The sequence below is a fragment of the Lichenostomus cassidix genome, chromosome 17 (genome assembly GCF_008360975.1).
Source record: "Lichenostomus cassidix isolate B80296 chromosome 17, HeHo_3.0, whole genome shotgun sequence".
Classification (NCBI taxonomy): Eukaryota; Metazoa; Chordata; class Aves; order Passeriformes; family Meliphagidae; genus Lichenostomus; species Lichenostomus cassidix.
The window spans coordinates 1,016,153-1,158,608 of record NC_139497.1 but is presented as its reverse complement, the minus strand read 5'-3'; the positions used below and the strand labels follow the sequence as shown (position 1 = coordinate 1,158,608).

The 142,456-nt window shown below is 46.1% G+C and overlaps 3 protein-coding genes across 3 annotated transcripts in view; 2 read left to right on the top strand and 1 right to left on the bottom strand.

The window, feature by feature from the left end:
• Positions 1-83,148: 83,148 nt before the first annotated feature.
• On the top strand, positions 83,149-109,307 carry NEK6 (NIMA related kinase 6). The gene is made up of 9 exons (XM_085076697.1): positions 83,149-83,264; positions 89,535-89,675; positions 90,548-90,610; positions 91,222-91,332; positions 94,551-94,659; positions 95,908-96,015; positions 101,671-101,765; positions 104,694-104,807; positions 107,294-109,307. The coding sequence occupies exons 1-9, from the start codon at positions 83,172-83,174 to the stop codon at positions 107,402-107,404; spliced, it is 945 nt and encodes a 314-aa protein (XP_084932823.1). The 5' UTR covers positions 83,149-83,171; the 3' UTR covers positions 107,405-109,307.
• Positions 109,308-110,202: 895 nt separating this feature from the next.
• On the bottom strand, positions 110,203-128,657 carry PSMB7 (proteasome 20S subunit beta 7). The gene is made up of 8 exons (XM_085076700.1): positions 128,531-128,657; positions 128,187-128,280; positions 127,938-128,035; positions 127,472-127,612; positions 126,806-126,921; positions 120,602-120,660; positions 110,638-110,789; positions 110,203-110,372 (listed from the first exon to the last, which is right to left on the bottom strand). The coding sequence occupies exons 1-8, from the start codon at positions 128,590-128,592 to the stop codon at positions 110,261-110,263; spliced, it is 834 nt and encodes a 277-aa protein (XP_084932826.1). The 5' UTR covers positions 128,593-128,657; the 3' UTR covers positions 110,203-110,260.
• A 9,440-nt stretch (positions 128,658-138,097) lies between these two features.
• ADGRD2 (adhesion G protein-coupled receptor D2) overlaps positions 138,098-142,456 on the top strand; it is a 19,405-nt gene continuing 15,046 nt past the window's right edge. Inside the window, exons 1-7 of the mRNA XM_085076685.1 lie at positions 138,098-138,631; positions 138,715-138,775; positions 139,407-139,637; positions 139,780-140,433; positions 141,086-141,184; positions 141,673-141,758; positions 142,125-142,406. Of these exons, the coding sequence (XP_084932811.1) occupies positions 138,584-138,631; positions 138,715-138,775; positions 139,407-139,637; positions 139,780-140,433; positions 141,086-141,184; positions 141,673-141,758; positions 142,125-142,406 (1,461 nt within the window). The 5' untranslated portion in view covers positions 138,098-138,583. The remainder of the gene's footprint in view (positions 138,632-138,714; positions 138,776-139,406; positions 139,638-139,779; positions 140,434-141,085; positions 141,185-141,672; positions 141,759-142,124; positions 142,407-142,456) is intronic.

Below are 142,456 nucleotides of genomic sequence, written 5' to 3'. Positions count from 1 at the left end.
TAGGGAGGAGCCATGAGGAAACTGCCGCGGTATCACTGAGTACCACACAGGCAGCCTGTGTTTGGTTCATTCTTCCCTGCAGGGTTTGGCCTAGTGAAGAGCACCCCTCCCCTTTCCCTGAGCATGCATGGGATGGGGTGAGGAGGGTGATCCAGGGCAGCCTGAGCTCAGCTGTGCTCTGCTTCTGCAGAGAAGGCAGCTGCTGGCAGCTGGGTGCAGTGCTCACCTGGCTGGGTGGCACCTTTGGACTCTCGGTGTCCTCTGTCAGAGCCCTCCAGGCACTTTGTGCTCATTTCCTGCCTGTGGGAGTGCTTCCCTTCTCAGCTGAAAGGTCTGATGAGCTGAGAGGACGCTCCTGCTCTCTCTACAAGTGTCCTGTTGTTGCACCTTTGTGGCAGTGTCCAGACCCTTGTGGAGCCTAGTGGCACCCTGGTTACCAGTGCATCCTCTGCTCTATTGTTCTGAGTCCATTGACTGTGTGTGTTTGTGAAGGATATGGACAGAGATACCTCTCTGTCATGCCTCAGGGTAGGGGGAAGGGTAAAAAAATTCCTTTTGATTCTTTTTTTTCTGTTGTTTTCACACCATTAGGAAATAATTAACCTCCTTAGTGAAAGCATGTCTCCTTTTCACCTGAGTAGGAAAACCTTAAAATATACATACAATATTTTTAACACTAAGCTTAAATTATGCAGTTGCTGCATTTTGATGATAAATATGCAGATGAGAAGATTTCTGCCTCTTTTATCTTGTGGTTCTAACTCTGTCTAAAAACAGATTGTCGCAGTCACCCTAATTCTGAGAAAAACAGCCTTTTGTGCATTGAAAAGCCAAAACAAGCAAGTCTGATGATCAGATCTTCTCTTCCTAGCTGGCATATGTCTGCCATGCTAGTGAAGGAATCACTTATTTCTCGTGGTGATGGCAGTTGGTGCCATCAATTCCTGTCAGCTGGGGAAAGGGATGGGAAGCCAAATTCATACACTGGTGATTAATTCTGGGAGCTCACATGAAGAAAGACTCTCTGAATACCACTGGAAAGGTCTGAGATTGCCCATTCTGCTGCAATGCAGATATATTCTGTACAGGTGCGATTAGATAATTCTTGTCTTTCTGCGTCTTGGGGAGAGCCCTGAGTGGCAATCCACTGTCAGGGGCTCTGGGCTGTAGGTGTCCTGGACAGGCCAATGCAAGATGGGATAGGTGGGTTCCAGGCATTGAGGAAGAACTCAATCAGCAGCAGATCTTGTTCTGCATCTGTGTTTACCTCTTTCTTTCAGTTTGGAAGGTGACACTTTCATGGAAGGTCACAACTATTTGAGCAGTTTGTGGAGGGGGTGGCCCACTCATCTGTCTGTGGGAAGCAGGGCTTTGGAAAAATCACCTGGTGCTTCCTCCAGTTCTTCTCCCCCTTGTCCCATTTTTTCTCTCTTACTCTCATATATATATGCACAGAGTAATTTTCTCTCCAAAACAGGCCTCTTGCCTGCTTTTTGGTCCTTCTGGACATAGTAACATCCTTTGTGGTGCTACTAATCATGAGCGAGTTGCTGTGTCTGTCATCATCCCTTTGCCTTCTGATGAGTGAACTCTGTCATCACTGGCTGTCCTTGGGCTGGCCACTCACACCATGAGCTGCAAGCTGGTGGCAGGGCTGACAGCCTCACCTTCCACATGACATTGAGCACAGGCCATAGCAGACAGTGCCTGCCAGAGCCAGCCATGGACATCCTCCTTTTCCCAACCCAGGAAATGCACTGTGGATCTCTGACAGATTGTAAATAGAGGGTAGGGACTTTGGCAGAGCACAATGAACAGTTCTAAGCAGATCTGGAGTTTATGGCCCTGAGGTCCTTTGACCACTGTGTAGCCTTTCTCTGGACACCTGTCAGATCAGTGCTGAAAACATCATTTCAGACCTTGCCTTTAATCAGTCAGCAGAGATGCTACAAAGTTGGGATGTACCTGAGCTTACATAGAAGATGGGCTCTGGTGGAGCCAATTGGCCTTGCGTTGCCTCTACAGAAAACCCCTGTAATGTCACAGTTTCCAAGTGAACAGCATAAAATCACAGAAGTGTAAAAACAAATAACAATCTGCAAGGATTGTGAAACTTTGTTCCCCCACAAAGTAACTTCTCATTTGACCTGTTCGTATCCCACAGTCAAATGGGAAGAGCTTTGGACTCTAATACCATCTGTGGGAATGTGATCCCTTGGCTAGTTTGCAGCTGTTCAGCACTCTCTCAAGATACACTGGGATTGCTAAGTTCAATTGAACTCAGCAGTGAAAACAAGTGTGAAGGGTTTTAATATCAATCTATGAAGATTATAGTGTTCATAGGCAAATAAACACTCCGGTGTTATGTTTTTTTGCATGTAACATGCTTTTATTTTAGGCTGAGGAAAACTGTAGTGAGAAAGAACAGAAGGCAAGTCCCCGTGACAGCACGGGTGTGTGTCTTTGCACACGTCTGTCAGTCTTTTGCAACTGGTTGCAGACACTCTGAAAACAAAAGTAGTTGTACACAGGAGAGTTCTTACAGCCATACAGATGGAAAATAATGGGCACTTGTGGCTTGGGCTGCATAATCCATATATACTCACAGTTTGAGATATCTGAAAATACACATTCTGATCTCCTCAGAAGACCACCCCCCATTTTAGGCCGTTGGGTAATGAGAGTGAGTAGCCACATTAGGACTCCTATTCATCCTATTACATTGTGCTTAAGCAGGCAGTAGCTACTGGAACTGTACAGGCCATCTCTGCACCAACAAATAGCACTGCGTATTTCTCCATCTCTTTAAAGCCTGTGCAAAAGTAAACCTGCTGGGGCTGTGCATTGGTTTTCTTTTCACACCATAAGCTTTTCCTCTCCCAAGGAGCCCAGCACCTTGCTACTAATCGGCTCATACATACACTATAGAGTAGAACTGTAGGAGATTCTGTAGAGAATCTCTATTAGTTTTTAATGGGTTTTTTTAGTATTTTCTTGATTAAAGAGTTCTGTCAGAAGAGCAGTGGTCCTGGGGGAATCTTTCCTCAAGGGACTGTGAACAGTAGTTCCTCTTCTTGGCACCCGGATCTGGTATCTCCTTTTCTGTATCACGAGTCCTGTATGTTTAGCACATTACAAGTTCTGTTTGAATTGAACTGGTATTTCTGCAGCTGCATCATGTGATCATCAACATTAAAATGGTTGTTCTTGGATTAATAGTTCTTTCTCTACCTTTTGGACTGTAGCTTCCTTTTCCAGGAGGGGCAGGAAATCACATCCTGTGCTTTACATTGGCAATCTTGGCTCCTTCCCAAAAAAGAGCAGAATTTAGTGCTGCTGATGCTTGCAGCTCAGTAAGATTGTTCAGAGAAATGGAGAATGTGCTGTCCCCCAGTGGGATGCAGGGGAAGCAGGAGAACTGACATTTTGACTGAGCTCTGCTGACTTCGGCAGCATCTCCTGGAGCAGGGACAGTGCTTCCTAAATTCCCCTGAGTGCAGAGTGCAGCCAGCAGGGTCATGGCTGGGGAATGGCTCTCACACAGCCCTGTCCAGACAGAAACACACATGCATGTGCTGCAGGCTGCAGGTGCAGGAGTGCAGTGCTGCCAATCAAACGCTGATCCTCCGCAGTGAGCAAACTCCCGTGGCTGCTGGGGCTGGACTGCTGGGTGGTGAGTCCCTTTGGAGTTTGGCAAACCTGGGGATAGTGGGGCTGCCAATCAGACTGGGTTATATATACATGTTAGCATCCTTCTGGCATGAAGCTGGACACATACTCCTGTCTCATGGGTCTCCAAAGTTGAAACCAAGAAGAACTGGAGCAGCTCCTCTTCATGTTCAGAGCTCAAGGGATTGTGAATGTTTCTTCACTCTCAGCATTGCTGCTATGTCATGTTAGTGAGGCCACTCCTGGAACCCACTGAGGACACAAACTCTCCCCTTGAGAGGGACAAATAATGTCTCTGTACAGCAGAGCCTCTGCCTTTCCCCGTGGCTGCTTCCAACCTATGGTTCTGTCTGCTTTTCTCAAAATTTGCTCTTCACACAAGCCTTTATCTCCACAGTTATAGATGAGTTAGATACTCCGTGTTTGTTTGGTAGCCAAATGGTGTGGTTTTCCTTATCTGAATCTCTTTGATTTCCTGATTTTGACCTGAGATAGCCCCACTGCAGCACTGTCTTTGCTACAGACTGCTTTGGATGTGGCACCTCCAGTGCTCACATCACTCCAGTGGAATGGGCTTCAAGACTCAGAGAAGGTTTTGAAAACCCTAAAAAACAGAAGTTTAGTGAGAGGCCTTGTAAGGATCTGCACTGAAAAGCTGTGTGCCCTTTGCAAAACAGAGCAGAGCACAGAGAACCACAAACAATCAGGCTTTGGGATTCTGGTGTGTGCCTTAGTGAAACCTGATGAAATGCAACAGGATAGAGAGGAAATGAAAGAGTTTGTACAAGCTATAGGGGCAACATATGGCAGACTGGGGATGGAGAGACCTTGGAGAGCAGTTTGTGGCCGCAGAGATACTCAGCTTGTTTTACAGCACAGCTGCTCAGAACAAAAGAGTCTGTCTGGATCGCTCGTGTGTTAGCTAATGCTGGTGACAGGAAGTTTGGAAAATGTCTAAAATATTGCTCATTAAATGGGCAAGTGCTAGGTTTGCAACATACTGATCAAATATGTTGGTCATAACGGACACGGTCATGAGATGGGTCAACAATTTATAGGAGTGGATGCAAATGAGGGAAACAGCAGAATCAGGATAGCAAAAGGGAGCAATGTGTTGTTGGTTAAGGTTGCACAGCACACTTTCAGGAGAAATTTATTCAGTGTAAATCCATCTAATTGAAAAAGGCAGAGCAGAGAGGGTATATATGGATGAGCTGTATGAATGGACCTCAGAGTACCTCAGTTTGGATTCTTGGAAAGTGGATCAATGAAAATATCTTTTTCTGGAGCTGAGGTTCACAGTCACAAGGTGCAGATGGTTATTGCGAGTGTCATGACTAAAGTACTCCTTGGCTTTGGTGATCCCCCGATCTGTTGGAGTTTCTGTAATTGAGCACTGATGGTGCAAAATGTATTGATAAGTTGCATGAAAGTGTCATCTTGGAAATGGATTCTTCTGGTGACAGGCTTTGCACACTCAAAACCACTTTCCTGACATTCTGAAAGTAATTATGGATGGAAAGAGTATTTGAGTCTGGGTACACAGCACTGCTGCTACTTTGAGTGCACAAACAGTCCTACTATTGGGGAGCATTAACTTGAACTGGTGTGAAACTGAAATTTGTTTTGCTCAGCTCTGTGTTACAGTCATACAAGGTAAGTGAACTGCCTCAGAGTTTGTTGTGCCCTGTACAGCAGCATGATAAAATCACAAGTGAGTTCTACATTTGGACACTAAATAAAAATATTTCTGTTTTCTATTATTCTTGAAGCAAGGGATGTTTCCCCTTGTAGCTAAAGGAGAGGTTCAGAGCTTTCTGTAAAATTACCATTGCATTGCTGCCGTTGTATTCCTGCAGATGCACAGCAATTTTGACCAGCCATTCTCTCTGGGGCAGGCAGCTTGGCTGAAATTTTGACCCAGGGTGACCCAGACATTTTGCAGAACCCCTGCACATAGCAGTGCCCATTGCTGTGACTCCAGCTCCTGCAAAGCACTTAGAGAAATTACCAGCATGTAATGAGTGAGGACTGCTTTTCCCAGCCTAGCTTTGATCTTTGCTCAAGAACTGATTCAGGATAATAACAGGCTGAGATAAAATACAAATGGCCACTTTGCTAGACAAAGACAATTGCTTGTGTAGAGCTTTGGCTACCATGCAATTAATTTCTTTTCAGAGCCATGCAGCTAATATGTAACAATCATTTGCAAGATATTGCTGATTTACATAGTGCCCCCACCTCTCCTGCAGCTAGCACTGAAAAAGCGAGATTGGCTGGAGGCTTACAGTGATGTTAGCAATGAATAATACATCATCTGCAATCTGGGTTTCTTTAGCCATGTTATTTGCAGGCTGCAGGGTTTTTTTCTGGCTTAAGCAATATGTTTTTAGTGGATGTGTTGGAATCTTGTTTTGTCCCTTCTGCCACAGTTGTGCCTGGGATGTTTGGACCTCCACGTTAACACCAATTAACGTGGTTTTCACAGTTGGCAGCTCAAAGTTTATGGCTTATCATTGTGCAGTTTAGTGGTGGGACAGAAACACACGGAGAGACTGAACCTGGTGAAGGAACCAGTCGTGGTTGGTGTGTGTCTCACCCGCATCCCTCCCCTCCCGCTGGCTTTTGGCACCCTTGATTCCAGAGCCCTGAAGGAGTCCGGCGGTCAGTGTGTGCAGTTTGGGCTGTGAGTTTGCCATCTAGTGGCTACTAGGTTTGATATTGGAGTCCGAACCAGCCCCCGGTTAAACCCGCCTGCGCTGGCGACAGCGCAGTGAAAGCCGACAGCCGCTCCCCGACTTCACCTGCTGCCGTGCTGCTGCTGCTCACAGCTCCACTCCCCTTGGCTTAGCAGCTGTCTGACATTTGAGCTTCGCTTAAAGGTGAAACATGCTGTCAGGCCAAAGAAGTCCCGGACTGGAGTCGGAATTTGGAAACATTTGTGTCAGGTTCAGCCCTCCAGGGCCAGGAGTCAGCTCCATACGCCGTCTTGCTGTGCCAGGCTGATGCACTGAGGTTCCTTCCTGGCCTCAGCAGCATCTCAGCCTGGCTGCACTTCCCTGAAGCAGAACCAAATTCTCCTCACTGTACAGATTTAGCAGGTTATGGTTAAAGCCATTTTCCTCCTGGCTATGTGAATGAGAGCAAAGCTGTTGTGTTATTGCTGCTACCTGTCTCCTGCCCCAAGGAAATGCTTTTCGGGCTGGTGCTCTGGTGTGTGCTCATGTGTATGCACAAGTGAAAAAGACATTTTCTCTAGTCCCTTCCTAACGGGAAGGTGAACATGGAATAGAATGAATAGATATTAATTTGGGTAGGAAAAAGAACTGCATTGGAGAAATATCCTCTGCCCCTTCCCCCACTGGCATTTACAGGAGCTGCACTTGTTTGCTGTCCCAGGTACCAGAAGAGATGAGGTGCTGCTCTCGTGCATGTCTGCTTTGTTCCTGATTTTCTCCTCCATGATCTCATGTCTGAATCAAAGCTTGCCTACAGGTGGTGATCAAGCCCAAAACGGCTCATCACTTACCAAACAACCGTCTGCAGTTATTTGTTTGTCCTCTGTAGCCAGCTTAGTTACTTATTGATATCAAATGTTTGTCTCACCACGTTGTAATGAAAAGGAAGAGATAAAAGCCCTGTTCTTGCTTGAAGTGCCAAATTAGCTAAGAATGGTGACATTCTGCTACTGCTCTCATGTGCTCAGATAGAAAGGCATAAACCATTGCTCTTTATACACTGGGGTAGCTTGTTGCCCTGGGACAAGGCTAGTTGGAATGCTTGTACTGTGAGCCAGAAGCATTTGAAGGATTTACTAGACAGTTAAAATATGGGGGATGCTGCCTCATGCATTGGGCATTGCTGCAGGAGCCAGGATGAAGGAAACATTTCCTCCAAGGTAGCTGCAGTGGAGTTTAAAGCCAGCAACAAGGTCAAGGTTTGCTTTCAGAAATCTAGTCCTAAGGCACTTGTAGAACCTCCTCAAAGAACAAATCCCCATCATCTGAGCGAGGCAGCACAGGTTTTGTGGTGAGAGTACAGTCAGTGCCTGCTCTTGCCAGGAGCCTGTGTGGAGTGGTGCAGCCACTGCATCTCAGCATCTTTTGGGGGTGCAGGCAGGGGCTCCAGGCAGTCTGGTTGCACAAATTTCTAGTTTGGGTCCTGCTGCAAGTCAGTGTTTAAAACCCCCAGGGATTCTGTGTGTGTGTAAGTGTGCCTTGTAAAATACTGTCCGCAGACATTCTAAGAAACCACAGCATTTTGATGGAAGCTAGGGTTTGAATCAAAACCACCTCATTTCCCTCCAAATCCTGTTTCCCCATCAGACTCTTCTGGATCCCATTTGAAATGTGTTAATAAGAGAAGAATGACATATGCCTCTACTCTGAGGTCTGTATAAATTTAGTGGGACATTGAGAGAGACCCAGTGCTCCATTTTTCATCAGGCCTCTGCTGTTGCTGTAAAGGCAGGGAGATTGGAGATTCTGTTTAAATAGGAGTACGTGTAATATTGGAAATATTTTCTTATGTGTGAGAGAACTGTCAGTCATTATAAGCCATGCTTTTGTTCTTCAGGGTCTTGAGTAGAGGCAGCAGTGATAGCAGAAGGTTTGCTCTCTGACTTTGCCTAACTCTTCTGAGACAGAACTGTTCTTGGGAACAAGGTGCTCAAATCAGGCTGTGGTTGCTAGAAGAGGGCTCATTCCTTCTTGTTGGTAGTGTGACTAAGTCCTGCAATATTTGATGGGAATTTTTTTTCTTCTGTGCAACTTGAGCTCTCACATTCCAAAAGATATTTCTAATCTTTCTGGTTTTGTGAGAACATTTTGAAACATGAAATGAATTCAGCCAATAGATGAGAAACCAGAAGGCAAAGAAAGAGAAAACAAAGTATATCTCTCCTCTCCATCACGTGGTTGGTTTGGGGAGGAAGAATGAGTCACTATTTTTTAGCACATAAAAGTGGCTGCGATTACCCCTGTTCCAAGCTTGCTGATACGCACAGAAAAAAGGAGCTGCACTCAGTGCTTGCCCAGTCTCTGTGGCACTGATCTGCCTTCCCCTGGGAGCTGAGGACACTGGCAATTTCTTGGCAAAAGATGGGAGAAGAGAACATGGCCAGGAACTGCTGGCTGTGGTGCTGTCCCTGGGCTGGAGTCTGACTGCCACTCCCCACGTGTGGAGCAACACTGATGCTCTGCCCCCTCTTGTGCCCAAACCCCACAGGCTGCTCTTGCTTCTGCATCAGGCCTCCTGCTCACCAGGTCTAACCTACTTAGAAATCAGTAAATTGGAAGAAATCCAAATGTTATGTAGTTTAAGACTCAGGTCTCTCATTTTAATTGCTTTGTGTTAGTCAAAATTATCTTGCCTTCTGAGGCAGATAAAATCAGGACAAAGGCAGATACATGGGAAGAGCAAGCTTTTAAAGTTAGAGCGCACGTCGTTTGTCCAGTGTGAGCTCCCCCTGGAACTGAGAGATGGAAGAATCCTGCTGGGCTGGAAAACAGTAGTTCATCAGGATAACTCCAGAACTGGGGAGAAGACAGAGCTGGAGACTTCATGCCTGCTCTGTTTACAGCCAGGGGTAGGGGCAGAATAGTTTTCCCTCTCCTTGGGTTTAGTGGCTGTAGAAGCTGCACATACCCCACTTTCCTGGTAAGGGGCTCTGTTTGTCAAGGCAGAAGGAATCTTTGAAGGCACTTTTTTTGGATGTAGGGAAAGATCCCAGCCAGCCCAGAGCTGAAGCAGCACTTTAGGTTGTAGTTTCCAGATTCATCAACTTCTGCTTTAATTTGTGATGTTCACAATTTTAATTTCTAAAATTCTGCCACTTCACGATCTCCACCTCTGAGATCCCTATTATCCCTGTTGTGCAATTATTGTGGATCAGAGTTGAATCTATTTTTACTCTCTTGTTTTTCCCTTCAGTTTGTAATGCCTCTGGGAGTGAGTTCTGGGAAGAATCTGCTTTGGTTTTAAGCTGTATGGTGCCGCCTCCTCTCCCATTATCACTCTCCGTTTTCAATGGCCCCATTGTGCAGTCTGTACTGGCACTTTGTTTGCTTTGAAGTGTGGGTAAGAAGTTGCTCCATCCCTCCAGTTTTATTCTGTCATTCACGGCACTGACCTTCCTGCCGTGAGCTCTTTGACGGACATTCCTCCTGCACACCTGAGAGCCCTCCAAGGCAGGTAAAACTGCCGAGGCTTTCCCGCAGCCCCGCCGACAGCCGCGCCCGCGCCCTGCACAGGTTTTGCCTCGCTCTGGTCCTTCTTCCTTGGCTGAGAGGAGTCGAGGATCCCGTGGATCCCATGCTTTTAGCACCGTGACACATGAGACATTTTCCTTGTGAAATTTTGGCTTCTGCCACTGATCGAGAGAGACAAGAAAAAAATTCTCGTGATGCAAAAAAATGCTGCAAAGTAGAATCGTTCTAATGTAATTTCTGACTACATTAAACTCTTTCCATTGTGCATTTCTCAGGCTTTATTGAATCCCAGCCAATTTCCTTCAGCTTTGTCTCATTTCCCTTCAAAGTTGGCTTTTCTCAGCTCCAAGATATTTGTGTTGCTGCCCTTTCTGCAGACCCTCATCTGCATTTCAAACCTGGTGAGAGATTACCATCCCTGTATCTTAGGTATCTCTGTAGTCATTTAGTACACCTGGCTCACATCCAGCCCTTGGATGCAGACTTGTCTGTGATCTGGCTGACAGTGTAAAGCAGCTGCTCTCCTGTACTATCCCCAGGAGCACAGGCCCTTCTGTAAGTGTCCTGTTGTTTCCCAAATGAAGTAAAATCCCCCCTGGACCACACTGCTTGCCCTGTTGACAGACCTCCCAAGTCTTTTTCCTTTCCTTTCCTTTTCTTACCCGGCCACGGTTGTGTTGTTTGGTGCTTTCCTCAGTGGCTGTAGCTCTGTGCCCATATGTTTGGCTGCAGCAGGGGCAGGTCCCAGGGCAGTGAGTGCTCTGCTTGGGCACGGGGACAGGCCAGGGATGTCTTTGTGTAGGCAGGCATTTGGATATGCTTCTGATGAATATTTAAGATCTCACCGTGAGCACTAGGCTAATGAATTGCAGTTTTAGCATTCACTGAAGAATTGTCACAAACATAATGGGGACAAAATTTGCTTAAAATTTGTTTTGAACATCTGTGGCACTTCTCTGTTTACTCAGCTCTGGTTTTTTTTGCATCTTATGTACTTTGGACTATGAGACTCCACTAGTTATTTTAACTTTTTTTTTTGTTTGTTTTGTATAAATTTTCTTTTACTATTCTGGAGACAGAATGATACCACAAACTGTTTGCCTTACTTCCAGGAGATGCTATGTCATTAATGATTTCTAAAACCTTTGCTTTTTATTGGTTTTATTTCTACTGAAGCTTGGACTTGAAGCCTACAGTCACTGTTCAGAAGTGGGCTATTAGCTGTGACCCACATGTACGGTGCAGAATTTAAGAGTGGGATTAGACAGGGAGAGTTTTCAGTATACTCTGAGTGCACAAATCCTGCAAAACTCTTACGGTGCTGATCTTTTCGTGGATGTCTCCCTGGCAGAATTTCTGCCTGTTCCTGAGCTGGTCAGCCCTGTGCCCTGTGCTCAGGCTGCTGGGCATGGCAGCATCCCATCCCCCTGAACTTGCCTTACAAAGGGTTCTCAATCGAACAGCGTTAGCCCACGTGATGGGTGAATCCAGGTCAGAGAGCATGGTCCCTTCACATCTGCTCCGTGCTTGCTGCTGACATTTTCATTCAGCCTGCCTGTACTGGGCAGCGATGGAGGTCTGTGAAGGGGGGACAGAAACATCTTTCTGCTGGGGGAGGACAATGGCAGGACCTCCCAGTAACTGCAGCTGTGTCGGGGCTCTGAATACAACGGGCCACTCTTGGCAGTGCTACTGAGGTCTGGCTCTTGGAAAGCAGCACTGTGATTCAGCTGTCACTCAGCTCCCAGCAAAGGGAGCTTTGAAAAGGCGCCTCTGCTGCTCTCCTGGAGTAGCAAATATTTCCTAGGCCTGTGCTGCTGAATGGGAGAGATTGCCATTGTCCTCCTTCCCCTCTCAGGCTTGCTGGGCTTGCTCTAAATGGGCCTTTTGCAAGGGAACAATAAGCCCAGCGAAGGGTCCAGGTTGCACATGTCTGAGCAGTGAGAACACTCGAGCACTTGTTCATTGGCTCCTGTGATGTGAAAAGCTGTGCTGCCAACAGGGCAGGGGGTTTTCCAGCCACAGCTGTGGTTTGTTTTCTCTCTCAGGTTGTGCTGCTCTGGGTGTACATCTGCATGTTTCAACTAATTTCCTAGAAAATATTTTCACCCCAAGATTTGCGTTGGCCTCAGAAATGTGTTTCCTTTTGCAGCTGGAGCTCTGTGATGTGTGTGCAGTGAAACCCATCAGGCAGGTGGGACCTGAGTTCACATGGCTCTGCTCTGATAAACTTTAGCTTAGATTTGGTAGAATATCCCCAAACTTGTATTGTCTTGTGGTTTTATGTCAAAACCACATGCACCTCTGTGATTCAAACCTGGCTGAAAAGCCATGGCTTGGGCTGACGTTCACAATGAACTTAGGTTAGAAGACGTTGCTTCTCAGGAATCTGTGTGGAGACAAAGGTACAATTTTCTGCCTGGACCATCGAACATTTTCTAGCTTTCCTCTGACCTTCTCATGAAACTTTCACAGAATTACATGCTGCTTTTTGAATATGACTGATGTTATTCCTGCCCTCTTTCCCTCCACTGAAGCTGAAATTATGATTTTTGTGTGTGCAGCATTGATTTTCAGGAATGTTTTAGTAGTCTGAACCTTTTATTTATTGGGAAGGAGGACTAGGTCCTGTCCAAGGAAGAAGTGGGTTTGGTCTCCCATTGGAAGAGTTATGCTGTACAGTAGAATACAATAAAAACTCATCAGGGAGACAAATATGAACATACCATATTACAATGCATGAACATACATGTTTTCTCATCTGAAAACCAGAAATATAGCCAGAACAATCTTTGGGTAATTTCAAAAAATGTCTTTTAGTTCTTCAACCATACCCAGATCCCAAATACAGTATAATATATTCACTTGCTCTACCTGCAATATTTCCTTTCTTAGGGGTCATATAGCAACGACCTGTCTAAAAATGCCTTAAGATCAGAAACAATGTTCAGTGACTTGCAGTGTCCTTACTCCTCTGAAGTGTGGCTGACACGATGGGCTTTGTTTCCCAACATTGCCTGTGTAGATGCCTGAGGGATTAGCAAATTTTTCAGTATATATAATCTCTGCTTACATACTCCTCCAAATCAATGTCAGCTTTTATTTAAAAACACTATCAGAAAAATTAATTCTTTGTTCTTTTAAGACATGCTGTGGTCTGATTTTTCTCCTGTGCTAATCTTGCTCTAGTGCAATTTGTGCTGGTGCTTTTCCTGATTTAGGCCTGTCTGAGTGAAAGGAGAATCAATGCTGCCTTTGCAAAGTGACTAGGACTGCAGCCTGGCTGCACCACCCTGTCATGGGGAAGTTTGCAAAATTGAGGTGACCTCACCCTGGCTGTGAGTCCAGGGGTTCTGCGCTATGGTGTGTCCTCCGAACGCCAGTGAGGAAAATCTCTTTGGAAGTTTCTGCCTTGCTCATCCCATTTACTGAAACTAAATTTCAAGAAGCTAATCGGGCAGAGAGTGCAAAGGATGAAATGTTAGAAATCAAATTAATGAAGCTGAATCACCAATTTGTGACCTAGAAGACTATTAGGAGTGATCAGAATTAATTAACTCTCCTTTGCGATGCTTCAGAGGAAGCCGGCGAGCATGGAGACAGAGGACATGGATGGGATGTGACTACCTGGGCCAGCTGAGGCAGTGCAGCCATGCTGGCCCCAGCCTGGGCTCCACAGGCCGTGCGTGGAGCACAATTAGCAGAAGCAGGCAGGAGAGTTGCCATGGTCCCTTGCTGTGTCCTGCTCTTTTGTGCTTGTTCAGGGACATGTGGATGAAGCTGTGAAGAAGCAGCAGTGCTGTTATTTGTGATGGAATTGTGATTGAATTTTATAGTGGAACAATACTGATAATTCCCAGGAAAGGTCTTATCGCAGCTCCCATTGTATGGATTCATTTCTTTGGCTCAAGCTCTGTTTGCATACTGAGGCTGGAGGTGTCTGATGGAAAGTGGTCACCTCACACTCCATCTCAGAAGCCTGGCAGCAACTACCATAGGCAGAGAAACCATGAGACAAAATCTTAGTGGTATTTTGCTGGTTTAATCAAAACCAGGATTGAGTCCTAAACACTTCTAGGGAAAGATGATACATGCATCAAGCTGTATCTTCTTTTTTTTCAGAGGTTGGTGTTTTAGACAGCTCTGGCTGATAGTTGCCAAAATAAATTGGTCATTTGGGATACTCAGTGATACAAAGTCAACTTCCAATTGAAGTGAATGTGAAAGGTAATGCCTACTTCAGTAATTTTTAGGAATTTTAAAGAAGGGAATATTTTCCTCACCATTCTTTTTGGGGCAAATATAGAGAAAGAAGATATGTAATCATGATTATTTTCACTAACCAGAACTGCAGTATTTCTTCTTGCATTAGTAAATTCTTTTTATACTCTAAACTGCCCATGGGAGGAAGAATTGGTGAAGAGATGGCTCCAGTTTCTTGAATAATGCATTGTTTAGTAAATGGACTGTCCGATCAGGAAACAGTCCTCTGCATATGATCAACATCGACATTGCTGGCTGGACAACTTACAAAGGAGCATTTTGAAATTAATTTGATGATTATGAAAATGTCTTGGATCCTTTGCTGAAGGCTAAATAAACACAATTAAAATATTCTTAGTTTTCAATGTGCTTTGTTCAGTTCATTAAGTGTAACTAGAGCTTCCAGTTATCTGCATTTAGTTTTTCAAAAAATTGGAGGGTATTTTTAGAGCAATGTAAAGCTTATTGCTAATTACACCTGGGGGGAAATCTCATTAGATATTCATTTGCTTTCAGAGCTTAAAACAATTCTAATGAGCTGCATTAGTTGTGATAACACTGACTGACTCTCTCTTGTCTGCTCCCCCCCGGCTTGTCTGAAACAAACAAAGCTTCTGTGGAGCCTGGAACTCAGCAAATGTGACCTTGGCTATCTTTGGGGCCGAGGGGAACAGGCGCAGTCCAGAGGATGAGAGTCTGCTGCAGTCAGGGCCTGGAGCTGAAGCAGCAGATGACCTCTCAGCCAGGACACCTGAGCAGGGGAGATGCCTTGTGCTGTCCCTGCTTCAGCCCTGGCTGTGCCTGCCAGGGCCTGTCCACCATTCCAGCCTCTCCTGCCACTTCTGCGGAGCTGATGGTTTAAGGTCTCATCAAGGCTGTAACAGGCAGCCTGGAAAGCACCCGTGAGAGGCCTGACCTACTTTCTTCCCTACAGAATGAACCATTGCCGAGGCCATGCCCGGCCAGGTGGGTGCAGCTGGGGCTGGGGAGCCCTTGGACTCTGAGCAATTCAGGAAAACCCAGAGGAGCTGCTGTTTTTCCTCTTGAGATAGCTGCTGCTCACAGTAGCCTGCAGTGAAAAGCTTTGTCAGCCGCTTTGTTTGCCTGGGACAATGCCATGAAGAGCAGTGCGCTTGGTTCTCAGTCCTCTGCTCCACCAGCTGCCAGAAGAATTTCTGCTTTACCTCTGTTTCTCCTGGAGATTGGAAGGGTTTCTGGCAAGGAACTGTCTCTGCCTTGGATGACCTAAATACAGGACAGTGAAAGAGAAGATGAAGGCAAGAGTTGCTCTGCCTTGCCTACCCCTGGTGGGGAGAACATGGAAGCCAGGCAGATAGAGCAGAACCGTTTTTACTTCTCCTTACACTGGTACATTTTGGATGAACTGCGCAGCCTGTGAGGAGTTCAGTCTTCGCTGGACATAAAAATTACTTAGGGCTGGTCTTTTTATCGCTCCACAATAAGCACCAACAATGACTCAAACTCGAAAACAGCTGCCCAAATTAAGTTTTGATGTTGCTCTTTTCCACTTAGGGATGTAGCACCCTTGTCCAGGGCAGTATGAACATCCAGAGGATACAATCTGCAGCCACTCCCCATGATGTACTGCAACAAGCCCATGAAGCTGTGGGAATGTGGTTAAATCAGCTCTTTCCAATAATGCAAAACAACATAGTGGCCTGGGAAAATACCTGTTTATGTGGCTCTGTAAGCAACATATTCATCTTGTGTGGCAAGCAAAGAAGGAAGCTGCTTGTGCACAGAGGTATCTCAATAAATGGCATGGCAGAAAGGTGACTGAGTCGAGACACTCCTTGGAGATCAGAGAGACTCAATGTGGGTGTAAAGTGGCACACTGAGACAGGTTTACTGCTGCTTCTGGGAGAGGCTATGAATTGAGAGGCAGGTAATGGTGCAGGAATGATCACACACAGAGCAGGATATATGGGATTCTTTGGTAATTGGGGACATTTTGGCATTGGAGCTGAGCAGGGTGAGAACAAGCTGCCAGAGTCTGCACGTCAGCAGGAAGAAAAGGGCTGGCTGCAAAGACAGAAAGTAATTTTGTTTTAATCTATTGGCTGTAGAGTAGAGAAAAGGCAAGTAGAAATATCAGGCTTGGCTACTGGCTGAGAGAATACACCTGAGTCAGAGAGGAGCTGCCTGGACCAAAGTTGTAAGTAGAAAGGTGGAAACCAGACTTTATTCCTCAAAGGAAAAGAGAGCACAGAAAACGAAGCTTTCAGGGAGCTGGAGGGTATGAAGTGGATGGTTGGTACCAAACCCCCTACTCCATGGCTCTCTTATTAAAGAGGTTAAAGGAACTGTGGGTCTAAATTGGAAAGGTTTTCACAGGCACTTCACAGAGCTGAAGTGTTTTGCAGGAGATTCCTCAAAGGTGGAAGGCGGACAGCCTCCCACCATTATTTAAGGAACGACCCAGATGTGCACCAGGGTCTTGCAGGGAAGTTCGTTTCCCTTCAGGTGAAGACAAGTCTTAGAAAATGTTTTAATAGATGAAAGGTGGCCTGTTGAGAAACGCACAGCTTGACCAAAGATAGCCAGTATGGTTTCCGGAAAGGACCTTTTCTGCCTCGCTAACTTTTGGAAATTTCTTTTTTTAGAACATACACTCCTGTCGGCATAGACAAGAGGCTAAGCAGGAGTCAGGAGAGGCTTGGATCTTCAGACGGTGTTTGACAGGGTCCCGCGTCGGAGGTTAATGTCTAAAGGTGGGGAGTTGGAAAGGGGAAGAATTGGCTCACTGATTGAAAATTGGCCAGAGGACAGGAGCAGAGTGGGGAAAGGAGGCATAAATAGAAGCCTTTCAAGATGAAAGACAAGTTAATAAAGGAGCGTGTACTGTAGGAGACTGCACTGGCGGATCCTGGTCTTTCTGATAGTTACAGTGTATGAAAGACTTGGCTGAGGACATAGAAAGCAAGATTTCCTAGTTTGCAGATCACATCAGATTTGGAAGGAGTGGTGAATAATGAAGAATTCCAGTACAAGCGAAGTGGAGACCACTTCTAGGCTTTGATATGATGACAAACACAGACCTAGACAGAGCAAGACATTTTACAGCAACATATTGGGTTACTGGTATCTAACTTCTTTTTAAAGACTCTGGGATGGTCATTGGTTTTAATACTTCCCAGTAGGCTTTATTTCTTGCCAAGCTGCTGGAAGAGGCTCACTGAGAGTCTGCTTGTGTACATCGTAAATTTTATTTTCTGCTTTGGCTGGTAGAACTCATGATAGAACAACTGCACTTATTTGAAAGGGCAAAAGCATTTTGAATTGAAAGGGGCAGAACGTGGGACTGAATGAACTGGTTAGAAGGAATATACAGAGGGTCCTTTGAGGTTCAGTCCAAAGGTCAGAACAGCTCAATGACCTTGAGAACAAACCAAATCCACCAAACCCACACATGTAGTAAAACCCATCTGCCTCAAAATTGAAGTGGCGTCTTTCCAGTATGTCTCGTTCCTGCAGTGGTGAACAGCACTAGCCAAGATGAAGCCTTTTAGGAGTAAGATGACTATTCCTCAGTCACACTGCACAGCTGGGAAGGTAATTCATGTGTCAATATGAAACCAGATTGAGCCTGGTTGATGGTGAGGGCGCAGATCCGTCAACTGGTCTATCTTGGCTCTCTTGAATTCAAAGGATCAGTGACATTTTCCACTGTCTCAAGGTAAATACTGTGGTCATGGAAGGAAGAGGTGTCTGTGCTAGTGCTTAAGTTTCTCTAAGTCAGCTTCAGGTGTTGAGAGAAGGGGAGTCTTGGAACCCAAGTGCTGCAGTGAAAGGCAGCCGCCTGCAGCCAGGCTGGATGTCACCTCGGTACCTCCGCCAAGGCAATGGACACCAGCATCCCCAGCCTGGCCTGGGGCCTGTCTGGAGATTGCTGACATCAGCTGCATAAAAGCACTGACCTCATGAAGTGAGGTGGATTTCAACTGTCTGACTATGGCACAGAGGCTCTCCTTGTGATGCTTCTGAGCCTCTCCCAAAATGTCTGTTTTGAAAGTTAAACCTCTGAGTGTTTTACATCAATAGTGCAAGTGTCCTCATTGGGGACTTTCCCCAGACCTGCTCCTCAGTGATTTATTTCTTGTCCTTCAACTAGGCTTGTGTAAATTCCTTAGGTTATTTTTTGGGTACTAATTAACTGTGCAGTAGAAATCATATTATACAACTGGTAATGAGCAAAATCTCAGACACATTCATATACCAACCAAACCTTGGAAAATTGTAATTAGCTCAGGACTTGATACTCCCTTATTCTGCATTTCATTTTTTTTTTCCTGAGGAAAAAAACCCTACATAATGAGCTCTTTGAACCTAAATCAAACAACATTTTCAGTGGGGACAGGTAATGAAATGTTAGTCAAACCCATTGCAATGGGCAGATCAATCACTGCCTTGTAAGATCTGAAAAGGAGCTCTGAGATAATGGTGGCAGAACAGCTCCCGCTGCAAATCTTCCATGCCCAGCCTTTGTGGGTCACACAGGTATGGAGTGGGGAGCTCTTTCTTTCAATCCCAGCACGCTCGAAAAAGCGAGTTGCCACTTTGCTGAAAGCAATGGGATTGAGACAAGAAAAGAGGCTTTCACTTTTGGATCAAGCCAGCAAATTCTCTGTGCCAAGAGGGAACCTGGAATGAGTATTAAGTCTTGCAGGAATGCTGAGGGAACTGAATATGTGTTCTTGGCCTCATGGCAACAACAAGGGAGCGTATAAAGCAAACAGTTGTGAGCTACTGAGCTCAGCTGTTCACCAGGGAGATGAACGGTTTGCTGGAGCTCCAGTTTCCACATTAGCATCATACAACAGCCTCATCTATTAGTGCAGTGTGCTCTCATGTCGGAGATGCTGTTGCAGCACTGAATCACTTCCCAAGACACTAACTTTTTAGTTTCTCCTCAGCAATAAGGGTTTTTGGAAAACAAAATATTGCTCCCCCAAGAAACTCTGGTATTTCACTTTTTTTTTTTTTGGTCCTAAATTGTGATAAAAATCAAAATGTTGAAATGTTATATTAGTCAAAATATTTGAAATATTTCAGTGGGAAAAAACCTGCAAAATAGCATTATCAACCCATTACAAATCTCTAATACTGAAGCATTTCTTTGCAATAATTTCCAAGTGTCAGAGACGATATATAACAATAAAGTATATAGGGATATAGACTTCAGAATGTAGGAACAAATTGTTCAGAAGTATTCCTATTTCAAGCTTTGTTGAGCTGCCCATGTTCCTAGGGAGCACTTCTGTTCTTGATGAAACAGCATTTCCTGATTTTTGACATTTGGTCTAAAGCATTTGGAGCATCTTTGCTCAGCCAGAGTGGCTGTGGCTAGGATGGGCACAGCTCTTGTCACCCAATTTATTTAATGTTTGTTTTTGCTTCAGCTGTAACCCTGCAAGTCTCTTACACTTGCTCTACCTCTAGCATTATCTCTCTCTGCATTATTACTGCATGATTTGGAAATTAAATCCAGCCTATGACCTTCTGTCATGCATGTTGGAGGATTTGCTTTTGGAGCAGACAGCAGCACTGATGGGATCGATGGCAGTTTCAGTCAGTGTACTGATTCTCTTACTGACAGACACTTCTCACTGGTCAAAGTGCTACTTCATCTCCTCCAAGTCTACCAGGACACTTTGTCTGTCTGTCTGTCTGTTTGTCTGTCCATCCATCCATCCATCCATGCATCATCCTCTAACAGGACTGCTGAGCATTGTGCCTGCTGAGCACACAGCTTGGGTAGCACCATTAAGCACCTGCCTGATGAGACTGTGCTTTGAATTACTTGAAATACATAAAAGTGCTGCCGGTAATTTGCTTTTTTGGAGCATTTCCAGGGGATTCAGATCATTGCAGCTGAAGGTGCCAGTTCCCTGGGTATGGACGGAGGAGTACCACCCCAAAGCACCCTCTGAGGAGGGGTTTTATCTCTGTTTTCCTCCTTCCTTGGTCAGAGATACTGGTGCAGGTTAATCCTTGAGCTGGGCACCTCCACCCTTTGTATTTTATTGTCTGGCACACATTTTGCAAGCCAAATTGATTAGTGTTCACCAAGGTGAGAGCCCAAGTTGCTTGGCCTCTGCAACAGGCCTTCCCTGACATTCAGACAGCCTCAGGGCCTTTACTATCTTTCTAAACACTTTCCTTCTCTCCTGTAGAGCTGCCTTATTACAGCAATAAAAATAACAAGGTCCCTGCAGACCTCTTTATAAAGAACAATTTAGAGCCAGGAGTAAGTGTGAGGATTGGGATGAAAATAGGCTATCACAGTGCTAATGTGATATACAGGTACGATCCGAGTATTATATTGGCACAGGGAAGTTGTGTGTCTTGGGAAGCAGGGACTCAATGTTGGACTGGTTTAGGTGACTGCAGACAGACAGAAGCAGTGGGTTTGATACCCACCCTACAGGAAGGGTCTGTGACAGCCTACAGTGACTGTGACAGGTTTGGAATGGTTCCGTTAAGTGTAGGGAATGCAAACACCAAAGATCATATAAATCTATCCAAGGACAATATTAATGTTTAGATATATTAGATTGGAACAACAAACACAAAACGACATCCTGGATCCTATGGTATTCCCTCATTTCTGTGGGCATTTCCAAGTCCTTCTCATGGCCTCCATCAGCAGCAGCTAGGTTGAAGAGAGACGTATGAAACAAAGGCAAAAAGGTAAAACCACTCCAGATCCCACCTCCTACCTCGAGTTTTTGTGCATGTCTGCCCCTCTGATCTGTCTTGCTTCAGATAGCTGAGGAGACTGAGGCTCAAAGCAGTGGCAAATCAGTTACTGAGCTTGCCCAGGGCAAAGCAGTGGGTTAAATGGCTTGAGGGGGTGGCAAGAAAAGGTAATTGAAGCTTTTGTTGGTGGTCTGGGGAAAGAGGAAAGGAGAATGGAGTGGTGTCCCTTATGGAAGAAGTATTTCTGAACTGAGAACCTGCTGGTGGTGGAACTGCTATTTTCTTCCAAAGGTCAAAAATCCCAACTGGAACATGGAGCAAAAGAATGGGCTCAGCTGCAGCAGGGGCAAGGCCAGCCACACCATGGAGACAAAAGGCAAGAACACTGCAGAAAATGAAAGGATTTTATTCCCATCTCCTGCTTCATTTCAAATGGAGGGTAAAGACGAAACAGGCTAGGATTCCTAAGGAGGATTTCAGGCACGTACATTGCATACACTTCTGTCAGGAGGGGAGCAGTTTGAAAGATGACTTGTGTTACTGCACTAGCACAATATTACTGTATTATCTTTATTTTGTTTTTTAAATACCCAGTATGCATTGCAAGCCATGTGAAAGCATAGCAGCTCCAGACATCCGTGAGGTGGAGTAGATAGAAATGTAAAGGTTTATTAATGAAAGGTTGATGTATGAATCATAGCCACATTATTTTCTCCTCCTGCTCTACACATAATTTGTTTTCTGATTTTACATTGTTTTTCAGAGGAAGTGAGATGTTCTTCTGCTTACCGAGAAATTTTGAGTACCTGGTGCAGGGCTGTTTTATTCTGTGACTTTTTCTTCCAGAGTGGTTGCCTTCCAATACCTCTCAGTTGGAAAGGCTCCTGCTCTGCCTGGCAGCTGGAGCAGAAAGTGCTCCAAGCACGGGAGCCCTGACAAGGGGGCTCTTCTACTGACTTCCACTGAGGTGTGCTAGATTCCAGTGTTTGCTCTGCAGCTCAGGAGAGCAGGCTCTGCTGGGCAGGAGGAGCTGCCCAGCACTGGGATTTCCTGTGCGACATCTGCCCTGCCAGCAGTTTGAAATAGAGCAAGATGAAGGTCCTGGAAAACCCAGAATAGCTTTACTTGGAAACCTCATTAAAGGGAAATGAAATTGCTTTTGCTCTAACCACACTCGGTGATAGCTGTAGCAGCTTGGCCTGTCACTTCCTGTCGCTGCACTACTCGTAGGGCTTGGCATAGCTCAAGAGCTTGCAATGCTGTGAGACTGCACCCAGAAAATTACACATTTACCTGTCCTGCATCTTCTATATCCAGGTGATTCAAAGCCAGTTCTAGTGTTGCAGCTGCATGAACATAGCACAAGATTGAAGCCTGTTGCTTGAATTTTTAAAGTGTAGTGAGAAATTACAATCCAAACTAAGGAATTCAAAACTCAAACTACACTTTTCAATGGGGTCTGTAACTCCTGGTGATCACAGGGCAACTCTTGTCCCAGCACAGCAACAGCCAGAGTCTCAAAAAGACCACAGAGGCATTGCACAACTTTATATTAAAAAACACTGATGTGAAAAAGGGTATTTGTCACTCACTATAGCTGAGAGAGAAAAATTGGATGACAGAGGAGGTGCAGTTTGCCATTGTCTGGTGGGATTCACAGAGCCACGTGCTTGGTGAACATCAGACCTGGAGGCTGTTGTGGGGATGGAGGAGGGAGCAGGATAGGGATATGTCTGAAGACTTTGAAATACGAGTGTACATAATGCTGAAGAAGCAGAATGAATGGTAACCTATTTTGTGGCTTTTTGATGTCTAACTTAGCTGCCAGTTCTGGTAACAGCTGTGTAGGTAGCTGTCTTACAACAGAAAGTGTGTTGTTCTCTCTGTTCTGCTCATGCTCTCGCTGGGAAGAGGGCTTGCTTGGACCATGCTGGCTGAAAAGCAGAGGCCCCTATCTCACCCAGTGACCCCCAGCAACAGCCTCAGAAGCCAGAGCTGAGTTAGAGCCCTTCTTTCAGCAGCAGACCTCGTGTCGCAGAGACCTCCTGCTTAGAAGTGCCCCGAAGGGCTCAACTTCAGCTGGATGGCCAGAGGAACGTTTTAGCTGAAGGGCTTGGCAGAGTTTGCCAGGGGAAGCACTCTGCAGGTGCTGAGCTCCACTGTGGCAACAGGCTCTGCCCCGCTGACCCAGAAAGTGGGATGGGCACTTGCACAGGCCCTGTCCTCCTGCTCCCATCATTGGCCACATACCTGGGCAACTGAGGCCAGGGGGAAGAGAGTCCTGATTTTGTTTGGCTCAGTACTACTCCATTCCATCCTCTTGTTTTTGTCCTGGCTCGTTCCTTGGCCCCTCTAAGATGTAACTTGGCAGGAGCACAATGCCCAGTGCACACACTTGGCAGCCCAGCTCTTGCTCCGTGGCTTGAGTGTTGCTAAATGAATGATGCAACTGACTTCTGAATCCAGGTCTCTCTTGCATATTAAGTTACTGCTGCCTCCTCAATATGTTTTTCTGTACTACAGGCAAGTCCCTCTGGTCTTTCTTTCTGCTTTAGTGAGGATTATCTGCCCCATATAAAAAGCCTGCCAGAGCTGTCCAACATTTGGGCTGGTCCCAAAGAAACTTAAGGACCTGCAGGGCAATGTTTAAAAAATATAAAGCAATGTCTTTCTGTGCTATCCTCCACAAAGCCTCCTGCTGACCAGCTGACTTGTACTCCAGGCAGTCGCCCTACAGCCCCCAGCTGTCCCACTCCTCTTCAGCAGGACCAGGCTGTGGCCAGCCACACCTCATTTGTCGATAGCTCGGGGCGAGTGTGCAGCTCTGCTCCGTGCCTGCCCTGGGAAGGGGAGGATGCCGGGAGCCCCCCTGGCAGAGTCTCCTCCTCGAGTCGTACGAGGCTTGCGAGCACGAGATTGCTGTAATATTGAGCAAGGTTTTCCAACACATGCTTTTCTCTGGCAAATCGCCACCCACAGCGCCGTGTGCCAACATAACACTTTGACTTAAAGAGGGAAAACTGCCAGATAAATGTTTTAGTTGCAGGCCTGTTTCATTGTTGAATTCTAAAATCTTGGCGAAAGCCTTTGCCAGTGGATGGGGAAGCAGCCTTGCTGTCGATGCTGGTGAATAGGGACTAAAGCAAATGTGTTCAGGGATGACATTTGGTGGACATCACTAGCCAGCTAATTACATTCTGTTCCCTGTTTCTGCACCAAAGGCGTGCAGAGCAGATCAAGGACAATGGAGTGAGGGACACTTTAATTGTCCAGTGGTTGGCAAGCAACAAGATTTCTTGTGATTTTGAGGAATGTAGCAGTGATTTGGGGGCACCTCTGGAGTGTGCAGATTGCTTGCTCAGTGGGATGCTGGTCTTTCATAGTTAGGGGGATATGTCCCTGGTATCAAGCAACACTTCAACAGGGCAGAACAGTAGTAGACTAAAGGAAAATTTTCATTGCATTCGAGTCTCTGAAACAAGGATGGATCGCAGCTCTGCTCCCTGCCATGCTGGAACCCATCTGCTGGGGTATTGCCATTGCTGGGCTCTGTTAGCCACGTGCTAACATGTGTGTGTGTGTGTGTGTGTGTGTGTGTGTACAATCCAGGCACAATGTCATCAGCAGATCCATCTGAAATAGCAGGGATTAATGCTCCTTTGCTTCCCTCGGCCTGGCTCTACAAGCACAGAGGTGTCAGAGCAATCTGTGCTCTTCTGCCCCAGACCCAGAGAAACAGAGGATTAGCAAAATGTCAGAATTAAGCAATAGGAAGGAAAAGGCTGAACTTCCCTGTGAAAACACAATTTGCAATAGAAAAAGCTACAGTAATTGTTGTATTCTAAAGAAACCCTTGTTTGCATGGCCTATATCTTCCAGGGTAGCCACCTACACAGCTTGTCTTCATCAGGGATCATTTATTTTGTTTTCAGATCATTGTCTGCACTAATTGTCTTAAACAAGAGTAACTTCCTTTCTCTTTATTCCCTAGTGGTCTTGATAGGTTTTAATTACCTTTAGGTGGTTCCCCGTATAATTGCATATCAAGTTCATTAATGATCACAATATGTTCACCTAATAGGTTTCCATTAAAATCCAATGGGTTCCCATCAAAATGAGTTATGGGAACTGACAGAAAACTCACTAAAATCCCAGTGTCTTTAGTTACAGTGAATTAAACATTGTGTCTATTAAGAAAGATAAAAAAAAAGACAAAAAAAAATCATCTCACAGATTGATAAATTTATATGTTCAGAGTTCTGCAGAAACTAGCAAAAGGCTCTTACTGCTTTAGGTCCAGTTAAGCAGTGAAGTTTTGCCACCTTGACCATATCATTAAAGTTCAGATAAATGAACAGAAAAGAAAAAGCTAACTTCATTCCAGTGCATCGTAGTTTTGGAGGAACGGAGGAGTCTGGATTTCTTGCTGATCTCACTTCAGTCCTTGTCACAGCTGCTCCATACAGATCCCCATGGCTGCTGGGGAACAATGGAGAGAGCACAGGGCTGGGTGTGCTGGTGGTGCTGGGGGTGAGGAGCGACTGCAGGCAAGTGGCAGCTGGGGTGAGAGAGAAAAAGGCAAGGCCAGAGTGCATGAATAGAGCCGTTCTGCGCCCTACTTCTATCCCTGCACCTTCCCCTGCAAGCAGGTCCTGCCTCTCTTCTTTGCTCCATCCCTTCTCACTTTCTCTCCCTCCCACCTGCAATAACCTTCTGAGGCCCTGCAGCAAACTGGAGGAGCTAGTTTTCCGTTCTGCTCTCTTGACCCTTGATCTCTTCAGTGACTGGCAGCCCAGGTGCTTTTCAGGGCTGGTTGGAAAGGAGAGGTCATTCCTGCATTTTAACTAGGAATGTCTGGAGGCTGTGAGGTGATGTCAGCCCTGGGGCTGTTTGTATCCTCTCATTCCATCTGGATCTTGTAGGCTAAGAGCATCTTTGAGCTGACAAAGTGCCCAGGACAAACCTTTTCATCTGTACCTGAGCTGCCCCTGCAGTGCTGAGCGCCATTGAGTGGTTCTGCTATGGATGGGCTTCTGCTACAGCAAGCAGGACTGCAGAGAAAAAATCAAACTCTCTAAATTCCAGTAAGCAAATCTGTGACTCTTCATGGCAACTCCATATTATTCCCAGGTTGTTTGCTATTTTCTCTGTTCTTCCTTCCCTGCTGCCTTCATTATCACGCTGAATATCACCAGGGCAGCATGACAAGAATCTAGAGAGACACATTATTAGGACAGCCGTGTTCATACCTCTGAACGCAGCGTTTGTTAACATTTCTGAGCTTGAAGAGGGGGAGGATAGCAAAATCTGCTTTCCCAAATTAGAAAGATGTATTTTAACCGTGTGTCTGAGTGAGATACATACTTCAGTGGCTAATAGTGACCATTCAGGGACTTCTCTATTGCTCTGGCGCACAGAAGGCCCCTTGCAGTGGCACAGACTTGGCAGGGCAGTGTCAGATGTGCCCCTCCAGGTGTCCCATGCAGGGCAACTGCAGTGTGACTCTTGGCTGCTCTTTGCACTGTAGAAAACGCACTCTTTGCACTGTGCTCAGGCAGCCCTGGCCCCACACAGCAGTGACAGAGCACTGTAGAGCTCTGTGTACGCAGAGGCAGGGTGGTGACTGGCAGACTGAACTCCAGCAGCAGTGACCAACAGGCTTCTTAAAACCAGGGGCAAACTTGGAGTGCAGCAGCCTCTGCTCTGAGCCTGCAGCTGGGCCACGTTGGCAGAGCAGGGGTGGGGGAGTAACTGGAGTGGCTGGAACTTCCAGCAGGGGTGTTCAAGGCTGGGGTGTGGACACTTTAATGAGACCTTATGTGACATGGCAAAGGACTTGATTTGTGATGAGTTCAGCTTTCATTTTGTTGCCACGGCGGTTGTCTGCCTTTTAATGTTAGCTTGCAAGAAGGCTGGCAGGAATGCAGAGGGCAGTACCTGCCCGTGTGAGTTGGCAGCTTCGGCCTGGGATCAGACTGCCTCACTCTGGTCCTGGAGGGACATTGGCTGCATCGCCTTGAGAAACAGAGCTTGGGAGAGGAAATCTGGGCATTGCTTTTCCTCTTTTAATTCCCTTGTGTGTCTAAGTTAGGAGTGCAGAGCTGCCGGACACAGACCTTTCCTTTCCTGTTCTAGCCAAGTGCCAGCAGCCTTTCAGGGGGTCCCAATAACCTCAGCAGGAGACAGAAAGTGAACGGAACTGGCTTCCTGCCACAGCAAAGCTTTTGTGCCTGTTTCAGGCAGCTTCCTATAGTTCCCTTAGTGCCAAGAGGGGAACCAGAGGAAGTTCCTACAGACAGAAATGTGCTATTACTATTTCCTGTTATGAAAAGCCGCCAATGCAACAAATCTTAGTGGTTTCATTTGTTTATCTCAAAATGAACTAAGAAACTTAATTTTTTTTGTCATGTGTAATTAACTTATGATTTTTCTCTGCAGTTGCTGGAGGTAATTTAGCATTTTAATTAGCTCTAAGCTACAAACACATGCCTGACCTTAGAAAGAAACTAAAAACTGTTTTCTGGCACTTAAAAGTAAATAAAATAGTCCTGTTCTCTTCTTGCCACCATCTTTTGTTTAGTGCTGCTAAAAGGCACTGGAGTGTCAGCCTTGGAGATTGATTCTCCTTCCTAGCCTGGAGACTATATCTGTTCCTGAGGAGCCAAGTGCTGTTGCTGAAGTGCAGCAGGTTCCTGTGCCATGCTGGCCCTATCTGCCTGTTCTGTAAGAGAAGGCAGCTAGTGCAGGACATGGGGGGCTGCCTGAGGTTTGCAGAGCTGCCTTCTCCCCTCCTCATTCCTTCTCTTTCCGGACCCTTCCCTCATTCTTTGGCTGCAGATGTTTCCAAGCTGTCCTGATTGCACTGGTCTCCAGTTGGTCGCGTTTTTTGTTGACGGGCTTTTTTTCTTTCCAGGAACACATGTGCTTTGCTTTCTCTCCAACTCTGTCACTTTTTATTAACTCAAACAAAATGTAGGGAAGCAAACACCTCTTTGAAAATACTTTCAGTCATTTGATATGATACTGTCTGAGAAATGCTGAAACCATTCCAGGGCTCCAAAAGAGCAGACTGTGGTGGTGTCAAGGAGAGTTTTACAGCACGTGCAGCTGGGTGCACAGCTCCTGTTACAGCCTGTCAGGGCTGGGGTGTCCAGCCCGGCTCTGCTCGTTGCTACTGCCTCTGGGTGTTCCAGCAGGGATCTGCAGTGCAGTGCCTGGTGCTGCCTTTCAGGACATGGGACAAGACGAGCACATCACGCAATTGCTTGCCTGGCCTGGCTTCCTGATAATCCCTATCTCATTCAAACGATCTCATCTCATCTTGCATGCAGTATTTTATACATTTGAAACACTAATATGGGCCAGACAGTGAACAGCCCCAGGGTGTCCTTGCCAAAGCTGGGATCAGAGCACCAGTGTGAGTGTGTGGGTCCAGCTGACCTCAGTGCAGAATGGCTCATTTACATCAGCTGAGAGTCTGGAGTACTTGGGAATACAGCAGGCTTGGCTTCAGAGCTGGGGAGTGGGGACACGGAGAGCTGAACTTGCAGGGCTTGTGGTTTCAGGGAGCATAAGGCACCTCCTGGCTGCAGCAGGAGTTGTGAGTGCCCAGACCTGGTATCTGGCTCAACATACCCAGTTACACAGTACTGTGTTCTGCACTGTGGGAAACTGCATTCAACTTTGACATAGCTGAAGAGAGACAAAATATTTAATGTTAGGAGGAATATTGCTTTGTCAAGAGAGACCACTTTGCAGCACAGGCCAAACTAGGTAGGTGTGACAGCAGCACACAGGAAGGCTGAGCTGTGCTGCAGTGCCTGACTTCTCCTGATATTGCATGAGAAGGGAAAGCTGTACAACATGTGTGTGGAGCCCCAACTCTGCTCCATTATTTATGGAAAAGCTCAGGTGTTGTCCAAGATCAGACATGAAATGTTGTTTGACACATGTGACTGCCAGACCAGAGAGGAAAGATTATGTTTTCGTATTACCAGTTCTTGGCAAGCTCCAGATTTTTCAGCTTTTCATAGTTTGCAGAAGTGCCAAGAATGGAGGCAAACAAAGGGTGAAAAATATTTCATTCATCCTATGAACAGTGAGTTCAGGGACACCCGTTATTAATTGAGTCAAGTGCAGAGCTCTGGATCCAACCCTGGGCAGGAATGCTCTCTTTTGAGACCTGCCTTCTTTGAATCTTTGAAAAGAAGAAGAATGCTTTCTGCATGTGAAAGCAGTAAGTGGGATGGAGCAAATGCAGGGACAATTTAGTGAAACTCTGCTTTCTTGTCAAATTGAGCAGAAGATGTAAGTTTGTACATAGCAGAACTGAAAGGCACTTGCACTCCAGAAAGCAGTTCACAAATTTCCTTGTGCTCCACACCCTCTCTATAATGTCCACAGCAGAGAATCCCTTTTTATTGCCAAATGAGACGTATGCCCAAGGAAAGTTTTAAGGCACCATAGCTACCTGCTGAATCTTCATTAACCTTCTCCCATTTCAGCACTGGAGCAGTTTACACCGTGACAAGTCTTGCAGAGAAATAATGTTCTGCAAAGCAGTAGTCTTAAGATAACAAAAAGAGTCTTCTTTATACAAATTATACTTTGAATTCAGCAAAATTATTGTATATGTGTCAAAAACTCATCTGGGAAAAAAAAGGCATTTGGCATCTCTCTCTGGATTGTCTCATTACTCCCACCCGATGGTTCTGGGCTGGGTACCCAGTCCTGGCTGCTCAGACCTGAATTGCCCCATGCTGCAGGGGGTCTGAGGAACTCACACCCTGGGCAGCACCACGGGCTCTTCTCTCTCTGGCAGCTGCTGGCAATGTGGGAACTGCAACCTGGCTGTTGAGGAATTTGGGGAGCAACAGCACCACGGGCTAAAGCAACACTTTATATTGTTGTGGTAACATCCAGCAATACAAGAGCTTTGTTTGGCTTGAAAGGCACAGGTGCAAACTGATGGGGATTTCAAACCTTTGTGAGCAAAATACTTTTTCCTCTCCCAGCCTTGATCTATCAGACGAGTTCCAGCCTTCAAAAGCAAAAGGTATCAACAGGCAGGAACTGCACCCAGGCACAGGAGAAGTGGCTTTGCTGAACAGTGTGTTTCAGTGGAGTGATTTAGGGAATTTCTCTATGTACAACTTGTGAACTCTGGCTGAGGTTACAGAACTGCTGCATGAATGTTTCAAAGTATGTTGTTTCCACATGTCACATATCTTTCAGATCAAGCATAATGGAGGTTCCTTATGTGTGAATAGGTCCCACTAATATGACAAAAAGGAGGGTGGCAGCCTAGGCAGTGTCTCAGATGATTCTGTCTGAGAGCTGGAAGGGCTGGAGAGCCAAATAGGGTGTAATGCTGAGCTTAAACACAGCAGAATCTGAGAAAGTAAGGAAGAATTCAGACTCCCTCCTGCACAGAGGAAGTGTGATAAGGAACACAGTGAAGAGATCACACTTTCGTCTGATGGAGAATGGTGTGTCCTTTATGACCCTTGGACCAGCCACATTAAAGGATAACATTTGCATAGAAGAGGAAGAGAGAACTAAAGATATTTCACTGTCCTTCGGAATGAAGAACTATTTTCTGCTGTCTCCAAACACTATTTCTCAAGCATTCCTCTTGATGGCTTTCAACAAGGCATTGAGTTATTTTACACACTTAAAAAGCATTCCTGAAAGCCACTTTGCAGTTGCACACATCATTTTTGAGTTGATTTAGTTTCTGCAGGTTCATGATAGGCTGCTATGGGCACAGAGAGCTTCAAGTAGCAAGGTGTTGAAGAAGCAGACTGGCTTCTCTGAAAGAAACGCAGTCCTTGAAGTACTTCAGTTCTGAAAGCCTCTCTTATCCAGTGGTAAGTACTGCTGGGAGTAATCAGCAGAGCTAATAGCATGTGCTCGGGGAAAGATCTTGCCTGAGTTTCTGTATGTCTGTGTAAACCCAGGTCCAACTGATAACAGATGATGAACACACTAAATAGAATGAGCTCCCCAGGTGCAAAAGGCAAAATGAGTGTTCCCAGCATAGGTGACACTCACACTAAGTGAAGGTGAGCACAGACATCCAGGGCTTCTTGGAGGGCTCCTTGGAGAGCTCCTCTCCAGAAAACAGACCTATCTGATTTGTATTCTGGGAAGGAAACCAGGTGGCAAGAGCTCAGCTGGTCACTAGAGAATGACCAGTATGCGCAGGCAGGATGTCTCTGCAGCATGCAGGAAGGCAGCCAGGGCATTCAGTTTGGGATGCCAGGTCTGGGAATCGGCACTTCCCTGGGAGCAGCCTGGCTCTGCCAGAGCAGTGTGGTGCAGGGCTGTGCGGTGCAGAGCCATCTCAGAGTGTGTTCACACAGCAGCTGCAGCTCCCACTTCAGCAGAACCTGTTCTTCATGCCGTGCTGGGGCTCAGCCAGGGCCAGACCCCAGCCCGAGGAGCTGGGTAAACACGAGGGGCTGAGCACCACAACGCTCTGAGTGCAGCAGCTGCACAGAACTGGGCTGCTTAAATCCTGCCCAGCACTCCTGTCACCGAGCCCACTTAGTCACTGCAGTGACTGCAGTGTAGGCAAGCCCCATTAGAAATAATGCATAAAGGTTAATGAAATACTTGTAGCTGTTTTAATAAGTGATTAATCTTTTATTGCATACTGTTACACAGTCCAGCAGAGCAATAGATTGCTTTTAATTGTAGCTTATCATTATCTATGGTAACTTGCACTGATGTGCTGGTAACCATTTTGAACACATGCTGCTTATATATATAACAGGCCAACCACTCCAATTCATTATTTATTAATGCCTTTTAAGCTGTGTAAAACTGGGACTGTAACATGAAGTGTAATCAGGGCAAGTTTGCAAAATATCTGTGATATTGCAGGACTGGCTGGGAATGCCTGGAAAGACAGCAGTGCTTGGAAGGTTGGCTGGCTGCTAGGGGAGTGTGAGCAGTGGGGCTGCGGTTTTGCAGCACTTTGGGAAATCAGGAATGCTGCCATGCTTATCTGGGAAATGTCCAGCTCAACCCAGTGTGTCTTTCCCTACATGAATCCCTAAATGAACAGCTGACCTGGATCAGCCCTAACAGACAGCAGCCTGACTTCAAACCCTACTGTGGGCATCTGTCTTGGGCCACTGCTGGAGATGGGACACTGGCTCAAGGAGCCACTGCTGTGGTCACACACAGCTCTGTACCTGTACCAAAATCTGCCAGTGCAATGAGTGTCTGTCGAGGCTTCTCCAAGCACCCTGCTGTGTCTCTGCCTTAGTTTGCTGTGTGTTTCCAACTGTAGTGGCAGTTCAAGGATGTGTGACACAGAAGGAGCCCATCTGCCAGTGAGATAAGGGACTGTCCCTTATGCTTGTGGTTGGATGCAGACTTCCACTCTTCTGCTTTCAGTGGTGCCTGAAATTTGCCTAGCAGCCCCTCTGGTTTTAAAATGTAGACCAGTGATTTGGATTTACACACTGCCTAGGGTTTTGTGTGGCTGTTCTTGCAGTGTGAACATATGTGTTCAGTTTTTAGATCTCTGTGCCCAGGGAGCGTCTCTTCTCATTGTTAGTTCTGCTTAAATAAAAGCTGGTGAAGAAACCTCTGAGCATGAGTCACTATCTCACTCTCTGGGTCTGGAAGTCACTTCTTAGAAAATGAAATGGGGAGATACTGTTACATCCCTCTGATAATTGTCGGCAAAGAGAGCGATGTGAGTAATGATCTAATTTTGTCACGTTGTGGTTTGCAGAGGCATCAGACCAGTTGCAGATCTGCAGTTAGTTGGCTGGCACAGGGTGTCTGACACAGTCCTCACCAGGTCTGAGGCAAGATGGAAAGCAGAACAAGAAGGGGACACTCGGCTCAGGGTGCTGATTGACCCATCAGGGAAATGCTGGGTGTTCCAGGGCCAAGCAATCTGGTTACTCTGATCTCGCTGGGCCACAGTAAATGCCAAAGTGGTCATTAGCTCCTAGGAAAAGCCCCTGTTTTCAGAGCAGTGTTGCTCTGAGTGGTCCTTTTCCCTGTGTGACCCTGTGGATACACAGACAGCCCTCTCTCACTGACTCCCCTTCCCAGTTGTTCTCCAGCTTTGGTTTGCACCTGGCTGGATGGGCTAGAATTTGCCACATGGTCCTAAAAATCATTGAAGAACTGACACAAAGGACAGGATTCATGCCAGTTCATCCATCAGGATTACTTCCCTGTGTTTGTTCCGAGCCCAGTTTCTGCCACTCTGCAGTCCCAAGGGGTTGTGGAGATGACGATTCCTATGGAGTGGGTAGTTCTCACCCTGTTGAAGAGTCTGTCTGTTTTAACAGCAAAAATTTTCTTGAAATAGCAACATCAGTGGGCAGAAAAAATGTGCAAGAGGTTTGGTTTGCTGAGGCTTTCCTGAGGAGCAAGGGTGTGAGTCAGCTGTAAATAAAGGGATTATAGGACGCTCACCTTGGGGCAAATGTGCTGCCTAAGGATGCTGAGCTGGGGCAGGTGGAGACAGCAGAGTGAGGAGCAAGGACACTGGAACCTGTAAAACCAAATTACAGCTCTGCCTTAAGAGTGGCATTACTAACACATTCCTTTTCTTTCAGACAGACTCCAGGTCACACAACCCTTCTGCTTCTGCAGCAGTCTGATGAGTGTGTTTGTTACTAATCCCATCTCAGTGTGTTCTTTTTCCTTATGTCATCCTGCAATTTACTGCTTTTGAGAAGGCACAGACTGATGTGCTAAAAACAAGGGCAATACCTTGAATGGCAAGAATGTGCCAAGAAAAGGATCTCACTTTTTCTGGAGCTGGAGAGAAGGCAGCTCTAGTTCAGCAGGCCAAGGACACTTTAGGTCTAAGAGAATAAAATGCAAAACAAGTTTTTGTTATCTCAGGATCACAGACCCAGTTCTAGGCCTTGTCTGAGCATCTACTGAGTCCTGAAATTATCCTAGGAAGCCTTTCCTAGGGTTGATCCTGGGTCCCATCAGGCAGTTCTCACAGTTTCCCCAAACATCTTTGTTTAATGTTTCATTCAATATCTGTGGATAGGTATCATTTTCATGCTGGAAGGTGCCTCATGGAGGACAAAAAATGGAAGCATACACAGACAAAATGACCTCTCAAACATGCACCTACCACTCCTCTCTGTTGGGCCTCAGGGTTTAGGTGCAAATGAGAAGCACCAGGGTCTCACCACCCCCTCCAAGTAACATTAAGTATCAATAATGGAAGTGCTTACAGATACCCTGTACAATTCAACCCTTATCTTTTATTTATAGCTGACAAAGCTCCAAGAAGGAAAAAATATCATCATACTTTAAATAATAGAAGGTAGAGGTATTAAAACTACCCAGGCAGTTACAGTAGTTGCAGAAATGTCTCCCAGCAGACCCGAGTGTGTGTACACCGACTGCATTTTTAATTTTTAAAACATATTTCTTTCAAAATTATTCAGCAATACAAGAAAGCCACTTTTATGAGGTGATAAATTACTGTAATAAAGTGTCTTTTGTCCAAGGATACAGACAGAAAGCCGTTGCAGGCAGCAGAGACAGGCGTTAGCCCCTAGAGAGCCCAGACCCATAAGCAGAGGAGCATGTTGATTTGTCTCACTGGTTTTTAATTACTTTTAGAGCATCCTATCTGTTTTTTAACTGCAATTTTGCTCTCAGTTAACATTTATATGAAGGTGTGATTTCTCTGTGAGTTTTGAATGCAGTGTTAGACCTTTGCACTGGTTCTGGAGAGCTCTGCTGTCCCTTCCCTGCAGCCCCAGCTAAATGACACAGTACCTGTCACTTACGTGCAATTAGAAATACTTTTATAAGATTTATATTCCTTTGAAACTTTAGAAACTTCTTGCAAGTATTAACTGAACAAGGAATCATGAGTGATAATTAGGGGTCTGATCCAGCTCCCTTCAGGGCCAGAGTGTTTTTATCACAGCTACATCCATCATTTTAGCAGGCTGCTGGATATTGCAGATGCAGATGGAGTCACTCGATTCTCAGTGGACTGAGCGTCAGTGGACTCAGGACTTTTCCTTGTCCCTCTGGACAGGAGTGTCACACTTGCACCCTTTGCATCTCCATTAATCATCAGCATCATTGCTTTGTAAACCCAAGCAGAGTATCTTTAATCCCAGTCCTATATATACCTATATCCATGTTCTGCACGTAATTCTTGCCCCCAAAGCTATGGCGTTTGAACTTCACAGAATAAAGTACATTTAATTGGACCTATTATTTTCTTGCAGAGGCAAAGCCTTTCAGATCAGGCTTCAGCCTCTCTGTGCCAATGAAAATACACATGCCTAATTATTTCCATTTTTCAAAGAACCTCAAAGGCAGCTGATGAAAGGAACCTTTTGCAAAAGCTCACAGCAAACAGAGTGAAGTCACCTAATGTGCAGCGAGAGGAAGCAGTGATCTCCTCCTGTGTGCATGGGGCCAGCGACGCTCCGCAGTGCCTTGAAAGAGGGTGTCTCGCTGTTGCTCTGCAAAAGAAGATTGCTGGGAAATGGCTGAATTCGTGTCACCAAAGAGGGCTCTTTGGAGTTTAGAGCTTTTAGGGCATCAAGTCGTTTGGAAAAGGACAAAATGCTTTACCCTGCTGCTGACACCTGTGCTCACAAGTGGCACAGTCCACTGCCCAGATTATTCAGGTGTGTTTCATCCTCAATTTGAGAACAATTCTCTTCAACTGTAATTTTTATCCTAACATCTTTGGCTCCACTGACAATGTATTTTGCCTTCTCTAGGTGTACATAGTAAGAATTTGCTGTTCACGGTTTAAGGAGCAGCTCTGTTGTTATCAGCAGAGGGCTGGTGTGAGCAGGGGTTTGCAGAGTTCCTCCCCCTTGTCCCAGTATTGCCCCCTGCAGCCCAGCAGCCCCAGACCACCCTCCCCAGGCAGTCTTAGGGTCTGTTACCCTCAGCTGGCATCTGTCTGCCTTTGCATGTGTGTGAGCTGAGACTCCATCCTTTTCTGTTTGAGAGTCAGGTGCTGTAGTTTGAAGGGTAACTCACATTTCCTCTACTTAATAGAGGTTGAAAACCATTCCCTATCATTTTTATCCTACTCAGCTTTTAACATACTGCTGTCTCTTCAAGCATGGCAGCAGTGCTTTGTGTCCTTCGCTGTGGCTGCCGGGCCATGGAGTGCTGGACTGCTGCTCAGCTCAGGAGGGAGAAGGGAGCAGGTGGGAACTCACAGCCTCCTGGATTTTTTCATACAAAATGGAGGAAGAACAGCTCCAGTTCAGCTCTGCATGGACACCAGTTTGCTCCACTTGGCTTCTGCTGCTGTTACCTGTAGCTACTCCCTCTGTCTCTGTCAATGGAACACGGATGCAGCCTGAAAGCTTTTGTTCCCCATCCTTCAAGGATAGTGTTTATTATGAATTTATCAGCCTTGGAGGGCTTTGTTTAGGCCCAGACAAAGAGGTTTGTAACAACAGAACTTACTTGAAACAATGACTGAACACAGATTAAAATTATTCTGGGGTTTTTGGTTAGCCTGCAATCATTTGTTCAACTTTTACTGACTTTGTCTCATCTACCAGAGGATGTTTCTTCATCTGGACTTAAGCCCAGCTGGACTTAAGCACATACTCAAAGCTAAATATGAGTTAAATTACTATGCTGAATCAGGGCTTTTCTTCTTTCTGAGTTATTTTGCTGTGAATGCATTTTTGGCGCACATGAATATCAACTGAAGCTGTTATGCTAATAAAGTTGAACCTCCTGATTTTAATATTCTACATTTCTTTTCATTCTACATGGAGACGGTGATGACTTCTTTTGTATCTGAGATTTACATGCAGCCCCATATTTTAACAGTGACACATAATTTACATGTGATTAGATCAAAGTATTTACTTCCACGAGTTTTAAAACAACAAAATTTCATATTGAATATGCCTATTTTCCACACCTTTTAAGTGAATACAGAATAGAAATAGCAGCTTGAAGCAGCAGAAATTTCAAGAGATCTGAGTTTAAGAGAGCTGTTTCACTGCACTCTCCTCCTTTCAACTGCTGCTGTCATGGCTGGGGAGTGAAAGTGGCAATGTTTTTAGAAATGTTTCATGAAATATTTTATAAGTGCAGTTTAAATTACTTTTTTAAGTTGGGTAATCTGCCAAAGCTTTACATTGTTAACAGAGAAGGAGAAATTGCTGCAGAACTGAGTGGTGTGCTTAGGAAATGGGAAAGCAATTCCTGCCATGAGCCCACTGTGCTTCCCACAGAGTGTATTCCAGTGTCTCTTAGCTGTGTCCAGAAGCAGCCCTACTTGGGCAGGACAGGCATGTGTTCTGAGTGACGTGGGAAATGCAGCTCAGGCTATGTGGACACACACAGGACTCTGCACACCTTGTGCAGACCTGAGCTGGGCCAGGATTGACTTTGAACACTGAGTGAGCCCTAATTCCTCTGTCTCACAGTTCCTCTCCTAACACAAGGGAATCATCTCTCTCCACTCTCTGCCTGGGCACAAAGAACAGATAATTAATTCTCTGGGGTAGGGGTGAGGCTCTGGGGAGGCTCCAGATGCAGAGTCCTGCCCTTGGAGAAACAGGAACAGCTGCACTGGCCCTCCTGGTTGGGGATTTTTTTTCAGCTTACCCAGATAATAAGATCCTTTCTCCTCTTAACCTCTTACCTAGAGTGCAATTAGGGGTAAACTGAGCCGGCTGCTCTGTAAAGAAGGATGTGTCCTTAACCTGGTAAGAACAACTTCTTAATTATTAAGCCAGCAGTGGGAAGAGTAGTCTGAGTCTGTCTGAGCCAGGTGAGCAAGGGGGCCTGCGAGACTCACCTGGCTCAGTGTGAACGCCACACAGTGCTTTGATGAGATTTCATCTGCTCAACAGGCTCTGTGAAGCAACAAGCTCAGTGAGATGAGTCCTGGTCAGAGCACAGTGCCCGTCCCTCCCTCCAGACCTGCTCCCAGAGCCCATTAGTGGAGTCCATGCTGGTTCCCGCAGCCTGTTGGCAGCGCCACACGTCCTGTCCTGCTGGCAGGGCCACATGTCCTGCCCTGCCCAGGGCTGCTGGTGTGAGCTTGTTCCACCCTGTGCGTGTGCACGGGCAGGCTGGTTAACCAAATCCAGCAGTCTCTGCAGTGCTCTCGTGGGAGCAGGCACAGTTAAATGGATCACAGGACACTTTCCACCTCTATTATCTGATTTCCCCTGAATGCATTTGTTCAGGCTCTGCTGCTGTTGTTTGGTGACAGCTGTGCTCACTGAACCATTTTCTAAAAGCAGAGCGCATCCAGTTAACCACTTCACCTGTTACAGCAGTGCTGAGGCTTGGGCTGGGCAGCTTCCCCGGAGCTGCCTCTGTGGGAATGACTGTGGGAGCACAGGGTAAGGCTGGTGCTGAGGGATCAGATGGACCTTGCAGCGCCACCATTCCAGTGCACTGGTCCTGGGGTTTCTCTGTGCATGCCTTTTGTGGGTTTTCTTTTTTTTTCCCACAGGCAAGTAGCAGACAAGATAAGCTGCTACTGCAGCAGATGACTTACATAAATGTTAATGAGCATCTAATGTGTACATAATTTTCCTGCAAAAGGTGATCAAAGGTAGGAGAGTTTTGACAGGCCTCATTCCAGGGAGCAAAGTGAGGCAATCTCAGCCCAGGGGCCAGAGCTCAGTGCTGGAAATGGTGCCTCCAAATGCAGCTGCATTCTGGCTCCATTTGCCTCTTTCAGGCTCCCTTTTTAATCTCTGCTTCAGCTGCCTTTCAAGTGAGCAGGGCTTTTTCCCCCATGAAAGAAATATTTCTCTCTGAGGCTCATTTTTACAGTGTGTTGCTGCTAGAGCAGCACCAGCCAATTCCCATCTCCTGCTGCACCACCCACCTGCCTGGATGCCGTGAGGACCAGCAGCACGTGGGCAGACCTGGGAACACACGTGTCCCTGTTCATGTCATCCCTTCCCTCCTGGGGCAAGCTGGGTGGCTGAAATGAAGCCCTTTGTTGTAAAGACAGAGCACAGGCAGGATGTGACACACATCATTAATTTTTGTGAGGCAGTGAAAGCATCTTCAGCACAGCATCCAGCTATTCCCACTGACCGTCACTGCTTTGTTGTGGGCATTGTCAGCTAGTCCAAGGACTAGTGAGGCTTTGGGTGCTGAGCTCCTCCAGCACATCACAGGGCAGGGTTAATCCTGGCTTGGCTTCCTAAACCCTGCTGGTGCCCTGTCTGTTGTGCCTGACTCCTCCCTGCCCACAAGCCAGCTCAAGACACGCTGTCTGGTTACCGATCTTACGCCTTCTCTGGGTGTCTCCTTAGTCCTCAGTGGAGCTGAAACTTCCCCAGGAGTCCCCTTTGTAAACCCAGGGCTGGGGGCTGAGTTGGATGGCATTTTGGTTCAGGGCTGCAGCCTTCGTGCTGAACTGCCCCAGATGATAAATGCTGGTTGGACTGATGTCTGTAAAGGCTTTATGGCTCCTTCTTAACTGAAAGCAGGGCTTTTCCTCCTGATTTGCGACGTCCTGGTGCATGGAAGGAGAGGGGAAGGAAAGGGGACCCTGCTGAGCCCTGGGAGTGGCCGAGCCCTGCCTGCCCTCTCTGGACACACCAGACTTGGGGCAGGAGTCCCTGAGTCACCCTGACTGGTGCAGATGATTAAAGGGACACAAATGATTTAAACATCCCATTTCCCATTTCAAGACGTCCATGACCCTGTAAGACAAGATCTGGGAGATTAATCATTGCAAATACTGTTGTCAGCAAATTATTCCTCTTTCTCTGTTGTCCCTGATCAGATCATGATAATTACATTTACGCTTTGAAATGACTGAGGTAGTAATGAGGAGCTCTTGGTCTGCAGTTTGTTTGTGACAGGAAGCTGCCAGCCTGTACAATTGAAGTTTACCTTGCTCTGGTTTGACATGCAGTGCACGTGGTAGCATTTCCCTTCCCAAACCAGGGGAGTGTAACTCATGGCATCAGGTGCAAAAGCTGGTTTATGAGCCCTTAATTCCCTTTATGGAACATTCTTTCAGGGTGGTTTAGGACTTGCTGGGTTGTGATCATTCCTACCAGTAAACCAGCGTTCCTGGGATGTTCACTGCAGGCTAATGTCAGAAGAGCATTTTATCCCTCAAATAACAGCCTCTACATGGTTGTAAAACTTTTCTCTGTAATGAAAAAAGTAACAGTGAAAAAATTGAAGCATTAGTCCTTTTTCTTAACAAAAATACTTGGAAGATTTCCACTAAAAACATTCCCTAAGAAAATGAACCTTTTCATTCCAGCCCTCTGATAAGCACATTTTGCACAGACAGTACTTCTCATTTCCTGCTCGCTTTATGACCAGTCCTGGGTCTGACTCATTCCTGTCCATCCCACCTGGCCATTGCTTTCTGGTAAGAAAACAGGCTGATAGATATGGGAATGGCTGATTTTTCTCTCCAGAGGACAGAGGTCTTGTATTCTTTTCTGTGGTTGTATTTTTACTGCTTTTTATTGAAACATAAATAGCCTTGAACAGCTTTGCTCTCCTGGAAGCTGACAACTGACTGTGGAGGGACAATTTTATTGTTTCTCCACGGGTAGTTGAGCAGACACCTTGCAGCTGGAGCAGGAACGAGGATACAGAGCTATGTGTGAGCATGGAGAGCTCAGTCATCCCTGCTGTTGGGTCTGAGATTGCGTTCTGGCAGTAGAGCAGGAGTGTATGTAAAGAGGAGGAAGTTGTATCTGATAAAAGGCCAGGCCTGGGAATAGATGGCAATAGAGAGGCTGTTTGGTGAGGAGACAGTTCCTGCCTTCTCCTGCCTGCCCCAGCAATCCCCTGTGCTCCCGTGGAAGCAAGGGCAGGGACACCCCCTCCTCCCCATCTTGTGTGTGGAGGCAGCAGATTGGTTTCCCTCCTGGTGCTTCCTTGAGCAGCTCTCGTGTGGCAGCCTGCCTCGTGCAAATGAGCTGAGCTGCAGCTGGGCAACCAAAAGAGGTCCCAGTTTCCTCTGACAGACCAGATCTGGCTTGCAGGTGGCCTGCACCGAGTGCCAGCATGCTGGAAACTGCTACCAGGAGCAGGGTGGCAGCCGGAGCTCGCTGGACCTGCAGTAGCAGCTCGTTACCCAGCACATCGGAGCCAACTCTGCTCCTCTCAGTTCCCAGGCACTGTGACATATGCTGTCTTAATGCCTCTGGCAAATTGGAATCAGCTTGGCTTTTTCAAAAGCCCTTTCATACAAAGGGCTGACATTTTCTGTGCTTTATTCTGGAGCTGGTTTGGGTTGTTAAAAATTATACCCAGTGGGTAGGAGCTGCCATACCTCCAGTTGCTTGTGTGGCTACTCTGTATTTTATCACCTTTAAAAAAAAAATTGTGTCAGTGTAAGGAGAGGGGAACATTGTTTTGAAACAAGCCTGTAACAAAATATTGCAATAGATCTGGAATAGTGCAAGTGGTAAATACCTGTCTGAAGAACAAACCACCCCTTCCACCTCAAGGACAAGGCCTCCAGCTGTTCAGTTATTCCACCTGGATCATGGGCTACAGCTGTAATTTCTGTTTCACTAATTTAATGCTACACCTTTTTTACACTGGCTTTTGAAAAAATGCATATTTATTCTCTCTCTGCCTTTCCCCATTAGCTGTAAATGCCTTTCAGGGGGTCACACTCTCAAGTGCACTTGTCTTTCCAAAGCTGTGCATGGTGCTGCACAAGGACTGAACAGCAGGGAGAAAAGTAGGAGACAGGAGCCCAGGATGGACCTGAGTCCACTCACAGTGCTGAGCCTAAATGGAGCAAACAGTGGGAGCAGCAAAGCTCTCTTGTCCTGTCTGAATGCCAGCACACACAGAGGCACAGACATGCACCCACAGCAGCAACAAATGCACTGCAGGTCTTCATACTCATCCTCCAACACACCCTGGAAATGCTTGATTGCTGCCTGCCTTCTGCTTGGATCTTCATCCAGGGTTTTTTCTCTCATTTAGTGGAGCAACTCTTCTTCATGAACCTTGCAGCAAGGCTGGTGTGGTCATTTTCACAGCAGAGAAACCAAGCAAGGCTGTGGAAAGAGATGTGGGAAAAAAGCATGAATGGAACCCTCTGGCAAGCTGGGACAGGCGTCTTCAAAGGGTTTCAAAAGGACATAGTATTGGAGCAGTGGTAGAAATAGAATGGAATTGGGAGAAACTGCATTGGGTTGGGAAGTGGGGTGTGCATTAGACTTCTGATTCATTTTTCAGAGGAAGTGGCATCATTTCAGCCCTGTGACTCCATGCTGGCCAGAGCATGAGGGCACAGCAGTGACTGATCTCCTCTAGTTCTGTGCCTGTTCCCGGAGCACAGTGCAGTGTCAGAGTAGGACTTCCACTTCTGTTCTGCAACAACTATTTCAGACTCTCTGATTCCATGAACTGATCACAGATATCCCACACTCCAGCTCTGCCCTTTTGATCTCAGGATAACATCGGCCACAGGCTCAGTCCTGGTGCCTAGACTGGAAGAGCCTGTGAGCAGTGCTGGTCTGAGTGCCTCTGTGTGGGAGGGACAGGTTGGGCTGGTGAGGGAGTGATGCTGACTTAGGTGACTTTGAAAATTCCTTCCCCTGATCACTTATTCCAAGGAATGCTCCCCAAAGTCAGTCAAGTAAATGCAGAGCTGCCCCAGAGGGACAAGTCAAAGGGAATTTGGACTACCCTGACTGGTGACTGTATTGTGGAGGACAGCACAGAGCAACCTGGGGCTGGGCTGTGTGGCTGTGTCTGTCCTGGACACCCACAGCCTCAGCTGAAAACAGTCCTGTCCCTTCCCAGCACCTGGGCCAGGGAAACTGTGCCACTGCCTCCTCCAACTCCTTCCCTGTAAGATGCGATGTGGAAAATCCCCTTCCCCTGCTACCTTCACCACAAAGCCCCCCTCACTGTGGCTCTCTGCCACCATGTCCCCTCCCAGTGTCCCTCTGTCTTGCTTGCAGGGAAGCATTCTGTCCCTGAGGGAAAGCAGCTCCTGTCATTAAGGGACTGAATCCTTGGTTTTCTCTTTGCCTAGTGCTTGCATTAGCTCAATCCCATGGGCCATGTAGAGGACCTGAAGCTAAAAAGGGTTGATTTGTCTTGTTCTTGCATTGTCTAATGGCTGTTGCCCATTTATACCATGCTCTAGAGCTTTAGTGAGTCCACTCCGGTCCATTAGATCACCCCACTGAACTGGAGAAAATGAAACATGTCCTTTCTTTGGCAGTGGCTCTGTAAACAGTAAGAAAAGAAGAGAATTAAACCCTCCCCAGTAGGGAGATTGCTCTAACAATTATTTACTTTGAGCAGGCATATCTATATTAATTTGCTTTGGGTTTGCTTGATTTTCTTGATGAAGATTACAGAAGACGAGTTTTAGAGGAAAGCAAATTGCTTAATTGCCATTCAATACTGGGGGTATGTCTTGGCTTTCTGCATTTGCAGAGGTTTTTAATAGAAATACTTAGTTTGAGATGAGCGAAATATGAATGGAAGTGTGTGTGTATACGTGGGTATGTGACTAAGCAGCAGCTTATACTTAAGTACATCATTAAGTGAGTTGGTGAGGAGGGCAGAGTTGCATCACCAGCCTACTCCTCCCTTTCACAGACATATATGAGTGTGTGTACACAAGGCTTTTGTTGCAATTTCCTAATGAACAGTGGGAAAGAAGTTATCACACACTGTGCAAAAGGCATATGTTCTACCTGAAGTAATCCATAGGATTATGGCGGTTCAGTTGCACTTATGAAGACAACAGATTTTTTGTGTTTCCTCTATTGACTTGACATTGGAAAACCTTAAATGAAATATTTTTCAGTGACTGTGTTGAAGTGTGATGCTGGCAATGCCCTCCCAGATTTCTGTCATCTTGGTTTTTTCTTTTCATTGTTCTGCTGCTGAGCATACAAATCAATAACTTGTTATTGGCTCCTTTGGGAAGTTTAATAGCTATTAATGGGACTCAGCAAGAGTTTTGCAGGGTTTCATTTAAACTTTCATTAGAACTTCAAAAGTACCTTTACATTAAGTTTAATGTGAAGACTGTCCTTCAAATTCTGATTTTCACTAGAGAACAGTTTAAACAGGGAGAGGTAGAACAGAAGCCTCAGTGGGTCTCACAGCACTCCATGGACAAAGGGACACTCCAAGCAAGTGCCCAGGTCCCAGCCTGGTCTCAGTGTGGGGTGCAGAGCAAAGCAGAGCAAAGCAGAGCACAGTGAGGAAAGGCAGTGCCTGCTGGTCCTGGCTGGGGCAGCTCTCAGCTCCAGGCTCTGACACTGGAGATGAAGCTCAGTTCCCTTTTTCCACATCCGGGTCAGAGCCCAGCTGCCCTCCTGGGTGTCACTCAGCCCTGACTGGCACTACCTTGGAGTGCTTCTGACTTCACTAAAAATAGGCAGTCTGGCAACCTCCTGAGAGACCTGGCTTTGCAGAAGTCTCTCACTTAGCTCTGCAGAGCAGCAAGCACAGGGATATTTTTGTTAAAAATCTTCAGAAGGAAAGAACTACCTTAGCCTGTGGGATTTTCCCCTTCAATGCCCAGGGAAACACTTCCTGCCCCAGTCATCCCTGCTTTGCTTGGTATGATAGGGATCTTGCAGAGCTTCCTTATCTAGGACCATGTGGCAGCTCTTGCAGCTTCAGCTGTTAAGACTGAGCATAGCAGATGGGCATTGGACCAGGGATCCCACTGTCCCATGGCCCTGGGGCTCAGCAGGGGGGTTGTCAGCATGTTCCTCACTCTGCACAAGGTTCTGTGACTGAACCTCCCTTGATGCTGCCCCCACCCTAGTGGATCAGCTCTGAAAAATGCCTAAATACATGCTTCAAAGCTTGATAACAAGGTGATAGGTGTCTTAGAACCTGAACCCCTTTATTTTGCCCTGTAAGCTGGAATGGACCCAGAAAATTTCAGCATTTCATAGTGTCATCTTCAGTTTAATACACAAATTACTTAATGTGGAGTTGTGACTGCAGGAACACATTGCTGTTTCCTGTCCTGGTCTTAGCAATATTGAATTTCCCCAGCCCTACCAGGACTCAGCTCCTCATGCCAATCACAGAGATTGGTCATTAAAAATGGGAGACAAGAAAACAAGGAGCTGTTCCTGTAAGCTGTGTGCTCCAGCTGATGGGAAAGGCAGGAAGGAGGAGATGGGCTTTGCTCCTAATCAGCCAGAGACACTGCACAATGCAGAGACAAATCTCACTGCGCTCAAGACAGGCCTGAGCCACAGCTCGGCTCAAGAGACCTTGCTGAGGCTGGAGCTGGATCTGTCTGTGCTGTAAAGAGCTCTTGGCTCAGGAGCAATCCTGACATATTGCTGACATATCCTCCTTCTCTCCCCACGGTTCACCCACTCCCCAGGGTGGCTGCCCTGTCCCAGGCTCAGTGGAGGCACAGTGAAGGTCAGACAGCAGACTGGCCCCTGGAATGGGGAAAGATGGGGTTTTTTGGAGTTTAGGGAAAGCTTTTTGTTCCATAGCCAGGAAAGCAGCCAGGAGCCATGTGCTGTGCCAGGGCTGTGCCCCGGGCTGCTGAGGGGCTGTGGGGGCACACTGGGCACCCCGAGGGCTGCGTGCCCAAGTGCCATAACACAGCTCTACTGCAGCAGCACAAACACTCAGCCTGGGGCCCCTCTAGCAGGTTGTGGGAGCACAGCAGGCACTGCTCCACTTTGACAAGCACAGGGAGTGATTAATGAGCCAGGGAAAACAGGGTGACACATGCAAATACTAGAGATCTACAGAGGAAATTCTGAGGATCAAGTCCACCTTTGTAAACAGAAATATCTCTATTATTGCGGAAGACAAGAAGGGAGCAGAGAAGCTCCGTGAGTTCCCCAGACAGTCCCTAATGATACTTTCTGCAGTTTGCATCAATCCAGATTAAGCTTTGGGCTGACACAGACGGGTCTTAACTAGGCTCTCCTCCAATGGAGTTGCGTGTTGCCCTGTCCCCTGCTTTCCCTGCTGCTGAGCTGGGCTCCACGCCTGACACAGAGTATCTGCACATCCCCTTGAGCAGCTAACCCTGCTCCCCTGATTGCTCTGCCAAATGAGGCTCTGGTTTCACTGTGATCAGGAGTGCTGCATTGATGAGGACGGTCCATGTGCGGGAGGAAGTGGGTTTGGTCTGTAACTTTAGTTGTTCCAGGCAGAAATTGGAGCAGCTCAGAGAACTGCTGAAGGAGGCATTCTTGGTCTCCCAGGGTGCCTCTGCCAGTGTAAGGCCACTGACATTGCCAGCCCCTGAGAACTTCTGCTTCAGTGTGGACTGAGCCTTAAAAAACCCTCCAAATGTGGGAAACAACATCAAAGCAGAGTTGTGGGAAATGGGAAATGCCACTGTAGCAGACTGGGATGTGCTGAGCTGCGGAGGGTGCACAGCAGTGCTCCTTCCACTGCTGTACTGAGAGCAAGGAATGTGGCTCTTGGTCTCTCTTAGCCCTGAAAAATTCCCGTCAGTTTCTGCAGGAGCTGCACAGGGCACAGACCAGCCCTCTTAGTGCAAACCTGGGCGTTTAGCAGTCTCAGCAGTGCTCTGGAGGCACCACTCACTAACAACTGCTGCTCTTCTCAGAACATCAGTAGGCACTGTATTCTCTTTTGGAAAGAGATTTCACTGGGGCCTCCAAAGAGGAGAGCAGTAATTATTCCTTTGCTTTCCATCTGGGGAGGAAAGCCTTGACCTCCTGGCACATGGTCAGATACTGGAAACAGCTTCCTGCCAAAACAAACTTTTGAAAATTTCCTATGTCGCATGAGAGGGGAGAAGCTTTAGTATGAGATTTCAGAGCTGTCTTGGAGTCCATTTTCTTTAGATAGTAAATACAGATTGAATATCTGTACTTTGGTGTAAATAAGGTTGAATAAAGAGGAAGTCCTTGAGCCATACTGCAGTTTGCTGGGACTCATCCATGGACAGTTGTGGAGTCTTTTGAATCAGCTTGAGTCTTCTCCCTGTGCCTGCAGCTCATACAAGTTGTCCCAGGGCTCTGCGGACACCACAGCACTGTACAAAAGCAGGACCTTAGCACAGGCTGGTAAACCTGGAGAATTGTTCTGGGGCAAGTGGGGACATGAGGAGCATGGCTGAACATACCATGTGTCAGTCAGGGATGCCATACCTTTAGCACATAAGGGAACAAGGTAATTGACTTTTCCATGCTGGTGTTACCTGGAAACTTTCTCACAGCTGGTGAGAGTCTGCAGTAACACAGAAGTGTTGGTAATTGCAATCTGCACGGTGCACATGCTGCTAAGGTGAAGCCTTCTACTTCTTGAGAAGGCGTGAGCTTGGAAGGGTTCTGGGCTTGATTGTCATTCTAGACAAGTGTATCCTGACATCCTTTCCTTTTTACTATAAATCAGAAGCAAAATGAATAAATTAGTTATTGAAGTTCCTTGTGGGCTTCATTGATGCGATTGCAGGTGGAAAAGACAGGTAACATAACCAGAGGGAATTGGTGTCAAGGCTGCTCCTTACAGACCTAGATTATGTCACCAATCAGCTGGTGAAATAAAGAGATTTCCCGCGTATATTTAGTAAATCAACATGACAATGTCATATACAATCGGAGTTAATTAGGCAAACCTTCTTGCTGTGTATAGCATATCTCATGCCTTAGAGGTAGAGAGGCTTCCGTCAATGCTGCAGCTCTGCAAGTGTCAGGGGGAGCAGGCTGGGTGCAGCTTGGTGTTGAGAGGCCCCTCAGCACCCTCCTCCTCCTCCCTGGGCACTGCTCAGGGTGAGCTCAGGCTGGGCACTTTCATGCCACCAGCCCTGAGAAGGCAGAGGCCTGGCCTCTAGTACAGCCTGCTGCTGTGAGGGGACACTGATGGGGTTTGACATGACGGGGAGACAGGAATCATGCCTGGGAAGCCTCATGTTTCCCGTTTGTTCTCAGCACTCCCATGTTTCCTTAGCCCACTGTGACTGTGACCTGCTGTATTGCCAGAAGTCACCCTCTCGCACTGCAGGATGTGTTCTGGCATAGGAGACTCATGTGTGGGGTCAAGGAGGGACACAACTGACAGGAACCCCTGCCCTACTCGAGCTGCTCACAGCTTCCTGGCGTGGCTGCAGCAAAAGGCTTTTGGTGTCTGAAGGCCTTTCCTCGTCCCTGCCCCGGGAAGGAAAGGCCGAGTGTAGGGCAATGGAGGCGCTTGTCCAAGGTCAGCCCATGTCAGAGCCAGGAGCCCTCCACCATTTCCTCCTTCTGACCGTGGGACTCCCATCTGGTTTGATTCAGCTGTCAACCCTGGAGCAGAGAGTGGCAGTAACAAAAGGCTTTTTCAGACATAATCCCACTAAACGGAGACAATCCTGTTATGTTTCCAGGCGACAGGAATTGAGACTTTAGTGCCAGAGTATGAGGACTCTGCCCTAAGGGCTTTGTTTCAGGACTTAACGTCAGGTGATCTCAGGGCCAGCCTGGTCTTTGTGCCCTAAAGCAGCACAGATTAAGCCCTAAACATGTATTTTTAAACTGAGAAAAGCCCAAGAGGTGTGATAGACAATCTGGGATGGGGAGGAAACACCAGAGCAGCATCCCGGTAAAAGGGATTAGTCTGGCCAAGACAATAGAAGCCGTGAATCTCCGAGGGGCACGGCCTGACATGCCAGCTGAGGGCTGGGCTGCCCTCCCCATGCCAGCTACACCAGCCTGCCAAAGTTCAAATGTCTGACAAGCATCACACTGCAGCTCCTGTATTCCCAGCCCATGTGTCCCTGATCCCCAGCAGAGGCCAGTTAATACCCAATTAACAGGACTCTTTCTAATGAACTGAGCCTTAACTGCCAGCCACTCCATCCTTTAATCTCTCCCAGCCGAGTGGAAGGGCTTGGCAGGTGTCACTTCAGGCTGGGGTGACAGGGTAGATCTGGCCTGCCAAAGCACAGCCACACGTCCTCTGTCCCCTCACCGGGGCCTCCTCCTCGAGACACCATTTACCCCCTGGCAGAGAGCACATCCCTGTTTCTGTGGGTTCTGCAGCTCTGAGGAGTTGATCTCTCCTTGTCCCTGGAGCTAGGACCTGTCACCTCCCTGGCCAGGGCAGGTGTCCCCGTTTTTCTCAAGTGACTCTTGGTCAGTCACACTCTGTCAAAACTGTTCTTCTCCCCTTGTCTGCCAGAGCCCCTTCTGTAGCCATGCTCAGTGTGAAGGACCCAGTGCAACTCTGTGTGCCTAGGCAGCCTCTTCATGGCATTTGGTCTCCAATGCCTGAGTCAACAGCCCCTTGTGTAAGGCCCAGGGATGCAAGGGAAAATGGACCTCACTTAGGAGGAGGGGCCATCCCAGAGCCCTCATCACACAAATCAAGACTGGGTGTCTAGCTGTAATTTTTTGGAGCAGAGGGGAGCCACACCCCTGGTGTCACAGGTCCCCTCAGAACCCCAGAGGGCTGTGTCTGACTGTGGAAAGCCTTAGGGGTGAGCAGCTCAGGAGTTGCCTTGGCTTTGGGAGCATCAGAGTGAAACTGTTCCCTCTGTACAGAGAAGATGCCTTGCTGCACAGGGGTTGGTGTGCAAACCAGACTTTCCCCTCTATGTTCATCTCAAAAGTAGAGATGTGTGGTATGGAACAAGCTGGAAAATCCCCTGCACATGCTATCTCAGCGCCCCAGCCTTATCTCCACTCACAGAGGCTGCAGGCATGCAATGCACAACAGCCTCAGGCAGGGCAAAGCATGAAGATGCAGCACAGTGTGGGTGCTGTGGAATTTGGGGCTGGGGCCAAATGAGGCCATGGGGAAAGAAGGATCACATGAATAGTAATTCCTAGTGGCTAGACATGTCCCCTGCTTCTCCTGTGCCTCTCTGGCTTCAGGCAGCAGCAGCAGAAGCTGGTGGCGGGCTGTGCTGGAGCCAGTCCTGCCCTGAGCACCTGACCTACCTAGGAGGTGCCCAAAGCCTCACAAAGAGCTGGTTTTCATGGGGAGCCTGGGAGAGGCAGTACTTAGCACATGGAAATGATGTTACAGCACTCACATTGGCATTAAAGATGGCACCATCTTCTGCATGCTGGGCTAGCACAGAGATTGTTTCATTGCATTATTGTGTTTCTTTTTACCTGCAGATCTTGGTGTGCTTCACATGCACTAAAGCAGACACACACTGTCCTGGGAAGAGCTGAGATAGCATTGGCCCAGCTCACAAGAGGGGAAGTAGAGAGCAGAAATGCATTAAACACTGGTTTCTGTCTCTGTCAGGCGCATGCAAGAAGCTGGGCCAAAAAGAATGTGCTTAAAGTCCCGGAGCAAATGGCTGGAGCCGATCATGCATTCTGTACCCCAGCCTTTGGCTGCCTCAGCCACAAAATAGCTTCATCCCTACTCCAGGAGATACTGGGAGGAGAATACGATCTCCTAGATCACAGGGCTTCTCCAGATTTTTAGGGAACTACTGGCACAGCCCCAGATGCTGTGACACCAGCTGCTGGCACTCCTGGTGCTGTGACAGGCTCTAGCCTGGGCTGAATTGTGCCCATTGCCCTGATGCGACACAGAGCCAGGCAGCTCCTGCCGTGTGACACTGCTCTACCCCAGCCTGGCACAGACAGGTTTGAGCTGTTCACTCACTGTTTTCTAGAGCTGAGGAAGCAGCCTAGATCCTAAGGGGTCACTGAGGATCCTGTGGGATCTGTGCTAACATATTGCCAGAGCAGCTTGTGTAGCTCCCCCCACTTTGCAGCCAGCAGTGTCGAACAGCAGAATTGAGTGTGAAACAGCTTCCCCGCAGACCCCATTAGCCTGAGCTGGAATTGCCAACATAAGGCCAGGCCCTGCAGCCCTGGAGAGATGCTTGAGCTGTACAGTGCATCCTGTCAGAGCTTCCCAAAGCAGGAGGGAGCAAGACTCAGTGAGCAATCACTGTGCCCTTTTTGCTTTTAGGCACAGGGCCACCACTTGCCCTTTGCCTCCAAGCGAAGCCCTGGTCCCTGCCCCATGCCAGCAGGATTCCCTGAAGGAGCAGGCTGCACTGAAGGTGTCCTTCTGCCTCTGATGGGGTGGAGCTTCTCTCTGACTTAATTTTCTCCCAGATGAATTTCTCCTGTGCCTCTAATTAAGCTTCCTCTTTGGCTTAGGACTGTGGACAGTCTGAGCATTTGTAAATTAGCCATCCACCAGACAGGCTTTGTCCAGCTCTCAGCCCTCTAATTACTCTGCTCAGCCCCTAGAGATGAGGGATCTGCAGGAGACAGACTGAGCAGAGCACATCAGGTGCGACAGACCCTGCTTGGACAGCAGCCCTCGGAAACATGGTGCTGCTGCCCAGCACAAAGAGCTGTGGGGACACAGCCTGAGCCTGGGCCAAGCAGAGCCCTGTGCTTGCATGTTGGGAAGAAAAAACCCTTTACTTGCACATCTGGGCTGTGTCAGAGCTCTCCTGGCCATGTGTGCTGCAGGCTGGTGCTCCCCCATGGCACAAAGTCCTGCTGAAGTGCAGAGCTGGTAGCAAGTCCTCCTGGGCTGTGCCCAGCCAGCTCTGAGCTGAGTCCCTTCCTCCTTGCCGATGTGCCACTGCGATGCTCTGATGTCAGGAACAGGAGATGTCCATCCCTGCCTGAGGAGGTGACCAGCAGCTGGAAGCACCAGAATAGGTGACTCCTGTTTGCTGACTCGATGGCTCCCCAGCAGCAGTCCTTCAGAGAGCTCACTGGGGCAGGAGAGCCCCTTGAATGCGTGCAGTAGGCTGCTTTGGGAGAGTTTGGACATTTGTATAACATAGTCCATGAGAGTCAGTTCATCATTTGAAAGACACACATTGCAAGTTACTCGCAATCTCCTCTGCAGGTCCTTCACCAGCAGAGCTTGAGCAGCTCTTGCTTGAGTATTTGGATTTGTTTACAGAAAGCATTTGGACAATGCAGCAAATCTGGGGTTTCTGTTTTTTTAAAAAACAAACATGCAGGCAGAAGAGTTGGGCTCTTACACTGGGCTTTGCAAGACAAGGAGTAAGGAAACTTGTCTGGCTGGGCTTGACTGGGAAGGCACAGGGAACACAGAGCCCAGTGACTGCTGCTCTAGGTGGAGGCACTTGCAGCCCTGCCCAGCAGCTGGCAGTCACTGCTATGGGCATGGCAAAGGACGGGGGCATCTTTGGGGGCAGCAGTGTGTCTGCACTGTCCCCCCGGGGCAGGGCAGCTGCTGCAGGATCACTCTTTATGCAAAGATTAAAAGAAAAAATGCTCCTCTCTGAGCTTGCTGCTTTGTCTAAGTCTTGAATGATTTTCTGTCACTAGGTATCAAACTGCAGTTGAAAGGATTTCCCGTTGACATTTAGCAGTATTAAATTACAAAATAACCACAAGTCAGCCACTCAGTATGATATAAACAGTGGGATTTGACAGAGCTTTTTCTGGCCTTGGGGACCAATTTACTCATTTTTACAGTCCCAACTCCAGTCATCCACTGGTAATGCACAGCGCCTTTTGGACACCACCTATTTGGAATTAGAGACACATATGGCAGAGTGTAATTACCTATTTACTCTGCTGCTGAATCAGCAAACTGAGGCTAGTTAACATTACAGCTCATAAGCCCCTTTCATAAACATGGGTCAGTGCTGGAACTGAGCAAAATTAATTCAAAAGAAAGAAAGAATTCCTCTCAAAAGGGGAGCCAAAAAAATCAGATGATTTAACAGGGAAAAAATGGACTCTCAATGCTTTCTGCAAGGAAGAAATCTGAGGAACCCCGGCCAGGCTTCTGGGAGGAGGGGCCTGGACCATCACTTATTCCCACTGGTGTAAATCGGGAGTAGCTGTGGAAATGTCTTGCTGAAAATCTGAAATAAATGAGAGGCAAATCAGGCACATTGGCCAGAGCTCTGGCTCAGCTCCCTGAGGAAACAGGCAGCTGGTCTGAGCTCTGGGCTCTGCATCCTGCCACCCCACGGGGTCCAGCTCCAGCCAGGCTTTGTGCTGGCCTTTGGGGCTGGGCTGTGAGTCCCACTTGTTTGCACCAAGAATGGATTTAGCCCCTTGTCACCAGCTGTGACGCTGGGGCTGGACGTGCACAGGACCTGGGTGGGGGGTGAGCACGCCTGGCTCCCAGCTCGTCTCCTGGCCCCCCTTGCAGCCCTGCCCTGGTTAGCAACCAGCAGCAGAAAGAGCTTTGCAACTCGGTGAAGCTCAAACATTTCCTGGTGAGTAAATGGCAGAGCAGCCAAGGTGGGGAACGCCGCCCGGGCAGGAATGCTGCGGAGAGGCGCTGCTTGGCTGGCACGGCGCAGGGGCTTCCCCAGGCTGCAGCCACGGAGAGTCCCAGCCTGTGGCACCCGGAGAGCCCCAGCCTGCGGCACTCTGCCAGCTGCAGAGACGACAGTGGTGGGATGTGGAGGAAAGGGTTAACTTCCACCAGTACCAGCTGCTCCCAGCAAGATGCAAGGAGCAGTGTCCTGCCCTCTGGGCAGACCAGCCAAGGGGAGTCTATCCTGGATCTCCCAACCCCTTGTCTCAAGGGCGGTGGGGTTGATCTCTTCCTGTTAGGTGGTTCATGTGTGTGACTCTGGGGAATCTCAGTGCCCACCCACTCTTGGCTGCAGGATCTAATGGTTTCTGTCTTAATTCAGGCACTGGATTGTGGGTGTGAGTGTTGTGTCCTTGTTCCTGGGATTTACACTTTTACAGTCTCTGAATATGAAGCATCACAACAGCAGAGCTTTTTGGGACATGATTGGGAATGTTGTGGAGTGGAAAAATGTGTCCCTGTCAGCCTGGGGTGTGGGAGAGGTGCTCCAGGGTTCAGTACAGTTTGCCAAGTTGCAGTGTGACATGTGTCAAGCTGGTGGCTGGGGAGTGGAGAAAGGTGACCCTTGGGAGGGCAGGGAGGGCAACTGAACACTTGAGATGTAGAGTTGGGTCTCTGCAAGGGCAGTGTGAGCCCTTTGTTCCTCTGGTCACTGCAGTGGCATGCAGGGCTTGGCAGCAGGACAGCTGGTCAAGGGCAGGCACAGGAGGCAGCTTCCCCTCCTCTCCAGATGTGCCAAAGAGACAAAAGAATAGGAATCTAAGCTGCCAACAGAAAAGTGAGAGACACTTCTGGAAAGCACCATCTAAAGCTGTAGGAACATGTTTCTCCTCCCACTGACTTTCAGAGCTTTGCAGTGATTAAGACACATCACTGCCAGGTGTAAAGGTGCTATTAGGTGGTTTCCCTGTGGGACAGGGTGAGGTACAGAACTTCACAGGGATCTGAAGTGAGATAGGAGACGAGGTGTTGGTCCCTGGCTCCATGCACAGCTGGTCCTGGTGAGGGTGTCTCTCTCCTGGGAAGCTTTGTGGGTCCTGGTTTGGAAAGCACCCGTGGCTGTGCTGTTCACAGGGTGGGTGGTGTCACGTTGCTACCCCTGGCCTAATTTGAGTCTCACCTGGCTCCTGCTATTCCAAAATGGAAAGGAGCCATTTTAATTTCCTCCCTCTACATTAAATTTGCCTTGGTGACCAGTCACTGCCACTAACAGAAGGAGGGAACTGAGTTCCTTGACTGAGCTTTTGAACCTCAGGGGCCACAGCTGATGGGGAAGGGAGCAGCACAGCAGGGTGAGCACTGCAGTGCTCCAAAGGCTGATGTTTAAGTTGTCCTTGTAAGTGCTTCAGGGAAAGGCATTACTGTGAAGTGAGCATGGCATCCTGAAGTAGGGTCCTGCCACCAGCACCGCTGCAGCAGGAGCATCCACTGGCTCCTACAGGAGCACCCACTCGTGCTCCTTCTCATTTTCACTCTGCAAAGGGCTGGCCATCCCCTGGGAGGGTGTGTGGGGACCTGGGATTTGAACTCATTAGCTTTGTGCAGCCTGCACCTGTATCTCACTTATGCTGGCAGCCTGTGAGGAAATAGTTTTCGTTTTTTCTTTGCTTCTTTTTGTTTTATTTTGTTTTGTTTTTGTTTGAGGGGAGGAGAGAGAAGAGAGAAAACAATGAGCAGCAACGCCTTAGAGGTAGCTGGTGAAACTGTTGCAGGGAACAGGACTGACATACCCATCTCTCTCACTGAGCTAAGGCCTCCTTTGCAAGAAAAGATTGTGCAGGGGAAGCTTCTCTGTGGCTGCTGGCTGGACCTCTCCTGCCTAATGTGTGTGCAAGGCCAACCCCATGGTGCATCTCTAGTTGTACAGGCCTTGTTTGGTACAAGCATAAAATAACACAAAATGTCTTCCTTTTCACCCCATCCTCCCTGCACGGGGACTGTGTGGAGGAGGAGGAGGCTCAGACCATAAAGCTGGGCAGCAGGACTTACATGTCCTTATTGTTCCCTCTGCTATTATTCTCTCTGCTAGCATGGACTTTTTACTTGAAGCATTTATTTCCCAATCTGTAAAACAGAGATGGAAACTAGAAGCCTCACAGGAGTATTCTACACATTTCAGACAGAGTTTGTCTCATCTGAATTCACATCTACCTGCCTCATCCCCACAGCCCTGTATCTTTTTCTTTCTCTGTGATTTCAGATAGAGTCTCATAAATCTTGTTCCAGGCCTAAATTAAATGACTGCTTAGAAGTCAAATCCCATCTGTGGCATGTCCTGTGACCTGGCAATCTTCCTTTCCATCGCTTGAAGTTGGCAACATCTCAGGGTCTCAGGGAAGTTCTGCAGAAGGATTGTCAGGCTCCTGGGATTTAGTTTAGATCAGTATTTCCATCCCCAAAACCTGTTTTGGGGGGAAGGGAGAGAAAAAAGCAGTTTGATGCAGTTTTAAATTGGCCATGTAAAGTCCATACACTTAAAATGTGAAGCAGTCTGTTTTATATTGGATTTTGCTGGATCCTCTTAAAGGCTATGGAAACTTAATGACAAGAAGTCCTGTTTCTCCCACACTAGCTTTCCCTGGGCTCTGTGCTCTCTGAACATCCTGCCCTGGCGTGTGCCGCAGCCGCTGGCAGTGGCGGGGAAGGGGCTGCAGTTTGAAATCTTGAAACTGTGAGAAATCTGATTTTTATCTCAAGTGAGCATTTTTGCTTAATTTAATACCAGCACTTTGAAGTGCTGATCTGAGCACTGCACAAAATGTACCTAAAGAATGTGGAGGAGCAGCAATAACAACAGGAAGCTGTTACAAAAGCAGCAGGAGATGGGATTGCACCAGGGCAGGATCAGGCTCCGGCCCTGCCGCGCCACAGACACGGTGCCAGCAGCATCCCCGGAGAGGGAGACAGAGTTGGGACCCACTCCAGGCCTTTTCCATGGGAATTCAGCAAGACCTATTTTCTGATGAAGCTGAAGTTGGCAGCACATGTAACCAAGCCAAGGAGTTCACTCCAGAACATGGTGATTTTTAATAAAGTCACAATTGCTGCTCTGTGCTAAATGAGTCATTTTAAAGTCAATCCCTCATAAAACAATCGCTTCCCAGATCCTGCTTCCTTCTATACATGTCTCACCAGCACAGCATACTTTTATGGCATAAACACCACCTTCACTTGTATTGCTGCTCAACAGTTACTGCTTGTTCTCAGCAGTTTCTCAACAGCAAAATCCAGGCCGTGTGCAGTGCCAGGGAACAGCATGCTGGGAGGAAGGGCCAGCAGCATCCCACATCCAAACCCAGCGGCGTGAGCCACTGTTCCAGTGACAAGTGCCTTGACGTGTGTGTGTGACACCACCCTGCTGGGCACAACAGGCCCTCTGTTCCCTGGGGTCCAGGGTCCGGACCGTGCCCTCCCGGCCCGCAGGGCTCAGCACGGACACTCATCTCATCACTTTCTAGCCCACTGATCTTTTACAAACTTTGGCAAACTGAATTCTGTGTTGGAGCCTCCTTCAATTGCCTGCCAAATTACATAAAATTATTTAAAATTGGCCAGTGAGCTAAAAAGATGGGGGTGGAGGAGGTGGGGGGAGATGACAGATGGATGGTGTGAATGCAGGAGTCTTGCGTCCTTAGGAAGCCAGGCTTAAAACATTCAGGAAACTGAAGAGGTCTCTGATCCATGAACCCTTTTGTTCTGAGGCACTAATCTACCCAACCAACCAAGCTGTTGAAGTGCAGGATGATTTAGTTTACTTTGTTTATTTGCTTTTTGAGGATGTGTGGGCCAAAATGATGGTTGGGAATATGGCGAGTCTTGCATTATTGACTGCAGATCACAACCTTGTAAAACAGCGTTTTTGTAAAATACACTGCGAGCATTTGTAACCTGAACTCAAACTGCCAAACACACGTTCACACAACTCTGGTATTTGGTTTAATATGTATATATTTTCTTTTACAATTTGGACCTAATGAAAAACATGTGGTTTGTGCTGAGTAAAAGGAATAATAGGACTTTGTGCCGGCTGTGTCGGCTCATGCTGGGCATTACCGACCGCATGTGCTCTCTTGCTGGCTTGTGACTCCAGATACTGCAGAATGACTTGAACATGTTCCTCATCTCCACCCAAACCTGAACATTGTGGTTTTCAAAAATGCTGTTGTCTTGGCAATCTTCCAAATCCTTTCTGGGCATTTAAAACTTGGCTGAAACTAGTGGAGCAAAAGCACGTTCCAAGTGTTTTCCCAGGCCTCTAGCACCACACCTGACTGCGACACTGCTTTCTTCTTGACACTCGATTGCTTCAGTTGTCTTTGCTCTTCTTTCAGCAGCAGTGGCACCCCTGTGGTACCTCCTTGTTTCCTTCCTGTTCAAAAGAAAGCCCCATGTCTGCCCAGCACTGGAACCAGGGGCACTGAAACATATTTGTTCTGTGGTTATTCACATCTGAGAACTGCAAACAGCGAGGACAGCGATGCTTCATGGGCTCTCCAGAGAGCTGAGTCAGCACTTTCAACTTCCTGAGTGGTACAGACTTAAGAGGGCATGAAACAGGGTTGGTGCTTTAGAAATGGCACAGAAACCCTACAAATGCAGAAAACTGCTCAAAGAAATGTAAATTTGAATGAGAGCCATTGAAACACACAGGAAAATCCTTCATTGTGAATGTAAATTTAAACAAAATCGTCTACCTCCTGCCTTCCCACACAAAGGAAACCTGCTGCCTCTTCCCTAGGAGAGTGTTTTACCAAGCTCATATGAAACTCTTTTTACAACATCCCTTTGTCTTTCTTGGAACCTGACCAAGAACTATAAGCCTTTAAAGAGAGCTTTTTGCTTGTTCAGGCCCAAGGGGAGTAGCTGGGTATAAATAATAGATTGGCCTCTTCTCTCTCCAGTGTTTCTGTTCTGCTGCTCCTCACAGACACAACCTGGAAAAGGTGTGGTGGTGCCTGCAGCAACACGAGAGCAGTTATCTGGTCTCCCTCGAAGGAGCATGATGATAAAGTGAGAAACAGCTGACAGGACCAGAGCTGGTATGTGCAGCCCAGCGGACGTGACGTTCCAATTTTGGAAAACTACAGCTGGGGAGACTTGCTTGCTCGCTGGACCTTGCTGCTGTTTTCCATACAGGGAGCCTTGGGAGAGCAATGTCTTATCTGTCCAGCCTGCTCAGCAAAAACAGCCCCTCATTCAGGCAGCTGATGGGCAACAATTAATACCTTTGGAGCATACACCTAGCTAGGGAAAAATGTTAGGGATTTGCAGTTTACAGCCAGGCAACATGAGCTCGTTGTTTTTAAAAGGTGAACAGCTCTGCCACGTCATCCTAGAAAGCCACAGTTGTCCCTTGTTTCCAGTTTTGCCAGTGTTGCATTTTCCATGTCACCCTTGCCTGTGAGCAGCAGTGTTGTAACCCCAGTGGTCTGAGCCATCCTGCTTCTCACCCACCCCTCTCCCACCCAGCTCTGCCTTTCTTCTCCTCTTATCTTGTGCCTTCTCAGCTGTTAAAAGCCACCTCCCCACCTTTCCTAACAGCTACCCTTTAACAGTTGTCTCTTCTCCCCCAGTGTCAGATTCTGCCTTGAATTGTCAAGTTTGACACTGGCAGTTTGTCAGAACCCCAGTTCCCACCTGCTCCTTCTCCACTGCTGTGGGTTGTGAGGAAGGGAGGTAGGTGCTGTTGTATAGTCCCAAAAGGAATGTCTGTATTTATCTCTTGGCAAGCGGAATTAGGAACTTGAGGGAGAGTATACAGGCTTCTGCTTTCTCCTACTCCTCAGTTTCCTTCTTGGTCTCTCTGGGCAGATTAAGGCTTTTGTGCTGTTTTTACCAAGGTCAGCGATCTATTCTTTTGTATTTGCGGTTCTCCACTCAATTAGTTGAGGGCATTTAACATGGATTTTTCATATTTGCATCGCAAATTCTAAATGATCCATGAAAGGCAGCTGTTCAGAAACTTCTGAATTCATTATCCCCAGTGTTTCGGAGTAAAGAAACTGTGCCAGCCATTTGACTGAGGCCCTGTGTAGTCAGTATGATGGGAAACTGTCAGTCATTTGTAGTCTGCATTGAAGAATTGATGTGATGCTGTGGCATCTACTTTCCATTTTACATTCCCTTCAACCTCTTCTTTGCCTGACTCGCCATTTACTAATAGCTGTGTCAACCAGTCAGTAGCTGGAGACCTGTGCAGCAGCAGGGTTGGCAGGGTCATCACAGTCCTTCCACGTCTTCTTGCGGTGCCTCCGCTTGTCCACCTCGGAGAACAGCCCACGCCAGCCCACAGCAGCCTCCCCACTCCCACAGGCACAGGGTACAGCTGGAGACCTCTCTACGTGGTGCTCCTGTGTGACACACACGTGTGCAAACACACCCTGCAATCACATGCACAGAGCTCCCAGCTCTGCATTTCCACCGGTGTTTCAGCTGCATTCCTTGCTGCAGGAGCAGCATGGCTGAGAGCCAGAGCCTGCTCCTGCTTTCCCTGCTCTCTCCTTCTTTCCTTCCTTCCTTCCTTGGGCTCGCTGGGTGTGACAGTCTGAACACAGTTGTTTATTGCTTTTGTTTCCCCATCTAATCAGATCTCTTTCCCTGACATTATGCAGCTCAGCACAAGCACTCCAGGTGGGATGAATCCAGTTCAGTGCCCTCCTCCCACCCTTGGCTGCTCCTATCACTAATGAACTGCAAACAACCATGTTCCCCATGTTCAACCTTCACCCTGTCCGATGCATCCATAATCTAAATATAGGCCATAATTATTCCGCTGGCGTCTGTTGGCCCATTGACAGAACTGACAGTGGCAGAGGTCGGGAGACCCTTTGCACCTTTAATATATTCTCTTAACCATTTCGCTGCCACTGATTGTTACAGTCTCTCTAACATCCAATAAATGTCTGGGGTTTGTTCTTTGACTGTTCCAAAGCTGTTCCTTAGTCTGTTCAGTTCCTGTACCACTGAATGCTGATTATTTTCTTCCCTCTAATTGGGACACTTGGTTTGTTTATCGGGTTGTGCAATCAAAATGTGAACCCAGGATGCTCTTTTCCAGCCAATGACCTGCATCTCCCCCAGATGCAAATCCCAGTGCCTGAGAAAATGAGTGCAGGAATCGATCTCTTGGCCAATGCACTGTTTCCATGTTGGAAGCAGAGGCACTGACTTTCCATTTATTATTTTTATGGCCCTGTGGAACAAACAGTTGAATATAGTGCTGTGAGAGTGAACAGTGGGGGGAGAAGCTAATTTGTGCTATAAGTAATTTGATCGCAAATCATTTAAAGAATGCAAATTGTAGGGGAGAGATGCCACTCCTGGCAGAAGGTCGCCTGTGTCACCTGTCAGACAGTCCCCAGTGGCGATCATGAAAATTTCTTTGTGGGATTATTAATAAATAAACATAATGCTCTGCATTTCTGCAGCACCTTTCAGTGCAGGAACAGAAAGTACTTCAACTTTAAGAGCTGTGCTCTGCAAAAAACAGTATTTCAAAATACTGTTTTAAAGGTTAAATTTGTAATTTGTTTGAATGTTTGAATGTTACGACCATAAGATGATATTAAATTTAAACGACATTATTTCCACCTCCACCCCAGCTCATTTTGAGGTAAAGTGCAATCTCCATTTGACATCTTGATGAATTAAATGAAGTGACAAGTCATTAGTTCTGAGACACGCTTTAAGTATTTGCAGCACTGTAGCTCTTGGAAAGCATCACAGTGGTTGGGAACCCAGTGTACTCCTACAATGGACAAAGTTTTTGTCCCACAGAATTTACAGTTTGGTTCAAAACTATGAACAGCAGTAGAAGAGGAAGAAGATGTGCATCCATCATCAGGCATCACCAGAACTGTCTAGGAGCTAGAGGAATACCTGGAACAGGCACAGAAAAGATGGAAGAAGAGCTGTTGATGTTGTATGATCCCTGTGTGTTCTACTACCAATAGTGCCTTATTTTTCATTTGCATTCTTTTGTATCTGTGGATCCATGTGATTAGTCTGATATGTAAAACTACCCACTGCTCTCTCTGGTCAGGAGTCTCCTTTTGTTCTGTGCTTTTTGCACAACACCAAGCATAGTTTGGGTCCTGACTCATGACTAGGACCCAAAAATCCCTCAGTGTTACAAATCTGTCCGGTTGCCATTAAAGTTTATGGCAAAATTCATCTCACTTTCTCTAGCTGTGAAATGATACAGCATTGGTGCTATGAACCAATCTTCCGAGTGAAGGAAGAGAACAAATCACAAAAGAAAAGTATTACCCAGAATAGATTCCTCAGAAACTATTCCCCATGCAAGGGGCTGGGAATGGGAAGGTGCATGCCTGCAGTGTCTGGCAGGGTCACCCCTGTAACATCTGGCTGTGAAAGCTGGGGAGCTCTGCCAGCTCCTTTGGAATAACAAGCCGAGCTCACGAAGACAGAGCGTAGCTGTGCATTCCTGCGAAACTCGCCCAGAACACTTGGAAAGGGTCACCAGGAGGAATGTCAGGGAAAACAGGGGAAGGGCCTAGGACTGTTAAAGCCAGAGCTGCTCAATCTGGCTTCAATTGGTTTTCTCCTTCTCTTTTCTCTAATTCTTTCTTCTCTCCTCTTCTATGGCCACATAAGGGGAGGCATTTGAGCCTCACTAATGACCAGGGACACTATATAAACCATATAAACAGGGATCAACTTAAGGCAGTTCATTAAGAAAACGGGGAGACAGAGCAGTAAAGCTTGTGTCTTGCTTACGCAATAATGAAGTATTAGAATAGTTTATCTTCACTATCAGCCTAACATATGGTTTGAGTTCACACCTGAGGCCAGTCTCTGCAGTTATCCCACTGCTATGTGGCTCCAGCCCAGTGAGCCACATTGACACCCTGCCCAGAGAAGTGAGGGAGACACTGAGCCTGAATGAAGGTGCTCAAAAGCCCAGCACCAGGGGCAGGGTGAGCTGTAACACCAGTGTGTGGCAGCTCCAGGCTCACACAGCTGGAGCAGAGGGACAGTTTCAGGAACAGAACTGCAGAAAGGAAAACGCATGAGTCAATATTCATCCATATATTCATGATCTGTAGGCTTGGGTGCTGTGATGCTCATTATCTAGGCATGACCTTAAAAACTGCACTTGATTGAGAACACGGCAGCCCATCTGCTTGGCAACACGGGCTGCTGGGGGCCTCACCCCAGCACACTTCTCCCTGCACTACTTCTCTTCTTTGTTGGAATACAGATTCAAGGGCACAGGCTTCATATCCAAACCTGCTGAGGCTGAGACAAGGCATCCACAACTCTCTCTCTCTCAAGAGCACAGTGAGTGCTCTCTGTGAGTGCAGGACACACAGCCCACTCTGTGTCCCAGCTCCAGCTCTGTACAGCAAACTTCCTCCTCTTCCTTGCCCCAAAATAAGCAGCAACCACAAGACTGGGTGCTTGAAAAACTCCATCTTCCACTTACCCTTCCACAAAAGCAACAGTAGCAGGCATCCCCCAGCCTCTGTGAGGCAAGGTGGAGCTCATGCCATGAGCTCTCTGCAGAGTGGTGGGTACCACCCAGCAGCTTGACAAGGACAGCCCTGAATGGACCAAGGACAGTGGGCTAAGGCCGAGGTGTTCCCTCCTCTGGGGTGAAACACCTCTCCCAGCTGTCCTCTCCATGCAGGACAATGAGCAAATCCATGAATGAAAACCCACAATTGCCTGCTCTGTGATAAGAGGACAACTGGCCTCTTCCACTTTTTCTGTGCTGCCCCGCCCTGGTTTCAACTGACCAAAGAAATGAATGAGAACTGTTTCTGCCACTTCATCATTTCAAACACACAACCACCGAAAAAGAGGAAGCAATGTTCAGTTTTCTGTCCATGTGAAAAATTCTTCTGCTCCTTCCTCCAGACACCTTCCTGAGCCTGTTTTCGAGCATCCCTTCTTGTTTTAAAGGAAACGTGTCTTTCTTCTAAGCAATTAAACTCTATAAAAAAGGCCATTTTCCCCATCATACTTTCCCATCTCCCCTTTCCTGGATGGCAATCACATCCTCCAGATCTCACGCTGAGAAGGATATTCTGCCACTGGTCACATCTGGTTCCCTGATGAGATCTGCAGGCGGTCAGGCTGGAGCGCTTTCTGGGTCACGTGGTGGATCTTGGTTCCTTATCTTCCCCAAGACCAGTGCTTTTTATTCTCCCCTGATTCTGTTTCTCTCCTTTCGGAGCATGCTTATCAGTTTGAGACTAAACTGCTGCGCAAATGCTCATGAGATCAATCCACAGATCTTAAATATGGTACAAAAGAGGTGTTTCTGTGAGCAATCTGTTGGAGAGATTTTGTGCTGCCTTTTCGCCTCGTTCCACGCTGGTATGCATTCCTTCAGCATTAATGCTTCCTCTGGGACCCAACCTTATGGAAATCTGAGCTGGAGCGTGCAGGCTGCAGCCGCTCTGTGGAACTCAGCCTGCGTGGAGAGAGCTGCAGCCCTGCCTGTGGAAAGAGGAATCCACAGCCTGGCTTCTCCAGCTACTGCTGGAAAACTGACTCTCCTTAAGCTCTACAATTTGCATTTGAGGCAGTAGGTTATTTTGGGGGTTTTCTTTTTGTGTTGCTTTTCCTCCCCTGAAAATAACTTCTAGCAGTCTGCTCAGTGTGTGCTATTAAGAATGGAAAATAAATAAGTCAATAGGCATATATTAAGTCAGTAAGGCCAGGAATTTATTGATAATGGACTGCGGATGAAGGATACATTGACAGTTGCATTTAGCTCTCAGAATAAAGTAAATCAATTGAATTGACTGTATGTTGATTTAAAATCCTTAAAGATTTGGGTCAAGATCATTCTAGTTTTCCCAAAACAGACTTGTCAATCTCCATACCCACAGGTAATACAGGAATGTTCCTGGTTTAATGTTCTCAGCCCCCATTGATATTACTTGCTGTGCTCCCTTGCTGTGCTTGGCTCTGCTGGAGCAATTAACATAAAGTGGCCTCACTCCCAGTGGGTCAGTGCTACAACACTGGGCTGGAAATAGTGAGGAGGCTGTGGGTGCTCTACAACCATGTGAGTATTGGGTATAAATGCTTTAGAGGCACAAAAAACTATTTCTTCATATTTTAGGTTAAAAAATAAGTGATTTAAAATACTTCTATTTAAGTAGTTCAACATTCCTTACAGACTTACATTAACAGCTAAGAATTCCTTTGGACAGTTGAATCAGTGGGATTTTAAGTATTGCAGATGAAGATGTGCATCAACCCGTCCTTGAACTGTATAAAATAATTAACTGATTAATTGAAATGATTAACTGCGATCTGTGAATGATGCAACCCTCATTTAGATGTGTGTGTTAAAATACATTTCTTAAACTTCAGGAGCCTTGATCTGTGGCTGTTCTTACAGGGACTGAAACACGGAAGAAGTAAAGTAAACATCTGAAAGTTCTCACTTCAGGGGTTGTTTAAAAGAGAATTCACACAGAACTGTAGCACAGATAAGAAAGAAAGTCTATTTCTGTCAAGACTTAATTGAGGAAATCTAATTTTCTTTCCTAACTGAATTGCTGTTGATAATTTAAATTAATTCTGTCTGGTCTGTCTAATTTAGCCATGAAAAACCTGGATCTTGGAGCTGTGCAAAAGAATGTAGGAGATTTTTAAAAACAGCTTTTCTGAATAGAAAGACGGTAACTTATGGCAGCCTAACAATAGATATTTTTTGGTTGTTGTCTTGATGTGAAGCACTTAAGTTCTTCTACCTCAATCCACTGACATTCTCATTTTAAGAGGAAGAAATGCATTTTTGCAAATGCTACATCAACAGACTTTGGGAAAATTGAGTTTGAAGAAAAAAATAGAATTAATTTTGTTTCTCTAAGCACTTTCCCATGTTTCAGATTTTGTACTGATAGATTGATGATATGATTTGCTTTAAAACCAGGTGGCCTCTTAGTTTCCATCTGTTGTGTCTATTGCTCTGTCTCTAGTGAGAAGCATTGCAGAGCTGTGCAGGCATCTGCACCCCAGAGAAACTCTGCACCATCAGAAATGCTCTGGGAGAGAGAATCTATTTTCACTGTGTCTTAAATGTATCAGAAACTCAAGCCCCTGGATCTTGTTTATATTCACCCAAACTGAATATAGTGAATTTCCATTAGTTAGGCGTAAACAGCTTTATAAAAAAATCAAAACCGAGCGACATTTCCAGAAGAAACAGTTAAAATCTTCCCAAACCACCATGGCAGTTTCTGGTCTCTCTGGATGCTGCCTTAGAAGGTTTTCCTAAAAGTAGGAATTTCTATGGATAAAAGCCATTTGAGCTTTTATCCATAGGCTAAGAAGATCTGCTGTCATGTTTCAGGTTCTGTAAAACACATAATTATTTTGAAGCTCAACGTACATAAGTGGAGTCTGCTGGAAAAAGTGACTTATGTGAACCGAAATGTCTTGGGCAGCAGGTTCCCCACAGCTGTGGTGTAGGTGTAGGTGATGCAATCAGGCGAGGGAGAGGGGACACAGCAGCCACACGCCACCAGGGCTGCAGGCATTTCCTTGGAAGCTGCTTGTTTGGGAACATCGGGCAGAGAATGCAGAGTGGGGCTTTCCCGCTGCTCCCAGGGAATGCGCACAGCAAATCCCCGGTGCTGCGGGGCAGGGCGTCACTGGGTACGACTGTCTTCTCCAGACAGCTGCAGCACACCTGAAGGGATTGGGGAACACAGAGGCCAAGGCATGGGACAGCGGGATGGAGCCACAGTCCCCGTGAGCTCCATCCCGGCTGCCTGGCCTTAGCCCGAGTGCATCGGGCTGACCTTCCTGTTCCTGCTCCATGCTCACTGCTCGCTGCTAGGGCACTTCAATTGGTCTGCCTTAGAGGACTGATTAAAAAGGGAAAAAAAAGCATTTTAAAGTAGTATTTTAACTAGCAACAGGCTGCATGGAGATGGTTATAGAAGCAAAGATGCTTTCGCTGGCACAGCATGTTTCATTTGTGAGCTGCTCTAGGTCTCACTGGCGTTAGCACTGTGCTGTGCCAGCACTGGGAGTTTCCAGTTGTACCAGCAAAGAGCTCCACACAAGTTTGACAGAAATTACAACCGTTGACAAAACAGGAGCAATTGCCTTGGTCTGCAGTCCCGTCATCCTGCAGGGACCATTGCTGAGCCTTGCTCTTTTGGTTTGTGTTTATTGCCAAGTTCACTTTCAAGTTTGTGGTCACTTGTAAAAAAAACCTGCTGAATTTCAAGTTCCAATTGAAGTTATGTCGAGTATTCATACACGTCTTACTTTGCGGAGTGAGTGTTTTCTACCCCAGACTCTGGACAGATTTTGGATCCAGACCTGTTCAGGCCGTGCCTGCAGGAACTCGGCTGTGCCTCACTCGGGGCCCGAGGCTGCCGGGCCGGACCCGCCGTGAGCTCCCGCTCCGAGCGGAGTGCCCCGGCCGCCCTCCGTCAGCCCCGGCGGAGCGGATCGGGGCCCGGGGAGCCGGGGCGGGGAGAGCCGCGGGCCGGTGGCGGTGCCGGTGCTGTGGCTGTGCTGGTGCCGGTGCCGGTGGCTCCCGGTGGCTCCCGGTGGCCGTTGCTCGCGCTGCCGCGGCTCCGCGCGCCCCGGGCCGCCCCAGGTGCGAGGCCGCAGGTGGCGCCGAGCGCGCACGCGCCGCCCCCCGCGCGCGGCCCCCGCCCGGCCTGCGTGGCAGCGGCGGCGCGCGCGCCCGAGCGGCGGCGCGTGCGCGGGAGCGCGGGGCGGGCGCGCGCGCGGCGAAGTTCCGTGCGGGACGCGGCGCCGCTCGCTCGGTCCTGCGGGGCTCCCGCGCCCCCGCGCCGCCACCGCCACCGCCACCGCCGCGCCTCCGCCCGCCGCAGGTGAGCACACGGGGCCCTGTGCCGCGCCGGGCCGGGCAGGGCAGGGTCGGGTCGGGGGTGTGCCCGCCCGCCGCGGGCCCCGGAGCCGCGCGGCCCCTCCGGGCAGCCCCGGCCCGGCCGCGGGACCGAGCGAGGGGCGGCGGGGGGACCGAGCGGCTGCCCGGGGGCCGTGCGGGAGCCGGGGGTTCCGGGCCGCGGGGCCGCACGTGCCCGGGCGGGAGCGGGAAGCGGCCGGGAACGTCCCGGCACCGGGCGGGTCAGCCCCGCAGCCGCCGGACGGGCCGAGCGGCGGCCTTGCGACTTGAGAAAAGTTGCGACTGTGCTACGAACTCGAGTGTTTGCGCGCTTTCGTTTCGCTCGGAGGGTTTGGGGTTTTTTTTCCATTTTGGCAGCTGTGCTCCGAGCACACGCCTCCCGGAGGAGCCGTTCCCGGCCCCGCGCCCCTCCGAGCGCCGCTGCCCCCCAGAGCCCGGGATGTGCTCGTTTGTCTGCCCGGTGGGGCTCCGGGAACTCCCGGGGCTGGCGGAGAGAACCCGCGGCTCTCCAGGAGGCCCCGAGCCCCTGCCCGGCTGCTCCGCGCTGGGGTCTCCGGAGAGCATTGCTGGCGATCCCCTGGTCCCGTGTGCTGCCGGGGTGACTCTGCCGCGCTCTGCCCAGAGCTCGGAGCTCCGCGGTAACCCAGTGCCGGAGGATTACACAGGGCTTTGGGGAGAGCACATGGCAGAGCTCAACTAGGAAATACCATCTTTTCCCCCCCAACGTGTTCCTCCCTCCGAAGTGTGATTTATGCTTGTTTAGAATAACGGTGGATTTCTGAGCCCATCTGTTTGTCTGCCTGTTCGCACACATGGAATATCTCTGCCTATGGTGATTGCCCATGGCATTATTGCAGGAGAAGTATTTTGATAGGAAATATTGTAGCAATTAGAAGTCCAGTGATAAAAGTTCCTGACATATTGTAACTTTCTTGCTGTCAGTTCTGTGTCTCCCTGAAAAGTTAATTTTTTTTGTGAATCACCGTAAGCAACCGTTTAACTTCTCCAGCATTTCTACAGCTTTTTACATTTGGTACATCTCTTGACATTGCGTCAAACTCTTTCCACTGTAATTTTTTTCTGTAGACGTTCTTTGTGACAGTCATATTCTGTTAAGCAACAACAGAAAAAAAGAAGGAACTGCTTTTAGATAAGACTGTTGCTGCCTGTTTCCTCTGGCTCTGAGTCTTAGAGACTTAAAAAAAATGGGAACTGTGAGGAACTTTTATTATGATGGAAAAAGAGCATCTTCTGTGGGAAGTGAGATTTCTAGATGGAGTGTGAGTGACTGCTGTCACCTGAAAGGAATTGTCAGAGCAGAACCAACCTTTTGCTTTCTTAACACCTGTGATACATAAGATGTTTCTGCTCATTTCATTTTTCCCTCCTTCCTCTGGAATTCTCTTTCTTGACAAATAGGTATTTTATGAGAGAGGATGGACGCATAATTGGAATGTGAGTTTTAATATACCTTTTCAAATTCTTCACAGTTCATTTTCTTGGGAGAAAACCACGTGAAGATTAATAACTTGGACTCCAAGCCCATACTGGGAAACAGGGTTTTTTTGCAGTACTTGTCCTCTGTGATCCTGCCTGAAAAGTTTTGTGTCAGTCTATAACACTGAAATGTATATTGAAAATATTGAGCCTACACTGGCTTTTTCTCATTTCTTGTGGTTATTGAGGCTGTACTGGAGAAAATCATGAGAGTTTCTTCTCCTGCAGCATGCTTTTGGGCTTTGCCCACACCTACCTGTTGGTCTGAAGGCCTCCTACAGTGGCTTTTTAAAAGAGTTTTTTTGCGTACTGAATGAGCTGTTGTTTATTCGGAGTAAAATGAGTATTTTTGTTTGAATGGGGGTAGAAGCCAGAAATACCCATGGGGGTTTTTCTCCTGCTCTGCCTCTGCTCTCTGAGCTGTAAAATGGGGATGGTTACCAGCAATTCCCCCTCCTGAACACCTGCAGCTTTCTATATGTGTAAAGGACTAATTAGGGGATGTATTTTAGCATCTTTTCCTCCTTTATGTGGTGTGAAATATATTTAACCTCAAGGCTATGAAAAATGTATAACAACCACCAACCCGGCAGTACAGGCCAAGCCCTGTGGCTGCAGCAGCCAACAGCTGGGGCAGGTGGGAGAAATCAAATGTATTCAGTCTGAATTTAAAGCAAGAAAATGTACTATGGCTGGAGGAGCAGAGGAGGTGCTTAATTTAAGATTTCATAATGAAATTACCAAAGTAGAAATCCGGGGCTTGTAGGACTTTTGCTCTGTCCTAAATGAAAGCCTAGCTGGGTCCTTAGGGAAAATGAATTCAATAGCCCAACTTGTGCGTTAATTTTTGTCATTCCAACTTGCTTTTCTTAGAGGTTCTTGTTGCAAAAGAACTTCATGGTGATCTCCAGCAAATGAGAACCATAAGTACGTGGAACCTCTTATTAAAAGTTGGGCTCATCTTCACCACTGAACCAACCTGTTTCTAATTGCAACTTCCACGGTTTTGCTGCAGCTCAACACTTGTATAGACAGAGTGGTCATGATGCTGTGAATGTTGGAGCACTGAATTATGATTAAGGAAGTTGTGAATGGCCATTCTGCCTGTGACACAGTCCTGCATTTGTCTTGTAAACTCACTTAACCAGTCTGTTTTGCCTTTTATGGGCAGATGGTGACTAATCCAATGTACACCTCTCCAGGTGCTTAACTGGGTTGTTTGTAGGAAATTATGTGATATGTGTCGTTATATCCAGTATAAATGCAAGATGCAAGGAGAAAACCTTGTAATATTGAAAGCAAAAAATAAATAGTCATGCAGCTGAAATGTAGTTTATGATGGCCTTGATACCACTTGTCACTGAAGATGCTGAAAATGTTCCAGGCCAGGCACAGTGGCAGAGGAGGCTCACACGTGTCTGTGCCATGCTCCCTGGACTGGACAGAGTGGCCTTTCCCAGTACAAAGTCATGTAGAAGTTAAAGTTTGTCTAAAATGGGCAAAGTGAACACTCTCCCGTTAAAGGCAGAGGCCTAGCAAATAGTTCTTTGTTACTAAACACTGTTAAACTGTGTTTATTGTACTCACCCTTCCTTTGTAAAGCTCTCAGTACGTCCACATGCCAGGACTCAGCAAGTGCCTTTCCACCGGCAGGTCAGGGAGTGCTCTGGGAGATAAGAGCAGTTATCTAAAGCTGATGGTAACAGTCAGGGAGATTCCTTGTGTCAGCACCAGGCAGTCCTGGGGTGGCTGAGCTCACATCACACAGCTTGCTGCTACCAAACTGGAAGGTTCCCTTGTGTTCCCTGCTCACCCAGGCTGCATTCCCAATCCTGGGGCTGGCTCAGCTCAGAGTGAATTGCTGTAAAACCAAGGAACCAAAAAGAGTTTGATTAAGTGAGGGAGTTGAACCGATTGACTTTGTGGCTGCTGGAAGGACAGGTGGTGCTTTCCCAAGCTGTGTCCTTGCCTTTTCCCAGAGTGGCACTGAGGGATCCAAGCCTGCTGCAGTGCAGGCAATGGGATGTGTGTCCTGGGAACAGGCTGGACCCTGGGTCTCTTCCACTTGTGAATTCCATGTTTCACTGTAGAGCTCTGTCTCTAAAGTTAAACGGAGGAAAAAATAGTATCTAGGACATGGAAAAAGAGTTCAAAGTGTTCAAACTGAAAGGTGATGTTGGCCCAGTCAGTATTTTTCTTTTTGAAGGAAAAAACCCAGAAGCCAAAACATTTGCCTGCAAAATCTAGATTTAGGTCTGATTTAAAAGTCATAGTGCTTTTTTGGAATTGCTGCAGTGTGTCTAAATTACATAGAAAATTAAGCTGCATGAAATACTTCAAAAAGTGTTTCTCACAGGTTTGGGGGTGTGAGGAGGTGTGTGTTTCTAAAGCCAGGCTGGGAGTTGCTGTCTTTAGCTGCCTGAAATGTAGGACAGGGGGAATCTGAGGTTCTGAGTGTGTGACCGAGTGGCAGTTCTAGAGCCTGTAGGTGAACTTGTGTTTAAAAACAGAAAAGCACAACGAGTTATTTTTAATAGTGATTCAAATGCAAAAGCCTGTGAAGCTGTCAGATCTTTTTACAGGTAGATAAGTATTTTTCTATCTTGGCTTATATTTTATATGCACCTTGGATTGGATCAAGATTACTTCAAGTTCTAACCTGTGCTAAGTATTTAAACATCTGGACTCACTGTAAATGCTGTGTCTGTCCAGACATGAGAAGTCTCTTGGATTGTTTTTTAACATTTTAAAGTATTTCAGAACAAAGCTGTATTTTTATTCTGTTAAAACAGTGTATACAGCTTCCAGTGACTTTTCTTATCACATGGCATAATGCAATAAATTACAAATAATTTTATGCTGTCAGTACAATTAAAGAAATTAAATTTCTAAACTGTTTACTTCAGCTTGGTGCTACTTTAAGTGTCTGCTATCAGAGATTCCAGGCAGTGAACAGCTGTCTGTCGCAGATGGGAGAGGAAAAAAACCCTTAGCTTCTTCCTTCTAAAAAGGTTTCCATATAAACCCTGTAGTAATGTAATACAACCTTTTAGTCAAATTTGAGTTTCCTGTTACACGTTTAAGTGAACCGACAGCAGACTCGTATCTATTTGAAACCAAGTGGTGTAAGTTAATGCGACTCTGGGAATTTCATACTCCAAAGCATTCTTGAAACCTCACAGATGCTTGTTGAGCAGTCAGATGTATTATTTATTGCATCTTAAAAAAAATAAAAAAGGCCTTGCAGGTAGTTCATGACTTCTGTGGTTTGCTGTGTTTTGCTAAGATCGGGTGGTATTGTCTGTCCTGTGCTTGTACTGTGTTTTACCCGAGAAAACCAGGTGGTTTAGGAACTATCAGCAAATACATATTTTTAGTAGAGTCCAGGTGTAACAAGGTCTGAAAAAGAATAGGTTTAAGGTTGAGTGTTTTGTGCTAAGATTTCAAGATGGCAGAAATGGAGGTTTTGTACAGAGCTGCATGAAGTTTGGGATTATAAATTGGATGTGCTGGTTTATTGTTCTGTGAGCTAGTTCACCAATGCAATTATAAACTTATTAAAATAGTTATGACATGTCAGATCCCAAAGTGCAGAAGGTAGTAAGATCATTCTTTTTAAATGACAAAGTTGCTGCTGTTGGCATCCAGCTATCTCCTTTATGGAGATTTCCTTGCTATCTTTGTTTTTTTTTAACCCCTCCGGACTATTTACAGGCATTTTACAGTTCATAGGCACTTCTTAATGTTTTTGTGCTTATTTTTTTTGAGTAACTTTGGCCTCCAGTTCTGGACTCCAACCTTTGAATTGTGCTTCACATGATGAATCAAGCCCATCCCCTGCCCTTGGACAGACCTTGGGTACCAGTCTGGACAGATGAATGCATTTGTTTTTTAGGAAGTCAATTAATTTTGTTATTTTATTAAAGTATTGACTGGTTTGAGTTGTAGTTTGAAGAAGTTCTCTCTGTGAAGCTGTTGAGCTTTCCCTGTTGGCTGATGCAGTGGTTTCTTCTCAGCTCACCAGGGCTTTATGTGGCTGTACCTCTGGGTGGGTTTATCTCAATCTAAGGTGTAACAGGCATTTTTCTGAATTCAGCAGGTGGATGGATTGTTTGCATAACATCAGTTGGAAATGGTATTGAAGTGTTGTTTCCCCAAGTGTGGAGATGCTGCTGGTGCTGTTTCAGAAACCCCTGTTGGAAGTGAGCCCTCTCAGCGGTGCTGCCAGTCGCAGGAGTGTGGGAGTGTGTGAACTCAAACCTCTCCCAAACCAGCCGAGCTGGAGGAGCCATGGGTGATAAACCTGAGCGTGGCAGTGCTGGAGAAAAGGGCAGAGATTCCCCTCTGGGCAGGGCAATAACATTTTGCACTGCACAGCTCTTTCCAAAACAAGTGGTTGGCAGAGTGTCCTCACCAGCCGGGGCAGCACTGCCAGCAGACCTGAGGGACCTTCCTGAGGAGGTTGCAGTGTCTCATTTCAGCATCCTCCCACCGTTCAAGCCAAACACCCTTGGGTGTTTGATGTGGTGGGACTCCCCGGGACTGGATGTGCTGTCCCTTCGGGGAGGCTGTCGCCATCCTGCTCCTTCACGTGCTGTCTCCACATGAATCACGGTCTCCTCACCATGTGTGTGGTATTGCAGGGACCAAAAACTGCACTGATAAGGGCTCTGACCCCGTCCCAGCCCAGCCTGCTGACGGAGCAGGTGTTGCTCCACGCCCTGGGGAGGATTTGCAAGTCTTTCATTTTGCAGAGCTCAGTGACATATCTGTTCTCCGGTTACTTTTGTCGTTGGGTCTTTGGGAAGCCCACTTGCTATGAGGCAGGAAGTATCCACCAGGCTCATGGTGTGCATGGAGTGGAGCTTGAAGTGCATGCAGACAGGAAAAGCAGTGCTGGGTAGTTGGGATTGCTCCTTGCAGGGCTGGGCTGCTGGGGGTGGCACCCAGTGTTTCAGCCCTGCTTGGTGGTGCTCACTTCCTGCTGTCTCCTGCCTCAAGTAATGCAGGCTAATGTAAGTTCCAATTTTCTTCTTTTCTTGGAGCCAACTGTCTGTCCCCTTTGAATTGGGAGAGTAACGTTTTTCTTAGTGATGTTTAAACCGTGGAGTTGGAGAGGAAAATCGCTGCAGATGGTGCAATAATCGGGGAATGCTGACCTACAGGATAGATGACAGCTTCAAAGTACACTCAATACAATCCTTTCAGGAATTTCAGTTGAAGTGTCTTGTCCTGTTCTTGACCCTGTGGACACTTGTTGCTGCCATCCTGAAAAGGTGTGGGTTTTCTCCTTGTTGGAACATTTTGTTTCCTGCATAGGAGCACTCTGAATCTGTGTCATTACAGTGAGGAGATAGGGAGAAAATCTGTAGGCATTTTAAAGCTTCTTTCCCCCAAGAATAGGGACTCAGGGTAGCATAGATATCAAACATGAACACAAGAAGTCCTTCTTCTTTCATTCACAGAGGTTCTGCTTCATTCTTTGTGCTGCTGGTGTTTCATTAGCTCTTCTGTCAGAGTTGTTAAAAAATGAGAGTCTCAAAAATGTTAAACTGGAACAAAAATCCCCAAGCAGCCTTTCAAAGGTTTTAAAAATACATGAATGTATTTCAAGGAAGCAAATGGGTGTCTGTGTGCCACCCTTTAATCAGCTGGGAAACCTAAGTAGTGACTCTCAGCTGTCACTGTATTAAGAACCAGTGCTGCCTTATGTGGAGTCTGTATATACTGAACTCAGGGCCGTGGAGTAAATATTCTTGCTGTGTGTTCATAATCATTCTACTTAGAGTAAGCGCTTCTTGGGTGGGTATTACAAATCTGTTAATCTTTATGGTATTTATAGGGTAATTTTTAACTCTCTTGAGCTCTTTACTTCCTTGTGGGTCAATTACTCAATTTATAACATTATGTCAGATGTAAGAACTTTACCATCCAAGAGTAAACAGTGTTGGGGATGGTTCCCTACCTGTGTTTGCTCTTAGTTCTTTGTATATTAAGGTATGCAATAACTCACTCCGTGACCGACTTACTGGGATTTCTTTTAGTCCCTCTGGTTTGCACTTTGAAGTATCTGTAATGTCTTATTTTAGCTTTTCTGCTTCATCACCAGTGCAGGAAGAGGGACTGTTCTGCTTTTGCACTTGCTTTGCCACATGTCTTCCAACCTCCCTGGTCAGGGATGGCTGCACCTGGATTTTGCTGGACTTGAAAAATTTCTGTTGAGTAGTAGTGTGTTATTCACAGGTATTAATAAGGTATCAACATTGAGGAGGCTGGGAAAGAAATGCAGGCTGGGCAGGATAGAAGACTTTTGTTTCCATCAGTAAGCTCGTGATTTTTAATAATCTGATACTACCGAGTTTATGCTCCAACACTGAAGCTTATTAGAGCAATAGAAAATTGTTACAGAGGGCAGAATACAGTGTGAAATGTGATTTGTCTCTTATACAGAGCTAGCACATTTAGTTATAATTTTCTTGAAAGGTTAATTCCCAGCTTCTCTTCAGAACATTCTGTGCAGGCCTTTCTGTAGGAAAAAAAAATTGGACCCAATTTAAATAGACAACTCTTGTGAATCCTGAAAGAATTTGGGCATTTAGCCCAGGAAAGGGAGAGTTCTCTGCAAGAACTTCATTAACCCTGTCTGTCATCAAAATAAGTAATAAAAGTAGCTCTGCAGACATTATAAAGAACAGATCTTCTTTGTTTTACCCTGTGGCCTTGGTCTGCAAGGTACTGGTGAAGGAATCTTGTTCTTTAAGGACAGCTGTGCCCATGTGGGAAGGGAATGGAGATGTGCTGTGCATGGGGATACAGAAGTGGGGATATGAACTAAAGAGCTGCATTAGTTTTTGGAAAACTTGTGCCATTGGTTCCAGATACTCAGGAATGTGCAGGGAAGTGGACTTTTATTTAGTAGCAATATTGATAATACAGTCTTACTTGGTGTATTTTGGGGCAGAAAACATACTAACAATATTTCTGCCATAGCTATTTTTGTAAGTAGAAAAATGTTAAATATTTTTACGTAGAGAAGAGTTTCTGCTTCTGTTTGGCTTGTTGCTTGCAGGATCCAGATGCTGTGAAAGCTCTTCCTGTGATGCCAACATCTGGCTGCCTGCATGTTTTGGGTAGAGTTTTATGAGGCAGCTTTGAAGTTGCCTTTGGATTTGAATCACATGAATCTTTGGATTGGCTGGGCTGCACAATTCTCAGCATCATTTCCTTTTCCTTCTGATTATGGGAAGTGTAAATACTTCAAGCTGTTGTTCTGATGTTTTGAAGTTGGGGGAACATATATCTGTATTTTCCTCTGTTTCTTTTCCCTGGATTTGAGACATAATTTGAGTCTTTAATAGCCAACAGCATAGCTGTAGAGAGAAGCTGCATGAGCAGGGTTGGTTACAGCAGGTTTTGTGCATTTTAAGCCCATCTGACACAGGCTCTTGTACTTTGATCTACCTTTCTTAAACATTTCAGAAATTACAGCAATATTACAGAAGTATTTTTGTGAGGTTTGCTTAATGCTTCTCGAGTGCTTGGAAGTGTTCTAATTAAAATGTATTTATAAGTGCTAAGTGGTGGTGTTTCCAATCACTATGTACATAAAGATTTCTGTAAAACTTTAAGATTCAAGGTTGTATGTTTGTTAAACTTTCTGAGGACGGGCTGGGCTAAATAGATCCCACATTCAGGGTTTGGGGCTGTAGCAGCAGAGCTGATTCAAATTTTTTTTTGTACTTTGGATCTTGCTGCTGGTTTTGTTATACTGCCTTAGGATCTGGTCTATCCACTTGTGCTCCTGTGTGGGATGGGTGGTTACTAAAGGTGTCTGATAGGAGTGAGCTGTGGAAATAGCTTGGATTCTTAGTTCTGGTAGAAACTTATTTTAGGGGTTGGTTTAAACTGAGGAGTTCCGCCATAGCCTTGGAACAATCCATCTGCCCAAGTGCTTGAGTTTTGGCTCTTCATTTTGCCAAGGGTTCTTCAGGTGTTGCTGGAGAGTGGAGCTGTGTTTCACCTGTCACTGTCACCTGGCTGGGGGTGCAGTGAGGTTGTTCCCTCCTGTGCCAGGAGGCAGCCTGGAACGGGGGTGGCAGTGCTGGTACAGATCGTGTGTGTTCCGTGGCTCCATGGGATGGGACTTATTTCAGTTAGCATTTAATGATGTGAAAATGTCTGGCAGTTTCTGTGAACATTTATGTTATGAATATATTTCCAGCCTATATTTAATCTTTCCTTCATCAGAAGTGAATGAATTCCAAGAAGGATAACAGAAGTGTTCTTGAATAATTTGGCTTCATGTTTGAAAGCTTTATTGCATTATAAATTAAAAGGTGAGCGTGTCGTTGCATGCTTGGTAAGCAATACAGTGAAATTCCAGGTAGATTTGGTATGTGTTTATATTTGACGTGTTTTGTTAGCAGCTGTGCTGGCCTGAGAGATCTGTCTCTAATGGTCCAAAGGTGATAAAAATGAATACAGTGAATTTTCTGGAGGGCTCAAAATTGCAACTGCGAGAATATAAATTAAGGTTGGCTTCTTACTTCATCTGAAACACACATGAGTGAAAACTAGTTGTGGAAGGATGCAATGGGCTGTTGCTGTAGCATGGTCACAATCACCTCTCTTCAAAGGAAGTATTGTCCCTTTAAATGCTGCTGACTGCTATCCATCCTCAGTTTTGGATGAGAATATGTATTTGATGTTTACATCCTGCACAAACACCACACATAAATATTTACATGTGCTGTTGCACTAGGAAATTCAGTGCAGTGAAAGAAGAGGTAGGGGTAGTCCAGTTATGCTGGTGAAAAGGAACATTTACCTTAAAATATAAATCACCAAGTTCTCTTGGCACTGATCCTGGAGCTATTTAGTAGGAGCCCTGTGAAACCATCCCTTGGAATGGATGGATCTGCAGAGCATCTGAAATGGATCCAGAAGAGTTATACAATTATGCCATTTGGTTTAGGACGAAGTTCTAGGGAGCTGGTGCTACATCACAGAAAAACACCAACCAAACAAAACCCAACCCTTAACTCAGTTACAACTTTAAAATTAGAAATAAACTACCTGCCTACCTGCTGAGAGTTGGGCACTTGAAATGTTCTCTCAAAAGTGTTTTACAAGCTCAAGTAGCATCCTCAGACACAGCGATACAGTTGAGCATACTGTGCCAGACCTTGCTATTTTCAAGCCCTTATATTAGATTTTTCCCCAAACTAGAAGACAGAGTATTTGAAATTATAATTGTGCTTGCTTAGAATGGGAATATGGACCTGAGCTGGGTGTGGGGAGCGATTTGAAACAGAGTGGGATGTTTCATACAGTTAATTATTGGCAGGAAGCATTTGTTTTATTGACATCCACGAAGAGATGACTCTGAATAGCTTTAAATAGTTGACTTAATGTCATTTTGCTTCTAGGTATGGAACAGTGAATTATGGTGTCTGTCACAGCATTTGTTTAATGAATATCAGTTGTTGACATGGTATGAAAAAGCTCCAGGGCTTTTCAGCCATTTCTCTGAAACATTCTCAGTCAGTGGATTTGGGGTCTTTCAGAAGCCCATCGCTTACTGGCTGTTGAAAATCTGGTTTGCACAAAGTCTTAACAGAAACCCATCTGCACTGCTCTCTGCAATGTGAGGTGTGACTAAACCGCCGTTCTTCTCTTCAGTGGTCAATTTGTTACAAAGACCCTCATCCTTTTGAAGGGATTATAAATTGCAGGTAACTCACATTGTAACATTTGTGTGTGTGAATCTGTACACACAGTTTCATCTTGATGCTAAGCTTAAAATTTGGAAACTGTTTCCTGGTGATTTACTGGACTCTGTTTAGCAGTTTTTGCTTGAGTTCCCTCAGTGCAGCCGGAGCTGTTGGTGAGAGGAGCCCCAGTCCTTCTCTGGGTTATATGGCCATGCCATGACCACCACCCTCCCCAGACAGCTCTTGCTGGGCAATTTTCTACTGAATCACATTCCTTAACTGTGCTCTTGCAGCATTCTCTCCTGTCTCAAGCATTTCAGTGCTGTTCCTCGTGTTGCTTCCTTTAACATTCATATTCATATTTTTTTCAGTGTTGGCAGGTGTGTATTTCACATTAACATGAGGGGTTTTTTGGATGTTAGGCTGCTATTTGCTTATGGTAATTTCCAGTCATCATAAGGTGACTGTTGAGAGAAATGAGCAGAGAGGGAAAAAATTGTCAGGCATTTACAGTAAATACTCTCTGCTTTTGGAAACGCTGTCAGAAGTTTAATTGTTAGGTTCAAGTAAGTTTGTCATGTGCCAGACAGAATCAGTCTGCTGTAATGAACGGGTTACGCACTTCACCAGCAAAAAGGGAGAGTGAGAAACCAAGGGATGCTCAGGATTTCCTGTCACCTTGCACTGCAGAAGGAACAGGGTAGGCTTTTTAACCTAGCCTGTAATTAGGTTTTGCATGGAAGCATATATTACTGTGCTTGCTTTGCCAAAGCTCTTCAGTATGATGGATGAGATTTAAAGGTTGATCTGACTAAATTGCAATGAGAATACTAACGACAAAGATATTTCTGTTGTGAACTGTTCCTACCAGACATCATAGCTGTGACAGAAATGGTGTAAGGTAATGGACAATAAAAGTCACTGGAAAATAATACTCTCCTAGGATTGGGCTGCCTTCCCCAGAGCACATACCCCGAACCACAGCGATAATGTAATCATAAGCCCAGATCATCATTTAAATATATAGGTAATCTCATAGAGTATCCTGGCAGATTTATTTTATGAGCAAGGAAGAGGAAGAATGTTATTGGGCAGCAGAGAGGAAGAAAGTGGTGCTGCTGTGGTTGTGTTTATTCTGTCAAACAGTTTGCATTGCTCCAGTCTTTGGGGAGCCTGCAGTGAGCAGCACAGTGGCTCCGGGAGGAGGAGCAGCCTGGCTCCCAGGGCAGAGCATCCCTGCGGATCTCACAGCCGGCTGGGAGCCTGCTGGGTGTGCTCTGCTGCATTTCAGTCCCTGACAGCTCCCCAACAGTCAGTTACACGTGTGTGTGTGTATATGTATGTATGTGAGTGTGGTGGGCAGCAGCAGGGCCGAGCACAGGGCACACGGAGCAGCTGGTGTGTCTTGCAGGAAGGTGAAAAGTGCTGGTACAGAAAACGGTTGTAACACTGAGCACAAGCTGCTGCTTTGCTGCCTGCTCGGGAGGTGCATGGTCCTGTCATGTTGATTATACATCTGGGAGCAAATAATTTGGCCTGCAGTTGAGTTGGAGGCATCCCGAGACACATGGTGATACCCGATCAGACTGGTCACAGCTGCTTCAGCGAGGAGCACCCGGGGCACCAGGGCGGCTGGCACTGAATGCCAGGATGCTGATGAGGCTCTGCTCCTTAATGAGCAGCTCGTAACTAATGATCATGGCCTTTGCTACCAAGTGCCCTGGGCTGTTCTGCCCTGAGAATCCCACCTGTCAGGTACCTGCAAGGTACCATGGGTTCCAGTGGGTTTTGTGTTTTGCTCTGCTGATGAGAGATGGGGTGTAAGGACACTCAGGTACCCAGAGAGGAACTGCAGCTGGGGATGTGGCAGGCGAACTGACTGTACAAGAGGGCTTTTGTTTTCCCTGGCTTTGGAAAAACTCCAGGTTACCTGTGAGTGCTGCTGCATGTAGTAATACCTGTACAGCAGAAAGCTTTGGGAGAAGGAGCTGCTCATCCCACGTGGGTTGTGGTCATATTTCCTATTATGTTAATGATGATCCTGTTCTTTTATTCACTTTCTGGAAATGTATGTGATGCTTCATGCAATTTAAAGATGTTTTGATTTACAGTCATAGTCAAGACTCAGTGTGAAAATGTGTCAAGACTCAGTGTGAAAATTGATACTGCAAAACTTTGTTGGAAATTTGGAAGCAGGAATAAAAGAGCCTGTCACTTGAGAAGGAAAAGTGCAGAGCTAAGGCAATGTACAGTAAAAATGTGCCTATCTAAAGAGTGTACCTGGTACCTTTTCTGACGTAGTGAAGTGCCTTTGTGTTGTTGGCTGCTAGCTGCAGATCCTCTGTGCAGCCCCTGCCTGGGGATTCCCCTGCACTCCTCTGCAGTGCCAAGAGCCCGGAATAGCCAGCTGACAGCCCGGGGCAGGACACACTGTCCCGAGGTGTCAGCGAGCTCAGCACTGTCATGTGAGCTCTGCTGGATCTCTTTTCAAAGCTGCTATTTTGTTCTTACTCCTTCCTCTGCTTCCAGCTGTAGCACTTCCAGCAAGCAGTGCCCGAGTGCAGATCCTGCCCATCCCTGCCCATGGCATATGGGCTCTCCTGGGCTGTGAACTGCCTGCCCCAATGGTCCCTCACAGCCAGGAATTGCTCCTTGAGTTTCCTCATGACAGCCAGAGAGTGACAGTTCCCTCAGGAATGCGCAGACTTGGGAATGGTCAGATCAGTCAGGCTCCCATGTTCAGAAGTAAATCCCTTCCCTTTTTTTGAGCTTTAGTCCTTTTGAAGGCAGGACACAGTGGATGCACCGTCTGATCAGCGTTAGGCTGCAGACACTCCATGTGGCAGTGCCTGGACATGCCTGGAATGGGGGATGTTTGGGTTCCTGTGGAGCTCAGGGCTGAGGAGCCAGGTGTTGGTAGCAGGGTTTGCTCTGTGTGCCTGGACTTGGAAGAGATAGAACACGTGGCTCTCCCTTCAAGTAAACAGCCCTTTTCCAAATCTTGAATAATAAAATAATTAAGATAGTTCCAGCAGTATAATATAAGGTAGAAATTTCATAGGATGCTTTAATGTTGATATTAAGAAACATAGTTTTGCCTAAATATTTTCATCTGGTTACTAATAAACCTACAGATGCTTGACACTGAAAGAATCTTTACATCAAACTTCTTTGTACTAACAGTGATTCTCCTTCTCCCACTGGAGTTTCGTGGTACTGACTTTGAAAAACTGGTTTTATTGAGAGAAACCCATGTGTTCACCTTTTTAATGTAACTGCAGCTCTTTTGTCTAGTGAGTGTTTGTTAGAGTGCAAGGTAATTTGCTTGAGACACCAGAAGAGCCTCTCTCTGCTTTTCCCCATGTTGTGATAGCTGGTGCTGGGAATGATCTACCAGAGCTAAAGGCTTATTTCACAGACAACTGTTAAAAGAATTGAGCACTACTTGCTACAGAAATTCTTCTGCATCTTATTTTCTCCCCCACTCCCACAAATATTTGAAATACCTTTGTATTTTAAATTAAGACTCAGTCATTGCCCAAGTGCCAGGCATGCACTATTAATACACTAATGAGGTCAGGTTGTGTTCTTTCACTGAGTGAATACTTGCCAAAACTCTTGAAATAAGTTTCTGCAAATGCTTGTGTTGGCCACTAAATCTTCCCTTGTCACTGTTAGGCTTCAGTCAGTGCCAAGGACAGGAATGGTGCAGCTAGGACTGACAGAGGGTGTGGGTAAGGGATAACCAAAACCTGTGTATGGCCCTTTGTGGGGAAGGGACCTGAGTGTATTACTGTGGGTGTTCTGTAAATGCTGTGACTGTATTTGGGGCCTGGCTTTGCTCGGGGCCAGGGCTGGTGTGGAGCAGAGTGCTGGGATCCACTCCTGGTTCCCTGAGGAGCTGATAGAATTGCCAGAGTTTGTCCCTGAGTCAGGCTTGAACATAAATAGTTCAAGTATGGGTTTTGTTTCCTAGAAAGGCTGGAAAATCCGAGTGTGTTCAGTCTGCTTGGCCTCTGCAGGCAGAGGATGTTCTGAGAGCTGCTCAGCCCAAAGCCCACAGCTGCCCCGTTGCTGTTGGCCACCGTGTTCCTGAAATGTGTGCACAGCCCTGTGCCAGAGGAGAATTAGTTAATCTGGGATCACAGTGTTGTTCCAGCACTGGAATGTCTCAGCTGTCTGATGGGCAGCTCTTTACAACTCCTGCATGTTCTGGTACCATTTCAGAAGGGGTGCACACTCTCATTTCTGATCGCTGTGTTGGACTGGCCTGAAACTGTAGCAAAGGGATTAATTAATAGAGTTTTCTCTTGTTTGTCTGTTGTTCCTACAACACTTCGATCATGTTGAATCCAATGTGGTTTCTAGCTCCTGCTTCCTGTGTCTTGCCAATCTGCATGAAAACTTGTAATTAGGGGAAAAAAGACTGTGGGTAAATTTTTGTTGTCTTTCACCAAGGAAGCAGCAACAGTCTGGAGGGACATCCATTTTTGTTTTACAAATGGAAATGTGCTGACCTTTCTGGATGTCCCCAAAGTACTGGGGACCATCAGTCCTTGGGGATGTGACAGTAGCTACTGTTACAGGTGACACAAGCAGGATCTTTAGTAGATAACAAACCACTGACCGAGTAAACCCATTTTCTGCCCCTTTGTTTATTGTGAAACAGTACCAGCAGTATTTGTGCTCCTGGTGGTTTTGTTTGGTAATGCCTGGAGGTGGGTGGCTCTGACCTGTGGCTGGGTCCTTTCAGCAGTGCCTCTGCTCTGCCAGAGCCGGCCGAGTGCCCGGGGCTGTCTCGGAGCTGTGAGTCAGTCCGGGGGAAAGGGGAGGACTCAGTTCTCTGGCTGAGCAGAACAGCCACTTGTAGGCACAGCCCAGGCAGAGCTGCTCTCCTCCTGCACCAGCTGGGCACTGACAGACCAACCTCTGCCCTTTCTTTTGCCTCCAGCAGAGCCAAGAGGCACAGTTTGGTATGATACCATGGAAGGGCAGCACAACCACCCTCATCATCTAGGGGACCAGAACAACCCTCTGTGCAAGCTGCCAGGGCAGGAATTCCAGCATGATCCTCAGGTAAGTGCAGGTGTCTCTGATCTGTCTCCTTCTGTCTTTTCATCCCTTCGTTCTACAAAGCTCTCTTGATTTCTTTGCATTTAACTGCCTCTGCCCCTCTCCTTTTGTTTTTAGTGCAGTTACAGTGGGTTTAGGGGATATCCAGTTTAGGATTCTGCCAGCCTGCCAGAGATTCATGAACCCAGTTTTTGACTGTACTAAGAGAAAAAGGAAATAGTTTGAATTTTGCTTAAATCAAGTGTTTTTAAATCATCTTATGAAAATATACTGTGTTGGCTTTCTCTTGTTTTGATTCTTTGAAGAAAAGGCCAAAATAAAATAGATGATTGTGTAATCTAATAAATAAATCTCCTTTTATAGTTTTATAATAAGTGCTGAAGAAGTAATTACCAAATAAAAGGTTCATCCTACATGGAACTGTAGGCCCTCTGTGAGTCTCTGGAATCTGTCCTGCAATGTATTTTGCAATGTATATTCTATACAATAATGAAGTTTCACTGTAGCAGCTCCTCTCTCTTCCTGCCTTTCTGCAGAAGGGAGCTAAAACCAGGGTTAACCCACAGTCTGTGTAATCATGCAACTTGGATTTTGTGAGTTCTGGCTGCTTGCCTTTTCAGCCTGTTTGTCTGTTGATCAGAGCAGTTCAGTTTTGCCTCTGTTATTTTAAGGAGTAAACCAAAAGCATCATGGCAAGCTGTGAGAAAGAAGAGCATTGTACCTGTGGTGTGATGTGACCATGGGAGGGCCTGGGGGTGATCAGTTGTCCTTCCCACCGAGCAGCCCAGAGGGGATCCAGATTCCCTGAGCAAGAAGTGATCCTTGGGAAAGCTCTGTCAGTGCTCAGGACAGGCTCTGCACACAGAGAATGCACTGCTGGGAAAGTACCATGGTGTGGAGCAAAGCCCCCTCTCCTAATGTAGCAATTTGTCATATTAAGTCATTTAATAATAATTGAATCCCCTTGATTAATCTCCTAGAATTAGCCAGTTGCATTTTGAGCAATTAGGGTTAATTACTGCCTCATTTGGCAGGATAGTGCCCCTGTAATTATTTCATGAACAAGATTAGGAAGTGTTCCTGTGCAGCAGATACATTCATGGCATCTTGGAGCACATGTTAGAATTTGTAATGACATAGTTAAGTGTAATTAGTAGCTAATAATCTATGTTCTGCTGTGATGCTGATGCTGAGTGGGCTCATTTTGCTGTATGGTCATTGTTCAGTGAAACCTCCCCTCAACTCTGGTAATACCCCAGTTGTGTTAATGGAGGGCTCTATTAAACTGTGCTGAGAATGATCTAATTTGGAATTAGAATTGTAGGAAGACTTTCTTTGGTTTTGCCATCAAAATAACATCAAATGACCTGAATAACAAAAATATCCAGTCTACCAGAGAACTGGGAAAAAATCCAATAAAATCACAGTTTTGGCTTTTTGCTCCCTTACCTGCCCAGAGATACCCCGAGGAAGTAGATCAGCAAGAGGGAGAACACTATCTAGTAATGTTCCAGAGTGAAAATGTTAATTTTTTAAGTCTCTAGATTACTTAGTGTTTATAGCAGTAAGCAATAAAAGTTATTTAGGAGTAAATCAGTAATATAAAAATATAGAGTTGTAATTTTTCACTTAGTTTTCATACTAAATAAACACAATAACTCACTTTTAAACAACTCTTTTATATACTCACAGCTTAGTGGCAGGGCTGCTAAACAATTATTTCTACGGTAACTTTAATTTTTGTGAATATCACCTTGTTCTTCTATTTCCAAGCTGATATTTCTCTCTTCCCTTGTCGTGCTCTAGTACAAATGTCTAGACAGGTACAGAATATCTGGATATCAGGATAGGTCCCTATCATGCTGAAACTTTGAAACTTAAGCCAAGTTCTTCAGCAAACTTTTAAATTCCAGGTAACAGGTCAGGTGAAGGATATTTTATGATGACTGTGCAGTCTAATTTTGAAGCTCAAATTGAAAAACCTGATGTGTTCTTCAATAATTACTTAGCTACCTGTTTGAAGGATAATCCATATTTTAAAAGTTTCCTCATCTCCTGCGAGCTTAGAAGTTCTTTCTTTAATCAATCTGTTCTAATGTGTTCCCATAAATTCACACTGGAATTTCAGCCTCAAAGTATGCAAAATTCTTTTCAGGTAGGCATTATTGAATGGAGGCAGGTGTATAATTTTGGACATCCTAAAAGGGTTTGAAATACTGATGTTGATAGTAAATCATTGCTTGTAATGTGTGCATGTTCTACTGGGGGGGGTGGAGCTCCCCCATTACTACTGCAGATGTCTTTTAAAGGTGAAATTAGTTACAGTAAATGTCACTCAGATGAAGTATGCACTTTAGAAGCAAGGAAACCATTCCTTTAAAATTAATGATGCATTGCAAATATCAGAAAAAACCTTATATCCAGCGTAAAGATAATTAAAATTCAGGTCAGAAGTGTATGACTTAGTCGGGCTAAATTTTTTAATGAGATTTCAGAAAATTAATTGGGCGAGTATGTTTTTACTCTTCTAAAGAATATTTCATTTCATGGCTCTACAGGAAAGATGCTTTTATTGACATCTGAAGGTTGTACTGTCTGACTTTTTAACCGTTGGTTAACCAATCTTAACAGTTTTTAGGTTGATTACAAATACTCTAAATGCCTGTAGCCCTTTGTGCAGGGCTGGCTGGTGCCTGTTTTCCACATGCCAATCAGCAGTAAAACAACTGACTTCGTTATTAATTAACATTAGCACTCCAGGTTTCTGTACTGTGCAGTTAGCAGGGAATATTCCCTTTCTCAGCCCATTCAGGCTTGGATTTCCTGTGTCTCTGGGGCAGCAGAGGAACAAGCCTGGCTCTGTAGCAGGGCCATGTGTATGATATTTCTGTTTTCACTCTCAGGGTGCCCCTTGGCCACAAACAAGGGGTTAAGAGGCTGCAGGCAGAGCTGCTCCCACAGCTCTCTTGTGGCTGTTCAGGTTTTCCCCAGATCTGTTCAGGTACAAGGGAACTGAAGCTTTTATTTCATCACGGGTTTTTAGTATTATGAAGCCTTTCCAATTCTGTTTTGCAGAAGATCTTGTAACACCTCAAAATTAGAGGCCAAAAGCTCTGGTAAACTTCTCCCTGAAGTTCTGTGACTGGGCTGCTGTCGCCTGCTTTTGCCAGCTTTGGAATTTGTGCTCTGGCACCAGTGGTGCTCTCTCACAGAGCACATGTATGCCAGAGAAGATGTCCAGAAGAGCTTGTTCTTGGAATAATCTCTGCATTTCTTCTTAAAAATGAATGGCCTTTTTATTCGCATGAGGAATTCTTTGACTTTAATATTTGGCTTGTTTTTATTTTTTTTTAATGGAGTAGGAGAAGAATGAGACTTCCTTGTGTGGATGAAGAGAACAGCCTTTGTCTCAAAATGAGTTTTTCCCAGACTGGGCCCTTCCTACAGCTGCCCTGGGAACAGAAATGTGCAAGCAGCCCAATTTTCATTGTGTCCAGTGGCTGGGGTTCTTTTTGCTTGGTTGTTTTTTCTCTTTCCTCTTCTTTATATTTAGTGTTCTTTTGTTTTTTGGGTTTTTTTTCCAATTCAAGCTCCATCATTGCCCTTGAAACCTGATCTAGGCAGGGGCTTGATTTTACTGCACTTATGGAAACCTGAGCCTGAACCTGTCCTAAAGGGGGGAACATGTATTTTTAATGGACAAGTTTGACAATGATGGTGGTACCTAAGTACACACAATTTATATTTGTACATGAAAACTCTGAGGTTTGCAGAAATAAAGCTCACAGGCTGTTTGAATGAATAGGGATTGGTTCTTTTTCCAGCTTTCTGAAAAATTGTAATGCTTAATTGTGGAAGGACTTGAAAACAATGGAGTTCCCCATGTCAAAAGTCATGAAATAAGTGAAATGTGTGTAAGGTCAGGCTAGAGGGGTGTTACTCTGAGAAGGCAGATATTTCTTGGGTGTTTTATGTGTCCTTATGACAGCATTTAGCAGAGTTTCCTGCTTGCATTCAAGTACAGCAAAGCATAAGAGAAGCATAGGTTTAAACATAAGGGAAAGTGGCCTGTGATCAGCAGGGAGCTTTCTGGTCCTGTTTGGTCTAACCTGAGGAGGATTCCTGGTTTGTTCCATAATCAAACATCTCCTGTCCTCTCGGAAAGCTCCATTACTTTAATTAGGTCTGATAGGTTGTGATAGCACATGCAAATCTAGGTCATTGCATATGTAAATCTGCAGCTGCAGTGCTGCCAGTGCCAGAACACATCAGCTGAGGTGTCCAGGCATGGCCAGCATCACCCCCAGCAGCAGCAGGCAGAGGGGCTGGGATGGGACACACATTCCCCTCTCCCTTGCATAACGTGTATTTATGTTTTCAAGTTCAGAAGTTGGTAGATATTTCTTGGCACATGTTTGAAATATTAATTTGCAGTTAAGCACTCGTAGTGTAAACACACACTTTAATGATTTAAGAAGGGCAAGGGGAAACTGTCCTTGATTGCAGTGTGGATTTCTTTATGAAAAATAGTTTTGTAGTAGTTGCCTCATAAAATGTTGTTAGAGGTGCTGCTTCTATTGTGAATAGAGACTCCAAGTTAGAAAAGCTTTTGCTCAGACTTTCTTACTGCTCAGGAACAGCTCAGGAGGCACATGGGCATGGTGAGGGAAATGCTGTGATTCCTTTCTATTTTTAAATTAAGCAAAAGTACTTTATAGGCTTATGTGTTGACTCCTTTGTTTTGCCTGGGGAAAGTGGTTTGTCTGAACAGGTCAAGGAACTTGCTTAGTAGCTGATGTGTGACACAGCTGGGGAGTGGAGATGTTCCTGGTGGGAAGCAGGCAAATGGGACAAATCCCTGTGTGCAGATTCTGCTGGCTTTGTCGTGCAAACAGTGCAGGGAAAGTGATGTTTGCTACACTGCCTGGAATGAGCTGAGTGTTCCCATCCACTCTGGTGGGTATTGAGCAGTGTTCCAGTTTATCAGATCCCTGCAAAGAGGGATTGCAACCAGTTTAGGCTGAGAAGGCTGTGGGGGCTGATTAATTGGAATATTTGCTTGTCTGCTTTCATCCCATGTTGCCTTACTCTGGTGACAATTTAATAACTTAGAGGATAATGTGTGGAAACAATACAGCCATGCAACTTTTGCCTTCTGCCCTTTTTCTGATGACCTGTAGGAATCCTTTTCCCTCATCAGTGAAAGGATGCTCCCAGCTTGGTGGATAGTGTACACTGCCAAACTTGGAGAAATGAATCCTAAGACTTTAATTTTGGTTTGGCTCTTTTTCTCTCTGTCAATGCAGCACAATTTCAAGCAGAGCACAAGCACTGAGAGCTGACCCAAACTTTGATAGCAGTTAATAGCTGGTGACTTGTTCCACAGTGTAGGGGAGACTGAAGTGTTCTTGAAGGGAACCATGCTCTGAACAGCTTGAAGGAAGCACTTGGAGAAATGACCTTCCTCTTTCTGTGGGACTTGCCTTCAGAAATAGCTGCAGGTCCTAACGCTGGACTGAAAGCTTTGCCTGCATTTTAAATCTCAATTCCAGCCCTCTCCTGCTGCATTAGGAAATGGCAGTGGTAGCAATAGTCATTCCTTAAAACATGCAGCCCTCCCGGGACACTCGTGCTGGGATTGGCTGCTCCAGGCTTGGCTGTAGGCGATGGCTCATCCCTGGGAAACCCTTCCCCACCCCCAGCCTGTGCTGGGAACTTCTCTTTTTGTGGCTTTTGATGGAAACTCTGAAATGGCTCAAGATGCTGAAACTTGAAAACGTTCTACTTGGCACGTGGGGTAACTTTGAGTAATTAATTTTCATAATTTCTTTTTTAAACATTGTTTGGCAGCCGTGCTAATTACAGAGGAGACCAGCAGGGCTCTCGGGAGCAATCGCAGTCCATGGAGTCCGTGCTCCTCGTTAGGCTGTGTCTCCCTGCCTGCCTGGCTGTTTACCTGGGACTGCTCGGCTGCAGCATCGGCATCTCCCAGGTGACACAGGCAGGCAGAGCTGATGAGAGGCTGTGCAACGAGGGAGAGCAGTTGGGGACTAATTAGTTACTTACACGGAAGGCAAGACTTTAATTCCCTTTTTAAAGAAGTCGTTTGGCTTCCTCCAGTGTGTGTTGCTTATACATCTGGAGGAATTAATGCATTTGTGGTCAGCCTGTTCTTCTTTCTGATCAGTGGAGGTTAAACCCTTGCCCATGAGCAGTGAGAGCAGGAGGGGCTGAGTGGCTTTTGCAGGTCCCTGACTGCCTTTCCTTCGACAGAGACATTTAACGTCGTACCCGTATCGCTGCACCTTGGCAGATTTTCAGATTGAGAAAAAGATCGGACGAGGCCAATTCAGCGAAGTTTACAGAGCAACTTGTCTTCTGGACAGGAAACCTGTGGCACTGAAGAAAGTGCAGGTGAGCATTTCAGCCCAGACTCTCCTGTGTCCAGAGCAGAATGGGAATGATAACTGCCCTGCAGGCTCGTTGTCCCTCATCACCTTGCAGTGGCTTCCTGTGTCCAAATCAGGATTACGTAGCGGTAGTGCCATTTCATATTTCTTTTAAATTTCACCTTTTATTTCATGCAAAGGGTTCACCAAATTGTTATTAAATGTGTGAAACAGGGGGCCCTGTGGCTGTGCTGGTGCCGTGAGGAGCTGCCATCCCAGCACAGCTGAGCATGGAAGGGGAAAATGCCAGAGCTTGTTGGTGGAGTTGGAGAAAAATTTCTGAAAACTTGGATACCAGAAGTGTAGTTTTTAAACTTGGCTGAAAGTGTTGGGCAATGTTCAGAACAGCATTTTGTTTGGAGAAATTTGCCTTTAATTCTTCAACAGATTCTCCAGACTCTCATTTCTAGTGACTTTCTGGTTGTTGCAGAATGAATATTAATGCTCAATGTTATTGTTAATTATTACAGAGAAATCAGTGGAAGCTGTATCTGTTTAAAAGAGAACAGTAAATATTTTGTCTTTTATTTACTATATGAAATTAATAATAACTAAACCAATGAAAATCACAGCAGCAAATTCACAAACTTGTGTCTTTATTTTTTGTGCTGCTTAGAATATTGCCTGTGGGTTCTAAAATTGGTTTTACCCCAATGTTATCCCTGCAGTTGTTTCAAAATAAAGAAAACATTGATCTTTCTTTGATCTGGGGATTGTGTGAATACTCATTACAGTAGAGGATGTACAAATTGGGGAAGGAAACACAAACTGCTTGTTAAAGTATAAAGTACTTTTTTTGTTGTTTCATTTTTATCTTCTTTGTTTTTGTCTTTGAAGATTTTTGAAATGATGGATGCCAAGGCAAGGCAAGACTGCATTAAAGAAATTGACCTCTTGAAGGTAAGAATTTTTATAAAGACTTTTTTTCTTATTTTTTTCTTTTTTTTTTCAGAAAGAGAATATGTGGTATTTTTGGGTTCTAGAAAAAAAATCAAGTATCAGTTGTGAATGTAAGAATGAACTATACTGAAATGAAATAAAGGAATAAGTGAAGAAGCCAACATAAATGATTAGATAATAAACTGATGTGCAATTTGTGTGTTCTTTTCCTCCATCAAAGTTTTAATTTAGTTTTGTTGTTCTTTTAAGGGGCAAAGAGACCTTGAGTACTGTAACCAACAGTTAGGATCTAGTTTCTATTTAATGGAGGAAAAAATCAGTTTTTGCTTAACAAGGCATCCAAGACATTGCTTTTAAATGTTCTGCAAGTTTCCGATAGAAGAGATTGTTTCACTCGGGGTGGAATTGCTCTTTGCTAAGGACATTTCATGGTGCTATGCCTGTCAGAAATGCTGTTTCTCCCAGGATTTTGTCTGTAGCAGCTCAGCCAGGGCTGTGGGTGCTCCTGTTGTGAATGTTTTACACTTGGGTCACAGGAGGTGCAGGTGCTGTGTCTGGGGGTTGTCATGACCACGTTGTCACTGTTCCTCTTGCATTCCTTCCCTCTGCAGCAACTGAACCACCCTAATATAATTAAGTATTTGGATTCTTTTATTGAAGACAATGAACTCAACATTGTCCTGGAGCTGGCTGATGCTGGGGATCTCTCTCAGATGATTAAGGTAAGGATGTGTCCTTGCCTGCAGGTGCTACAGACTTCCAGGGTTGGGCAGACCTGGCCAGTGGGGTGAGCACAGCTGTGTTAGAAGCACTTTTTTTCTCCCCTTGCAGTTTTGCACACCCATAGGTTGCTTCCAGATCTGAACCAAAGTGCCTGGTGGCATTTTTAACACCCCAGGGCATGCCCTGAGTTTCTGGTCAGTGCTGCAGAGGGGAGAAGTGTCTGTGATCTGGTGGGACATGTGTGTTATTTGCAAGGTTGATTTACTCAGTCTGTGATTGATGGGGACACTTAATTACTGTTGGGTTCACTATTCACATCGCCTGTCTGCCACTCTGAAGACATTCAAGGAAGTGTATTGACTTTCTTTGCAATGGGGATTTGGGTTTGAGAAAATGTTTCAAGTACTTGTTCTTCTTTTATGTTGCTCTTAGGAATACTTGTATTGCTGCAAACCAGCTTTAGTTAAGCTGTTACCACCTGCTTTTATATTTTCTTTGACATGTTAATCTTTAGACATACATCCCTTGTGAGAACAGATGTGTTATATCATGTTTGTTAGCACTCTCAACCTTCTCTCCATGTTTTACCTGGTTTTTGCCATCATTATTCTGTAATTATCATAAACGAATGTTTGGAAAGTTCTCCTCCTCCTTGTTGTCACAGTTAAAATATCTTATTAACAGATTTGTTTTCTTTGCCAGCAGAGCTGAGGCACTAGGCCAAAGGCTGTCAAACAAGTTACCCACTCAGTCCATAGTCAATGGCTAAATTTACAGGATCCTGGAAAATCTGCTTCCTCTCCCAGGAGAGCCTCGCTGGGCGAGTGCAGGGAGCAGGCAGCTGGCAGTCATTGCTGGGGAGAACCCCAAATCTCCAGCTCCAGCCTCACTCTGCAGCCCCAGGCAGAGAAGGGAAGGTGGATCTGCCCCAGGAGCTGTGGAGGCAAAGCAGCTCTTCTGCTGTGCAGCAGCTCTGGGTTTGGCTTTGCTGTTTCCTTGGGGCTTCTGCTGGGTTTTGCCATTTTCCCACCATTTCCTGGGAAACGTGCAGCTCATCTCAGGCTTTTTCTGATTATGGTCCAAGATGGAAAAAACCCAAGGATTGTGAGAGGAGGAGTTAGGGCAGTGTGTGACCGTCCTGAGCTGTGCAAGGGTTCTGCTTGAGTTTTCAATCTTAGCTTACAAAACGTTTTACCTGCAGAAATTTAAGATTTTGTTATATGAAATACTTGTATTTTTTGGTCATCTGTAGTTTTTAGTTTAAAAATACTGACAAATATGTTCATTTGCTTATTAGGGTTGGCTATTTTTTTTAAAAATTATTTTTTATGTCATTATAATAAGAGTTACATTTTGCAAAACATAACTGGTAGATTCTTGGATTGGTGCCTTGCCCACTGCTGGACTGTGCTGGCTGCTGGTGTCCCCAGCTCTGTGTTCCCTCTGTATTTTAGGCATGAAGAAGATGCTTTTTTTTTTTTTTTCAAGGTCATACAAATGAAGTTTTTTAATCAGTGCAAATCTGGGAATTCAATTTTTTAAACAAAGTTAAACAAAACCCCAAGCCCTAAACTCAAGAGGGAACAAAAGCTTCCTCCTGCATGCAGCAGAGGAGTTTCCCCGCTGGCCCCTCCGTGTCACTCTCCCTCCCCGGGGAGCTGAAGCTCCTGCACAGGTTTTCAGTGGAACAGCAGTGACAACCCTGGGAAGGTGTGAGGGTGATAAAGCCAGGGCCTGTCTCTGTCACACCCCGGTGCCTGCATTATTTATGAGGGATGTAGAGCTGCAGGAAAACCCACCGGAGAGTTGGGACTTCCTTGTAAATGTCAGGTGAACCTTATTGGACATGACATTTAGAAAATTATCACTTGTGGTCTTGCATATCCACTCTTAAATATTTTAATGAGAATTAAATAATTTTATTGTGTATATAACACTTTCTCCCTCACCCTCTGTAATTCCTCTGTGCTCTCTCTCGAGTTTTGGGTTGAGACTGTTGCAATCTGTCAGATTTGCTGCCTGGGGAATTGCACAGTCGTGCCCCTTCACAGCTGATCTGCAAAAGAAAATTTGCCGTTGCTTGAGTCAAACACGAACTGGTAACAGCATTTCACATAAAATAGAGAATGTGACAACGGACATCAGATGTCAGTGCTGAGAGGGGAAAGCAAGAGATGCAGAAAGGGGCAGCAAACCATTGCCTTCCTTTATTCCTGCTGCAGATGGGAATTCTCACGGCTGCGATGCAAAGGAAGTGCAGCTGTGGGCTGGCAGGAGGGTCAGGAGGAGCAATCTGAAACCTCTGCAAGTGTTATAGGTGTATTTTGTTAATGCTCTGGATGTAGAGCTGGCTCAGTGAGAAGCCAGGGACCAACAATCTGAGCCCTGCAGTTTTGGGATGCCTGGGTGCAGTGCCAGGCACGGCTGGTGTGCCTCCTGGAAAGGAAGGAGAGCAGCTGAAGGTCTGTAATGTTTGGCCTTCACTGAAGTGTGCAGCTGGTTCTTTATTCCTGTAGTGGGCTGAAGAAGACTTAAGTATTGCAGGGAGCCAGGGCCATGCTGCACTCCGTGGTGGTGCTTTATGCTTCCCATTATTCTGAGAGCTTTGAGGCATCCAGAGGTCCTTGGAATCCAGAGCTGGCTGTGCTCAGCGCTGCCTAAACACACCCAGCTGATCAGGAGTGTCTTTCTGTCTCACTGGAGGGTGCAGTTAATTTAGTATTCCTATTATGCATGAAATAGTATATATAATTCTACCTGATCACAGAAGAAACACAGATACTTTATTGATGCTCTGGCCATCTTTTAAAAAAGGGAAGCAGATTTCCTTATCCTTGTTAGTAGATGATGCAATAATGAATGTTTACAAGGGGGTTTTTTAATGGTCTTTTGTTTCTTAAGGCAAAATATTCGAGACATTTGTTGTTTTGAGGCATTAAATATGTTTTGCAAGGTAATTAAGGAGATTAATGCTAATCATAATTGTGTCCATTCAAAAATGTCAAACCTATTTAAGCGTATTTTTCATAATAGTTGTTAATTAGGGAACTGCATCGAAGTTTCCACACAGAGAGGAGGAGTTAAAAGCTAACCAGAAGAAAAGTCATGCAGATGCAGATCTGGAAGACATGAGCAACCTGCAGCTGACTAACACAATTCCAGGAACGAGTCAAATGTGTTGCCTTTTCACTGATCTTTTATTTATTTCCTCCTACAGTATTTTAAAAAGCAGAAACGGTTAATCCCGGAAAGGACGGTGTGGAAATATTTTGTGCAGTTATGCAGTGCAGTGGAACACATGCACTCCCGCAGGGTGATGCACAGAGGTAACATTAATTCAGTCTCTTTTCACTGAATAATAATATAATGTTCCAATTAGTAAGCGCCTACATTCAAAAACAATTATGCTGATGTTCAGCCAATGCATGTTTAGAGAGGCTGGAGCCTGCGAGATGGATTTCTCCTTCTGTCTCTGCCTTATTGTTAAAGGATTCAGGCTGAAGTGAGCGTGGTATTAGGAAGATGAGCTGCTTTGTATTCCAGACACTGATATTAAGTGGAAGTGTCAAACTTGCCATTAGAAAAGTGTCAGAAATAAAATGCTGAGACTCCTGGATACAGTGAACTCTAAGAAATAGTCTTCATTATATTAGCTGTGACCTTAGAGAGTTGAGAAGAGTTTTCCTGTCTTGCAGGCTTTTCTGAAATATTAATACAAATATGTCCCACACTCTCATAACCTGTTCTCTATTTTCATTAATTATTTTTGAGTCTCTTGTCTTAGAACATCTTATAACTTTGAGCTCTATCCAAAAATTACACTGCTGCTTTCAGTGTCAGTGAAGTGCTTTGGGAAGGACTGGACTCAGGAAATGCAAATTTCCCAAAAGGCACCAAAACCCATCTCTGCTGCTTGTTATTTCCTTGCTCCTTTGAAGGAGTGAATTCTTCGCTACATTTTCCAGCAATGTGATATCATTTTTGCTCCTTTATGCATCCCCTGATGCAGTGTATCAATTGTATCTGAATTAGGTCTGTAATTGATGGCTGGAATGTGGGGCCTCTCATGTTGAGGCTCCTCTAACATGAGGAAAGAGCCTCTTAACTCAGTGTGACATGGCTGCTTGGGAAACTGGGGTTCTAGTGATTTCTACCCTCCGTGAACCAACTGGGCTGTGTAGAGCCCAGAATTTATGTATCTATGGAACAGTAATTAGCCTCTGCATGAGGGGATGGTGGTGGGCAGTGCAGTTTCCTGTGGAAAGTGATCATTCCCAAAGAGAACTGGGCTCATTTCTTTGATCTCCAGCAGTTAGAGAGGTTACCTCTGTTCTGTTGAGCTGTTTCCTACGTTTTCCCTCATTGGTATTTCTCGTGTGCTGGGAAGTACACTCTGATTTTTGTGTCTGTGCAGAGCTTGAAGCCTTGGAAGATTGAGCCTATCAAAGCTCTAAAGAAACACGGTTCTGCTCGAGCCTCTTTGTACCGCCAGCGCTCCAGGCGATGCTTCTATTGCAGCATTAGAACCAAATAACCTTTTGTGGCTTTGACCTTTTACCTTTTTCTTCTTGCAGACATAAAACCAGCCAACGTGTTTATAACAGCCACAGGGGTGGTGAAGCTGGGAGATCTTGGATTAGGCCGGTTTTTTAGCTCTAAAACCACTGCAGCACATTCCTTAGGTAAGCTGGGCCTGCCGTGCACTGTCAGCTGTGATGTTCAAACACAGGGTGTCCATCCTCCCTCCTGTGGTGACACGGGTGGGACTCAGGCCATGGGGACTGCATTTCCAGCCATGTGTGTCTTAAATGCTCTTTGTAGGCATTTATGGGTATCTGCTGTTTTAAAATCCATTTTTTTTGTTTTTTTTCTGCAAGGCCTGGCCTGCTAAGTGTGTGTTTTGTAGCAAATGTAACAAATGCAGCTTTTCCCGCCCATTTGCCTGCACTTTGCTTGCTGGAATTCGATGTTAGCCCAACACCTTTTACAGCAGGTGCTGATCAGGGCTCTGCCCTGACTGGGGCTGTGGCTGTCCGAGGTGGGTGAGCTGTTCCAAGCCCTCATGGCTCATCTGTTCCAAAAAGGGGCTTCACTTGAAATCTGGCTTATGCTTCAAAGGTCCAGCTTTTCTTTGTATCTCCTACATATCTCAAGGCTGTCTTCCCCATTTTTACCGCTAACATTAATTCCAGTGCTGTAGAAAATTGCATAGTTATACAGTTCATTCTTTAAGTCTTACAGTATAAAGTATTTCATAATTGTGTCTGTAACCTCTTGAGAGGTGGCTGATTTTCCATTTTTATTAATGGGTCTGAATTTTTTGACTCCCAAAGGTGCTTCTGTATTACAGCAGTGAAGGAACTCTGGCTTTTGGTACAATATTTAAGCTCTTTTAAACTAATCTCTCTCAGCTGGCTTTGGAACACACAATATTTGTTTCACTGTTTGTGTTGTGCAATTTCCTCCACTGAGTGTGTCTTGCTGAATCCTTCCTTAGATGTGAGCAAACTTTATTGCTGATACTGGCCAACAGCTCTGGGCTTCTCAGTGCACAAGGAAGGAAAATGCCTGCCTTGTTTTGCATGTGCTTAAAAAATAGGAGGCATTTCTATAGTTTACTTTCATAAAAATAGGAGGTTTCAGACTTCCCTTTGTATCAAAAGCTGTCCTAGGATTTATTCCCACCGTACTTAATAGATGAAAATAAATCCTCTTCACAGGAAGTTACAATCACATCATCTGAACAGGCCAAAATATGATCATGTCTAATTATATGATCTTATCCAGTTTGACTGCTGCACTTATTATATTAATAAGAATAAATTGGGGCTTGGAAACTGGCTGCACATGTAAGCCAAGCTTGTGACCTTTACCAGGGCTGCTCTCTCTTAATTGAGAAAGCTGGAGTAGGAAGAGCTCAGCCCCTGGTGCACAAACCCTGCCCTGCCTCACGTCTCTGGCCTCCTGCAAACAGGTGAGAGGGGCAGGACACTGAGGGAGCAGCAGTGAGTGAGACTGGAGATGATGTGGGAGGGATGGACACACCACCATTCCCAGCAGTTCTTGGATCCAAGTGAAAAAGAACATTTAGCAATCAAAAAATACAGACTTTGAAGCTTCTTCCTATATTTTTGGATAATTTGCCCGAGATACAGGTTTTATAGCAGCAGGAAATGGACTGCTGGTGGGTTAGGTTTAATGAAGACATTAGCTGAAGGCTGTGTGAGGGATGAACACCCCACAGCAGAGCGGGGTACCCACACAGGCCAGGCTGCAGCGCCGAGCTTGGGCACTTCCCCGTGCTGCGTTGCCCCGGCAACAGCCCTGAACCATCATTTCTCTGGCTGCTGACCCATGAATTCAATGTGCAGCTTATGCAAATATATTCATCTCATTTCTCCCTTTGCTTGTATTTGCTAGCAGCAGACTGGCATGAAAGGGCATCAGGCAGTCCCGACCCGGCTGACAGGTGTAGCAGGGGCTCGGCAGCACTCGCCGCCGCCGCGGAACGGAGCCGTAATTAGAGCAAGGAACAGAATGAACGTCAGATGAATTACCAGGCAGCAGATCATATTTGTCAGGAAGGATTGCATACATAAAAATTAAGTGACAGTACATGCCGGGGTAATGAAAGAAAAATGAAAGATTTGCCTGTACACAGCTCATGAGATGCCAGCGAGCGCTGTGCTCCGAGCGCTGGCTGGAGCTGGGAGCAGCGCTGGGGCAGCAGGAGACCATGGGGCAGGGAAAGCCTTGGCCCCTGGAAAAGCTCCACGGGCTCACCTGCCACAGGGCAAACGTGGACACCTCCAGCCTCCTGCGGTGCTGGGAGAGGCAGCAGGAACCAGCTGGGGCTGCAGGAGTTCACAGGGTGCCACCTCAGCTGCCACTTCCCCTTTTCCCTTGAGAGAAGATGGAGGATGCTTTTCCATAGGGAAGAGCTCTTCCTGCACAAGCCTTACCAGCAAATTCATGTTTTAAAGGTACTGGGTGTGGCTAAGGTGAATTTTACTACTTGTTTACAGCACGGTGATTCACTCTCCTTCCCTAATTTTAGACTTAGGAAAACTTAACATTAAGCTGGTAGATCTTGTTTTAATAGGAGCTGTAATAAATACAGAGATTTTCCATTAATATTACAATGGATGGCTTTTTTGAGAAATGGTATAATGTCCATTTTTAGCCAGATAAATTTGGCATTATCCACAGCTGACTGGCTTTAAATTTTGAAGAAACAATAGGAATAAGAAAAACAACCAAACCCCAAAAGAAACCAATTGTACACAGAATAGTCTTGTTTTGGAGCAGATTATTTATTATTTATTCTTGGGCAAGAATATACTTGGAGCAGATTTTCCTTTAAAGAGATTCGCATAAGTCAAATCTTTCCAGTTTCAGACATTCCAATAGGCCTGGATTGGAGTATGTGAGGTGTTACATGTTCCTTCTGGTCCCTGTTTGGACATGAGGGTGAACAGGGAAGAACTAAATAGCTCTTCAACAAATGGACTATTTGTCTCTCTTTTTCTTTCTTTTACTTGCCAAGCCAGTTTGCCATCTGAAACAAAATCCAAAGGCTTGGAGGGGCTGATAAGCAGGATTTGGTAAGAAAAAGTGGACACAAGAAATCCACTGAAAACATCCTCAGCCAATATTGTCTTTTCCTAGTGAAATAAGAGACTCTGCTCCTAATCTTAACTGGGAATAATTAGCATTTCCCTACCATGAATGTTGCAGCTATCCCAGGGCTGTTGTAGCTGCCCACGGGCAGTGCTGGGAGAGTGGGAATGCTCTGCCATCACTGAAGTGGCTGATGTTGAAGTGAAAGGTTTCAACTTCCAGGAACAGAGCAGGAAGCTCCTTCCTTAAACCAGAATTTTCCCTATGGTTTTGTGACCTTTATAACTTCAAATGCATTACTCTACCACCTGGAGAGTAATGCTGAATCTGAGCAATATTTTGATTTTTCAGCAGGGCAAATGCTGAAGAAAGTTTCTGATTAATAGTCTCCGATTAGACTGCTCTTGTCAAATTGACTAATGGGATGCAAGGGCGAGCCCTGACTGATTGCACTGGAAGCCTTGTGCAGTTTTCTAGAAGATGCTCATTACAGGAGATTCCCACGTAATGTTGGACAGGCCATAAAGAGAATTGGCCTTGTCAGTCTTTTATCATGACAGTTAGTTAAAAATTAATGCATCAGTTTTGAAACGCAGAGACCTGCTTGTTTGTACATTTGCTGACAAGACTACAGTAATGATAGGTAAATGTGCAAGGTGGACTCCACAAAATGAGCTCAGGTGTGGAGTGCTCCCCGAGCCATTAATGGCTGCAGCAGCCCTGTGCCCCGTGCGGGTCGGTGACGCACTGAGCCGTGCCACAGCCCCTGTCACAGCCCTGTCACAGCCCTGTCACCGCTGGCACGGCGGCCGGGGGAGCTGTGATCTGATCCGACAGTGGGGCTGCCCGGCAGAGCTGCTCCCAGGGCAGCAGGGCCTGGCTGGGGAGCCACACGATGTTATTTGCTCCGAGGTGCCCAAGCAGTGACCTGGAATAACTGAGTGCCACAGCAGCCGTGGCTCGAGGCGCTGGGCACCGCAGGGGACAGAGGTGGGGATGGTGCTGCTCCTGCCAGCCCTGTGCTCCACAGTGCCCAGAGCTCTTGGCATGGCTGGCACAGCAGCAGCCTGGAGGAGTTGCAGGTAGGGAAGTGTCTTCACTGGTCCCCACTGGGGACTTCCAGAACTGTCTTCCACAATTTCCTGGAATGAATCACCGTTTCTTCTGCAGCTGCATATTTTTAAGCAAGAAAATGAATCAGTGCTATCCCAGCCAAGTCAGTTCTTGTTCAGAAACCTGGCAGATGTGTGGGAATTACTTGGGAGAGCTGTGCTGTCCATCGTGTGGGTGTTGCATGCACATGTGAGAGAGCCGTGGAAAGCCTCTGAATGAGTCCTGTCTGTTCCTGGTATCCCAGAAAGTTACTCTATGTAGTCTAGTAAAAATTATTAACCACTAGCAGGACTCTGGTCTCTTCCATGGTGATTAAACCCAGACAGGTCTGGGACTCTGCCAGTCTGACCTGCTCCTCCTGAGCATGGAAACAGAGTCCTCTCCATGTGTTACTTTTCCTGTAGTTCGTGTAGAACTTGCAAAAATGTAACTTCTCATTAGGGTACTCTTCACATTGAAAGGGAAGTAATTTCTAAAGTGAATGACCTGAAAGTATGAGCTGAGTTCATCACACAGGGCAGCTGATTGCTGAACATCTTGGGGGTCCAAATAAATTACCTTCTCTGTGCTGGGTCACTTGTGCAGGTGCCAGGGCTTGGGTTTGGCTCTCAAGGCTGTTGCTTTGTGCCCCAGAGCTCATTTGTTTCCCACAGGGTGCAGATCCCTCTGTAGGAGCACTGGGGAAGGTGGTGGCTGCTCTTCTACCTCCAGCACCATCCTTCAGCTGCTTATTAGTCCTGCAGCTGTCTGCAGGCAGCATTTCAAATGGAGAAATTGTAAACTGAATGTTACAGGCAAATTAAACATTTGCCATCTTGTGAGGAAAGGTCTTTAATTAGGAGAAGGATACACTGGAATGCCAAAAGGAAAAAAAAATTGACAGGGGACGGACAAGCAGGAAAAGCAGGAGAAAAGAGCATGTACAGTCCTTGGATGTTTTAATAAATGATGTATCTGAGGATTATTTGATGTAGTTGAGACTGCCAGGATGTCTTGTATTTTCAGTACCACGACTGAAACTTATTTAGGATTTAAAAAGGAACCTTTTTGAGGTAAGGAATTTATTAATAATTTCCTGTAACTTCTATCCAAAATACTGAGTAAATTTCTTTTGATAAAACACAGACTTGTGGAAGTACACAGAAATCCCCCAGCTTCTGACATGACTGCAAGTTGGAGCAGGGTTTTAAAGTTTGGAATGCTTATGTTGGTTCTTTCAGACAAGTTTTGCATTCCTGGCTGCTGCTGGGCTTAGTGTCCCCTGCAGTGCCTGGTGACCTGTCGGAGGGCCCTGTGGGCCCTGGGTCACTGTCACACTCTGTGCCCAGGCTGGTGAACCAAGGGCATCATCCCTTCCAGTGGCTCTGTCCATCCAAGACACCCTGGACGTTCTTGGGAGCCTGGAAGGGAAACAAAACGTTTCTCAAATGTGAGAAATCAGAAGATATTTTGACAGTATTCACCATTCTCTGCTCTGTATGTGATATATTTGGTTCTAATCTGCTCTTTGTGCTACACCTGACCCTTTAATGAAGTCTCTCTCTGTATGACACAGGTTGCAGTCACTTGTCAGACAATAACCCCTGCTTTGTTTGTTTTTGCAGTGGGAACTCCCTACTATATGTCCCCAGAGCGAATACATGAGAACGGCTATAACTTTAAGTCTGATATCTGGTCTTTGGGCTGTTTATTGTATGAGGCAAGTATCTTCTCACTTTTTTCCCTGGGTTTTCCATGACCACGCAGTTCAGGACAGGAACTGAGTAGGTCAGAGTGCCTGTAGTCAACTTGTTGAGAATCCTGAGAAGAAGCTGACTCGTTTTGTGTTTGTCACGCACTTTCTGAGCATGAAGCAAGGGGCTGGGCCATCCAGGAATTGCACAAAGTTAATTTAGGTCACAGCAGATGTGGAGGATGAAGCCATGAGAAGCCAGCTCACTGCATCCCTCCTTCCTGCTGGGAGCAGATCTCTGTTAGGGCAGCATAGTCAGAGTTTCTCCTGACTGCATTTGTTTTGTAAATAGAAAATTCATTTGAATGCAAGTTATTGGTTTCTTAGATGGAATTCTCACCAATTGCAGTATTTTAATTTTGGGAACTTTCAATAAAGAAAGCCAGGGTTTCTGTGTAATGTGATAGCAGTTTCTCTAACTACTAGATTATGGCTGGAAGTTTTTCTAATTGTGCATTGTCTTACATCTTGAGGCACAGACCCAGAGCAGACATGTTTGGATGAACTGCCCAGTGTGCAATGGGATTTTGAAAATAAGGGCTATGATTTTGTAACTGTGCTTTTGGTGTTGTGATTTCTTTTTTAGTAGGAATCAAAGGGTATCAAACAGTCTTGTATTCCTTTATAATCTAATCTAAATCTTTTTTAGATGGATGCTTCTTTTAATTCAAGTGACAGTGAATGCCAACATTTAGAAAGCTTTTATCCCAGCCCAGAGAAATAAAAATCCCTGGGATATTCAGTGAAGAATATTCTTAACATCCTCTTTGGTTAACAAATTATGTGAACTGGTGACATTTTGCTTCTCAATGCAACTTCTGGTAATCACATGGAGTTAGAGAGTAAACAGAAATGTAATTCATTTTGTGAGCACATCAGATATGAAAACTACTATATCTGATCATGTGCTTCAGCTAGTTGATTAAACAAACATTGTAGGACAAGACAGGATAAAAGTAAATTTTCCCAGAAGATCTGTAAGGCTCTGAGTGGAGGGCTGTGGCCCTGGCCTGGTGTGTTGGGCTGTTGGGAGCAGTCAGAGTGGCCCCAGTTGGACTCCCTGGGTGCTGCTGCAGTGCTGGGTTGCTCTGAGTCACTCCAGGCTGAGCTCCCAGAGATGGAATTCCAGATTTATGCAGAGAGAAATATTTAGCGTTGTGCTAAGATATGTTTTTGTTGCAGGCAATATGGTCCCCTTATGGCACAGGAGTCTTGGTACTCCTTGTATTTCAAGAAGCTGAATTAATTGCACACTAAACATAATTCTCTGCTAGGAGTAGCAGTACTACAGTAACATCTGAAAGATTTGGCATGTGAAGCGTTTTAAGATTTCCTTCCTACGTAGGTAAGCTTTAACTTAGGGAACAGGAGCTGTGAGATATTGCAGATTCCAGGAGGACTGGACAGGTACCAATTTTGCGTTCGATAGTTAAACAGCTACTTGACTTTTTAAACTTTCTCGAATTTGGAAAATTAAGCATCAGATCTGTGGGGCTTTGAAGGAACTGTTTTATCTGCTCTAATGTCTTGTAAGGAGAATGTTATTCCATTTGGCTTAGAAGTAAGGAAGGGATGCTTGTTTGGTTATGAGTCACTTCTGATATTTCTCCAGATAGATTGCGTAGATAAGCTGCAGAGAGATTTAATGTACAAATTGCCTTCAGAGACACGTGTGTCCACTGGAATCCACTTAGGGAACATTGAGGGCTTTGGGACATGATGCCACATAGCACCACTTAACTTTGACATTGATAATCATACAGTGATTTTTATTAAATCTTATCAATATAGTAGTAACTGTCTTCATCCCTCACTTCCTGTAGATATCTGTCAGCAAGATAACTTGGAGGGGATAAAAATAAGTTGTTAATTCCCAGAATGTAGCTACAAGCAATGACTTCAGCAGTTCTGGCAAGACGATCAATTTAAACACTAACAGGGATTCCCATCTCTGGATGTTTGAACCAGTCATGCTGTGTGGTGGGCATTTTCCATGGAGATCTGCCTGGCCTGGGGTAATTGCTCTAATCAAAATGTCAGGAGCAAACCCCAGCATAGCATCACAAGCTGTAGTTAGTGAGATACTTGGAGTGCCTGTGGTCACAGCCCTGCAGCCCTGACTGCTGTAGTCACAACTGGGTGCTTTCTCTTTCCACTTTAATTCCCTGCATTTACCATCCCAAACCCCACAGTGATTCCTTTTCATTCCTCCCCTGTTGCACATGAGCACTTAACTAGACCTGGAATGGAAAGTTAATGGGAATTGGAAAATCCCTCAACCTCACTAGCATTATTGATGTGTGTATTGAGATCTTGGAAACCCCGTTTAACCCTTGCTTTCTGTGCCTTCCCTGGAACAGTCCATGCTGGGCTCTCCAGTTTGTTTTAACTGATTGAGAGCATTTTGCTATCAATCCTAAGTGGGGAATACAATCTCTAATTTGACTCAGTGATTTTTCTACCACTGATTTGCCTGCTTATTACTTGCTTATTACTTGGTTTGAAGTTGTTTTGGGTTTTTTTAAAAGATGAAGTACATTGCTCATATTTATAAGATTCTTCATATTCTAAGCAGCTAAATGTCCAAAGATAGAGATTATTAGATGTGAGAGGGTTTCAGAGTCGTCTTAGAGCCAGTTGAGTTCTTACTGATGGGCTGATGGTCTGTGCATTCTATTTCCTGGGGTTTTTTCTTGGGAAGCATGGCAGAGCCTGGCACCAGCCCTGCAGGAGCTGCAGAGCTGTTGGGATCTCAGAGCAGCCTAGGCTGGGAGCAGCAACATCCCTTGCTCTGCCTACTGGCAGAGAACAAAATTGGCTCTTGCAAACCAGCAGCACTGAGGGCTCTCCAAATCCTTTGTGTTTCTGAAATGTTTTCTGGTTTTTTCTCTCCAGATGGCAGCTCTGCAAAGTCCCTTTTATGGAGATAAAATGAACCTGTTTTCTCTTTGCCAAAAAATAGAGCAATGTGACTACCCACCTCTTCCAGCTGAACATTATTCTGAAAAGGTAAATGGGGAATGTGGTTGCAGGAGAATGGGGAGGTGCAGTGAAGTTCCTCGTAGCACAGGGAGAGGGAACCCAGGAGGAGAACCCAGCACATCCAGGGAAGAACAGGGGATGGCGAGGGGGTCCTGGACACCTGGCTGAGGAAATGACATTTGTGATGTCTGAATATTGACAAGCTCAATCAAGACAAAAAAGATCCTTCCTGCGGGGAATACTGTGAAACTGAAAGTCTGTGATGCTGGCAGAAACCAGCAGTGAGCCGTGGGAAAGCCCTCTCCTTGCTTCCTTTCCTGTAAAACATTTCGTAAGAGAGCACTGATATGTTTGTTTATGAAGTCTTCAGTGTGTGACAAAGCAGGGAAGGATTCATTCGAAGAAAAAGAGGAGAAGAAAAGCCATTTAGTTTAATGCAATAAGCCCCTCTAGAGCAGCTGCATGGGGGCTTTTTAAGTGTGGGTTTGTGTGTCTGAACAGGAGGGATGGGGAGCAGCATCTGAAGTGGAGCATGAACCCCACTGTCCCACTGCTGCTCATCCAGCTGCAGACATATGTGCTGCGTTTCCTCAGGGCCTCTTGAGATGGGCTTGACTTTTTCTGCCTCACCTAGACAAAGCAGCTGGTTTTCCTTAACCTCCTCATTCCTTACAGTTGCCTTCTATTTGAAAGGAAGTGGCTAATGGAATTTTAAATGTTCACTGTATCCTGTGGGGTTTTTCTTTTGTTTCACTCTACCTCAGCATCCTGAGGAGGAGGCAGGATGCCGGGAAATACCGAGTGCAGCCAGTCTGGCCTCCGCCCTGGGAGGGACCTTGCACCACTCTTTACTTTTTGCTTCATTTCTTCTTGCCCCAGTAATTCGTGCAAGACGATGCTTTTGAGAACTAGTCTGTAAAAGTGGATTTTAAAATCTTTTTGCCCCAAGCTCTGTAGCAGCGCCCAGTTTCGCGCATCCCTTTGCCGTGCTGCTGCCGCTTGCATTTCAGGATATGCCTGTTGGCAGCAGGAATTAGTGTAAGTTGACAGATGTGTTTCCTGTCTTTACAATTACTGTCTGTTTGCTTCCCTCTGGCAGTGCTAAAGAGTGTGTGTAGTGCAGTGATACAATCGGGGTGAGAAGGATGGTTTAGAGCTCAAAGGCGCTGGGTCCCAGAGAACTCCAGATGGTTCATGCACTATTAACAGGATGCTGGTGAGGCTGTGCCTGTGGCTGCACCTCCTCGGCTGCATTGGCTGCTCACTGAAATGGTACAAACTGGGAATTAGAACAGGGCTCCACCACAACCATCCACTGTGCTATTTGGAACAAGGAAGAGGAACAAGGTGGTGTTTGGGGCAGAGCCTCTGCTTTAGTTTGCTTTCAGGAATGTTCCTCTTCTCTGTGGCCTTCTGTGCCTCACCAGTCCATATCCTCATGTGAGCAACTGCATGCTGCTGGCAGCAGGAGGAGGAGCTGGGATCCAGCCAGGATTGATTTTCTATATTGGGAACAAATTGCTGGTAACTGGAGATGCTGGCTGGCAGTGCTGATCCAGGTTCAGCCCACTGGTTCCTGTAGGTGCTGGAGAAATGCCTGTGAGGACAGAACTGCCTAGGCAGTTTCAGTGCTGCATTCACAGGGGAGCACATCTACTCTTTGGACAAAGGGTATTGATGGCACAGGCCCTGAGCAGAGCTCTAGAAGCATTTTCATTTCTTTGTGGGAGTTTTGTGGTGGCCCTGGCTGGTCAGGGCTGAGATATGTGTTCAGTCTGTGGGGTCTCATGGTTTAGGAAGACAGCAATGTCCCTGTCACCAGAGAATGGGGGAGGGCCAGGGCCAGGCAGTGGGTTTGGGTTGGGAGCAAGGGTTGGGCCTTGCTCCATCCAGAGATGGAAACCTGGCGTACATTTGTTAATGCAGCTGAAGCCATGTGCTTGATAGCTTTATGGCCGTGCTTTTAATTACCGTTAAAATAATTGGCACTGTGGCTACTGGGAGGATGTGAGAAGATCAGAGGCTCAAGGCTGTTTCTCCCGGTGCCTCAGGGGTATGAGCAGCTTTCAGTGTCTGTATAATTAAAAGCTACAATCTTTCATGTGCACAATAAAGAGGGTTGGGAGGTGGGGAGACTCCAGCCCTTCTGCATTTTATTTATTAAACATAATCAATGTCCAGTTTCTCTTCTTCATGAAGGTTTTTAGGAAGCACCAGGGTCTCACAGCTGTGTCCAGTAGCTTAAGATACCGAAATGCTGGTCAGACTTGTTACACTTGAAAGGTTTAGTACTGGGCTTGGTGTGGGAAGGGCAGCACAGCTGCTGTGCCCAAGAGCTCTGTTTGAGCTCCCCCTTCCCTCCCTTCCTTCCTTCCTTCATCTGTGTCCTGATTGTGCCATTGGTGCCTCCCTCTGTCCCATGCTCCTCCAGAGCTCGGGCAGACGTTCCTGTGGCCTTTTCCAGGAAGACATTAGTGGATTCACTGAGGTTTGCCTGTGTTTGTGTCTTGCAGCTGCGGGAGCTGGTCAGCATGTGCATATACCCCGACCCAGATCAAAGGCCTGACATCGGTTACGTGCACCAAATAGCCAAACAAATGCACGTGTGGACCTCGAGCACATGAGCAGCCATGGCCACGCAGAGCCAGCACAGCTCAGTCTTACTTGAATTCTTTTTCTCAGCTGAAAGCGACTGGTGCCAGGTCACACAGGTGGGAGGTTGAGCACTCGCAGCAGAGGCTCCATCATTTGCAGGTTATTTGACAAGGACTCTTACAGGTGGTCGTGCTTTAACGTGAAGATTCTGTGAGGTAGTGCAAGTGATTCTTTTTATTTTTTATTTTTAAAGCCAATGTTACGGATGTAGATCATTTAAGGGTCCTTTCTTAAAACTGTCGTGTGTAATCTAGGATAGCCGCTATTACCGAGGGCTCGGCCTTTGCCAGACCTTCTATCTTAACTGTAATGTGAAATACTGAAATAATTCCTTCAGTGAAATCACTTTATACTAATGTAAGAATTACCGTAGATTTTGTGTAATTTGTATAACTGCTACTTTGCCTCTTCTGCAAATGGTTAATAGCAAATTCAGTTTTTACTTGGTATATTTTAAAGCAGCCATTTATGTTTTTATTAATTCCCTCCTCTTCACACTTAGGAACGGGAAGGGTTGGGGGGTGGGAAACACTTTTGTTTCATTGGTTTTTTTTTTAACTGAAAACTTGGAGTATTTTGCTGATGCATTTCTCCGTCAGAGATGAGTTAAACATGAGCCTGAGGAAAAGAAGACCAACATGCCAAGCAAACCCAAACCAGCTTTACTCCTGCAGAGAATTGCTCCTTATCCTCATTTTTCCCTTTTGGAATGGTTCTTCTTTGCCTCCAGGTTCTTGTTTAAAACCAGTGTTTATCAAAGCCAACTCAGTTTTGGTGCAGAGACTTTTACACATTCAATAGTACGTCGGGTACTATCGGTGGAACTTCAGCAGTGTTTTAAACACTTGGAAAATTTTTTAAAAATAAATGCTTTGTGTATGGAATTCTGCATAGGATCAGCCCCTTCTCTCAAACTGTGAAAGCTCATTATAGAATGTGAATGTTTATAAAATCTCAACCTGATCTGAAGGAGTCATCATCTTTAACTGCATGAAAATTGTTATCCAGCTAAATTCATTCATTGAATCAATGATTTGTTTCATTACTGTCAATGGAAATACTCACTGCTTTAGGAACAGCTGTGGATTCACGTTCCAGTGTCTCCATTCCGTGTGCCTGTCAGGAGGAGCAGGGCTGCACTCGGTGCTCCAGAGGAAATCCCTCAGCCTGTGCTGCTCCAGTGCCACTTCCACGTGTGACAGGGGCTCGTGCCAATGTGTACATTTGTGTGTGACAGCTCAAATGCAGCCTGTGCCTGTTTGTTTTTTTTTTTTCTTAAGGAAAGCTTACAATCTTTAATTTTTTTTGAACTAAGATTAGGGTTAGAGGGTTACATACATATATATGCTTTTAGTGGATTTTTTTAACCTACTTTTCTCTACTTAAAGGAAAACTGCAGTGCCATCTTCAACTACTTCTTGTCAAATTTGGGAATATTTATATGGGTACCAAGAAAAGCCATTAATTGCTGTGAATATGGTTGGTATCATTAATGCAAGGTGCCATTATATTGAGGCTTCTCAGCCGAAAGTTGAGGCTGCTGCTCTCAGGAGATATGTGGGAAATTCAAATCAGCAGAATGTCATGCAGGCACCAAATTGCTCCCACCATTCCCATGCCAACCAGCTTGGTTATTTATACCATTTTCTTTAGCACTTCCCAGGGTTCAGCCTGAACCTGTCCTGTTCCACTGCAGCTTTCCTTGGAGCCATGGCTTCCAGGGAAGCTCAGCTCAAATACAAGTATCTGGAGAAGTCTGGTCACTTTCTTGCTACATAGAATTTCTTAGTGCTTATAAAGAAATGTATTTCAAAAGGTAATTTTTTGCAATTGTGCATTTTTAGATAAATAAAAAATTATTTCCAAAATAAATACCTTTGTTTAAAAAACAAAAAAGTCCAGTATTAAAGGAAATACTAAAAAACCTCAAACCAAAACCCAAAAAGTGCCTAAATATGTGTGAAACTGTTACCTAACAGCTATTGTGTGTAGCTGCTTTTCCAGAAAATGACAAGTGGAGATTTCTGTGTCAGTTGTCCCAGTAGAAAATGTCTAAGTTTACACCCTCTGAACTGTGGGACATCACAGCTGTTTTTGCAGGATGTTTGTTGCAGGGTTCCATGACTGGGCACTGGCACCAATTCACCTTTTGTAGCTGTCTGTCAATGCCAACACCTTCCCTTTTGACTTAAACAGGAAATAGCACAGCAGGGGTTCCTGCTGGCTGTTTTTTTCAGGATTATGTGGTGCTGTATGAAACAGTCTGAAAGCAGTTTAACTCAAATAGTACCAGCTCAGAATTTTAGGACAAGACAATCAGCTTTGACATGAAGCTGGATCTGCCCTGTATCCTGTCTGTATCTACAGAAAACAGGAAGCAGTAACATCATCATCCCCTGGTCACCAGTGCTACCCTGCAGTGAGGTAGCAGGAAAGCAGTGTCTGCTGGAGGGCAACAGCAGCAATTCAGAACCACCAACACTCACTGTTTTCTTACATTCTATTAAATTAAAACTTACCAAATTAGACTTCTGCAGAGCAGTTTTACTCCTGCTGTTTTGTTCCTGCAGTGAGGTCACAAACAGCTGCTTTCCTGCCCCCAGGGCAGGGTGGTGCCTGGAGGGGAGCCTGACATTTAGCCAGGGTCAAACCTTGACACTCTCACCTGCTCACACCTCTGTGTCACTTCCAGAGCCCTTCAGGGCTGCACAAGCCTCACCTGTTCTAAAGGAGGAGGGGAGAAGCAGCAGCACCAGGTACAGACACAGGCAGGAGATTGGGCAAAGCCCTCTTTATTCTGCACCAGCTGCTGTCTGAGCACCCACTCAGGATGTGTCCATGGTTTGCACAGTCTCGTCCAACACCTCGAGCTCCAGGTGTGCCACATTCTCTGTGAGAACAGCAGTTGTTCCTTTTTCACACTTGTACCTACCAAACCTGATAAAGAAATGGGGAAAAATTAGTCTGGAAGATGGTAGAGGAAAACTTGCATTTAAAATTTTAGAACTGATCAGCTTTAGAAATTTCCTGTAAAAATCCAAAGTAAAGGAACTTATTATTGCAAAATGTGCTTATTGCAAAATCTAAACTGACTGCAATAATTGACACAGTTTCAGGTAAACCAGCAACTTGAGAAAACTCTGTTTACAAAAAAAATTGCCAGGCAGAGCAGGGACCCCACAAGAGCTTCAGGATCACTCACCTGTCCCCCTTCTTGTTGGCCACATCATATGGACGGAGGAAATCCAGCTTGTTCTTGCTGATGACACAGATGTCGATGTTGCTGCCCGAGCCCAGGTCATTGAAGATGCCAGCTGCGATGGCATCTCGCACGAGCTGCTTGGCCTCCTCCTCCTGCAAAGGTTAAAAAGCTATCACTGCCCTTGTGCTGGCATTTCCCAGGCCTGTGAATCCCTGTGCCTGCGAAGGCTGAGCTTGGGACAATAAATGATACATCAAACCCTTCAATCACCAGGTACGGCAGTGAAAATACTGCAATTAGTTTCGTTTTTACCACCTAAATGAAACAGAAAAGGAACCTTTGCTACAGTAATGGATGTAACTGAGACACAATTACTAGTTGGAAGGAACACAAGTGCAACAGTGCCCATGCTATACAACAGCATTCATGAGTAACTTTTACACAGAAACATTTCAAATTCATCAAAATATCCATTAAAATATTAAACCAAATCTGTAATCATCACATGCCCCCCGTCCCCCATAACACAGGGCTGCTGTTGCTGTGGAGGCATTGCATTCCCAACGAGTGTTGATGGGACTGACAGCCTTCCCCCATCATTCCAGCAGCACTGGCTCCCTCTGCAGCTAAGGAAAACAGGTTGTGTTATAAATGTATAAATACAAATATGGATGTATATACACACACACAGACACACACACACAAATCTCTTCAGCAGCCTAGGAAGTACAAACCAGAATACCTAAGATCCCTTACTTTCTCTCAAACATGTAAGTATTTACTTGAAAACACTGACTAGAACTGCTAGTTCCAGCAGAGAAATAGTAAGACTGGAACACATCCATGGACACAGAGGTGTGGACTCGTTTTGTCTCCAGGTTGTGTGCAGCAGTTGCTGCTCAGCTCAGGATCAGCAGGATCAGTGGATCCTGCCGGAATGCCAAGGCTCCCAGGCTCACTCCTCATTGCTTTGCTGCTATTTCACACCTTGGAATAATCGTGTGCCACCAGACACCAGGAACAAGAGATGGGGTCAACGCTGAATTTGATAAATGCAGCCTTTTCCAATGTGCCTCATTTTCACAGCCTGTCTGTGCCAGGACCCTGCCATGTGACAGCAGCAGTGCCAGCAGCAGCAGCTCCTGCCTGCAGCTGCTCCAGCCCTGAGCACAGCTCAAGAGGAGCCCAAAATTAGCTCAGCTCCTGCCTGCCTGTGCCCAGGGCCTGCCCTGCATTCCCTGGTGCCCCTCTGCAACAGTGGGAATGACACTGGTCCTGTGCCAACAGCCACAGAAGCAGTGCACAGTGAACTACAGAAAGAGCAGCAATTATTATTTAATTCCCAGTTTTACCACTATGACTCTTTATAAAAAAATTGAATTACTCTTCCTACCAAGCTGACTAGAACAATACAGCCAAGCTGCAAAAATAATTCCTGTACCTTTCCTTCCAGTGTTTTGGGTAATAAAACCGGGGTAAGCAAGTAATTCCTCACTCAACTGACAGAAGACTGTCAATGATTTGTTGCAAACTAAGGTTATTTTAGTACTATAGTGAAAGTAAATAAACCAAAGTATGTGTAGATTATTTTAAAAATTAAGTGGTAGCAAAAGGAGAATGATTTTAAGCTACTTGAGTGTTAGGTGTAAGAAAAGCATCTTAGGAAAATTAGAGCAGATTGGCAGTTTATTCCACTCTTCCTTTTAATTTCATCCTTTTAAGACAGTACTGTAAACCTCACAGACTCCTCTAATTTAAATTTGATTTGCTTTTAAAAAAAGCAAATGTACTCTAAATGTACTCTATCAACCCACTGTTATCAAAATAGTTCTAAAAATACCCAGTAAAATGCAGTCAGAAGAGCTGAGCTGTAACTGCACTGAGGCAATCACTTCACAGAGAGCCCAGGCTGTAACCTCAGCTCCTTCACTGACACAGTGCAGCTCAGTCTGTGAACATGGAATAATTGTCATTAGAAAACCCTGCCTCAGTGCTGCTTCCTGCTCCTCTTTTTTACAATTTAGAAAGCTGAACAGAACAGCCACAAGAAAAACCCAAAGTATTCCTTACAGAGAGCCTGCATGGAGTTGAGCAAGGACTGCTATTTACAGTCACAAAATAGGGGGTTAGCAGGAAAGTGCTGACACAGTCTCAAGTACAGGCCCTCAATGAGTCACTGTAATAATTAATCTTAAAAAACCCTAAAAGTTCAGAGTATATAAAAGGAGCACTTCCTGCTTTATGGTTGCAAAGACCAAGCTAACTGGGAATATCCTCCTCTGGGGCCCCCACTGCTCCTTAAATGAGATTACAGCCGAGTGATGAACTGTACGGCGAGGCGGCGGTGACAAGCAGCACTTTATGGAGCGATCTGTCTGTCCCCATCACACAGCCCACAATGTGTCCCTGGACTCCAATGTGCAGCTCCATTTACCTCCGCATGACAAATGGGCAGCGCTTGGCAGAGGCGCAGCGAGGTCCGGCGTGCTGTAATGGTCAGCACAGCTGTGCTGTGGGACAGAGCCCAGTTCATTACAGTGACCTGCAGCACGGCTTCCAAAGGGTGCCTGAGGAATAGGGCAGTAAAGGCTAAAATAAATAACTCAGCATGGAAGGCTAATCTGAAACAGTGTTTGATAAATTATTTATAACACAGACAATTGTCTGCATTTAATATTGGCGCTACTGGTAGCGTCTTTAAAAGATGATTTATGTGTTGCAATGCCATTAAGCTTTATATGGGCCCACTGCTGGCTATAAAGTCTGCTGAGATTTAGAGAATGAGTTTTAAACTGTCACTGCAACATCATAGTAGATAGAGCCTGTATTAAATCTTTACTTTAAACCTGTTATCTGGAGAGTTGCAGTTTGCAGACACTCAGAGCTGATGGATTACCTCTCACAGCTGCTCTGCCACAAGTCCCAAACAGCACCGAGGAGCAACTTTTACACATTATTCTTGTATATGACTTGGATCAACTTTCTCGTCTCACTTAAACAGTTTCCAAATTTCAAGTGCTACTGAAAGAAAAAAGAGACTTTCCTACAGGAGATGAGGCTATTTCTACATTATTAACACTGTCTTCACTAATAAACTGTAAATAAGTTTATCATTACGCTCCAGCAGCAAAGGGAGCAGCAGGAATAGCTTTGTGAACATTATTTCCTCAACATTTGGTAACTTCACAAGCAAGTTAAACAGGAGATGTCTTGTCCAGATTTCAAAACTCTAGAAATTATTATTTTTCTTCTAATTCTTACCAAAATGAAATTAATCCCTTCTGCAGGTTGCCAGGACGCTGTTAGAGATGCAATACACATTGCTGTTCTCCAAAGTAATTCTTAGAAGGATTTGAAATGCAGTGCACAATCAATATTACTATAAAATGAACATAAGCAAACAAGTATTTTGTAAAAATAAACAAATGCAAATACTTTTGTGATAGTCTTTTGTGACAATGGTATTTATTCAAATACTATAATATAAAAAGTTGATCCTACTTAAAGTGAGAATGCCCAAGACTTGTGTGGGAAGAGAAGGGAAGGAAAAAAAAATCAGAAGCTTCAAGAAGGACAATGACAATAAAAAAAAAAAATCCATGAAGGAGTGTTGGGAATTTGGAGCTAGAAAGCAATGCCTCTTGAAGGACATAAGCACCTACAGGAGCATAATTAGACTCTGGAAGAGAATCAGCAGCACACGGGGTGTGAGGGGTTGGGGTATGGGAGATCAATCTGTAACTGAAGAGATGCTGAAATCTGCTCTAAGTCCAAAGAGAACAAATCCGAGAAGCAAAGGACTTCATGTTTCTTGTAAGGGAAGACTGGAAGGTTCCAGCAGCCAGAATGGATTTGGTTTGGCTGTCAGGAAAGGGGCTGGCATGTGTCATTTAAACCACTCAGGTTTAACAAGTCTCCCCCCAAAAAAGTGCATTTCCAGTGCTGCCTCAGAATAAGGAATGACACAACTTGTCTCTTGGTTTTGTTTTTTTTTAATTAGACCTGTGCATTTTATGTCAGGTTCGTTGTGACTTAAGTGTCAGTAAATGTTTATTTTTCTAACAATTTTCTGCTAAGAACTTTCCAAACAAATTGCTCAGTACTCCCTAATTATTATTCTCAGAGATAACAGTTTTTTCCCCATTCTGAGGAAGCTGCCTGTGAGCCCAGGCTCATCCCCACCCCCTCTCTGGTATCATACACCACCAGTATAATAAACCACGTTAATATTTCATACCAGGGTGAAATATGCTGGAGTATCAATTCAACATCTGCTGTCTTTAGGGTACTGGCGTCCCGCAGAGACACTTTCAATTTGTAATTGAGTTCTATACTGAATTAATCAGCAGTTTATCTTTTTTAGTAAAATAATGTCTTCCCCACTAACCTGGATTTACATTAACAATTTATGCCAAATTACCTGCCAAGACAAGAAACTTATATGATTCGGAACTACTATTCAATAACATTAGTTGCTGTATGTCATTCCCTACACAGGGATTAGTACAATTCATATTTCCAATGGCACAGAATTAAATTACAAGCTCCTCTCACAACTGTGGGATTTCTTTTAATACTATTCCTGTTCTCTGAACTAAGAATGAATACAAAACGTCATTTAATCCATCACTTCTTACGCATGGGTGAAGTTCATGGGTTTTTAGGGAACTGATTCTCAAAATCCGAACTGTCTCGACAACAGCACCAGAGCTGTAATCTTGCCAGGCTGCAAGTTCTCCTCTGGCCCCACTGTACACTAACACACTGACCCTTAGCCACCCAGATATGCAAAACCTGCAAAAGACTATGGTTAAAGTTGCTTTATATTACTGCATACAAAAAAATTAATATCAAGCAGTAACACGCCTGGCTTCAAATAAAGTGAACATCCAAACTATTGCTTTACCTCTGACAAAAGGATGGAAGGGAATGAAGGTCAACATTTCATTTGGAAAAGAAGCCCTGGGCCCTCTGGTAATATATCCTTCCTAATACACCAAAATGCTGCAAGAAGCCCAGGCTGGCTCCCACCTCCTCCTCCCTGTTCCCTCACAGCAATTGCCCTCAGCCCCGCCAGCCCTCGCCACAGGAGCAGCACTTGGGCTTCGTGCCATGTGAAATATTTTCCAGTACATTTTGCCTGTGTTTTGGAGTTATGGGAGATATACAAACTGGAACAATTTAAAGTGGAACACCTGCTCCTGAGAAATGCATCAAAAATAATTACCTGTCCTCCCCCTACCCTGTGCAGTGAAATGATCTCTTAACACAGAGCCCTGCTTCTGGCCAGCTTGTCTACATTATTACGGACAAAGTTTAAGTGTTACTTTCATAAAGGTGAAGAAATTGTTGCTCTTTGTCATGCAGCAAGGCCCAATTTACACGAAAGTAACATTTATTTCCCTCCGTAGAGTCTGCAAACTGGAAGGCGGCACTACTGGGTACCTCTGGGAGCTCAGACTGGTGCTGCCAGCAGCAGCCCACTGACTTCTGCACACAAACCAGGCTTTCACCCCTTCAGAAAGCACACAAAACACCTCACCTGCAATCCCAGCCATGCCACAGCATACCTAGCCAGCACATTCCACATCAGCCCAAATTCCCTGTTTAACACTAGCTCCACAAAGGAAATCAATCCAGGGCACAGTTTTGTGAAAGATGATGAAAACAGAACAAACTGTCCAATGTGTCAGGCAGAAACCATGTTGCCACGGGATAATTGTGATCTAACCTAAGAATAAGAAACAGGTATGATAAGCCTTTATTTTCTGCCTGACTGTATGCACTAACACCTGATATTTACCCATGGAAATCCATGTCTCCAGGAGACACAAACACAGCTATGTCAGGAAAGCTGAAAACTGCAGTGCCACAAGCTCTGGCAGCAAGGAGTGAAGATATGCCACTAACAGCCTCAGTTCCTGTCACTGGGTAATGAAATACACAGATACACAGGGCACAGAAACACAAAGTCCTGATTTTTGCTCACCAAGTCAGATTTCCACCCCCCACCCCCCAATTTACTTAATCTCCGTGTTTGACACCAACAGGGGTTCAAGTATCTCAGGCAGGCTCTCCAGCCTAACTCCCATAGTCTGGCTTGATCTCCATTGTCTGCTGCCAGAGTGGAGCCCACAAACCTCCCAGCAAGTGGTCACCATCCTGCAGAGTCATTAAAGCTGCGGTGTCAGCTGGCAGGATCAGCCGCGGCTGCCACACCTGAGCCCGAGAGCTGATCACCATCACTAATGAACACAGGGCTCATCTGCAGCTTGTCACTGCTCCCCAGCCCCAGCCACACAGACACGGCCGACAAGGCTGCTGAGACAACTATTGTTGAAGATTAGAGACTTTTGACAGATTCCAAAAATAGCTCAGTATTATTGTTGGTAGTTAATAAACAAAAATAATTCTACCATATTGAGGGACAGTAGAAAATGGGAGCACAGGAATATTTGAAGGATCTATGTGTCAGCTGCTTAAAAACAGAAGAAAGTAACATGTTTTCATAGTATTTTGTACTGTGCCTGATGCATTTTTTACTGAAATGAGAAGTGCACAGTGAAAGCTCCATTCAGGCTACTTTGCACTTCAATATACCCAATATCCCAGAGCACACGGAGCATCCAGAGGGAAGCTCCCTCCATGCCTCAGCTGCTTTGCTCAGGGATAAGGGGCTACTCAGAAGTACCTTAAAAACCACTTCTACCAAACCTGCCCACCAAACTGCCCATCAGATTGCTCCCAGCCCATGTTGGTCCCACCCAAACAGGGGAGCCAAAGCCACCACTGCAGAGCAGTCACCAGAGGGCTGTGCTCTGCTGGGACAGCACAGCTGCTGTAGGATGGAGAGTGCCTGTGCTCCACATGCAACACAGAACAGTCTCCTTTTTCATCTGTTCTTACCCTCCAGGGTATTTTTGTTTTCGTTCAGTACCACTTGAGTTCCTGCCACACTTAAGAAATGGTACAATAAATGACTATAATCTGCTATATTTGTGGTGATCTATCCTAGAAATAATCGTAAAGTATCTGCCAGACTATCTCCTTTCTTCCACCTATTCGGCTCCTGAACTCATTACTCCAAGATCTACTTTCTTTTCCTTGCAAGAGTTCTGTTTTCTTTAGCTTCTGATTCACTTCCTTTTGGAGCCTCTTTTTATTAAAGCTGGCTGTTTTGATGAAATAGAGAAAAGAAGTTACAAGCAGCCTTTCCTTGCTTAAACAAGAAGTCTACAACATAGCCCCACTGTGCATCAAGTAATTCTACAGACAAAATGCTCCTACTTTTCAAACACCAGAAATCAAATATGAGAAGAAAATATATTCCCCCTTCCCATCTCCTGAGGAATTCAACAACCACAGGATAGATAAAGCCAGAATTCCAGCATTTAATACTGTAGACATTTTTTTCCCAGCTCACAATGCTTTCTGTATCCACTGACTCGAGTATTTCTTTGCTATTGTTTAACACCAGAAGGCACAAATGCATTTACAAAATGACTGTAAGGTTTAAAAACCAGTGGCGACTACATTGGAAGAAAAATTGGCTGCAATGAAAGATCTAAGCTCAAAACACTCTATTAGATGTGCTGTTCTTCCACTTACGTTTTTTAAAGTAGATCTATAGCTGCCCACATGACAGATTAATATTGTTCCCCAGTAGTTAGGTGCTTGGCATTACATTTTTGAAGCATCTACAGGCCTTCAGGGCTGAAAGTGTTCCCATCCTCAGCGATCTATAATGGTTCCTCCAGGGGCCAGCACTCCTTCCCAACAACCCCTGCCTCCATAAATCAGGCTGCACAAGTGGCACTCGGGGACACCACCATCCATCTCCGCAGCTCCTCGCAAGGATGGTGGGTAAAGATCATCTCCCAGCACTGCAGCCAGGGAAAGGACCATCACAGTTGGCACTGATAAAGCATGTGCTACTTAAATCTGAAGACACACTAAGTCTATGGAAAAAAACACATCCTGCTGGTGTTAGCATGCCTCAGGCACTGGGAGAAGCTTCAGCAACTCATCTTCAAAAGGCAGAGAGCCAGGGCTCTAGAAACCTGCAAAAATTGGCTAAGCCTGCAGTCTTTTTTTTTTCCTTTTTTTTTTTTTTTTTTTTTTTTAAGTTGAGCATCTTCAAAGTCTACGATTCTAACTGTAGGGCACAGCAGCTGCCACTGCAGATTTGATCCTCTCAGCTTTTGGCAGCTCTCAACTTGAAATTCTAGCAAAAGAATTTTTCAAGTTGCTATTATTGCCTGTCATGGATTTATAAATATTGTGCACTATCTGCTGTGGCATTGCTCTCCTGGGACACCAGAGCATGCCAAAAGCATAACAGAATGAAAAACAGTTCCTATTCTTCAAATAAATGCTAATTTTTTTTTAACTGTGCTCACACGATGTGTTTGGTGATCAGCTTCAATAGTACAGAATATATATCAGAGGCAAAAAAGCTGATTGTCTTTTCCAGTAGTATTCAGCTGCTACTTTCATTAAGCTTGTTTAATTACATTCCAGATGCTAATTTGCAAGTTGATACCAGAGGGTGCAGGACAGTTTGCCTTTGAATCATTTTTCTGTGATGTGATGGTCTTGAAGCACACCACTACCCTCCAGTAGCCCTAGCAAGCTATTCTGACAATTAGTGCAAAAGAAAGGAGCATTGATCTTGACAGAAAAATAATAATTTTCTATGTATTTTAATAAATTAATCTCAGCAATTTTTTCTTCCTTGCAATTTCATAGCAAATTTTATGTAAAACATGCATAGCATACTTCAGATTTGGATTAATTTCAATAGAAATATTTGTTATTTTATTAATTTACTGAAAAAAACCCATATCTGACTTAGAAGGTAAGTGTTATAAACTCACAGCCATAACAGAATATGAGGAAGTGTTTAGGAGTACAGTTGAGCTTTATCACCTGAACCTTTGCTGGTTTGGTTAATACCATTCCTGAACTGTTATTCGGTAGCAGACTGTCCAGGAAAACCAAAGGAAGGGTTAAGGTGCATGCAAGTCTCAAAGATCTAAATATCTATTTCAACAAATTGGTAGGCTGCATTTCTACATGCTTGTTATAAGTGACTATCTGCTGCCACTTATGGTTGTGTGTGAAGACAGCTTAATGAGGATGACCTTTCTAAATAGGAAAATTTAGAGATTTACCAGTTTTTGGTGCCTTTTTCGGTTGCTCTTACACAAGAAATGACTTAAAATACAAGCTTGAAAGCTAGCTGAGAATAAGATGAAAATTTTAGTTCCCCAGCACAGCTCTTCACCATTTGCATCTTGGAAAGAGGACTATTGTGCTGTAGCTGTTGATTCCAAGGATTTGCAGTCCATGTTTTCAGTGGAATGGCACACGTGCCAAGTGCACAGTCACACAGGAGGCTGGAAAAGGAGACTCTCATTCTTACAGCAGCACGAAGGGAGAGGGAAAAACAGAGTCCTCCTCTCCCTCGAGTGGCTCTATCAGCCATCTGCTGTGGGGATCCTTCCCAGAGACACTGGAGAGCCTATTAAACATATTCCAATATTTCTGATAACAATTGTAAATATACTTGAGGCCAGAAATCCAGTGGCTTCGGATGCTGCCCAAATCACAAGGAATCCTGATCCCACCATGTGTCCATAACTTTGCGCACCCACAGCTCTTGCTTAAGTACTGACAGAAAAGGGGCCAGGGATAATTGGAAAACTGCTTATTACTAATGCTTAAGCAATTAGCTAATGGCAAACTTCTCAAAACAAGGTGGGGTGTTTGACTGTTTTGTTTTTTTTTAAATCTGCTGGCAATGCACATCATGAGTCTTCTGATAATCAGCTTTTAAGTAGATATTAAAAGTGCAAACACGAGTTCTGAACATACCAAATCAACTAGAACTGTTTAATGTACTACCTGAACTCTTTTCATTGCATTCTCACAAACACTGAGGTTTAAAAAATCCAAGACTTACCTCCATGTCAGGCTTGTATTTATCTTCAAACACTGCCATGGCTGCGAGCGATCCAGAACCTGTGGTGACAACATCAGGACACCCCGTTAGCCAGTCGATTTAAGTATGGCATTGTTTAGAGGAAAAATATAGTAAATCTCAGCAGCACACAGCACACTGAAGCCTACCTTAGCTTACTCTACACTGCAGAATCAGCACCTGGTTTAGTCCTAGGGGTACAGCTTGTGTGCACAGACTCTGCACAGGCCCACCCTGACAGCCTTTCCCTTTTACCATTATGAACATTAAGATATGAAAACGAGGTTAGAAAAAAAGAGTTGAGGGAATGCCACAGTCTGCAGTCCCTACTCTTCCATCCCTCCTGCCTGCTTCCGTGGCCACCCCTGTCCGAGGGCGTGTTGGAATGAGGAGGTGACCCCAGTGCTGGGCACAGGGCAGGGGGCTCTGCCACCAGCTGATTTCCCCTACAGCTGTGAACAGTTAATTGTGCTCCTGCTTTGTGCCATTATTTTTACACCAAACAGTAACAGCTGAACAAAGTGCCAAAGAAGAAACGACGAGTTTTTAACGTTCCCTCTCCAGAAGAGATGAGGTACAAGTACAGTGGTGGAACAGGAGCCATCTCTGCCCAAAGCACTGTGACTGCAGGGTTATAAATGTGCTTTTCATGAATTAACACAAAAAGCAGGATGGTACTATTTAAAACTGTAAACTTGCTTTGTTCAGAAAGAGTGAGCCTTCAGGAAGATTATCTTGTCTGTCGGTGGCCTACCCATATTTCAGAGAGCACTACTTTTGGGGAGTGAATAAAGTTACCTGCAATTTTTTACTCCAATTAGAAGATTTTTTGGCATTTATTACTTTTTAAGTTGTTTTGCATAGTGCTATCTGTTTAGCTGGGTCACAGAGAAAGCCATATTTCCTATTTAAAATGATTTGTGTATATCGCTTGACCACCTCAATGGTTTAGTGAAAGCAAAAGGCAGCGATTAAACAGTTTCAAATGAGGTGTCCTGCTGATTTTATCAAGTCTGCTGAATGTATAATGAAAAAGGAGAAGCTGACAGTGACACTGTTGAGAAAATACAGACTACCTTAGCTGAACCATTTAAGGAGGTCCAATTATAGATCAAATTTAAAGGGTTGAAACAGCAGATTTACAGACACAAATCAATGAACATGGTAATCCCGATGAATATGACAGATATTCCTGTTACAGAATATTGCTGTGGTTGAGGATCATTACCTTTACAGTACCAAATACATCACATCTAAAAGCAGTAGGACACTCTAAGTGTGTACTTGTATTACAGGCAATGACTATTCATTTACACCTTGGAGCAATACACAACTCCATTTTTTAAATGCTGAAACTGAGAGTAAAGATTTTTAAGCAACTAATGGCAAAACTGAACTGCTGATGCAAACAGCTGATGGCACAGAAAAAACCACAAATAAAAGGAATTTTACTGATCCTTCAAACAAGGTCAAAATAAAGCATATACCAAAACAAATACAGGACCTGAACAGGAAAATAATTCTTCTGGAATTACACAGGAATATTTCTAATGAGAGGGAAAAAAAAAATCTGGGCTATGGTCTCAAACCAAGACCGCATTCTTGCTACACCCTAATGAAGGCCTACCATGATCTGAGAGGGAAGCCTCAAAGCTGGAAAACAACCCTATTCTTGGGGAAGGGTTGACTAAATCAGAGTACAAAGACTAGAAGATGTGGAAGAAAGTATAAAATGTAATCTCTGACTGAAATGACTACATTAGCTATTTATCTAAGGAAAAGTGATCTTAATTTCTTAAAACATCTACTGACAAAAATTATCGATAACAATTACACACATGGCTCAGGCTGGAATAATTCCTCCAGTTCCTTTTTAAAAGAAGTTCCCAGAAGAATCTATGGGCAGGAAAACAGTACTTAAAGAAGAAAAAAAGAAACAGAAAAAGGCGGGGGGAATCTTATTACAGTACATGAAATCCTTTATACATAAAGAATTACATTTAATTATTTATCTCACTATGTTACCAAGACACAAATAAATGCCAAATCTAGTATCAACCTTAAATAAATAAATCCAGACAGTCCTATAATGTAAATTTTCAAAGAGTTGTTGAAAGTTTTAACTTAATTAAACCTACATGTAGACATTTACATCTGAAAGCCAAGATCCTAAGGAGCTTCCAACAAAACAGGAAGTTGGAAAAGCTGAATAGAGTCGCTTCATTTTTTTCCCTAGTGCTTATAAATCCTAAACATAAGCTTTATAAGCTTGCATTTAAAATTTGCCTTAGCAAAAGCCTCCCAGCACAGGTAAGCATTCTCTGAAAGGACAGATTTTCCTGATCCTAAATAGTACAATGAAAATTCTTCACTATTCCCAGCACCAGATGCAAGCGCCGTGTTTTCAGAACACTTCCAAGTGTCTCCATCAAAACAAAGCATGTTTGACAACAGCAAGAGGAACTGCTGTGGAAAGCCCTAGAGGCATGCAGACATCCCCCTGGAGCACAGGGACTGTGCAAAGCCCACCTGCACTGCTGGGACTGACCCTGGCCATGCGGCCATGGACAGTCACTACCATGGCGAGAACTTCACTATCCCATTACACCGACCTCCCTCTCCTGTCAAATTCCACACACCATCCAAACAAACCCTAATGTTCCAACTGCTTCAACTGCCTCGTGAAAGCTGCATTGTGACAGGAGAGTGGGCAATAAAACTGGGAACTTAAGTAAACACTGCAAGTACCGTTTTCTTATTGCAGCTCCTATAAAAACACAGAAAACTTGGATATTAAGGGTCTATGGAGAACTTGTTTGTGTGTGGGGAAACAGCTGCTCTCTTGTCCGTGCACTTGGTGCCCACCAATAATTCATTTTTAACAAGCATGCCTTGCCTTTATGCAGAAACAAGCTTCACAATTCCCAAACATAATGTCTGGAGAAAGATAAAATCCAAATATGGCAAAACACCATCCATTAACTTGGGATGGAGTTCCCACCTCATACACACAATAGCTGATTTGAGTCACTACCAGTTTGGATTCAGCAGCAGTTCAACCTCAAATCCATAAAAACCTCCAGGAAGGCTGTGTGATAACGTGTCATTAAATAGTGTCTTTACCTGAGCTCAAAGTAATACCAAACCAGGTATTTATCTTAGGTAAGATTTCAAACTGAGATTTGCAGAAAGAGGTAATTTTCTTTGTTGGATTTCTTTCCCCCACATGTTTAAAGTTTAATCCCTCATTCTGTGTATGAGCAGTAAGAATAATTAAAACAAAGGATACTTGGTAAAGTCATAATTTATTTAAATTGTATAGTATTCAGGAAAAAACCCTTTCAGATCCTTAAAACCCACCAACTGCTAGGAATTCTTACACTTACTATCAAGTAAAAACTGCCATCTAAATTCCAAAGAATTTATTTTTGCACATATTTTCGGTAAGCTACACTTTAGAACCAAATATTCAGGGAAGTATTAATCTAATATCTACATATGTAAAAATACTGACTGCAAAAGAAAAATCTGCAGAACTGTAGAAGCTGAGATGTAGCGCTCTACTCAGAGGGAAATGCTTTTCAGTCTGATGATTAGCATGAACCAGGTACATTATGAGACAAAAAGAAAATGTATTGTTTTCTCCTTTAAGTAACATTGGTAATTTCCTGATTTTCCCAACTAAGTTAAATTTTCAGCATGCAACTGTAATAAATTCACTTTAAAAATCCCATCTGGTCTTCACTTGAGTAGTTGTACCACTTCAATATTGATTTAAAGATAATTATTGATACATAGCAAAAAGTGCAGCTCACAATAATTTCCGCTGTGAATTACAGCTGCAGGAGCTTTTCTAAAGCAGATGCACTGGATCCTTTCAGCAGAACCTTCACTGAAGTTCTTACTGCTAAGTACAGTCCACCTCCTTACCCAAGGACCTGTTTGCTGCCACACCAGAGGATGTGCAGAGCCTTGAGAGAGCAACATTTAGCACTTCCTAATCCATCACTGCCAGGGCTCCCTGACAGGGCATTTATTCACACGCGCTCATTGTTATTCAATTTGCTGCTCATCCCAGGTAAGAATTCCATGATCTCGGCAGCCCCTTGGATTGGGATCATTTTTCAGCATGGCTCCTGGCTGGGGGCTGGCTCCCAGCAGTGGGAGTTCTTGCTCTGCAGCACGACACTGCCACTGCATGAAGAGCTGATTTATGAATATGAAGCACCACTGGCACCAGGGGAGCAGCTCCAGCCACAAGAGACTCCTGAACACTCTGCCTGCTTCCAAAAGCTCAACTACACACTTCAAGTGCTTTAATTTTATGCATGCATTTCATTATAAGTCTTGGCCAGAAGCTCTCCTAGACAAGCCAAGCAATCAGACAATCTTGCATCGTTTGCTGAAATCCAATTTTGTCCTTTGTCAGCATAAACAGTTTAATTTGATGTTCTCACTCCTGAGTAAGAGCTGTGTACCTTTGAAATCTCCCATGCAAGGCAGGACACCACTCTGTCCATCCAGACAAACCAGCACACCAAAATAAACCCCAACTTCTCAGCCACCTTTTGTATTTAATACTGACTTTCCAGAAGTTAACTGGCCAAAAAGACCTGCCCAGATTTAATAAACTGCTTTTAGAATAGTTGCGGGAAAAAACCCCAGCAAACTATTAATAGACTAGTCTAAAGACTGAAATACAATTCCAACTGCTATCTCCAATTTGACTTCTGATAGAATTGAGACAGCAGAAAAACTATCTTTCACCTATATGCATTAGCTAATTTTTTAGTAAAACATATCCTGGTCACTGGAGAAGTGTCAATGCACCAGGTGTGGGAGGGTGAAGGACACATGCTGAGAAGGGCTTTGTCTGACAGTGTGGCCAAAAGGAGCTTGTGAGCACCAGCCACACACCTGGCACTGCCCACAGCAAACCGAAGTTTAAACTACCAGGAACTTAATCGACTGATATTCTGCTTCCTACTCGTCTGAACTCAGTCTGCTACTATGCTATTTTCGTGGCGGGAAAGAGGAGCAGCCAGGATCTTCAGGCAGGACACATTCTAAAGCTTTTAAACCCGAGGCAGGAAAGTCAGCACGTGCAGAGTCCGAGCTGCGTGTCCTGCACCAGGAGAGCAGCTCCCGGAGCCCCGCGCCGTGTCCCCAGCCCGGTTCTCCAGCCCCGCGCCGTGTCCCCAGCCCCGCGCCGTGTCCCCAGCCCGGTTCTCCAGCCCCGTGCCGTGTCCCCCAGCCCCGTGCCGTGTCCCCCAGCCCGGTTCTCCAGCCCCGCGCCGTGTCCCCAGCCCGGTTCTCCAGCCCCGTGCCGTGTCCCCAGCCCCGTGCCGTGTCCCCAGCCCCGTGCCGTGTCCCCAGCCCCGTGCCGTGTCCCCAGCCCCGTCGCACAATGACAGCACGTGACCCGCCCGCCGTGCCCGGGCCCGCAGCGCCCCCCAGCGCCCGCACGCCGCCACAGCACCGCCCGGCCCGGCCCGCTAATTGCCGGCGTTAATTAAAGCCTCCTTACACCGCTACCCGGCGCGGCTCCAACAGCCAGGACCGACACAAACACCTTCACCATCTCCGGCAACAGCCTAAGGAGGCGTTTTAGCCAAAGACGCCAGCCAGAAACAGAAGATATTAATGAAAATCTATAAAGGTGTATTTTCTCACCACAGGACCAGCATAAAAGCTGCACCAGGCACAGGCTGATTTACTAATCTGATATACTTGGTTTTCAGATCAGTCTTCTGATATATTTATTTGGACTTTCCATTACACTTCCATGGCTCTAACAAAAATAAGCTTCCATCTAAAATGATCAGAACCTTCCCAATGAAACACAAGTTCCCCAAGTGAAATTTGTCTAAATCATGAGTTAGGACTATCTCACATGCAAATCAGGGTTCTTAGAAGGTTTTTTTTCCACCAAGTTTCTGGGAATCCCACAGTTCTTGTGCTTTAAGGTGTGGGACACACACAGCAACATTCCCAATAGCATTTTTTGGCAGCTGAGTTTTATCCCAGCCCATGTTTGTGAAGAAACAGAACAGTGCACCTGCCTTATACATGCAGCTACAACTTCATCTTTGCAGTGAGGCCCACAGAGCTCCCAGCAAACAATGGGATTTAAACACAAGCACTTGCAGTAGGAGTTGGAGGCATTGCCTGCGGAGCAGCACTCACCCATGGTGACGTAGGGCAGCTTGTCGGTGGATCCGTGCGGGTGGATGCAGTACAGGTGGGGTCCTGTGACATCCACTCCCCCCAGCACCAGGGCGGCACCGATGTAGCCTTGGTACCTGGGAGCAAAGGCTGGCTGTGAGTTTGGCAGCTCAGCTGTGGCTGTTTAACACGTTTGAGAACTGTTCCACGACCACCTGGGTACAGCTCTGTACTAGACAGGCTGCTTTTACCAGCTGGGAGCAATAAACCACAAAATTTACTAAAATACCCTTTATTTCAATGTCCAGCAGACTTTCTGAGGCAGTGGTTCTACTCCAAGTCACACAAAATTCCAGTTTTACAAGCTTGCACGTTACCCTGTTACTGGCCCAGCCTCCTCACCTCAAAGATACACAACAGTTTTCACAGGTGTGATCAACAGCACATCAAACTAATACCTTTCCATTTCTGCTGTGTGATCACTGCATCACAGCACAACTTACTCTCTAAAACACCATAAACTCGATTACTCTTCCACCTCAGTTCAAAAACCCACGAAGCAAAGACCAATTATGAAATCTTTCCCGAAGTCCTGTTATGAAGGTTAAGCAGGCTGAGACAGTGTGCTCCTTAAGCATTATTTAGCGGTTTTACCAGAACTGTTAATAAAAAAACCCACTTGGTTACCTGAAGAGCATCTGCTTGAGCATGCGGTTGGCAGTGACGACTCGAGGGAGCCGTCCTGTGGACAGGGAGTGCAGCTCCAGGTTGGAGGAGATGAGCTGCGTTGTCATCTCGGTGTCTGCAGCAGTTCCAGCGCCGCAACAGCTGAGGAGTGGGATGAGCAAATGAGGGAAACGAGACACAAACCGCTGTGCTTCGTGCAACAAGTAGAAATTGTCTCATCGTAAAATTAAACAAATTCAGTTCTCACACAGTCAGCATTTTCAGAGCATGATGAACAAGACAGCCCGCTTGTGTGTAAATGGAATACCACAAACTCCCAAGCCTTGCTAATAAATTATCATTTTGAAACAGAGCTTAATATTCGCTGTTAGTAAAGAACACGGCTAAAAATCCCAGTACCAACACCATTACTCAATAATGTACACAACAAACAATTTACTACACAACAAAAACCAGTAATACATACTAGATATTAGGGGAAATGAAGTGTATTTTCGAACAGTTCTTGTCAGCGACAACCATGCCCTCAGTTGCTCTGGTATCCGCTCCGAGCACGATGCCATCCTGCAGGAAAGGAGCATTATTCCCAAAGCCGCGACCTGCCCAGGGAGCGTTCCCGGGGAGCAGCTGGGGCTCGGGATGGAGCCGGGCACCGGGGTGACTCAGCACCGCGGAGCCTCCGCCGCGGGCCCGGCCCGGCCTCGCCCCGCCTCACCTTGTAGATCACGCCGGCGATGGTGGTGCCTGTCTTGCGCGGCGCGGGCACCCGCAGCCCCTTCTGGGCGAGCTCGGCCTCCAGCTGCGAGTTCCTGCGACAAGGGGAGAATGGGCGGGGAAATGAGGTCCCCGCTGCCGCCCGGCCCGGCCCGGCCCCGCGCCCCCCGCGCTCCCCTCGGCCCGGCCCGCTCCCGGCCCCGCTCCCAGCCCCGCTCCCGTCTCTCCCGGCCCCGCTCCCGGCCCGCTCCCAGCCCCGCTCCCGGCCCGCTCCCGGCCCGCTCCCAGCCCCGCTCCCGGCCCGCTCCCGGCCCGCTCCCAGCCCCGCTCCCGCCGCCGCCTCACCGAGCGCAGTTGTCGAAGCTGAAGCCGCCGGCGGGCGCGCTCAGCACGGACACGGCCGCCATGTTCCGCCGGGAGCGGGCGGGGCCGAGAGCGCTTCCGGGGCAGCGAAATGGCGGCGGGGCGGGGCCGGGAGGGAGAGGCGGGGCGGGCTGTGAGGGAGCCGAGGGGCGGGGCTGCGCTGTGAGGGGCGGGGCGCTGTGGGGCGGGGCGGCCGCTTGGGGGCGCTGCGGGGCGCGGCGCTGAGGGGACAGTGGCGGCGCTGAGGGGACAGTGGCGGCGGCTGTGGTTCGGCACCGCAAGCAGCGTGAAACGGCACCAGGGAGTGGAAACCGACCCGGAACCCACCCGGAACCGACGTGCTGTCAATGGAACGGCTCTATGGCAAAAGAATAAAAGTTAATTTTCAAAGTTACGGGAGTTCGGCTGTGTTAAAATTAATTTAGTCTTTTCTGGGTAAGCTACATCCAGCCTTCACTTTAACTTTTCCTCCAGTGTCCCGACATATTAAAGGAATGGTCAAATGTACATCCATAGAGAGTAGAACTTCTGGCCACATCTGCAGAAAGGGTGTGCTTTAAAGCAAGGCAGAGAGTGAGATTTTTCCAAAGACTAACACATATGTAATTGCTTTCTAGATACACAAGTTCCTGAAATTAAAAATCTTGTTGATTAAAAAAAAAAAAGTGTCGTTTGTTCCAAACATTAAATGTTAATTAGTTGACACCGTTTCCCTTGTAGGAAAGTGAAGCTGGGGTCCCCTGTGTCCTACCAGATCTGCATGCCTGCCCTGTCCCTCCTAACTGTGGAAAAATTACTGTTCTCCATCAGGGTGTTCTCCAGATGAACAACAAAATTGGGGTGCGTGGGAAAACTTATTGGGCAATGTCTACTTTTTCTTCCAATGCTCAAAAATACTTGCCAATGGGAGAGAACAAAATAGCCATGGGGAAGAAAGCCAATCCCCAGTCTCTTTCTTGATTGTGCCAGTCTTGCAGAAAAAAAGCCACCAGACCAGGTAAGACCATCCTTAAGGTAAACACTCAGAGAACCTGAACTCTGCACACTCTTCTCCCCTTCTTTCAGCCCCTGGGTAACTGAAATCCCATGTTCTTGTACACCAGTAAAGCTGGGAAGCTGTCTGAGAGACAGAATATCCTGCTGCCAGATGCTCTTTTTTCATTCTAACACAGTTGTTTTTCTCTTCACTTGATAAAGTTAAAATAAACAGTCCCTGGGGTGAATTACAGGCATCAAAATTGGATTGGCATATAAACTGTAGAGCAGTTGGTGGTGATGAGTCTGGGGAAAAGGAAACAGCAGGTTTTAGCTAGAGGGGACAACAGCTTTATTTCCCTCTTGGTCCTTGACAACTAAGCAGATGTCCTACAATTATTGTTTTACCTTCTAGTAATATAGTGCCTTTTCTCATCCTCCCAGGTGTGCGACTGGCCCTTCTGCAGATGTGCAGGTACAGCTCCTCCCTGCTTCAAAGCCATCTTGGTGCACCACTAGCTCCATCTATTGCTGGGTAATGGCTGGCTGAGAGTCAGACAAGTCCTTGTTTCTCCCTCAGCTTTCTGGGATACCTATTTCCAGTCACATTAATGTAGATATAACTAATGGTCGAAAGAATAAGGTCTTCTGGTCATCTGACATGGGCTTTTTCACACCTGTTATATTGTAAATTTTGTTTCTGGGTTGATGCCTCTGCTGTAGACACAGGTGTGTGCTGATGCCCTTCAGAGCCCTTTGGGGCAGATGTCCCTAAACCCTGACAGCAGTGATGGGTAATAGGAGGTGTCCCTGGGCATATCCCTGCCACTGGACTCCCACTGTACTGTTCTAAAGAGCTTGGGAAATCCACAAGTATGCAGAAGAATAAACACTGGGGAAGACAGTGTCAGGTTCAATTAATTTTTAATTCTGGTTCCATCTATAAAGAAGTGCTTGCATGGTCTCCTGGCAGTCAGCAAATGGTCTGTTCAGCAGTGGCTGTGTGGCACAAGGAAGGTCAGCTCCACACTGAGATACATCTGGGAACACCTCGGGCTGCACACCTCAGAGGTCACCTTAACTTGCTATGATGAACTGCACTGAAGCCTGAAAAATGCAAACTTTTCTCTCTCTTTTTTTTAAAGCAATCCTGAAATCTGTTTCTAGCCTTAACAAAGCTGCAATCCAGGTTTATCATCCTACAAGACATCTGACAGGGAAGTTAAATAGCACTCCAGACACATTTTTTAAAACTTACTTGGGATAGGAGGAATGTTTAGTGTTATCTCAGCAGGTAGGCATTGGAGCTGAGGTCTGTCTTGACTCTGTGTGTGTAATGTATAAACTCCCAGGTATTTTGGTGACTTCACTGACACCTGCCTGGTTTCTCAGTTTTGTGTTTAGTGCTTTTTCAAAATGTGAGTGCCAAATGACATCTTAAATTCTTGGACCTTTTGAAGAGACATTGGGTAACTTGGAAGGTTTAATAAAATCTTCTGTACAGTTTTACTCTACGAAGATTGCACCTGCTCTTGTAGTGTGAGGCAAACCTGCTGTTTCAGGGTAACTAGAAGAAATCACCAGGCAATTTTTTGCTCTCTAGAATACAGGATTTACAAAAAGCCAAGTCTTAACAGGTGAGGCTGGGCCCTGCACCACCCACCTAGCCCTGCACAGGACAGGTTTGCACTGGAAAATCTGCATTGAGAGGCAATGCAAACTGGCTCAGAGCTGAAAACACTGATGGTGCTCCTGACCCCTCATCATGGCTGTGTCTGGTGTGTATTCCAACATATTCCTGGTTGGGGTGTATTCCTAACTGCCCAACTAGCCAGCAACTCCTGTAATGTCCCAAGGTGAACTTGTGTTAGGAGCAGAGCCAGGCAGGGAGATAATCGCTGAACTGGAGAATAAATGCACCATGTGTCTCTCCATTCCAAACCACTCTAATTTCTAACATCTCGCCTCAACAACGATCTGTTAACAAGCTGTAAGCCAAGAATCTGTCAGAAGAACTTAAATACAATTCTGACAAGATCAGAACTAGATAGACTCAAACTCTACCAACCTGTGGCTAAACCAAAGCTAATCGAGTAAGTGCTTGCCCAGGTCAGGACAGAAGGTAAGCTTGCTGGGAACTTCTTCATTTTAACTGAAACTTCCAAAAGCAGATTTATTCAAGATATTTAAATTCATTAGAGGAAATGGAGTGTTGACTTGGATTGGCAAGTCCAAGTGAGTGCCTTCATTACTTTGAAAATTGAAAGAGGTTGAAGCTGGAGCAGACAAGTGGTGCAGGCTGCAATGATGATGCAGTGAGATGTGAAGTAAGTTCCCAAGAGTTTCTGAAAGAGCCATTTTCTGAATGGGAATAACTTCTGGCAGAGGTGTAGATGTGAGAACAGAGTGTCTCCCTCCATGGGACAGGATGACAGCAAAAGGGATGTGAAGTGGGGAGTCCATCCAGGTTGGGAATATACACTTGAATTGACTGAACTCCAAAACTGTGGAGACACCCAGGGCTCAGCTGGACACAATGTGCTTCCTCCTTCTTAACATCTGTGTTCCTGTAAACTGATGTGGAACTGCTTATGCCAGTTTTTTGTAGACCCTCCTGTCTTGTGACTGAAATGATTAAACCCAGTAAAGAGATAGTTTCTCTACTGCCAGGTTCCTGCAGAGAAGACTTGGGCCATCTGCTTAATGGTCTGCTGCGTTTCTGGCCGCTGGTGCTGTTGCAGTGGCTGGAGCTCTGCTGTTGTGCAACAGCCACGTATGGAAAGCTTTATCCTTTAATGTGAAAAGTGGGAAAGACAGATGCAGTCTGGGTCTAATGTTGTTCTTGTACATTTTCCTCTCATCCCTCAGGAGTTCTCTTGCTGCTGCCTTTCCTCACTCTGAGCACCAGAGCTCCTCTCTTTACTTGATAAAGCAGGTGCAGTCACTGTCCCCCAAAGCCAGATCCCTGCCTCAGAGTGTTCCTCAGGATCTCTAGAGGATATGAACCATCTCCCCATGATGGTTGTGATCTGAGCCTGTGTGTATCCACACCTCGCAGAAATGACAGTTTGCAGAGCTTTTCCGAGCTGTGATTCCAAGTTCAAGTAGATGCACAGTGATGTCTGTTTAAACCAGCAAAACCCCTTTATTAGAAAACTATGGAAAAAAGATATCAGAAAGATTTAGTGTTTCAAAGAGGATCAGAACCGAATGCCCTGTCTTGCTGGGAGGAGGATGGGAGATTTAGGAGTAGTTAGTAGCTTGAGAAAAAAACACCAAAAAGATTAATAATACAGGCAGCTCCTGTTTTTTCTATTAAGTTTCTAGGCTACACAGATTTGTTATAAATGATGGCACTAAATAACCAGCCATGCCCAAGCTCCCTGAAAGGCTCTGTAATATCAGCAGCTGATGTCCCACTGCGCAGGGACACAATTGGGTCTGTTCCTCCAGACAATACACCTGTCACTGGGAAACAGAAAGCTGGCAATTAGCGGGGAGGCTCTGTGCTGGGCTTTCATCCCAGACAATGAGAAGGGCCTGGAAGAGTGAGATTAAGGCTGGCATGTCCACATGAGATTGTTGAAAGAAACCTCACTGAGACTTGGGGGCATTTAAGAAGCAAAAATAAGAAAATAAAACCGTGGTTAAATCTAACTCTACAAACAAGTCTAGAAAGCAAAATAACACTGGAACAGGATCCTTTGCATTAGAAATATAAGTCTGGGGTTGTGGAGGAAACTTTCTTCTCAGCTGACATGTCTTGTAGTTGTCAGTGTATCATAGGAAATTAAACCAAGAGGGGTTCTGCACTCAGGAACTGCAGAGTTCTGGGAGTTCTGCATTGCTCAGCCAGGAGCAGGACTTAGCCTCCACAGAAGAGATTTTTTTACCCGACTAATGCAAGTTCCAAGCTCAGGGCAATACTCCATACCTTGCACTCTGAATGGTTAAAAGTCTCCCAAATCAGTGGCCCTACAAAGGCCCTGAAAGCAATGCAGTAGCACAGGTAGTGTCAGTGACTTCTTGTGACCTGTCCTGAACCTAGAAGGGAGCAGCTTTTAGAAAAGAACTCCTTTGGTCAGCAGGTCTCAAACATATTTTTCTTGTGGTGCAGGTGTCCTTCCAACCCACAGGAATCAGGAAAGCCAGAGAAAAATTGGGAAAATCTTTTCCTCGCTATCAGCTTCATCTCCCCAGGGATGTAATTTAGGATTGCCACATGCCCCAAAGCAGTGGGTGGGGGTCTCCAGTGTTTATGCCCATGCTGTGCTGTGGGCAGAGCTCAAAGCAGGGGCACAGCTCCCACTGCAGAGCCCCTGCATGTCCCTGCTCACTGGTGGCTGAGGTGTGAGCACTGTGCTGAGGGCAAGTCACCTGCTGCTGACAGGGGCACAGGGAGGGTGAGGGCTGCAGGGAGAGCTGTGCATTTTCTGTGTGAGGAGGTGGCTAGTACAAGCAGGCTCTTGAGACCTACATTGGTCACTCTGTCCCCTTGGGGAGGTATCACTCTGCCTGTGACCTTTTGCCCTCTCCCCTCAGCTTCCTGGAGGACATATCCATCACCTACCAGGCTCCTGATGGGAAGCCTGTAGCATCAGGAGGTTTGGTCAGCCCTGATGTGACAGACTTGAAAGGGGAAGGGGAGAGGAAACTAAGAGAACTAGACAAATAATGGCATTGCCAAACATGCGGGTGTCTGGCTGTATAATCACATTAGTGCAGACCTTCAGTGTGCAGGGGGTGGAACTTGTTCGAATACCTGAAGAAATAGCTTCAGCACGTGTCCTCTACATCCCTGCCCTGCAGAGCTGTGAATGGGAAATGGCATCTGCCATCCCAAGTCCAAACTGTGCATTTTGATGCCTCCTGCCTGCCAGTCAGTGGTTGCTGTGCAGGTACAGACCAGTTTTCTAGGTAGGGTGGAGGCCAGGTGGTAACACTGTGCCTTTGTCCAGAGGGGCTGAGAGAGTTGTCTAGATCTTTCCAGGCATTGCTGCTTCTGCTAATTTGATCCATGTGAGAGTGGTAACATATGTTAGGAGCTTGCTTGGAGTGACAGAGATGGGATGTCCTGAGCTGAGGGCTCCCTGGGAGCAGGAACAGCAGGAAGTTGTGCCATGACCGGAGCACTGCAATACAGGGTTAATTGCTTCCTGAATGCTGATAAATCTTCTTTTGGGAGTGCTGGCCTGGAGATCCCGCAGCAGCAAAAGCCAGCAGCAGCTTGTGAAACATTCAGATGTGTGAAAGTGTAAAATAATTGAGATATGGAAGTTGTGTGACACACTTTCCCAGCCCCAGTACTGGGAACAGAGGTAAGTCTGCTTCTCTTCTACCAGTGCCTCCTGAGTCAGCCATTGGCAAACCCTGCCTTGGCTCAGAATTTATTCTAATGAAAGTCTGGGTGACAATAAACTCAATGAGGAGGAGCTGGGTTAGAGGGAGTGTCAGTTATGAGCAGTAAAAAGCAAGGGGAAAAAAGACTGAAGGAGAATAACATCTACAGCTGGGCTAGGGGAATGCTGTTTTGAAGGATAACTCTGCAAGGGACAGGCTTGCACATGATCTAGTGATCTCTGACACACTCCATGCTTTGTTCCATTTCTCAGTGCATCTTGCTCAGACACATGGTTTCTACTCCATTTGGCAAATATTTGATTTATAAAGATTAACATGTTGCTCCCCCATGTGCTGGGAAGCTCTTCCAAGGGTTATGTGAAAGATGTGCCTTGAGGGTGGCAGCTCAGGGTTTACTCACTGCTAAGGAGATGTTCCTTAAAATGCACCTGAGCTGATTTTTTAAATTGACTGAGTGTAAACAGAGCTGCAGCCTATTCCAAACCAAGCTAACCCAGAGTGACAGCATCACCCAAATGGCACAACACAACTTGCCCTTTGCTCAGCTGCTTGTTAGAGAGATTTACCAGCATTAAAAGTGCTTTGGGATTTTGCCATCCAGCCATCCTGAGGTTATATGTCTGCTTGCCACGGTCTTCATGTGCTGGATGGACACCTCTTAACTCTAGGAACTATGTAATTTCTAATGTATGTTAAAATGCATGAAAGGTGATTCCAGAAACCACAGTTACCCTAAGGAGACAGCTGACTGGCTTTGTGGGAATTAGTACTGATACAATGAGGAATTGCCAGCACTGATGGCAACAAATCTGCTCCCTGGCAAGGAGCAAACAGATGGCAGTGCCCACATGTGCATGGAAATCCTTCAGAGAGCTGAGAGGTCCAAAGGAACCACACTTTCTGAGATGTACTCTTTGGGACCTTTTCAGTGGGATTTTAGGTGAAAGCACAATGAGATGCCAACTATTGGTTTCCACTTGCTGGCTGTGACCTTTTCTTTTAAATGCCAGTGATGCTTTCTTGCCAAGGTCTCTACAGCCATCCTTCATGCCAGCCAAAGCATCAAGTCTTATTTGAAAGTCCAGTGTATACTTCGGGAAATTAGTTCATGTTTAAATCCAGATAACTTGTGTAGGTGAGGTTGGAGGATGGGTGGCATTCATGGGAAATCATGGGAAACTTCCTTTCACCTCTCTGCATGTGCACACATGAAGGTTTATTTGTGTATGCAGATTGGGGCTGAGGGCCAGATCCCATTTCTAATGCTACCAGAAAACTGTATTTTGTGCTCCTACAAAAGGTGATTCATTCTGTCTAGGACACAGGCACAAAGAACACAGTTTCGCTGTCTGCTGGGAAACTCTAACTCTCATTAAACCTAATCCATCCCTAAATTTGAAATAACTTTGCATTTTCCCTCTGAAGATCTTTGGCGTAAAGCTGGGCTCTGCCTCATGCCCTTTGCTCCCTCCATTACCGAGGGAAGCAGGATGCAGTTTTGGCCAAACCACAGCGAGCAGCAGAGCCCTTTCCAGTGCTGCCATGCTGTTGGCAGGTCTTTGGCGCTCCGTGCTGCGCTGCCCAGGACTGCCAGGCCATTTCCCAACCGGCAGCAGTGACTAAGCAGCCCAGAGCAGCTGCCTCCAAGGTCCATTCTTTTGTGGGAGATTTATTGCCAAGAACAGAGGCGTTGGGATGGGAAAATCGCCTTCATTCCCAGGCGAAGACCCTGAAGAACAAAAGCCAGTTGCTGGTGAATCCATGGTGTGATTCAAGCATTTACTGGGACGGGAGGAGTGGGAACTGTGTGCCTGTTGCTGTAGCAAAAGTGAGTGGGCATCAACCAAAGGAGCAGCTCTGGCCAGTAAGGTGGGGAGTGCCACAGCCATGGGGGTGACCTGGACCCTCCAGCCTTGGCATTCTCCCCTGGGCAGCTGCAGGCCCCGGTCTGAGGAAACGCCAGAACCCTAGGCACTCGGTGAGGACATTGCGCCGGGAACACGCCAGACATCTTTGGACCTGTCCCTCTTCACCTGCACTCCTAGGCTGTTTCGGGCTCTTGCTACTGTGAGGATCCCTAATAACTCCCCCATTCCCTGATTTCTTTACCATGATCATGTGCCAGATTTTCTGGGAAGGTTTGTTGGACACTTCCACGGAGCAGTGACTGCCAGGGAAGAAGATCCCGGTGCTGCTGTCACAGGGAGGGTCGTGAGTGCTTTGCTGTCAGGGCGAGGGTGTCGGCGACGGTGGGCTGGAGGGGCGTCCCGGGGTGAGATGTGGGGTGAGGATGTGGGCAGTGGGGTGCGGGGGCCACCCAGCACCGGGGATTCGATGTCGCCGTCCCGCCGGGCCCGCGGGGGTGGCCGGCAGGACTCGGTGCGGGGAGCGGTGGCATCACTATGTGCGCCGGGCGCGGAGCTGCCGCGGGGCTGCGAGGGGCGGCGTGCGGAGCGCGGTGCGGGGTGCGGAGCCGTGGTCCGGAGCCGTGGTCCTGCGGATCGGACCAGCCGCCGTTCCCGTTCTCCGCCGCTCCGGACCCCGCAGCTGAGCTCCACCGCCCCGCCGGGCTGCAGCGCTCGTCCCGCCGCGGCTGTGCCGGAGCTCGGCCCCAGAGCCGGGCCGCGCTGGGTTCTCCCAGCTAGGTCAGCGGGCACTGCCCACTGCCGCGGTTTTTCTGCCAGAGCTGGGCTCGGGATTTCCTCTGCACCATCTCCAGGGCTCTCCTTAGAGAACTGGATACCTAAAGGTACAGGTGCAGGCTGAGGAGTGGGAGGTTGCTGATGCCGTGGCTCCCTCTCGAACATCATATTTGTACTTTCCCCCGGAGGGCCCGGAGCTGTGTTCAGCGTTTCCAAAGTCACTGCTGAACTTTGGAAGACTGTGAACACAGAGCCCGGGAGCAGGCCGGATCTCCGAAGTCCCTTAGCAGCAAAGTGCTTAAATGTGTTTTTACAGCGCGCACGGGAGAGCCCTGCTGAGAGCAGAGATCACTCACGCTGGCAGTGCCAGTGCCCAGAGCTGTAGGGCTTGTTTGCATTGGCGCTTGCATTGCCTGTTTCCATCTTTGTGTCTTTACGTACCCTCATCTACGGTTTTACTGGGTTTTTTTACTGCCATGCACCCAGGGTTTCCTCCCGCTGGGGCAGAGGTGGGGAGGCGGGGGCTCACTGCCAAGCCCTGCCGCTGGGCACCTCCCCTGGACGGTTCCGTGGTGCTGGGCTCTGTGCTTGGGCTCATGGAGGCTGGATTTACTGCTCTGCGGGGTCTATTCTGGTGCTCTGTTTCTGCGGGTTTTAAAGGCAACGGGAAAAGCTGCCGGTGATGCAACACTGTTTAATGATGCCATTTATGGTGGCTTTTTAATTTAGTTAATGCAGATAAAGAGGCTCTGTGAACTTGCCTGTTCGTTAATATTGCACATCTCTATGTTTTGTGCTTAATTATTTTGTATCCTGCAAACAAATGTTAAACTGAAACCTTGAGTTCTTCAAGAAGAACTGGAAATTCTTTGGATAAGATGCTGTCCAGGACAGGTACTTCAGAGGGAGTTGTTTTCTCCTTTTTGATTCGAGACTTTCTAAGGGAAGCAGCTTTGTCAGGGAACTGGCTTTCTGCAGAATGCTTCTATCTCGGTGATGCATCTCCAGCAATATATTATTTATTCTAGCAAAGGGTGAAAGCTTTCCAGCTGGCAGCATGCTTAGGAGAGACTTGAGACCTGATTCTTGGTTCTTCAGCTTTCTGGTGAGTTTTACAGTTTTTGGTTTTTTATTCTGGTTATTTGAAATAATGTTTCTCTGAATGTTACAACACATCCTCTCCACCAGGTCGGTCTGTCCAGGAGTCTCCTTGCCTTTGCAGCCCTTGCCAAGAACCAGACTTCTAAAGGTTAGTATTTTTATCAGCACTCTATGTGTTTTACAAGCAATATCCAGCACAAAGAAACAAAAAGTGTCTGGCTGTGGAAACAAAGGTAAAGAAACTTTTTCTGTTACCCTATTTAGTGCCTAAAATGCTGTTTGCAGAGCTGGTATTTGCCAGGCTGTTTGCTCAGCTGCTGCTCTGTGCCCCACTGCAACTGCAAACCAAACAGATTATTTTGTGCCTGTAAATTGCATCTGCAATTGCAGAAGCTGAGAGGAGCTGGGAAGTGGGGATAAAACAAGAAAAGGTTTTTTTACATAACTCTTTTGAACATGCTTCTCTGAGGGCCATCCCTGGGCAAAGCACAGTGAGCTTTTCCTTTGAGCTGAGCTGGGTGTGGTTTGTGTGTCCCACGGGAGTGTGCCCAGCTACAGCCCTGGGCCAGAGAGCTGCTTTGGGGCAAACTCACAGGTGTCCCTCAGTTTAGGTGCAATATAGTGTGAGCTTGTCACACTGTGCCCACGGAACATCCCAAGGGCTGCATGGGCAGATGAGCTCCTGCCATCAGCTCCTGCAGGGAGCACCAGCAGTGTTTTTAACAGCGAGCTGGAGAGGTTTCTGTTTCCATATCATGGCTATGTGTGTCTTTCTCCAGGCTTTGGTCCTGTCACAATTGAGACACCAAGACACACATATGAATACGTGGCCACTGCTTTGGACTGGTGGCAAGCTGACAGGTACTGTGAGCAGCGCTTTGCTCAGCTGCTCTTCGAGCCCCAGGACAGTGAGCAAGATTCCTTCAGCAAACTGCTGCAGTCCCACCACATCAGAGGTTCTGTCTGGCTGAGGGAAAGGGACAGTGTCCTGCACAAAACAAAGAGGAGACGTGAGTATAAGTGGACATGGGCTACTTGGAGATATGTTTTCCTTCTGAAAAATATGACTGGAAAAGTTGTCACTTGTTTTTTTATTGTCACTTTATTGACTTGTCCTTCTTCCTTTCTGCTGACTGAAATTTCTCCTTCTAGGGGGCCACACTGTACCAGTCCTGGTATTCAGAAACAAAACAGACACAAAATATGTGAAGGTGCTCTCTGACTTCCCAGCACTGCCTGCTGTCACAGCCTGTGCCCACCTCCAGTGGGACACCAGGACCCAGGAGATCGCTACCATCTTCTCCTATGCCGCGCCTGCTTTCATTAATGAGTTCCAGCTCCGCGGTTTTTTGGATGAGGAAGGCTTTGTTCGGTTTGCTCTCATAGTCCACGGGCACCATTCCCCTTACCTGCCTGTGTTCCGTGCTGATGGACAGTGGCATCACTTCTGTGTGACCTGGCAGCAGGAAAATGGGACCTGGGCCATCTATGCCGATGGGAAAAGGAGGGCGTCTGCCAGTGGTTTGTGTTCTGTGGGGCCATCTGCCCCCCAGGCCATCTTTGGCCAGGGGACCTTCATAATTGGGCAGGATCAAGATTCCCTAGGGGGCACCTTCAGGGCAAAGGAGTCCTTCAGTGGGAACATCACTGACTTGCACATCTGGCAGAAAGTCCTTGGCGCCGAGCAGATTGAGAAAGTTCGCTCGTGCTGGGTGGTAGAACAAGACCTTGTTTTTGCATGGAGCTCAAATGCCCTGGAGGTGGAGAGCACTGTTCAAGCAGTCACCACACAGCTTCTTTGCCCAGGTAAGTCTCACTATCCTTGTGGCTTCAGGCCCTTCTGCAGAGGAGTCAGCATGCAAGGACAGTCCGAGAAGCCAGTCCTAGCCTTAGAGAGGGCATTTGCTGCAGTTTTTGGAATGATGCTTCTCCTTGGGGAAGAAAAGCAGAAGCACATTCAGAGCTGGGCTGGGCAGTTTCAAAATTGTACTTGAAGTCACAGTCATCATGAAAGCCTTGCTCACTGGAGACCCCTGCAATGACCCTGGCACAGTCGGCTGCTCAAATGTCTTGAGCTAATAATGGGATTTCTCTTCTACTGAGAGAAATGGCTTCCTTGGCAGGGATGACATTCTCTGTCCATTTGTACAACCAACCCTTTGATTCTTGGCTGGGAGGAGGGACTCGGGCATTCAGCCAAGCTGGGGTGACAATACTGATCAGCCACGAACTCGGGACCTGGCACTGTCACCTCCCAGTTTCTTCTGGAGGGGAGGTACCAGCTGGGAGCCATTTCTGATCCCAGCCTCTCCTCTGCTCTGGCTCTGGGGCTGCTGAAGGCACAGCCCATGGTGTTTGTTGTACCAGGGTGTGTGGATTGCTGCAGGAAAAGTGATACCTGCTGAGGATGGCGTGTCCCTGGGAGACTTGGCCCTTCTGTCTGTGTGTGTTTCCACAGGGCCTGTTGAGGAATGCAGAGTTTTGGAAGCTGGCAGCAGTGGATTCAGTTATGCATCTTGTTTGCAGACTTTGCCTTTCATCTGTCGCTACAGAAAGGGTACGGCATCTGCTAGTAATTTACCCATTGCTTCCACCTCACACACTCCTGGAGGTCCCAGCTGGGGTGGTGGCCAGTGATGGGGAGGCCCTGTGCCTGCTCTGAGTGGGTCGCATGCAAAACCTGCTGGGGCTGGGACTTTGCTCCAGCTGCTGCACTCTGACAGGGGTTTTGGCTCCTCCCCAGCTGAGCAGTGGTGGAACACGTTCCATGGCTTTTGGATGCAGTGCTGTGGAGAGCCTCCCAGTCCAGGCATCTCCAGACTCATTGGCCAAGGGAGCATGGGTAGAGGTAGAAAACGAGTGTTAAACTGTCTCTCTGGATGAGATCTTGTGTTGAAAATAGAATACAGCTGTGAAGTCTCCTTGTCCTGCCTGTCCTGCAGACTTAGCCACCATCTGAGGACCATTGCCCAGGCTTTGAATATGGCATGTGTTACCCATGCTGTTGGACACCTCAGCAGTGATTCTGGTTCTGGTTTATTCCAGATGCATACTGGCAACTGAAAAGAGCTCAGCTGGAGTCCAATCACTCACTTGCTAGCCGTGTGAACAACCTTGCAGCGAGGAATGTGGTGAGTCCTGCAGCCCCAGCAGTGGCAAGTGGCACCTGGAGCAGGTGGGAGCTGCTGGGTGGGTGTGCTGACACCTACTGCTGCTTGAGGTCACTTTGCCAGCAGTTGTGCCTGTGACCTTTCCTGAACTGCTGCTGGAGATTGAAACCAACACAGCTGTGACTTTGGCTGTGACCAAACAAGCAAATTGTTGCTTCAGATTGACTCATTTCTCTGAGGATGGGAGTCTGGACAAGAGATCCCTTCCCTCAGGATATTCCTGGTTGGCCAGACAGGTGTCCTGATGCCAGGGCATTGCCAAGGCACAGCTGATGATCAAGGAGAGTCAGGACTCTGCACTGAACTAAATCATCTTTTCCATGACAGATTCCTGACAGCGTCTTCACAAGTGATGTGCAAGACATGAACCTCTCTGTGGCTCTTGATGCTCTTGATGTCTTGGCAACTGTTCTGAGAGAAGGAGAAATGCCCATGCTTGAGCCATCTGACCTCCTTGCAGTGCTTCAGCTACTAAAGCAAGTTTCAGATATGGAAGTCCAGGAGGGAGATGAGCTGGAGATGTTGGAGCAGTTGGGCCAGTATTACATGGAAGTGACAGAGTTAATTCTGGAGGAGCAGAATGTCGGGACATGGTCATCGATCAGCCAGGTAATGGTGTCACCACTCTGACTGCCATGTGCTGGATCTGTTCATCCCTG

Excerpts from the sequence above, each read along its gene's own strand:
- PSMB7 (XM_085076700.1), bottom strand. The coding sequence starts at position 128,592 with ATGGCGGCCGTGTCCGTGCTGAGCGCGCCCGCCGGCGGCTTCAGCTTC. Across the intron at positions 128,281-128,530 it reads AGCTTCGACAACTGCGCTCG|GAACTCGCAGCTGGAGGCCG; the intron begins GTGAGGCGGCGG and ends CCCTTGTCGCAG. Across the intron at positions 126,922-127,471 it reads CTCAAGCAGATGCTCTTCAG|GTACCAAGGCTACATCGGTG; the intron begins GTAACCAAGTGG and ends CTTTGCTCCCAG.
- NEK6 (XM_085076697.1), top strand. The coding sequence starts at position 83,172 with ATGGAAGGGCAGCACAACCACCCTCATCATCTAGGGGACCAGAACAAC. Across the intron at positions 96,016-101,670 it reads CACTGCAGCACATTCCTTAG|TGGGAACTCCCTACTATATG; the intron begins GTAAGCTGGGCC and ends TTGTTTTTGCAG. Across the intron at positions 101,766-104,693 it reads TGGGCTGTTTATTGTATGAG|ATGGCAGCTCTGCAAAGTCC; the intron begins GCAAGTATCTTC and ends TTTTCTCTCCAG.